The 122,315-nt window shown below is 41.4% G+C and overlaps 5 protein-coding genes and 1 long non-coding RNA gene across 11 annotated transcripts; 5 read left to right on the top strand and 1 right to left on the bottom strand.

Annotated features, from left to right (window-relative positions):
• Positions 1-15,619: 15,619 nt before the first annotated feature.
• On the top strand, positions 15,620-20,988 carry capns1a (calpain, small subunit 1 a). 2 transcript variants are annotated; one of them, XM_012868148.3, is made up of 11 exons: positions 15,620-15,761; positions 16,435-16,484; positions 16,567-16,603; positions 16,938-17,030; positions 17,141-17,198; positions 17,320-17,384; positions 17,579-17,647; positions 18,043-18,121; positions 19,317-19,433; positions 19,513-19,571; positions 19,663-20,988. In XM_012868148.3, the coding sequence occupies exons 2-11, from the start codon at positions 16,438-16,440 to the stop codon at positions 19,687-19,689; spliced, it is 651 nt and encodes a 216-aa protein (XP_012723602.1). In that variant the 5' UTR covers positions 15,620-15,761; positions 16,435-16,437; the 3' UTR covers positions 19,690-20,988. The 2 variants fall into 2 exon arrangements, with proteins under 2 accessions (XP_012723602.1, XP_012723603.1); XM_012868149.3 differs by having other exon boundaries at positions 15,623-15,761; positions 16,438-16,484.
• A 3,175-nt stretch (positions 20,989-24,163) lies between these two features.
• Positions 24,164-30,761, top strand: zgc:153990 (Myb_DNA-bind_5 domain-containing protein). Of its 3 annotated transcripts, none has more exons than XM_021319321.2 (5): positions 24,164-24,250; positions 27,646-27,858; positions 27,989-28,426; positions 29,609-29,662; positions 29,775-30,761. In XM_021319321.2, exons 2-5 carry the CDS (start codon positions 27,732-27,734, stop codon positions 30,212-30,214), a joined length of 1,059 nt encoding a protein of 352 aa, XP_021174996.2. In that variant the 5' UTR covers positions 24,164-24,250; positions 27,646-27,731; the 3' UTR covers positions 30,215-30,761. The 3 variants fall into 3 exon arrangements, with proteins under 3 accessions (XP_021174996.2, XP_012723615.2, XP_012723616.2); XM_012868161.3 differs by having other exon boundaries at positions 24,166-24,479; XM_012868162.3 differs by lacking the exon at positions 29,609-29,662 and having other exon boundaries at positions 24,168-24,479.
• A 13,223-nt stretch (positions 30,762-43,984) lies between these two features.
• dlb (deltaB) lies at positions 43,985-49,445 on the top strand. 2 transcript variants are annotated; one of them, XM_012868095.3, is made up of 7 exons: positions 43,986-44,274; positions 44,362-44,601; positions 45,362-45,419; positions 45,501-45,758; positions 47,012-47,373; positions 47,665-47,881; positions 48,033-49,445. In XM_012868095.3, exons 1-7 carry the CDS (start codon positions 44,224-44,226, stop codon positions 48,752-48,754), a joined length of 1,908 nt encoding a protein of 635 aa, XP_012723549.1. In that variant the 5' UTR covers positions 43,986-44,223; the 3' UTR covers positions 48,755-49,445. The 2 variants fall into 2 exon arrangements, with proteins under 2 accessions (XP_035999369.1, XP_012723549.1); XM_036143476.1 differs by having other exon boundaries at positions 43,985-44,274; positions 45,362-45,758.
• A 1,236-nt stretch (positions 49,446-50,681) lies between these two features.
• Positions 50,682-65,655, top strand: ppp1r14aa (protein phosphatase 1, regulatory (inhibitor) subunit 14Aa). The gene is made up of 4 exons (XM_036143475.1): positions 50,682-51,059; positions 58,144-58,224; positions 58,383-58,415; positions 63,091-65,655. The coding sequence occupies exons 1-4, from the start codon at positions 50,868-50,870 to the stop codon at positions 63,277-63,279; spliced, it is 495 nt and encodes a 164-aa protein (XP_035999368.1). The 5' UTR covers positions 50,682-50,867; the 3' UTR covers positions 63,280-65,655.
• Positions 65,656-71,890: 6,235 nt separating this feature from the next.
• On the top strand, positions 71,891-85,973 carry exoc3l2a (exocyst complex component 3-like 2a). Of its 2 annotated transcripts, XM_036143474.1 has the most exons (14): positions 71,891-72,094; positions 72,640-72,641; positions 75,094-75,653; positions 76,103-76,317; positions 76,705-77,455; positions 77,551-77,665; positions 77,748-77,858; positions 77,942-78,042; positions 79,017-79,127; positions 79,227-79,362; positions 81,660-81,782; positions 81,885-82,040; positions 82,965-83,086; positions 84,852-85,973. In XM_036143474.1, the coding sequence occupies exons 3-14, from the start codon at positions 75,118-75,120 to the stop codon at positions 85,165-85,167; spliced, it is 2,793 nt and encodes a 930-aa protein (XP_035999367.1). In that variant the 5' UTR covers positions 71,891-72,094; positions 72,640-72,641; positions 75,094-75,117; the 3' UTR covers positions 85,168-85,973. The 2 variants fall into 2 exon arrangements, with proteins under 2 accessions (XP_035999367.1, XP_035999366.1); XM_036143473.1 differs by lacking the exon at positions 72,640-72,641 and having other exon boundaries at positions 71,892-72,094.
• Positions 85,974-110,777: 24,804 nt separating this feature from the next.
• LOC118564475 lies at positions 110,778-115,573 on the bottom strand. Its single transcript, XR_004931872.1, has 3 exons — positions 115,103-115,573; positions 114,373-114,440; positions 110,778-110,922 (listed from the first exon to the last, which is right to left on the bottom strand). It is a non-coding gene; the product is annotated as an uncharacterized LOC118564475 (long non-coding RNA).
• Positions 115,574-122,315: the final 6,742 nt, after the last annotated feature.

Genomic DNA, 122,315 nt, shown 5'->3' with positions numbered 1-122,315 from the left:
TTCTATACTTAATAATGCAGATAATGAATCACTACAAATTATTATTTTATTTATATTTGTATCCTCCACCCATTCTAAAGCTAATAATATAGCACACAATTCTACCGCATATATACTAAAATAATTAGATGTTCTTTTTGAAATATTAATTTTTAATTCAGGAATCACTACAGCTACACTAGTTGCTTCATTTTTTGGATTTTTCGAACCATCAGTATAAATTTGCAAATAATCATTATATTTAATCTGTATTTGATTGTAAAATTCTTGGCAGATATCTATTATATTTCTTGTCTTAATATTTAATAATGATCTATCTATATTAATATATTTCCATATCCATGTAGGTCTCAAAGCCCACAATACTGTTGGACTGAATTCTTTGTTATATACATTAAATGTTTTTGCTCTATCATCCCCAATCCATCCAAAACTATTAAATTGACCCTTTCGTCTTTCCCAACAACTTTCTAATACTTTCATAACTGGATGATCTTCATTATGTCCTTTTAAATTTATCCAGTAATTAACCATTATCTGTTGCCTTCTGATACATAATGGCATTTCTCCTGATTCTATTTGTAAAGCACATACTGGAGTTGATTTAACTGCCCCTAAACAAATTCTCAATGCTCTAGCTTGAATAACATAAAATTTTTTTTAACCTACTTAGCCGCTGAACCATATACCACACTCCCATAATCTATTCTTGACCTAATTAGTGACACATACACATTTTTATGCGATTCAAAACTTGCACCCCATGTTAACCCTGCTTTCATTTGAGCGTTTTAATGGAATACTGGGAAAGTTTAATCACAACAATAGGACAATTGAAGTCCAGATTATGAGGCAATTTCAGCAGAGCCAACAGCTTCATATGCCATGGACATGTGAATATGGTGCAGAATTTGCCAGTATTTTAGGAAGACAAATGGTTGGGACTTTGTCATGCAATGACACAGCTGATATGCTTTATGTGAAGCACAGTGTTTTGGTGTCAGCAGAACGAAAGCCAATAGAAGTTTGGGGCTTGCAGGGAACAGACACGTCATACCCAGCATAATTTCTGGCAGTTGAGCGCATTGCTGGGAGATGTGTAGTTAATACATCCTCTGTGCATTTAAGTAAGACCAAAAAAAAGGTCACTGTAGTCATGCCACTATGCACAGTAGTTGAGCTCTAGGAGACTGTGATCTCTGCAGACCTCTCATTCTGATTCTAATGTTTGCATGGAATGCACATTTTACCTTGCTGATTCTGATTCACATTTTAGCAACTGATTCTGATTAAAACAAATTTTTGAAATAAATTATTTTGTGTATTTTTTTTACATAACATTTGCCATTGCTAATGGCATACACAGTAATCTAGCATACTTTAATTAAATAAATCAATTCAAGGTAAAATGTAAGAGTCTATATTTAGGTTATATAGAGCCTGATCTATTTGTACCAGAGATTTTCTTACCTTTTAGAGAAATGTCACTTGGGGTAAAACTCCCCCTGCAACCCTGATTTACATTTGTTTAGCTCACAGCATTTTCATTTACATGTTAAAGCCTCCCCTAGAATTAGGAGGAGGGGGGTCATGGGGGGACAACTCCCAAGGTAGGCCCACGTCAATTTCTGACAATTCACGGCAGTTTTCGGTGTTGCCTGCAAATTACCGTGGACAGCCGTTAACCTGAACTTCCACGACAATCTACAGTGCCGCATAGTGACGAAAATCTCACTTTTCATGCAGTGTGAAGAAATTAAATAAATGTGATAAAATATTTAGAAATAATAATAAATAATAATAACAACATTTCCAAGTAGTTTATTGCACAGCTAGCTTGTGATTTTAAAAAGTGAGTATTTAACACCCTTTCAGCTATGAGGATATGCCTCACTGGCATTCCCAGACCCAAAGACAAAAGGATGCCTAGACTACAATGTCCCTCTTTTTCTACCAAGACCTCCCTGAACTGTTAAAACATGAACTGACCTCCAAGAGTCCTTTAGCCATTCCTCCAGCATTTCGGTCAGGTTGTCAAAAAAGATTACGATTTGAAATAATGGGGAGCTTGGTCAACATTTCAAAATAATGTTCATCAATCAGTTCACAGACTAGATTAATGCCAGAAAACACTGTGTAAATAAAAGGTCTTCTTGAATAGCAAAACTTGAGGTTTCCCAACAGAGTTTTACCCAAAGCTCTGCTTCTGACTGTGTCCTGTCTGCTGTCCTCTCCAGGTAAGTGAAGTAAACAGGCTATGCATAATGATACTTCACAATGAGACACTTTTTTTTTCCACTCCCGCGCTGTCTAGTTCTTAAGCTCCCCTGGTGATTGTTAGTGGTGGCTGAAAGTAAGCATGGGTGGCCAGAGCAATCTGACGGTGGGGAATGTGGCTGCAGCTATGCAGTTGTACACAAAAAACTTCCTTACATGATTTGTTCCACTCTTTTCTGACTGGGGCCATATAAACCATTCCTGTAATTGGAGCTGCTGTCTCTCTTTTATTAGCTGGACCGACACCAGGCTGCCTTTGCTTCCCACCAACATCAGTGAGACTGAGCTGCCCATAAGTTTATCACCATTTTAATAGTTTTTCAATTCTTACCCCTGGAAGCTGGAAGCAAAGCAGGCAGTAAATGTTCCACGACAACTGCAGTTGTGGAGTTCCTGTGGCCGAGCTGTCTAGTCATCACATTAATATGTATCAGCATTGCTCAGATGCTTGGGCTCTCCCGCTTTTTTAACTCATCAGAGACAGCTTTTTTTCTTGCCATAGACACAGTGCTCTGGAAACGTATTTGCTCTTTGAGCTACTAAATCTAAGGCATTTCCAAATGATTTATTAGACAATTAAGATGATAGGGGGAGAGCTTTACACAGAGCTTTTTTTACAACGCTGAATTTTCCAGGAAATATAAAAGTTTTTTAAACAAAGGTTGGAATAGAACCACTGATACCGTCCTCACAGACACAATGCTAGCTAGCACTGCAAGAAATCCAGTAATTACATCTGCAGTGCATAAATCTCTGAGTGGGCATTAGGGTCCACTCAAAACCTTCAAACTCTCAACCAACATCCTGCAGGGTAATGACACCATGTTTATGTAAACATGTCTATTTTAGCAGGGTTACCCGGTTATACATGTGTTTTACACACCAATAAACCTTTTATGTTTAAACAAGCCAAATGTGTTACTTCTTAATTAATATCTGCAGTTGCATGTAGGAAAACTCCCCAATGCAACACTTTGGGTAATATCCCATTATTAATTGCACGTTCCAACTGGTAGCATATATCTTACTGTGACTAAATTGAGTTCCAGTGAAACCAGTGTTTATACTGTGATCAGTAAATACCAACAATGCTGGGAGATATTCAGTTAGTTTGTCCAAGCTTTTCGTTAGGAGCCCTCTGAAGCAGGTTTCCCTATTGTAGTTGAGTGAGAATACATGCCGACATGTAACTCGTCTGATGTGAACATGAAGAGCAGCTTTTGGGATGCTACATCTGACTGTATTTGTAAGAACCAGGCATGTTCACAATGGGCACCAGAGGGTGTAAATGGCACCATAATTAATGCCTTAGTGTGACAGGCAGTTACCAAAAGTATCTGACAGTCAGTCAAAACAGTGATTGAAGATCACTAAACAATGATGGAGTTTAACAGGTTTTATATGAGGGAGAACCAATTGTGCCATTGCCAGACACATGGGATGCAGAAATGTCACAGTGAATAGAAACTGCAACCAGTGGTGAGGATATTCCCAAAGGTGGTGTCATCCAGCACACCGTGGCACAATTCACTTTACATGCAGGGCAATTGTTTGACATGACCCTTGATCCTCTACCACACATTCTCTGTGCCCAGTCATTATGTCGGATGCTCCAGCAACTAACTGCAACACTATCACTCTACTCCTAATGTCACCTCACCTCTTAGGCTCTAGATGCCAGTTTTAGACAAGCTAAACTAAAACATTGATATACCTGTTGGTCTGAGTTATGGTCAAGATAGAAGGAAACTCTCCCAGAACAAGACTCAAGCTTTTTCTCTGTTCTGATTAAGATCAAACCTTTTCCCTCTTCAGCCCTCTGAAGGTTAAGGTGAGGCACTGCGAACTACAGCTGTCAAACATCCCCTCCTTGATTTTAGGAGCTCCAAAAAGTTGTATCTTCCGCACCCCATCTGTAGGCCTCCTTACTCCTTTCTGCCTCCATCAGTGAACAGCAGGTCATTTCATTTACATCTGAATATTGGATGACGTTGTCCATATGTGTTGGAAGAACATTCACTAGTTAGGAGTTTTCTGAGGACACCAGGTACCTTCATGCATTTTAGGAAGACTTCAGATGTTTGAAAGCAAAGATATTCACTGAAAACAATGACAATAGCCACTTAACTGTATGAAAAGATGGAACATTTATTTTCAAAACTTTTCCAGCTTTTGTCAGTTAAGATTATTCAAATCATGTCCCTTTGCTAAATATCATAATCCCAGACTGACCACATCATCCACAAATAACAAAGATGATATCCCGAGGTTCCAAAAGCAGACACCCTCTTCTCCACGACTAACCCTTGAGAAGCTGTCCATGAACACCTAAATCAGGACTGGGGACCAGGGGGGCCCTGACGGAGTCCACTGGGAACACGCCGACAAAGTGCCAAGAATGCAGACACAGCTTTTGTATGGCCCTTAAAAGCCATGCTGTTGACCCATACCCCCCCCCCCCCCCCCACACACACACACACACACACACTGTTCCATGGCCAGCAAGAAAGCTGCAATGCTCCCCTGGACCCAAGGTTCAACAATCATTTGGAGCCTCCTCTCCAAAACCCCAGGGTAAGCTTTCCCAGGGAGGCTGAGAAATGTAATCCTCTGATAATTTGAACACACTCCATTCCTCTTTCAAATTCAAAAGCTTGACCACCACGGGCTCGCTGGCAAACTCACCCCCCAGGCCTGGCTCCAGAAGGGTGCTCTGATCTTCCTAATCTGGGTGAGGCTCACCTAATATTGTGGTCAGACATATAATCGAAAGCATTAGATCACTTTTAGTCTGACCCCTCCCCCAGGCCCATTATGCCATGGGAGAACCTGCCAGGAGCTAAAGCTTTGGACAACATAACCCTCGGGGTCACTGGGGTACACAAACCCGCCATCACATTAACATGCAAGTTAATGGAATGCATTTCATTAGTATTTGGTAGAATTGGCCTTTAAACTGCATGACTTGGGTCAAATGTTTTTAGTTTCTTCTCTCATCCTCTGGCAGGAAAGTTTGCCCATTCCTCCTGACAGAACGGGGTAACTGAATCAGTTTGACCATTTGGAAGGCCATTTTTTGCCCAAGCTTTAGCTTCCTGTATAATGCCTTGAGATGTTACTTAATACTGTTATTTTATTTTTATGCAGTCTGTTTTGTGAAGTGCACCAGTCTGTCCTGCAGCAGAACACCCCCACAGCATCATGCTGCCAACCCCTTAGTTCAGAGGTGGGAGGGGGTTCTCAGGCTTGCCATCTTCCCTTTTTTCTCCAAGTGTAGCAATGGTCATTACGGTCAACCACTTCAATTTTAGTCAGACCACAGGAGATTTTCAAAACGAAAGCTGGATCAAGGCACTTTTTGAACAATAAAACCATTTCAGTCTAATCATACAGGCAGATTCCAAGTAAATAATATATATTCCAAATTGATCCCAGTTATCAAACATTGCAGTTCAAGTTCAGTTTATATTTCAAATTGAATAAAACATTTTCTGTCTTAGGAAGAATTGTCATGATTTGGGTTTTGTTTTTAGACTTTTCATTTATTCCCCACTCTGTTCAGTCACCTCCCAGCCACCACTCAACACCATCATCAGATCCACCTGCTGCCACTGATTACCCTCAAGCCATTCTACCTGATCCTCTGCCCACATATACCTGCCTCTCTCATCCACTCCCTGCCAGAACGTCTCATCTGGTCATGCCCTGTTGGTGCACTGCTGTTCTACTTACACCTGGTCAGTCCGGTTCTGTTTGCCTGCTTCATCTACCACAACTCAACCTCTTCAATAAACCTTTTAAACATAACTCTGTCCAGTTTGAATATTGGGTTTGTACTTGTAATCATTACAAGAATGTTTCCAAATGTTAAGGTCTTTCCTCCTTTTGAGCATTTGCAAACTGTAATCTGGCTTTTAACGTCTTCTTTGGAGTAATGACTTCCTCCTCTTTGAATGGCCTTCCAGCCCAGGTCAGTACTCATTTCACTGTGGATGATAAGGCTGTCTTACCAGCTTCAGCTACTATCTAAACAAGCTCTTTTGCTTTTTCGATCATCTCCAGGACACTCTGGGAGTTGTACAAAGACATAATTGTTTGAGCAGATAAACATGACAACTTAGGCATATCAAACCTGTACCCATACATGAACCAGACATATGGAGTTCCACAGTTGTCCTGTGTTTTCATAATCTCACACGAACATTAGAGTTGTAGCCCTAAAATATGTTCATAGGCGCGTCTCCGCTTAAAGCTATAGCTGGTAATCCTTTTGAGAGGCCCTTTTTGTAATGCTGCATAAAGTGGACCTTCCATCCTGAAAGTAGTTAATACATTATGTCTTCACAGCTGCAGGCCTGTAAAAACTCTAACCAATCCATGCCCCTCGCTCTGAAGGGTTGGATTTGACAGAGTTCTGTTCCTGCTTTCATTCCCCTCTGTCTCTCAAGCTCTGGGGTTCTCACCACATCTAATGGTTGTCCCACATGCCAATCATTCGCTCACATAACATTAGTGTGCGTGCTCGTTCCTTCATAGTTTCTGCTTGCTGGCTGCGCATGCAAACTTCTACTGTTTATTTCTCTGGTTAGGTTAGCAGTTAGCTTAGCGGCTAGCCGTTAATTGTAGCTCCACTGCTCTCACCGTAAACTTTGAACATGGCTGAAAGTCGCAAGAAGCAAACCACATTCATGTTTATGACAAGAAGAGGAAGGCCTCAGTAGAACGAAAAAAGACCAGAGTAGATTTGGGAGATGTTTAAGACGCGATCCTCAAGTGGAAGAGTGAGGTAAGCCGGTCTTGAGCCAGTTATTCAAAAAGAGACTTGGGGAAACTTCCGGAAAAATTGCCGACCCTAGCTTTAACTCAGAAGGTATCAGAATGGTTTAAAGGCACAGTAATCTTAGAATATGCAAACCTATGAATCTCAAGGAAGTTACAAAAAATATCTAAAATATTATCTTGTGTTTCACATTGAGTCTGTACAGCACTTTGGTTTATTGTGGTGTTTTATAATGCTCTACAAACACATTGGCTCTTGCTCATTTTGGCATTTAGCAGATGTCAGTGATCCTAACTGACCCAAAACATGAAATGATCTATTGTCAGACAGTGAGAAATATCCACTTATACAGTGAATGTAAATATCTGGTTTCAACGATAGATAGTCAGGGCTTGATGGATTACTTTAATCTTGACCCCACCCACAGCCTCATCTCACTCCAAGCACCACTCAAAAGTTAGCAGTTCTGCTTTTGTGCCTGGTAACATCCAAATAGTTAAATTCTGCATGGATGCTTAACTTGTTTGTCAGCTGTCTCAGTCACTGCATTTACATACACACATATCTATGATATGTGTGTCTGTAATACGTGGCTGTATTATAAACATTGGGGATTTGTCTGTTGTCCACACTGACACTCAAACAACCCGGTTTGCTAAAATATGTTCTAAGTAGAATTCCGTCATTCCTCTGGCAACCAAATGTGTTTGTTTCAACCACAAGTGTGCTTATTTGTGGAGAGCTTGGTTTTTAAATCTAGCAGGGCATGTTCTCAGTGTGGGTTAGCGGGTACAGTTCAAGTTTGGCTACACGACTCTTACATATTGACAGCCATGAGCCATCCTGCACCCAGCTCTTCCTCCCACACTGTTTGACCTTGTTCATTATCGAATGTGTTCCTAATCTTCTGCACTCGGCTGCACAAGCAATGAGGAATACATCACACATTTATAAAAAGCTAGAGCTTTGCTGAGACGATGGCCTTGGTGGTTTTGCTTCTACAGTTATATTATTCAAAAGAAAGGGTAGGTTCTTTTTTTCTGATTCTCATACAAACCTGCTCTGAACAGAATCAATGCTGAAAACATTTATTTTATTTTATTTTCTTGGTAATCAGGTTCTCGGATGTATAGTATAACATCTCCTTTCATCTGCGTTAACGTCTAAATACGTTATTGCTTCTTTTTTTTTTTTTAGACAACTTAATTGCAAAGGAATACTGTGCATGTCCAGTTGTTTGCATAACAGCTTTCAGAATGCCTAATTAAATGGCAAATATGAGATTTTCCTACAACTGCATGAGCAAGTCAAACATGAGGTGACTGCCATTCAGTGAATAACCCAGAAAGTATTAGTACACCTTGGACCTTTCAGCCTTATTTAAATTTTATAATCCTAAACTCAGTTTTTTTAATGAAGACTGCGTGTGACAGACGGGCACAAAGTAGTGCATAATTATAGTGGAAGCAAAAGCATACAATTTATTTTATTTTTTTTTTACAAATTCAAATATGTGCCATGCATTTGTTTTCTGCTCCTCTAAGTCATACTTTGTGGAACCATCTGCTGTCATTATAGCCTTCTGAGCTATGCCAGCTTTGCACATCTAGAGACACATTTTTGCAAGCAGAGGTTTAATTAGAAGACCACCAGGTAGGTTCTGGGTGTAAAGATCGTTATCCTAGGATTTGAACAAATACAACAAACAGTTGGACTTTATTACTAGTTAGTTGATATGTGATGGCAGATGGTGCTGGCTAATATTCAGTAGAACCAGATACAAAGAGTGCAATATTACAACATATTCACAATCCATATGCTAATCACAATTTTCTAAATTTTTGGTAAACATTTCAGAAAATCAGGCACCATTTCCTTCCCATGTCAGAGTACGTCATGAGACGTGAATAGTTTTGCAAGGCACTGAGTTCAAATGGATGAACCCATCTTTCAACAGTTTATCTCTGCTGATCCGACTAGGTACAAAGAGTTTAGAGAAATAATGGCTTCAATACCTAATTTTCCTTTTAGGATCTGACTAAATCTTATTTGATCCAGTGGGTTTTTTTTAATCTCATTCCACACACAAAAAACAAAAAAACAAAAAACAAAAAACAACCACCATGCAAACCTTTTAAGGAACAAAAAATAAAAAAATAAAACTCTGACTGGGCAGCAATGGGAAGTATTCGTATGTCCAGGATTTTTTCACATCTTAGGTCATCGGACATTGCTGTCGTCCCTTGAAATGAGGAGTAAACCCTGCAGCAGTATACGTTTAAAACACATTTGATTCCTGCTGTGAGAGAAGGTAGCAGTGGGCTTGAATGATAAAATTGCGTTGTCAAGGTAACAGGTTGTTCTGAAGACTGCAAATATGTCGTGTTGGTGATGCTCCTATACAATATTTCCCCCTGCAGCCTTATGTGGCAGTGAACTACACAAGCGCTGCGTTTTACTGTGTCACAGTGAGCCAGGTAACTGCAGCTGTAATGTCCTTTGCATTCATAATTCACAGCTCTCTAATGGCCAGTCGATCTTCATCAATATCACTGGGATTATTCTCTGCAGATCTCATTTGCAAAAGCTAAATTGTGGCTGTCGGAAACCTTCAGGTGGCTCGGAGATTTCTTTCAGGTGATGAATGAGAAAAAGGGGTGGAAAGTGCTGGAGAATAGATACACTGAGGCACCCTTTAACATGGCTCCTGGAGTAACCATGGATACGTCTATTTCATGGATGGAGTAATTTTAGCTGGAGTGGGATCTGAGGGAAACATATCACTCCATGTCAGCCATTATCATGTCTTTAACATCATGTTGAACTCTGTATGTATTCAAGGACAAACATTCTGGATGTGTCACTGTTTGGATGATTTGGTTCTGTGCGTTATTTGGTAAAAGCCAACAAGGCAGACTGCGGCGCAATAGACATCTACTGACATATTAAGTGTTTTCTTTTCAAACACAAAAGTGGGATGGAAGGATTAATCTGAGGCAGATAAAGAAAATCCAAACTGGAACAATCAACATGCCATATGCTCTTCTTATTTCCTTACACTGAGGGGTTTTAGAGGGCAGACACAAAATGTGGCGAAACGTTGCTTAAAAGCCCTTTTTCTGTGGTAAGTTGGAGGCGCAGGGAGAAGACGAGGTGGAAACCATCACAGCACCAGCCAGGGGGAATTACCAGGAGATGTAGGTATGATGAGGAAGGAGCTGTTTTTAGACAAGGAGCAAGAGGCTTGACTGTTAATGAATCTGAAACACAAAACGATTATCTAAGCATAAAACGATGAAAAATCAGACTGATAAATACTGCTGAGATTGTTCCAATTATTTTCTAATTTGGTTTAATGAGACTTAAAGGTGGATCAAGGAAATGAAAGTGATGTCATGGCTCAAGATTAGCTGGCTCCAAATTTTGCGACATTTGAATGATTGTCTCGTTATTTTTTAGTTTATTTGTCAGGGACAATGCAGCACACTTTATTACATTCATAATTGTAATAGGCAGAGCCATAACAAAATGTGTAGATGTGTTGCATAAAAGGTTTCTAGCCTATAGGCTAATTTGCAACCCCAGTTTGTCACCTAATAATAAATAGTACAAAACTAGTCTGTTGAATGCTATTTTTTTACTCCAGTCTCCAAATATAAACATATATATATGCTAAAAACAAGTGTGCTCAGGCATGTGCAGGTGGCCACATTAAGGTAAGGGACGCATCTGCATTCAGACTGCATAGAATATTTACTGGGGAATACAGATGGGAATGCCTTTTTGAAATAAGTCAGCGTTGTCAAATGCTCTCTGGCTCCACCTACTGGGTATATTCAACAATTACATGCAACAAACAAAGTTCATATGAGCTGCAGTACTGTTGTAGGGGCAGCACTGAGCGAGAGGAATAAACCCACACTTAGCATTCAGGACTTCTCTAAGTTCAATAACACATAAATTAGTCTAATATTTACCTTTTCATTCCATCCTCACCAGCTGAGCTTATTGGACATTAAGTAAACTGAACACTGGCCAACTGGCATAAGCCCAATTATACATAGGAAGTACCTTCATTTATTTCGGTTCAGCCGGATCATACGCATCAGCAGTTCAGGTGAACACTTTCAACCAGGAACTAAAACCATGGAAACTGTTCTGGATTCAGGTAACAGAGAGGTTGGTGTTTAGGGGGCCTCTACTTGATTTCCTTACTGTTTTCAAACTAAGCTGTCCAGTATTCACCTGCACATACTGCAATAGAAAAGGCTGTTAAATAACATCCTATTACCCATGGGACTGCATATAATATTTTACTGTTTGTTTTTAAAGCTTTAAATGGTCTTGTCCCAGAGTATTTATCCAACATTTTAACTTTGCGGGAGCAAAACCGGTCATTGCGGTCTACAAATCAGTTGGTTTTAGAAGTCCTATGGTCAAGGTATAAATGGTGATCAGGTTTTTGCAGTTGCTGCCCCGAGACTCTGGAACAAGTTACCCCCCGGCTATACGCACTGTTACAAATATATCGCTTTTCAGGCCCACACTCAAGACATATCTGTTCAGGCTGGCTTTTAATACGTAGAAGTGGTGTGACAATTTCATTCTTCTTTATAACCTTTTTGATTTTATTGTTTTCTATGTTCTCTCTTTCTATTGTATGTTGTGATTTTAATCGTTTTGTGGAGCACTTTGGACAAATGCTGGTTGTTGTAAAGTGCTATATAAATACATTTTGATTGATTGATTGATTGATTGATTGATTGATTGATTGATTGATTGATTGATTGATTGATTGATTGATTGATTGATATAAGAGTCCACCAAATGAAAAATAAATGCTGGATCAGATCTGGATTCTGCGTTCTGAGCCGATGTCTCACAAACTTCATTATGGTTACATAATGACAACAAAGACTCCTGATTCTTGAAGTGTGTCTAATATCTGTGGTCAAGTGGTCTGTGTGAGTTAACAGCGATACTAAGGAAAGACAGGATCTCCAAACATCCAAAGTTTGCTCAGGAAAAGATCTTGAGCTTCCGTAGTACTTGTATTAGTGGACACTTGAAGGAACCAGAGCAAAGTCCCAACTTATCACATTCCAAAACGAAGAAAATTGTGGACAATCCATGACAAGTATGCTATAATTACTGGCTGTATAATCAAATTACCAGAGAATGGGATTTTGTCTATGTAAATGAAAACCCAATTTCCTCTGCCTCCTCATTAAGATGTGGTTAATTACTCAGTGTGGGGTGCCATCATTTTATAACATGTTCTGCACTGATTTATCATTTGGCTGAAAAGTTGCCAGATATTGTAACAGAGATGTTCCACTCCACTCCACTACAGTCTTAGACTACAAAAATCAAGGTCAAGTTGGATGAGATTATCAATATGCATTAAGTGCTGCATGTCACTAATTTAAACTGGATTCCCCTCTTCATTTGCTTCAAGTGGAGCTGCCAAAACCTCATAATCGGAGACTGTAGGTTTAGAAGGGCCACCGCACACTGGAGCTTTTATTTGGATTGAACTCATACCTTCACTTGTCCATACCTGTAAAAGAAGAAGCAAACAAAAACAAAAAAACAACACATTATTGAACATCATAATGTTTTTGTCACAAAGGCAAAAGTCATAGTACAGCCTTGCCTACTCACTGCTGTAAAAAGTGTAAGAGTTAATACTAACACTCTTACTTTCAATTTTATAGTTATTTAAGTTATTATTTTATTTAGGTTTTAGTTTAATCATTTTGAAGTATTATGTTGCTTGCAAGTGTTAACTTTTTTTTTTTTACCTATTCTGATCTGACTTTGATGTTGAAGTTCCTTTGCTGACTCGCTCGTAAGTGTGTGTGTTAACGTCAGTGTAGGAGCCCAATCTGGCCTGCTTTGTATGACTTGTCATATAAAGCAGCAGGTCTTCCTGATTAGATAAGTAATTCAGTAGAACGACCACAAATGTAGAAAACTATATTAAAAATATGAATTTGTGTTAGTGAGCATTTACAGTACAAACATAGTATTCCAATGCTATATTGGTCTCCTTGAGTGTCAGAAATGTCACAAGTAAAATGTGCCATTATTATTATTATTTGTCCTCATACAGGAGATTAAGGGGAGTAAAAACTCAAAACAAAACCAATAGATAGTTCCAGCTTCTGACAGTGTTGCTGTTTTAATAACTTATGTATATATTATGTATAGTATACTCATTTAGTATGTATAAATTTGGGGCTGGAACCCAGGATGTTGCAAGGTGACGGTGTAAACCACTAACCCAGCAACACATAAACAAAACTGATGACTTGGACTTTTTTAATAAAGTTCAAACCCAGCTCACATGTAGCTGGGTTTGAGGGAAATCAAATATATTTCTATTCATTCTGGCCATTCATCCACACAAAAACTATGTTTTACATCACTAAAAACGATTTTTAGCCCACGTGTGTACACGGCTAAACGGTGTTTTAGGGTCCGTAGCAACATGTCTGTAACATGTAACGTGGTGCTGACGTCACATGCGACCATTGTTATAGACTTGGCCATGCAGTGAAGGAAAAAAACAACTGCCATCAGAGAGGTGTTGAGTTTTGTTCTTGGTGTTGTAATTACGTCTATCCCTTGTGGGTCAAGAGGGGTGCTGGTGCCTATCTCCAGCGTTCAATGGGCGAGAGGCAGGGTTCACCCTGGACAGGTCGCCAGTCTATCGCAGGGCAACACAGAGACAGACAAGACAAACAACCATTCATGCACACACTCACACCTAAGGAGAATTTAGAGAGGCTAATTATCCTAACAGTCAGGTTTTTGGACTGTGGGAGGAAGCTGGAGTACCCGGAGAGAACACACACATGCACAGGGAGAACATGGAACCTCCATGCAGAAAGACCCAGGGCAAGGGTAGGACTTGAACCCAGGATCCAGATACAAGCGGCCGAAATGAGTTTTCAGAGTAGAGCCACTGCTCCTCCACGTCGAGAGGAGCCAGTTGAGGTGGCTCGGGCATCTGGTCAGGATGCCTCCTGGACGCCTCCCTGGTGAGGTGTTCCAGGTACGTCATACCGGGAGGAGGCCCAGGGGAAGACCCAGGACACGCTGGAGGGACTATGTCTCTCTGCTGGCCTGGGAACGCCTTGGGATTCCTCCTGAGGAGCTGGCCCAAGTGGCTGAGGAGAGGGACATCTGGGCCTCCCTACTGAAGCTGCTACCCCCGCGACCCGACCCCGGATAAGAGGAAGAGGATGGATGGATGTTTTAATTAACTGTTTACAATATGTGTCAAATCAATGTTAAACTGGACAAATTCACTGGTACAAAATCAACGGCATCTCCGATCATTTACTTCCAGCTGATATCAATGTACCCAGGGTTTCATATTCCAAGTAAAATATTTTCAGGTCTGAGGGGAATTGACTTCCTTCTTAAATGTGACTTCAACATCAAAAACTTCCCATTAACTTTTCCTTCTTCCACCAGCAAGTTTTCTTATACTGGAGATTAATCTACAAACATAATTATAACCCACACAATACTGTGGTACCGTTACATAAAAGTTAGAAACAAATCAAGCTTTGCATTAAAATGGCGTGAATGAGGTATTTGGTTTGTGATCCATTTATGAAACAATATAGGTATCGTTATTTGAAGATTTCAATGCTAAATATAATCTGCAAATAGACAAAGGGGAATTCAAAAAAATGTCAGTGCTATCCTTTTAAATATTCTATGCACAGAAGCAAAAAATAAATAAATAAACCCTTATAAAACCTGTACTTGTAATTAATTGACGCATTACAAATAAACTAAACAAATGTAGCATTAGGTAATTGGTTTTACTAGTACTTTGTTTCTTTTTGTATCTAATCCAAATTATATCTCACAAATAATGTTACACAAAAAAATAAAAAAAATAAAATAAAAAAAAAATCAGGACATCCTGTAAAACTTCCCATTCCTCCAAAAGCTAAGGAAGTCCACTTCACAATTTTCTCAGGTGTTTACTCAAAATAATTCCTAAGACTTTGTTTTTATTGACGATAACACTTGTGTATTGTGTTATGGGGATATTGAGTGAAGAGAACATCTTTTTTAATGAATGGCTGTACTGTAAAGCATTAAGGGATGATCTGCATTACTAGTTTTCCCCTAAAATCCGAAGCTTACTTGAATTTTCCAAGAAGTAAATCATCTCTGGGATACTGGGGAGAGAAAATGAACATTGAAAAGATATGTAATATAATTGTTATGGGTAAATGTTTCATTGACAAACGTCATTTTCTAATAACTTAACCATCCCCCTCCCCGTTTCCCATTTCTTCTGATCTGTAAAGTTTATGGTCAAAACAGCGAAACTTGGATCAGTCACATGGTGATGGTAAATGACCTCGTTTTTGTTTCTCTCGCTGTGTGTTTGGAGGAAGACTGCGCTGACGTTCTTTGAAGTTCATACTGATACTGCATCTATTGTATACGTTAATAACCACAAAAAATAAAAAAGTAATAGCTCGCAGCTGTGTTTTATTTTGGCAGGAGAAAGCGGAAGTAGCTGTGGGGTTTCCGGTCGCCTCCCACAAACCGTCTGCTGCTGCGTCAGTTGAGGCGTGTTCACGGATCCTGGTTCTCTGACATTGCAGGAATCACGCTGAGGTTCGGACGGGACAACTGGAGTCCAGCTTTTATCCCCTTCAGCCACACGGTAACTGCGGCTTAAACAGCAAAATAAAGCTGGTAGCAGAACAGGAAGTGAGAGACTGTTGCTAACTCGTCTGTTTCCGGGTTTCTTTTAGTCAGATGTCTGCACAATTAAAGCTAAACGTGATTAGCTGCTTTGGGTCGGAACGGTCCGTCTTAAACTCCTGATGTCTAATTAGAAGGTTTTAAAGTTCACACGGTGACTTAAAACTTTTTAAACGATGTCGCTGACCTGTTAAATAACACAATCTAGCCAGACTATGCTAAAGTTTTAGGAGAAACTTCACGTAACAGCATGTTCCCTACAGATCTGAACTGCGCTTAAACGCAGCCATGTTAACTTAACCATCTGCTTTGTTTCGGAGGGTTTGTTCTTTTTTTGTCTCCTCTGCGTCCGACGTAGTTTTGCTCCCATAACAGGAAGTGCTGGCAGAGGGGCCGTGGGGCGTGTCTGTACCTAATTGCACTCAGACTCTGAAGAAGGGAATTCTTTAGCTGTGAATAACAAGACCTACTGGTGGGGCTGTAGTTAGACACAGCAGTTAAAATCAGTGGTCAGATAAACTAAGTTTCAGCTTAGCAGAAGAGCAGACACACACTGTAGCTTGCATCTATTACTTTAGTCGCACCTTTTTTTTGTTTTTCGAAGTTCATGTTCTGCTGTTTGTTGTTGACAGAAGATGTTCTTTCTGAAAAAAGTTGTGGGCGGCATCGTTGATGTTGTCAGGTGAGAATCTGCACAATTCCTCAGCGTGATGTAAACCTACTGGCTCCAGCAGTCATGTTCACCTCTGACCTTCTTTTGACAGCAACATTGATCCTGAGCAGTTTGCCCCCTCAAATCCTGTAAGTGCACAATCTCACCCTCCACATCTGCTTGAAATGATCCCAACACGCTTTTGCCGGACAAGTTCCATTTGTTTCTTCCTCCTTAAGGACTTTAACACCTGAAGAAGAAAATAATAAATGTGCTGTAGGTTCTTTGGAGGTAGTTCTTAAATCAAACGCACAGGGAAGGGTTTTATGCTTCAGAGCACATGTACCAATCCCTTGTCTGATTGTAGTGGATTCAGAAAAGTCCATCAAAGTACAAAATGTTAGCTGATATGTTTTTTTACTGGTTGTCTTGTGTGCGTCTCTGACTTCATCCCGCCTCTGTCTGCTGCCGTCTGTCCCGCAGCCTCCGCCACGCAGGCCAGTCGCATATGCAGAGCAGCATGAAAATGATGAGGAGAAACAGTTCCGCAGAGTCTTCCAGCAGCTCGCCGGAGATGTGAGTGTCTCCTCTGCCTGAACTCCTCTGGCTTCTCATTTAATGCTTCAAAGTGGCATCAGTGTTTGACGCCTCGACAACACTGTCTCCTTCTATTCACTGTCACAAAGGACATGGAGGTGAGCCCAAATGAGCTGATGAACATCCTGAACAAGATCATCTCCAAGCGTAAGCTCTGGTTCCAGTTTTGCATAGAGAATTCCCCTCCTGCACATCCCTGTGCACACTTCCTTTTTAGTGCATGCCTCTCTTAAAGCTTCAGTCCAACGGTCATTGGCTTTTGTTTTAGATGGAGACCTGAAGACGGACGGTTTCAGCATTGAGTCCTGCAGGAGCATGGTGGCTGTCATGGATGTATCCTTTCTGCCGTCTGTGCTCTTTAGCTGTTCACAGAAACCAAACACTTTAAAGAATAATTGCTTTTTGAACATTCTTTTAAAAAAGACACCAGCTGGGCTGCTAAATGGTATTCACAAGTGGTGGAAGTGATGGGTTGGGTTGGAGCTCGATACTTGTGTCTCTACTTGAGTTCCTTAACATCCTTTCAGTCTGACAGCACTGGGAAACTTGGCTTCCATGAATTCAAACAGCTCTGGAACAACATAAAGAAATGGCAGGTAGGTACAGCAAGGCTTTTGTTCCTCCCATCTGTTTCAGTGTTGCTCAGCTAAATGTGTGGCCAGCGGCTATCATTACAGCCACTGGGAACCCAAATGAAAGCACCAGGAATGTAGACGTATCGGCTGATTTGAATGTACATCGTGCCAAAGTTTTAGTTGATTTGAATAGACCGCTTAGATCTGTATGCTTTCCTTACATTCTCAGCTGTTGGAACAAATGGCTGCCTCTCCTAAAGAAATGTCTGTCATGTATTCTGGATTGAAGCAGTGGCCACGAACTACTGCCTATGTCCTCCTGATCAAGCTTTTGTTGGTTCCTTCTAGGTTTTGAGATGGCTAACCAGGAAACTGGTAGCATAACTGCTCTAAATATTTGCATTGTTACTGTTTAGGGCGTGTACAAGCAATATGACGCAGACCACTCTGGTGTCATCGGTGCAGATGAGCTACCCGCTGCGTTCAGAGCTGCTGGTGAGGATTTGCCTTCTTTAATGTGCAGTAGTAATGTGAAAAAGCATATGTGCCCCATACACATTTCCCCTGTTTTGTGATTTAAAAAAAATGTCACAAACTGACAAATTTTAGTATCGGACAAATGTCACTTCTGTGCAGACAAAATGAAGACTTTTTTTTTTTTTTTTTTTTTTTTTTAAGGGAAAAAACCAAACCGATCTCACTCTAGGAAAGTAATCACCCTTAAAGCTACTAATTAGTCGTTCCACTTTGGTGGCAACAACCGTCTTCAGCTTTATTAATGACATATAATAAATAAATGGTGACTAAACTATGTTAATGAAGCACTTCACACTAGAGCCACACTCATCCCATCACAGTTAACACTTATGTCCATAGAGCGATACGCAGATCAGTAGGCAAATCGGGGGTTGGTGCCCTGCTCCAGGGCACATCAACATGTGGCAGAACAAAGCTGGAATTGGCCCAACAACTTTCGGCACCACCCCTACTGCATGATGCGGTTAGGGAGAATCCTAGAAGCTGTTCTAAATTGTAAAACACTTGAGACTGAGGTGGAGCTCCAGCTTCCAGCATAGCAATGACCCTCAGCGTACAGCCAGAGCTACAGTGGAAGGGTTTAGAGCATGTAACAAAAGTAATTTTTAAATTAAATTAAAGTATGTCTGAGTCTTGAGTTTAGAGCAAGGAGTTTTCATATATTGGAATGGCCTAGTCAAAGTCCAGACCTATATTCAGTTGAGAATGTGGTAAATTTATATTTTGATGTTCCTAATCTAATCTGAACTTTATTTTGCAGAAGTTTCAGCCTGTAGATGGCAAAACGGTAAAAATAGCCCCAAAAAGAAGGCTCTACAAAGTATCGACTCAGCACAAAATATACAATGGCATGCAACGCTTTTTAATGAACTGTAAACAGTGTTAAAAACGTTTCCTTTTTCTGGTAGTTCAGTGATGTACTATTTTGTGGTAGTCCATGACATTAAGTCCAGTAAATACAGTGAGGTGTGGGGTTGTAATGTGGAACTCATCGGGATTAGTTTGGATAATTTAAGTGAAGTTATCAGCTACGGTAAAAAGATGTCGTTTCACTCTGAGCTTTTTTTTTTTTTTTTGATTGCTCCGTTCTAACTCACCTGGAGGTGCTGCTTCCTGGTAAGACGCTGGTCTAATCTGGACGTCTCTTCCGCAGGCTTCCCTCTCAACGACCAGCTCTTCCACATGATCATTCGTAGATACAGCGACGAAAACGGCAACATGGATTTTGACAACTACGTCGGCTGCCTCGTGAGGCTTGATGCCATGTGCCGTAAGTCCATCTGTTATTCTTTAGAGACTTTATCAGGGGAAGGAGTCAATGTTTTAACGCTTTATTCCGTCGGATGCAGGTGCCTTCCAAACCCTGGACAAGGATAAAAATGGGACGATCAAAGTTAATGTTCAAGAGGTAATGAAGTCAAAGCATTTTTATTTTTTTATTTTTAAGCTTTGTGTCTCAGTGATTTGATGAAGTCATCTTCTGCTCTCTGTCATTCCAGTGGCTTCAGTTGACGATGTACTCATGAGTCCTGGTGATGCTGCCGCCCTCCTCCTCCTCTGCTGGTTTTATGAAATGTTTCTGCTCTTATCTAAACAATCCAAAAGAGATGATCTGTAAATCCCACATCTTCCTGTGTTCCTCAGACATTATTAGCGCATGCATGCAGTTTTTCTTCTGAGCGATGCATGTAGGTAACAGTAAACCTGCGAGCAGAATGATCGCCATACTTAAAATGCTTCGTTCTGAGAAGGCATGTTTGTGTACAGATGTTGTCCAACAAGTGTTATTAGGTGGGGCTGTTAGGCATCTGCTGTGGAACCTAAATAGAGCTAGTAGAGGCCGCTTCACTTCCACAGCTCTGCTGCTGTTGGAGGGTTGGCAGTCACCGTTTGTTTTGTTCTGAAGATTCAATCTTTGCAGAAACGCAGCACATTTTTCACAAACCCTAAAATCCACCTTTTCTTTTTTACCATCAAATTTTCACTTGGGAGCAATAGAAATCTGCCACCAAAGTAAAATCTCTTTAACACGCCAGTGGTGACGGCTCGGTTAGCTGAATCTCCACCCACGGTTAGTTCCACCTGTTTCACCTGTTTTGATGACTCTGTGGGCGTGCTTCAGCCTGACTGACAACCCGTCTACTGCTTTTATTTCTGGTTCGACGTGCTGGGTGTGGGACAGTACTCCTTCAGCATTTACTCTGACCTTAACCCAGAAAATTCCTAGAAAATGTGCACCACGCCTCACCCTACACAGCACTAACAGCTTCCTGTACAGCATGCAGAGTGCTAGTGTGGCTTTACTGTCTGCCATGTAAGTTCTTATTTCTTAGAAATTGGCCATAAGTGCAGTAACCACAGATTTGTGCTCGGTCAGCAGTTAATGAAATTTGGCGCTTAAACGTTTTAATATGTGCTTTATCGTGTTTTAATCTTCTGTACAGCCCTTATAGCACAAAATATTAGAACTCTAACCTTTCTCTAAAATGACCTAATATAGGAGTTAAGGGGGGGGGGTTACTATCTTCAGAAGCAGTGTTTTATGGGGCGGCCTAATGTGTCATTTAAATGTCAGTTCTGATGGAAGAGCTCTCCTGTAGCCTACTTTGTTTCAGCCCACAATAACTTTATGCATTATTGTAAACTGTCCACACCACATCCTGTCAGCACAATATGTGATTTCTGTGCCTCTAATAAAAGCCACCAGTGTGAAAATGCATTTTTAAGAGGTTGTAGTTAGAACTATGCTCATTTAACTGTTACTAAAAGTGCTTGTGTCCAATGCCTGTGTCATGCTTGGAATAAAACATGTTTTTCATAGTCTTCTTTCTGTCTTGGTCAATGTTTTTTGCAGATCAGGTTGCATTCCCAGGCTAAAAATACAGAATTATAACATTTCAAAATAAGGGCATTCTCAGTTAATTGGAACCCACTTTTCTGTTGGGCATTTCTTGTTTTGCCTTTTTATTGTGCCTTAGCTAATGTATTTCAGCAGAATCTTTGCAAACAAACCTTTTCCCTCAGTTGAGTAGATTTAGAAGATTTAATTCTAAGTAACCACATTTAAAATTACTACTTTGTCCTTTAGTTTTTCTGGCAGTTGAAGGCCTGATTTCTCTTAGGTCAAGTAACGGCCTCATCATGGAGGATTTTCATTTTAGCTGGACGGGAAGTATCTGGACAAAACAGGAAAGTCTTGTATAACCACCTCAACTAATTCCTTTCAGCACCAAAGTCCAGAGTAGTGCCCTAATCAGTCCACAGGGTTCTCAAACCTTTCAGCCTGTCATTCCTACAATAACGGTGCCAGACACGGACCAGCTATTAATTTTAAGAACAAAAGTCCAGTCGTCACCCTGTATTGAATTGCGGAATGTTGAGCATCTTGTACAAATGGTGAAATGCTAAATCTTTTTAGCACCTCGGCATCAAATTATTGTTCGCATCAGGACTTTGAAATTGTGCAATTGACCAACTTTATTCCTGTAATATTGATATTTTATTCTAATGTTATTTAACTAATGCCTTTATTCTAATTAAATATCAGGGCTATTTTACATTTAAAAAATACATTATCATTCTGTCCTTGCAACCATCAGTTCATTTATTTAATCAAACTTGTCATCAATCATGCTTATTTGTTAATTTTGTCAGTATCAAATATAAATGTCCCAAACTGATTCAATATTGATTTGAAATTCAATGTAAGACCACTGTTTAACCCTAGGGTTGACTTATGGCTGATCTCAGTCATAGATCAACAGCATAATGATCCAGAACACACAGAACCAACCAAGAACGGCTATACGGTTATTCTGAAGTGGCCTCCTATCAGCCCTGATTTAAATCTGATTTAAGCAGAAACATGCTGTCTGGAGAAGGCACCCTTCAAACCTGAGACAAATGGAGCAGCTTGCTCACGATAAATTGGCCAGAATACTCTTGGACAGGTGCAGAGATCTTATTGATAGTTACAGAAATTAATTGCAGTGATCGCCTCAAAAACCTGCACAGCAAAAAATTAAGTTTCAGGTACCATCATTTATGTCCAGGCCTGTTTGATTTGATTCTGTTGATTTTCATTGCCTAATTTTCCCTAAATTTAATTTATCACTTATCAGTTTTTCTTTGATTGTCAGAGGGGTACCAACAATTTAGTCCATAATCCAATCCAATCTCAAATTGGATTGTTGGTTTTAAAACATTTTCTTAGCTGTTACCTGAATTACATGACTGTGTAATTCTGCAACTATTGATACTAGTTTTATATTACAGTTTCTGTTGATTGCTTTGACATGTTGGAAGAAACTGGCAAAGCTTTCATCATCACCACCTCAGCAGAGCAAAAGACATCTCTTGTAAATGAGTTAATCCATTCTCATTGGTTTGACTCATTTTCCCCACCCTTTTGCAAAACAGTTAACGCAGATGTCCTTCATGCAGTCCAAACTCCATTGCTTTAGCTGTGGTAGCAAAACAGAAACCATATGTTCTAAGCGCTTAGAAACTTCTTGATCAGAATGAAATCACTGAAGCACCTGATTGACACTTCTTTACACAAGTTTTCAATTTGCAGTCAGTTTGCAGGCTTTATGTAAAAGATGCCATGTTGTGTGTTGTTCTTTGCAAGCATGAATGGTCTAAGGCAGATTAGAGTCAGAGTAAGAGGTTGATGGGTCAGGGGAAGAAGATTATGAGGAATCCATGTGCGAGGTGGTGGTGTAGCTGGAAGAGCTCAAGTTACAGATGAAATTCAGGCAACTATGATTGATCATGTGGTAAATCATGGCCTTTCACTTAGAGGGGCAGGACAAAGAGTCCAACCTTTTCTCAACAGAAACACGGTTGCATCCATCGTAAGAGTTTTTTGACGGGACAGCAGGTATTGCTGCTATATAGTATATACATCACTATCTATTCCTATAGGGGAATTATTTAGTGCATGGAGATGGAAAGTATATGATCACCGCCCCTATGAGCAGATGCCCTTACTCAATGCAATGACTGCTGCTGCCCATGATATAGATGCAGAGGCATGTCAAGGATGGATCAGGCATGCAAGAAGATTTTTCCCTAGGTGCATCGCAAGGGAAATATTGAGTGTGATGAAGATGAGACCATGTGGCCTATTCATCAAGAGAGAAGAGACTAGAAGAAACAGACAGCTCTAGTATCTTCTGTTGGAATGTTTCATTTGTAGCCACAATCTTAAAAAAAAAAAAAAGAATAATCAATAAAATTTGGATCCCAGCATATCTGATTCTGGATCAATTTTTTTGCAAGAGGGCAAATTTGACTACAAACGGCACTGCCATGTAAGCTGCGTACAGTCATTGGCTACAATGAACCAGCAATGCTGCACTGATTCACATTGAGTGTGGTGTTTTGTATTTTGTTGCCCCTTGTGTAACGAATGATTGGAAGGGCTCAAACATTTGTGTGCAGGTTGTGTTGTTTGAGGGCAAAATCTGCTTTTGGTTCATATTTTAAATGTTTTGGCAGAGTTTGAGCCTTTCACAAACAAAATGTGTAATTTTGACCATTGTTGCCACTGTTTAGGCCTCTGCGTTAACTGTTTTGAAAAATTTGGGTTTTGAGTCGAATTCTGCGTCAAAGCAATCAATAAAAGCTGTAACATTCAACAGCAAATTAATAAAGTAATGGTAGTTTATATATATATATATATATATATATATATATATATATATATATATATATATATATATATATATATATAATTGTGTGTCCGCTGTGCCTCTGATAACTGTACTTTGGTTAAATTTGATGTATGCAGTGTGGATTCAGACAAAGTATTTAAATTATCATATTATTTAATAAAGTTAATTTGTAGTTCCAAACATATTTAGAGTGTTTTTAGTCACTTTTTCTCTTGGCAACGCTTCTTTTTCCTTCAGCCAGGATCAAATATGCAAATTAGGTGATGACGTCACCTGTTGACTTTTAGGACAGCCAATAGCGACTTCCCTTGCAGAGGAGTTGAGCGCTCCTTCAAAATACAGGACCCCTCTAACCTGCAGGAAAACAGTGGATTTTATCGGTCGTAACGAGGACCAATAAGAGGCGGCGGTAAATGTCACAACGTTACCGGGAAAACACCACCATTCCGGGATAAAACGCTGACAAACCGGGTCACGGAGTAATGTCTCTGAGTTTTACTTTGTCAGCCGCATCTGTTAACCGGAAAAAATTGAACAACATTAGCGTGACGCATGCTAGCTTGACTGTTGCTATCCCGTGGATAAGGGAGTTTTTTTCTCACATTTCTGAATAAAATCGCGTCCAGTTTACCTTACAGGTAAGTCTGTCTGTGTGATTAGCGCGCACTAAGAAGGAAGGGGCGTAGCGGGCCAGGATGGCGCCCTTAGCTCTGGGCTAAGGTGGCCGACAGGCAGGGAGCTAGCTTCGCTGTTGTGCAACAGAAAACCGACGTCTGCTAAGTGTTTCTCCTTTTAATGAATGAAGCCAAAAAGCCCGAGCGCCTCTAATCGTGACGAATAAAGACATTATGTTGAACCCGGGATGGCTGCGTGCTGTCGCATGTTTAAACACTGTCCATTGTTCGGAGCCCCTGACAGCTAACCACAGGGTTTATACGGTTTGCTGTGGTTTATATCTGCTCAGTGAGAGCTCATGTATGCAGGCAGGTTATTTATCCAGCAGCCTGCTTATTGTGAGGAAAGAGCACCAAGCATCGGCTGGTTGCTGCGCAGGATCCCATCACCGCAGCTCTATGTCCTCCTCTTTAAAGCCAGCCTGAACATCAGCCATCCGCTTCTGCTCCAGCCTGCCTGGCAAAAAAAGCCTTTTATGTTTTTCACATTTACATTGACAAACCTGTGTATTCCGAGAGAAAAACAAAGTCTGTCTTGTGGGGACAGTGTAGGCCAGATGAAAAGGCTGACCCTAAATACTGAAGAGGTTTTTGGGTTCCCACCTGGCAGCAGTTAATGAACCTGAGGGAGGAGAAGGTTCTCCTCTGAGAAGGTTATCTGTCACCAGGAGGGTTCACAGCAGGGCAGTGATGTGCCAGCAGGCCACCAGCAGCTCTAGAAAGAGCTGCAGGAGTTTCTGCCAGTACTGGCTGTGTTCTGCCTGTAAACAGCAATATTCTGCACATCTGAACATATAGAGGTGGACCGATACGCCAGCCGGCTGATAATTGTGTGTTCTTGCATACGTGCATTCATTCGCTGATCCATTTGCATGCTCAGGTTCAAATAGTTCTTTTTTTGTTGTATTGCTGTTTACAAATAGTCTCAGGAAGGTCATTTGTGTTCCAAAGGCCTCTTGTGCTGCATAAAGTGCAAACACATTTAAATGTCAAATTTGTGTTCTGTATTTAAAAGTTCTACATTGTTACCCATTGTTGTTGTGTTTGTTTTGTTAAGATTCCTTCTTTGTTTAAATTAAGATTTGTGTGACATTTGTTATTATTGTCTTTTTTTCTTACCATGGAAATTGGGGAAGGAAAAGGATTATCAGCCCCCAAACATTGGCAGCACATATCAGGGATTGGTTGGACTGGTATCAAAGTAATCGGTGTCGGCCTTTAAAGGCATCATGCGTTGGCATTTCTGCAGAAGGAGCTGAGTAGTTTGGTCAGTGCGTGGAATTGTGAACAGTTCCAAGCTGCTGTCATTTTGGTCACTTTTCTCTTAAGGCTGGTTCACATGGCAGGATTTTAAAATAGTTAGCTGATTTTCAAAGCCTGAGAGACTCCACACGTAACGGTAAAAACTCTGAGATAAAACAGGTTTGGTGTTGCAGTGTGTGGTGTTCGGTCAGACGGCGAGCACAACACACCACACATGACAGGAAATCCTGCAAATTCTCTCTAGAACAAACGTGAGTTCAGGGAGAGTGATGGTGATAGTCTGTGGACTGATTTTAACGGAGAAAAAAAGGAAACATAAAAAGAAAAGGCGATGGTTAAAGAAGCGGAGACAACGTGATTGGGGCTCTACGCGTGCTGCACTATGACATGGAGGCGAGTTGGTTTTCTCCTCTGGGGGAATGCCTCATAAAGCTTTCTGATTGGCTACACGTCACATTCAACAGGCCTGTGTGTCCTCGGGGAACACCACACATGGTGGGATGTCGGAGCAAGACGGTCCAACATGTTGAATATCCCACATGTCAGGTTGTAGCGGTACCGACCGCTCTTAACACACAGCAGGATATTCTGTTAAGATTATTTTAAGAGGCACGTCGATAATGGGCGCCTCTCAGAAGGGGGAGATCAGGTTGATAATGGGGCTAAAAATCCTGCTGTGTGAACCAGCCTGCAGGGAAATTGTTTTTGCCCATATGGGACACATATTCGTCTTTTTCTTGTCCGTGTGAAGGGTCCAATTCTGATTTTTTTTTTTTGGATAGGTAGCCGGTATTTTTCAAAGCATCCAGTGTCTGAATGGTCATGTTGGCATTTTATCCACCTTCTACGTGACTCTCCTGTCTCTCACTACACATCCACACACAGCAGTAGCAGTCAGCGCTCCATAAAGTTAATAGTTGTGCTGCTTTCTTCTTACCTTCATTTTGCTGTGATGTGGTCTCAATATTGTCAGCTCCCATTGGTCAGCAGCTTTTTAATAATGAGAGATGCCGGCCCTTGTTTTTATTTATTTTTTTAAACAAAACTTTATTGAACACGTCTACAAACAATTACATTCACCATTACTTCCATAAACAGCGTGCTGCTCTGTGATGTCTCCTGTTATCTGTGCATGCGTGTCGCTTTGCAGTCTTGAACCGTTCAGACAGAAGTCTGATGATGGTCGCATTTAACTGTAGTTATGAACAGCCTCCTCAAAAAAAATCCAATTTCAGCAAAAAAAAGTCAGAATTGAGCATAAAGACCTGCAGTGTGAATGTAGCGTTAAAATGCTGCAGACTGGGGTGTGCTCTGATGGTGTAGGGGTAGAGAGCACAACCCATGGTTAGAGGCCTTGGTCCTCAACGTGGCTGACCTGGCTTCGATTCAGGCCTCAGGTCCTTCCCCCCTCTCTCAAGCCCCCCTTCCTGTCAGTCTACTTTGAAAAAAATGAGCAATTAGTGCAACAAAAACCCAGAAAAGAATATATATATATATATATATATGTGTGTGTAAAGGAGAGCAATATATAAGGAGAGCAATATATATATATATATATATATATATATATATATATATATATATATATATATATATATAGAAAGCTGAAGATCAAGAGGGATTGAAATGTTTTGTCATCACAATGAATCTAAGAATCTAGACAGATTTGATTGTTTTTCCAGTTGAATTGTACAGAACATGTCACATTAAAGGTAGATTTTCTTTAATAATTTATTGCTGTCTTAATTTTCCATACATCACACCCCGTTTCTTTAACAGAGGTGTAACACTCTGTTAAAGCGCATCCACTTATCCAATGCATAAGTGGATGCGCTTACCCAACATTTTCTTTTTCTCCGTTGCCCAGCACACTGGAGTTCCCCTAAGACAACTGGGGGAAGTCTTACAGAGACCACACAGCCGCTGGATATACATTAGGACTGGGTGGAGAAGATGTCTTCGCCTGTGTACTACAGCCATGACAGTGCTATCCGCTTCAAGAAGAGAAAAGCTCGTTTTTCTTTCAGTGAAGTCCATGTGCTGCTGGATGAAGTGAGGAAGAATCGGGCTGTAGTTGTGGGTAGGTGTTTGCTAATCGGCTGCCTCTCATTGCTCTCCTTTTCATGCTCTGAGTCTGGTTTTTAGGTTTAGTGTCAGCAGTACCGGAAGCTCTGAAGCTCAAATAAATCTTATATTTGTTCTTTTTCAAGGCAAATTCAACCGAGGTGTCCCGACTGACTCAAAGAAGCGCACATGGGCGGAGATAACTGCACGTGTCAATGACATTGGGGAGTGCCAACGTGAGGTCATAGAGGTCATCAAGAAATGGTCTGATCTGAAGTGCGACACCAAACGCAAAGTGGCGGCCATGCGGTCGGGGACCGTGCCCAACAGAGGACTCAACTCACGTCTTTCCCGAGACCTCACTCAGACGGAGAAGATAGTCCTTCAGATTCTAGAGATGGATGAAGACGACCAGAGCCCCGGCGATTTCGGTCCGCTGGGAGATGATGATGATGTTCCTGAGGAAGAGGAGGAGATCGAAGAGGAGGATATGATGGGAATGCAGAGTTCTCCTAACGGTGGGGTTGACATGGCGTCCATGCCCCCACCGCCTTCCTACAGTATGAAGGGCTTCATGAATTCAGGTAGAGAAGATTAATCAGTAAACATAAAGACGTTTGAGCAGTTTTATGTCATCTTCTTCAAAACATGTTAGTCATGTCCAGAGGTCTTGGCAGAGACACACATGTTTTGTAGCTTTACCAGTTTCAGATATTATAGAAACATGTTTCTGGGATATACAGAAGAACAAAACATTTGAGAAAAGTTGAAACATTAGAAACATTTCTAATGTTAATGCTTCTTTGTTACATGCTTGGTGGACATTTTTAAAATATCATTTTAGCCAACACAGTGTTCTTGGACAGATTTGTGAGGAGGTCCACTTGGATGAGACCCAACACCACAGACAGGTTCTGTCAGGGGGTCTGGCTTTTCTTTTCTCAGCCAGTAGTTTTCCTGAATGTCACAGATAATCGGTAGGATTCATCAGAAGAAGATCAATATACATGTGTAACCCTATGGATCACGTTGTCCTTTCACATTATTAAGTCCACAGAGATCACTGAGCCTGTGTGCTTTCAGAACCTGCAGCTAAGATTGGGGAGCTAAAGGGGCGTGGCCTACAGCTGGCAGCATTCTCCTGGACAACATGCTAGGATTTTCAGTAAATCTGAGGGGAGATCCTGCACAGGCCTTAGTGCTGAGGGGGGAGTGGTCCTCATGCAGGCTGTTCATACCCATTAAGTACTTTTAATTAGAGCAAAGCTGCTGTTTGTTATCCTGAACATGTTAGCTTCTAGTGGCTTGTACTTGTATAGCGCTTTATCAAGTCCTGAGGACTCCAAAGCGCCTTACACTACATTCAGTCAGTCACACATTCACACGCTGACGGTGGCGAGCTGCATTGTTGCCACAGCTGCCCTGGGGCAGACTGACGAAGCGAGGCTGATGCATCAGATTCTGCTTATTGACACACTTCTCAAATCACAGATGGCTCTGCTGTGCATGTAGCTCACATACGGTTCTTGTCCTTGCTATAATATACAACCATTGTTTCTGCCAGAGCAGAGATACAGTGAAAAGTGTTTCCTTAGACCAACAGATGAATTTGATTTGCATCTGATCGCTTTGCAGAACAATCTAATATTCTGCTTTGTGCCACTGCCAAACCTCTTGTCCATGATCTTACATCTTTATTAAGATCTGGAACTGGAAGCTTCAGCTGCTTGTGGTAAAATGCATGACAGCTACTTTAAACCTTTTAGGGGACTCATCACAGCCAGCTTATGATGTGCAGTATGAGCTACCCCCAACAGAAGGTGACAGTGATTTGTCTTTGTTGTTGAAGAATTAGCTAAGATTGAAATACATTTTCACGTGTTTCTATTAATGAAATGACTAACATTTGCATTTTCTTTTCTTTGCATGAAGATACTGAAGCCGCATTTGGAGATTCAGATGACGATCAAAGAGAAGATGTGCTTCCCCCCACCCAGCCAGCAAAATCAGCCGAAGTGCATCAAGTGAACAATGGCATCCATAAACACATGCAACCTCAGATGCCTGGAGCGCCGGCATCAGCGGCCACGCTTCCTACGACCGGTCAGCTGCCACACAACTCCAGGGACAGCCTGCTGCAGAACGCCGCCCTGAGCCTGCAGGAGCAGCATGCCACCAACATGCTGCTGGAGACCGTGTCGCGCTCGCTGGAGCTGCTGGCCGAGTCGGTGCAGCAGCTGGCAGAGACTCAGCAGGAGTTTGTGCGGGAGTCGCTGCAGCTGCAGCGGGAGACGGTGCAGGTTCTTAGAGACTTCACGGGTGGAGCCATCTCCCTCATGCATGACAAACTGAATGGACGGCCAGCTTTATAACACAACCCAGACGTGGAGAAGCTGTGTCCCTGACTTTGTGCTTGGCCCTCAGGTGCAGGAACATTAAGTTCTGTTGGTTGGCGCGGCACGTATGCTTACTGTACTTTATTTTAAAACCTAATTGGTACTTACATAAAAAAGTTTTTTATTATTTCTACCGTAGGTGGATTCCTCCTGCTTCATTTTTCTAAATTATACACCAGATTTAAAACTTTAATTTTAATGTGATCTTGATTAAAAAAAGAGTGATTTTTCTTTTTAAAATATCTTGACGTTGATTTTGTGTGTTTTGCTGTATCTTTCCTTTGCCTCGGTGTCTGGAGATTACCACATGTACTGTAATGGTTGAGTGGACGTCTGCACCTGACCATCATATGGTCCTTATTGTCTAGAAGCTCAATAAGCTGTTATTAGATTAATTCAAAGGAACTATATGTAAAGAGTTTGTGACTGTCTGATCTTTGTCTTTTATATTACACAAACACTTGAATGAAAAGATTCCATTTAGTTCTTTTGAATAAGAAATAAACCCCTCATGTAGTAAAAAGACCTGTTCTGAGCCTTTGGAATGTCAACGCTGCTATAAATTCAGATTAACTCGTTTTTATCATGTACTCTCGGTTCCAACCGAAGCCTCATCATGGTGCTTTATGTCACAAATGGCTCCATATTAAACAGTCCTAATACACTCAGTTCAGTCCTGCCTACATTCTAATAAACTGTTCTGTCCAATCAAGTTCTGTAGGGTGAAATTCCACAAAACAATGCAAATTCCCGCCTCTCGCCAAATGTCTGCTGTGGATAGCCTTAGCTCTGTGGTGAAGCTGGCAGGTTGCATTGGACCTTGTCTTTGATGCAGGCGCTGGGCGGCAGGGAGCTGAGAAGACAGGAAAGAGACTCAGAAACACAAAGATGCTATGCCCTATGTGTGCTCTCTAGGGTGAAGAAAAGTGTCCAATGAGTGCTGCGGTCTGAGTCTAAAGCCGCATAACTACAGATCACTCAGAATAACTTAAGCTGGATGGAATAGAATCTGCTGGTTCCCCAGTAGATGAGTCTGACACAGAGCTTCAAATATAATCCTACATTTTCTCATGTAACACCCCAAAAAGATTTACAGCATAGGTCTGACTTGTGACATGGCAAGGATATAAGGTTGTCACCTTTTCTTTTCTTTTCTTTTCTTTTCTTGTTACAAATGAAGTGCAGTGTGGATATGTTTACAGACATCTAATATTATAGTTTACGAGAGTCCATTGTAATACAATTACAGCTGAGCCTGAAGTCATGCCAAAACTCTGCCATGTCCCTATAGTCTTCTGCAGCCTCTAACCAGGTTTTCCTTCCAGAACTTTTCTGATTTAGCTCCATCCATCGTCCCATCAGCCTCCCTATTCTCCCTGAAGCAGATGATACCCCCACCACCATGTTTTGTGCTGGTCAGGGTGTCAGTTTTCATCCACCACAGTACCTCATTCCACATGTTCATCAACAATCTTGCCACTCTTCCAAACCCGAGCTATGGATCTTTACAGCTCCTCCAGAGTTACCATGGTCACTTTAGGTGGATACTTTAGGTGGATAGAAATTGTGCCATCCTCCCTCCATGTTCAGATGCTGGACTAGATGAGCTCTGTTTGAGGTTTAAAGCTTGGGATATTGTTTTATAACCTAAATCAGCCTTTAAGTTCTCCACAACCTTCTCCCTGAGCTGTCTGCTGAACAGCGGTCATCATAGTGACATTAAATGACATACAGCTGTACTCCATTCACTGATTAGGTCACTTCTGGAGGCATTTGGTGGCACTGGACTTTATTTAAGGGTAAAGGTGGCTGCATACAAATGTGCATCACACTTTTCTGATTTCTATTTGTAATTAATTCTAAAAGCCATTTATGATTTTCCTTTCACGTGACAACCACGGACTATGTCTAGACCTGAATGGGCAGAGGTCTGATCTGAAAGTCTACCTGTGGGGCGTTTTATCATTAGCACACAAAACCACACGGTTAAGTTGTGCTATTAAACATGCTCCTTCATGACAAGGAGAAAGAAGATGCAGCTTAAGTTTAGATTTGTTCCCAACAAATGTCTCTGTTTTAAGTGCAGTTAGAGATCCAGCTGTCCAGAACACATGCACACGTTCTCCGTTTCTAAGAACTATCAGGATATAACCAGAAACGCTGCATAATGATAAACAACAAATATTCAATATTCTGTAGAGACGTTTCCAGGCAGCTCTCCAGTGTTACAGTAGGGGGAGCTGCAGCTCAGGTTTGCTGACATGAAATCTGAATCACGATATCATTTCCCTGCTAAACACACACAACTGTATTTACACTAATAACCTTTAAGTGGTTTTATATATCTCAGTCCATAGATCCTTCTCTGGAAGCACGATGGGCCGTACACTTTTCTCTTTCAGTTTTTCTTTGCTCACCTCCAGCAGAAAGAGGCATCCTGAAGGTTCCTGTTGCGTGGGATCTTGTTCTAACTTGTGCTCACATACTGAATTATAATGGGTGGTGAGCTTAGGGTGTATATTAGGGAAATATGACAGGTGAGTCAGCTAAACGCTGATCTTAAACACTGATAGGTATAGGTTTAAATGTAAGGAGTATTATTTATTTATTCAAAATGCTAACCATATGAGTTCTGTTTTACTTTAACTACAATAATTGTACCCCTGAGCTGGTCAAAATGGTTGCTGCCTGCAGAATTTGGTTTTGGGCCCCTCTTCCTGTTAATAACATCACCATCACTACAGTGTTTCTACACAGATTTGGTGGAATCTGAAGGATAATATGACCCCCATTATCATTGTAATTACAGTTTCATAATGATACAAAAAAAAAACTGTTATGTTTTTTAGATAGCGTAAGTCCACTTTGGTTTTGGCCCTCTCAGATTAACCTTCTGATTTAACTTTTTGGGACCAAATAAGTTGGATCTGTACTAAATATAGAGACCAGGAGAGGTTTTTGTTAAGACATTAACAGCTTATAACCTTTTAACAGAACCACATTTCATGAACTGTCCCTTTAAATCAGGTTTCACACTGATGTGGGAGATTGTAAGGCACACTACACTACTGCACAACAATTAGAAGCCTGCTTATTTAAGGCAAGAGAAGTCAAGTTTATTTGTATAGCACATTTCAGTAACAGCACAATTCAAAGTGCTGTATAAGAACACAACAAAGAAACTAAAACATTACAGAAGAAAGGATACTGCAGTGGAAATGTAGCAGCAGGTCAGGATTTGAGACAAGATCTGAGCATTAGATGCATAATAATGACCAGGAAGACATAAAAAAAATCCCAGGTCATACTGCCTGCAAATATGTAAAACTCAGGTCAATGAATCCATACGTTCTGGTTTAGTGCATGTTATGGTGGCAGCAGAGAGGAGCACCTCTCACCAGAACAGTCAGGTCAGGCTGGAGGCGTCAGGCAGCGAGGAGGTGTGCTGTGGGGACAGCTTTTTGGCTGGAGTTCAGAGTGTGTTGGAAATTCTGAAATAAACACCTGAGACTCTCCTCTTATCTGTCATCTCATTTTTTTTTCACTACTGACTTCCAGTGTGTTGTTTAGCGAGGATGATTGTGTCTTTGTGCGCACATCAAGCTGACAGGAAGTACTCCAGCTTCTGGTGGAGTCATGAAAACAAAGTGAAACATTTTAGGATTAATCAAATCCACTACAACACACACGCACACACACACACACACACACACACACACACACACACACACACACACACACACACACACACACACACACACACACACACACACACACACACACACACACACAAAGAGAGAGGGATAGTTAAATCTAATTGCATTGTTGGTCTGCAGCCCCCTTCTGCCTCGGTTAGTTAAACAGCTGTCAGGGTTGGGTCGGCGTGCCGCAGCAGGGGAGGGGGGGGGGGTGGCTGGGGGAGGTCTCCAGCAGAAGTTCAACAATCTGCTGGGGTTTCCACTGTGGCTCAGGGGCAGGAGGCTGCATTATTGTATCTGGGCGGGGGGTGGGGGCCTGAAAAGGCAGCTGTATTCACATTGTGAGCAGGTTTTTCACCTTCAATTCTTTACGGAGCCTATAAACCTGAGCCTGAAGCCATTCTGAAAGGGCCTCATTCACTGGGACTGCCTATAAAACTGTATTCTGCTCTATTCAACCCTGCACCCACTCTTCAGATTAGAATACGCTTTTCCTTTCTCTACTTTGAAAATAGACCTGAATGACACTTACTTAAATACCTTTATATGCTAAAGTTAGGTGGCCTGTTTCATATGATCATAAAATGCAACATTTTGCTACATTTAACAGACCAGCGTGAAGTAAAGACCAAACTGACTCAGCAGAGATGTAATTTCTTCCACATATACTTTAGATTGTTTTACGTTCTTTTAGCGCTGACAGACATATGGTGAGAAGAGGATGGTTTTAGAGACACAGTGAAAGGAGGAAAAAAATCAATCCATCGATCTTTCCCTCAACAAGTCTATATGTAAGTTTAATCCCCCTTCCCACTGCCCCGCTGACCCCTGTGGCCTTTCATTTCATCAGTTTTCACCCCCACCTGTTCCCATTCCCTCGTTCCTCCCCGCAGCCTCTTTCATGTCCCATCTGCCACTGGGGCTGCAGGAGAACCGGGCCTGGAAAGGTGGGCTGGAAGAAAGGCTATCAACTTAGACGGGATTCAGTTATTATTATGGTTTCTTTTGTGCCTCAAAAATAGAGCGATTATGTGTCCGCTTCCCAGCCAGCACGTTTAGATTCATTTACCTTCAACGTTTTAGGAAGCGTTTATGACCCGTTTTCAGAGAAGAAACTTCTTTGCTACATGTTTCTAATTTTGGACTGTGGAAAACACTGTGAGGAACCCAGTAGAACTGATTCTTTTTAGAGACACAGGAAGAAAGAAGCAACATAGTTAGAGTCCAGGGTTACTCACTGCTTTGTTGCTATTTGGCTAAAAAAATGCTTCACAGGAGGATGAAGTAAACTTGTTGTTTCTCCTGAACAGTGAAACCATCAATAGAGCATGTGTAGTCTGTAAGATTAGCTGTACTTCACACAAAATGGAATGATATTTAAGTCCGGCCAACTATTTCCTCCTTGTAGCAATGCTTCTTATACCACTGGAAAGCCTGTTTATTTCCCCCGTAATGGTGCCACCGTTTTTAGGAAAATGCATTTTTGGGTTGAGCAGAGTTAAATACTGTTATGTGGATGGTGTCCAGAAAAGACTCGCTAAATCCTCCGAAATTCTAGGAGCAACCAGCAAGCTCCAGGAGCAACGTGTTCTGTTGGGAGAGAAGATGCAGTTTGATCTATTAAGACTGAGAAAAAGAATTATAAATTTATTCCGCAGTTAAAATGGCGCTATTGAAGAGAAACGTAAGTTTGACAAATATAATCTTCTTTTAAATGTAACCAGGACTGCTTGTAATTTTTTGACAGGTCCAAAATATCAGTGGAACATAAAGGTATTTAAAGGACTTGGCTTGGTGACAACAAATATCAGATACGTGACTAAGTATGTCGTCCATAAGTGCTCAGGCCTAGAAATAAAAACCTCAGGGGTCTTGGTGAAAGTAGAGAGCCAGCCGGTCTATAAAGCCTGGAACTCCACGCTGCTCCAGACATTTTGAATTGAGAAAGCTTCCTGGATGGAAAGAGAAACGTCTTCAGCTTCAGAATAGAAGTCCAGTTGCTGTATTTTTTTAAAACCTTTTTTTGGATTTAAGGATTCAGTGTAACATAAAACAGATCCGGTAAGAAGTACAGCTAGGCTTGGCAGGAATCCTGATTGTGTTGAATGTGTATTTTTCTCTTCACTTAGCAGCAATCTCAGGATGAAGAACATTGCATTGTGTCAATCAGAAATAAAACAGATTCCTCTTTCATTAAAGGTTTGATCAGATTATTAAAAGCTATTTGTTACTAGATATCCAGCATTTCATGCCTGATTACCACCTCATAGACCTCATTCTCGTCCTTTGGATTTCCCTGCCTTGGCCTTGTTGGACATCTACTAAGATTCAGATTTTGGACCATAAACTGGATTCATCTCAGGCCCAACTAGCCCCGCCTTGCACACTTTAAGCAGCCCAGTGCCTCCAAGGAGGGTCCAGTACTGAAGTTTCAAACCTTTTTAGTTCATCTATCTATCCCTGTGTTCTGGGTGATTTTTTGGTCCCCATTGTGAGTCTTTACACAAATATAATAAAGGGTTCACATATTTTCTAACAATTAATCTCTGTTCTGCCTAGATCAATCAGGGTCAAGTTTGATATGTTCAAATGTTTTATATATTGAGCTAAAGAAAAATGTTGACCACAATCGTTTAAAAATGGAGAAAAAGCTTTTATTTAGCTCAGAATGGGAATCTGTGAATTAGATGCCATATTTAGTGTCGATAACATAACTCAATCAGCTAATTATGTACACTGCAGTGCAAAAGGTGGATAAAGCTAAACACTGGGCAATCCAGAGAGAAATTATGTTTTAGTGTAAGCATTTTCATGTGTTAAATGGCCTAGTCAAAGTCCAGACCTAAATCCCATTAGGAAAGTGTGGCAAGACTTGAAAATTGATGTCCACAGACACTCTCCAAACGCTCTGAGCCTGAGCTGTTGTCCAAGAAAGAATGTGTTAAAAAATGCAATTTATACATGTGCAAAACTGGTAGAGACATAATCTATAAGGGGCAGACAAGTCACTTCACAGCACCAGTTTGTGGTGTTCTGGTACAAAATCCCAATAAAATGCTTGTTGAGTGGTTGTGATGTGAATAAATGTGAAACTGGTTAGACTATTAACTACATTATACATAATGCAAACAACATGTAAGCTATTGCACTCAGTGAGCTGTAAAACATTTGATCAGAAAGAGGATTTTAATTTGCCCATGTTATCACTCATATGACTTTCTTTTGCAGAATCTTTAGTCTCACTAGGATATGTGTTACACCATACAACATTACAATAGTTAAGATGTGGTTCAAACTGAGAAAATTAAAAGAGCTTTGAGAGGAAAATAGTTTATCAACTTATAAACTAAACCATCGTATTTAGAAAGTGTACCAATAAGATCCTCACTGTGTATTTTAAAATTAAAACACTCATCTAGTAATATTCCTATGAATGTACCACTCTCCACTCTCTCAGTAGCTCTACCATTGATCTCAATTTGTATATTCCCAATATTTTTCCTGCTTCTGTTGGAACGAAATAAACATAATAATAAAATTACTTTTACTTAAATTTAAAGATACTGTGTTACATTTAAAGCAATCATTTACATTAGGCAATTCTTGGTTTACAAGATGTAGTAAATTATTAAAATTTCTCTCCAATTAATTTTCTAATTTTGCATTATCGGCTGTTATGTCAGCTTTTAACAATATGTTCTCATGCTGTTATTTATTTTTACTGAACTTCTATATAGCTCAATGTTCTTCTGAGCTTTGACACCTTGAGGGGTTCATCTTCTTTCGTATATCTTCCCTTTCATCCTATAGCCTATAAAACTGGCTCAGAGCGTATCTGTTCCGGTGTCTTTTCTCTTTGACAAAACTATTAAAGCAGGAACTGTCATCAACTCTTTACTTGTTTTTAAACTTAGAAGATTAATCAGAATACTTTGAAAGCTTTTGTGTGTGTGTATCCTCTATCTTCTCAAATCACTAGTTAGTCGGTGCTACTCTCACTAAACCAGGCTGTTTTGGAGGCTTCTTCATGTTAAATGGGAGGTTTATTTTCTGCTGTCACTGCATGCATCATCAGAGGGATTGCTGCAAAGTTAACAACTTAAACAATATGTTCATTTAGGAGTTATTGCTGCAAGTCAGTGAAGTCATGCAAATTGCTGGAGTTTTTTTTTTGTGGATAGAAGACTTTTTAACCAATTTGAAAGGTCAACTAAACTTCATTGCATTGTTTAAACACTACAATAAGTTTGGAATATACTTAACTGACTTAGAAACTACTGTTATGTATTTATTTAACTTTTTTTGTTGTGGATTGGCAGTATATGAATAAACCTGCTTTTAAGGGAATCTATTAGAAGGTCTTAAAAAGCAATACATCACACCCCAGTCTAAAAAAAATCCAAGAACAGATGAGAACTAAATACATTTAGCAGTCTGGAAAGAATTACAAAGCCATTTTAAAGACTTGGGACTCCAGGGAAGCACAGTGAGCCATTAGAACAATGGAGAGAACGTGGAACGGTGAAGAACCCTCTTTAATAAGGTGTGGTTGGTCTGCCAGAATTACTCTAAGACAGGGAGAAACGGGCATTAATGGAAGAGTTCCTGTCTGAGAATGGATGACAATAAAGAACACAAAGATCCGTCCCATATTTCCCAACAACCATCCTGGAAATCTCAAAGACTTTTAGGAACAGTGAAACCTTTTGGAAGTGGTGCTTCCCTTTACGTCTGGCGTAAAACTAACACAGCATTTCTAAAAAAGTTACATTGTACTGGCAGTTAAACCTGGCGGCGGTAGAGTGATGGTCTGGGTTTGTTTTGGTGATTCAGCTTTGGTGGTTTGGCTCAAAGTAAAATAATGGGGGTCAGATTTGTTGAAGAGACCCCTCTCTTTGTGGCCAAGTAAAACATATTTGTAGTTGCTTTGTCAAGGCCCAGACTTCAATGGCTGCAGCATGACCACAGAAAAGCTGGTCAAAAACCTTTTAAACAATTCAGCAAAGCAGAATGGACCAAACTTCCTCCATGGCAATGGGAAAGACTGATTACCAGTTACTTAAATTGCTTCTTGGTGGGTTTTGCTGCCAAGGATGACACACCTGACTATGAAGTTTAGAGGGCAAATACTTTTCTCCACATGGACTTTTCTCCATTTTCCCTTAAAACAGACATCAGCATCAGTATTTATACAAATTTTATTTGACTCAATCAAATTTCTTAAATGATCTGAAATATTTAAGTGTGACAAACAAAACCAAAACAGGAGAAAACTTTAAGGGAGTGTTTGGGCTCCTTACATGAACCCCCCCTTCCCCCCCCCCAAAAAAAAAAAACACTCATTTATTTTTAGTGTAACAATTTGGAAGTGGTAGAGAGAAGCCATTGTCTTTTATTTATTTTTTTTTTTACTGTGAGCTGATATGCAGTAGAACAAAAGGAATATTCAATTGATTGTTCAATTAAGACAGCTTGGAGAAAGAAGATCTATTTGATCTCAAAGAGTTTAAAAGACACATTTATTTGTAGGCTGAGGTCAATAAAAAGGGAAAAGTTCCAGTTTACATACTGTCTGTGGGTGATTCACGTTTTAATGCACGCCCTGTCACTGACGTACCCTGTGACTGAAACCATAGATTTCCTCAGTGTCAGTGTAAGCATCCAGAATCCTAATGAGATAAACCAATCAACCAAATTACATGCATAAATTATCTGAGGCTCCATGTCCGCACACACTAACATAACACCACCACCCACCAGACACCCACTCCACACCTCCTTTTGTCCCACAGGCAGACAGCCGGCCGGGCCTTCAGAGGCGGCTACAGCAGACCGACTTCTCCCCCGAGGGCCTAGGGGGGGCAGATTTGATGGAGATACCCCTCTCTTTCTCCCCAGGGTCCTGGGGGAGAACGATCTCCAAGCTGCTGTGCGGCTGTGGATGGGCAGATGCTGGCCAGTCAAAGTGATAGGAGGTGCGGGGAGTGGGGGATGACTCCAGTCCGCTTAGGTTCCCATGCCCCGTGGCACACGCGTGTCACACTCCGGCAAGTAATACAGACGACAGCAGCAGTGTCCATCTGCTCCCCTCACACAAAGGCATCAACATGCTCCTTCAAGGAGATGCAACAGATATGCTGTGGACTGTCTCCGTGCACACGTTTAAAGTCAGCATGTTATGTGTGGACCATGATGGCTGGATGCAGAGTTAGGACTAGCAGGAAATCTCACATGAACACACATGCCTTGGTTCAGAGCTAAAAATGCTACAAGTGTCAAAATGATTCAGCAAAGAATCCTTCAATGCTTTATAGGCAGGAAAAAGAACTCCTAGACCAGGAGAAAAATCAGTCCACGTCTTTTTTGTTGATGACATTTACTAAAAGCTTTTCATCTGAGATGATATGTCTGCTTGATTTGATTCAGATTTAATGACTTTTCCCCCCTGAATACCTTACTGCAAAAGACACATGCGTATTTGGTATTATCAACATTTACGGTAGCAGTCAGAGGCTTTCATCCACTCAGCGTGGGCAAGAATGTCCCATTCATTTGGAGCTTTTTTGTGATAGAATTGGAAGGGTATTTTTTTCATAGTAGACAGAAATGTGCCTAAACTTCAGTTACTAACTTATCCATCCATTCACTGACTATACCTGCTTATATTTGCAGAGTCGCGGGGGGCTGGTGCCTGTCTCTGGTGGTCACTGGGCGAGAGGCAGGGCACATCCTGCATTGGTCACCAGTCCGTCACAGGACAACACAGAGACAGACAACCATGCACACACTCACACCTAAAGGCAATTTAGAGAGACCAATTAACTTGATAGTCATGTTTTTAGACGGTGTGAAGAAGCTGGAGTACCCAGAGAGAACCCCTGCATGCAAACTCCACTGTGCAGCCTGTCGCGCATACAGTGTTAATAAAAAGTTGTCTATTAACAGAAATCAGCTGATCAGCATAGAATTTCTACTTCCACATGATCTCCCATCAGGAGCAGGCTGCTATCCAGTAGAAAGCTCCAGTAGCTAAAGGCTCAGGATGAGCAGCGACCACCTCAACCAGCCCGGGGCTGCAGGAGTGGACAGAAAGAGGCAAACACCGAAGCACTGGTGGGGGTGTACTGTCTATGGGGGAAAAGAAAGACAACAAAAAGTAAACGGGGACATTAGTAGTACATGCTTACATGTACCGTAAAGAAGCTTATAAGAATAAATAGGGCCAGTGTGTCCTGCAGGACCCTAAAGATATAGCAGCATAAATACAGAGATAGTTCAGGATAACCAAAGCCACTCTGAGGTTTATGAGTAATCTAAGTTTTAATGTCAGTCTTTAAAGTAGACAGGGTGTCTGCCTCAAAGACAACAATATGGAGCTGGTTCTACAAGTGAAGACCCTGATAACTGAAAGATCTGCCTCCCATTTTCTGTGCTATAGCAACCACAGGGACTAGCAGGGCGAGCGAAGAGCTCATTTCAGAAGAAGAATCTTAAATTCTGTTCAGGATTTGACAAGGAGAAAACACAGAAAAGCTAAAACTGGAGAGATGCTTTCCATTTTTCATTCACATCAAAATTCTTGGTGTAGCATTTTTTACTGGAATCACTGGACATGCTATAAAATACATGGATTAGATTTTCTGCATTCCCTCTGCAACAACATTCTTCTCCGTTAGAGAGTAAAGTTAGCCTTAAAGGTAGACGGGGCGTCTGACTCTGACAAAATTAGGGAGAAAATGAACCCCTTCTCCAATTCATACACCGACTTTCTCCCACTGTCTGGTCATTTCTTTCCCTCCAATAGGCACTAAGCTGTGAGTACCAGTTTTCTTAAACTGATATCATTTATGGCGTTTTTTCATGAAGAGAAAAAAAACTTTCTTTTAATTTAACATCACCACATGTTATTTTCTAAAGACTTTATATTACACCCAATTTCTGTTTATTTTGGGTCTTGTTTGCCAGTTTGTCACTCCCCAATCAAGCCAAAATAATGCCCTGCTGGGGGACATTATGTAATATTCCCTTGAAATGAGCAGTTAAAAAAATATATTTTAAACCCCTGGTTGGTAAAGGAGGCCCAGCATGTCCTCCTGACAAAGTCAGTGCAAAACGTCCCGGCAAACAGCTCCATTTCATACCAGATGGCTAAAAACTGCTAAAGATGCAAAATGGTGGACTACTGAAAACTGGGAGTTTCAACTTTATTTATTTTATTTGGGGGAGGGGGGGGGGGGGGGGGTGGCTGAGCATGAAGGTTTTTCCCCTAGTCCAGAAATAAATTAATAGATGGAGAAAAAGTAGTAGAGGATTGAGAGAGCACCCCTGGTCAAAGATAACTGGACTATTCTGCGTTACATGTAGCCAAGTTCACCCCAACAAAATCAGTGAGTGCAGTTTACTGCTGACACTGAGAACTTCAGACCTTTACTTTCTAACCTGTGTCACCATGATGTGTAGAGTGCTATAGTGCACCGTTCTCCTCAGACAGCACACAGACAGCCTGACTGCCCGTCTTCATGCAGCAGAGACCTTCCTGGAACTCCTGACTTTTCTTCAGTTCCACTTTCATCAGACGGTTTTGCTCCATTCATTCTGAGCCAGGACCCTTCCAGCGTTTCAAGTATCGCCCCTCTGACATCCCCACCGATTCTTTTTTGCTCTCTTCACATGTGCACATGGTGGATGTTTATTGTTCTGCAGAGAAGCGTGGCAGGCTGGCAGTGGGAGAGGGGGTGGGCTCCTCAGGCACGCGTCCCCTCTGACTCATTGTAATATGAATGCCCCCCCCCCCCCCACCCCCCGCGCTCCCCCAGGCGCCACACACAGCCTCAGAGCATTGTGAAAGGATACATTCACTCTAGGGCAGAAAATATAACTTATCATGTTAGAAATCTGTTTAGACTCGAATCAGCGTCATTCATTATTACGTCTGCTGCTCAGATTTTTTTTTCAGACTTTACCACCAGACTGACAGACGCAATTTACCTCACCTGGTCTTTCAAGATGTTAATGTTTGACATAATAATCTTGATGCCAAACATTAACAGTTAGATTTTTATCAGCCACAGGACTGATGGTGGACGCGGTGAATCAGGTCAGTGTTTGTAGGCAAACAGCTCAGGTGTGTTTACTCCACCGCATCCCTGCGACAGGTGCTGGACCCCTCAGCCCACCGCGCTCCTCCTGAACCAATGAGAGCCCAGGGTTCTGCGGCCTGTCGGCCCGTGTGTGTGTTTGCACAGTGCACAGCCTCCGGTTAGACAATAGCTGCGGGGATGGAGCCTCTCAAGCTCGAGCATGTGCCGTTTGATTACCATACAGCTGTTCGCTTGAGCTCCAAACAAAGAGCCCACCCCTCTTGTGCCCCTCTCATCACCAAGCCGAGGAGGCCAGGATAACTGCTAGGTCTAATCCCGGACCTGCCCACCCTTTGTCTCCACACACGCGTCGGTGCAATTACAGTACTGGAAGGGGGGGGGGGGGGGGGGGGGGGGGGGGCTCATCTGCTGTTTTTTTTTTTTTTTTTTGAGCAGGTTGCATCCATGGTTTCGCTCAGAAATTACCCACAGCTCTGAAAATTGCAATGTCTCAGTTTAGTGAAAGTTATTTGATGCAAGAAACTCTGACAGTTGAGTTCATCCTGTAAATCTGGGCTGTCTATGAAAATCTTACATGTCAACACCAGAGCAAAGGAACTTCAATTGAATTATTCTAGCCTCTTCCTTTTAAAGCGGCTTTTGATTTCCTACTAGTTCTCAGCTGATTTGTTGCTGAAATCCAACAAAGCCACCATACACCGGGTCCCTGTGACAGACCACCGCCATCACTTTCATTTTGGGTGGCTAATTAACCTGATTGGAGGACAGGGTGGCTCTCCTCCGCGCCAGCTTCTTATGAATATTCCTCAGACTTGCAGGCCAGATGTAATGTGGGCCTAATTCCCCAAGCAGCTCTCGCGTGTCAGGATGCTCCCCCGAGGTCTGCGCACGCTCCACCTCCCTACCGGTGACGCGCAGGAGGCGCGGGTATAAAACCCCTTTGCGCCTTTACGCACCAGAACCGAACCAAGTCAGCGTCAGTATCCTATTGGGACCCCGGGGGAGATCACCAGAAGGGGTTTGGAAACAGTAAAAGGATATCCTTCTCCATAGTAATGAAACTTTAAGAGATTTTACTGTTTATACACTGAACAGATCCGAAGGTTGCTCCTGTTATTTTGGAACCATTGCGCGCGGCGAATGTGAACATCAATTTACACCCAGGAACCGGACTTCACCGAATACAATGGCACATGTACACGTGAGATGCATCTTGGCTTTGGCTTTGGTGCACATGGTGAGTTGGCTTTTATTACTTTAACTTATAAAATAACTTATGTGTTTACACACTCCGCGTCTCACGGCCACCTTCGCGCTGCTGCAGGTTTGGTCCTCTGGTGTCTTCGAGTTGAAGATCCACTCCTTCCACACGGCGCAGCGCATTTGCAGGAGACACAGAGACTGCCACATCTTCTTCAGAATCTGCCTAAAACACCCGGAGGATGTGATCTCAGCTGAGCCGCCCTGCACCTTCGGCACCGGCCACACCAACGTGATCCGGGCGGATCACACTTCGATCTCCAGCAGCGCTCCCATCAGGGTCCCTTTCCACTTCAAATGGCCGGTAATTACAAAAAACACACAGATTATTATTATTATTATTATTATTATTATTATTATTATTATTATTATTATTATTATTATTATTATTATTATTATTACAACAACAATAAAAAGCACGTCTAACCAACCCCAGCGCTGTAAATAGGCAATACCCCCCCCTCCCATACACACACACACACCCCACAGTAGGCCTACCGTGGGGTGTGTGTGGATGCTGATTTCTGAGAACTCTGTGCTCCACTCTGTGCTCCAGCTTCCCTGTATATGCACCATCAGATTGTAGTGGGCCATTATGACAGTTGATGGCCGGACAAAACTAAAACAACTCTGATCAACCTCCTGGTGGTGGATACTGCTGAATGGAGACATATTTTGTTATAAGATTCTGAGAAAATTACTTTGAATCTTTGGATGTCAAAGCGTTTGGGATGACTTGATTGCTGTTCGGTGCTTGTCTGCCGTCAGCAGCTTTCTTTTCACCACTGCAACAAACAACCAATGTACAAACAAGGGCGAAATGACTGGTACCTGTAGTCTACCACGGCTGCTCATCTGTTTATGAAACCATTCTACTTCCATCCATCCATCCATCCATTTTCCAAACCGCTTTATCCCTCATGGGGTCGCGGGGGGTGCTGGTGCCTATCTCCAGCATTCAATGGGCGAGAGGCAGACCATTCTACTTACTTTGAATAATAATTCACAAGTTCCAACTCCATCATGTCTATATCACTCATCAATGGTTTCTTTGTGGGTTTCAGGGGACTTTTTCATTGATCATTGAAGCCTGGAACGCAGAATCTCCCACAGAGTACACAGGTAGGTTGTTTCCAGAAAAAAGAGCAAAAGAAATAAATGATGTTTATGGCCAGAAAACCAAACCTCTTCTTTTGTTCTCAGACAACCAGAACAACCTTGTTAGCCGTCTGGCGACCAGGAGGAGGCTTGCCATTGGCGAGGACTGGTCCCAGGATGTGCATTTCGGTGAGCAGAGCGAGCTGCGCTACTCCTACCACGTCTACTGCGATGAGTACTACTTCGGGGACGGATGCGCAGACTACTGCAGGCCGAGGGACGACACGCTGGGCCACTACACCTGCGACGAGGAGGGCAACCGCATCTGCCTGGAGGGATGGAAGGGAAACTACTGCTCTGAGCGTGAGTTGGGATTACTGATGAAGCCTTTATGGGTTCTAAGCAGATCTAATAAGGACTCCCACTACAATTCACATTGTTCATCAAATAAATAAATTGTGGTTACTGCAGTGCAGAATCTGCAGAGTCAGTAAGATCCACCCACTATAAGTCATATAAGTGTTGGTTAGTTTGCAGTTGTAAATTGCATGAAATGTAACAGGAGCACAATCAAACTAGTGGCCAAAAGTTATAATTCCCCTGCTCAAGATTATAACTAAAACTTTTGTCATCTCTTTTAAATCCTAAGAAAAACCATTTATGTTTTTGGAGAACTTCCGAGTTTTACGTTTGCTTCTCAAAATCCTTTAAATCACATTTAGATTTGACTCATACTTAAATTGTTTAGCTTAAACTTTAAAGCTATGTGATCTGGTTTCTGTGTGATAAAGTCAAGTACTCCTGGGTGCCGCTGCTGGCCTGCAGGCCCTAAGCTGAGTTATGCCTGATCCCAGCAGTAACATAGTAGTGGATGTTCAGTTCTAGTTTCATTTCCCTACAAAGCACACACAATTTAATGGGCAATAGTCATCATGAACCTTACACAGAAGGCCTCTCAGTGTGCTCAAACTTCTAATATTTTCAGTATAATCCTGAAATACTGCGAAAATGTATCTTCCTTCCTAATACAGATCAGTCTGTCTCAGAATGTACTAAAGATTGTGAAAAAAGTGTACTTCTAATTTCAGTGTCCAAAAAACGAACAAACAAAAACCCTGATGAAAACCCTCTGGAGCTTTGAGAGCTGCACTTTTTATCAGAGGATGTGTTTCTGTGGGCGGGTTTTTGTCCTTTTATGGTACAAGCTGTGATGTTCCATCTGCCGTTTGTTCCCCTACAATAAGAGAAAGAGTTGTGGCCCCTACTAGACACATATATTTCAAGGTGATCTGAATGGGAATGCGTGTGTGCACGAGTGTGTATATGTGTGTGTGTGTGTGTGTGTGTGTGTGTGTGTGTGTGTGTGTGTGTGTGTGTGTGTGTGTGTGTGTGTGTGTGTGTGTGAGAGACAGAGTGACAGTTTGTGTGTGTGATGGAGAGGACATAAAGGAAACCCTCTTTCTTGGGCTGTGTGTCTGCCAGCTGCTTGGATTAATACTTAACCAACAGTGAAGTCTGAGGCCAGGCGGGGTTCAGACGTGGAGGGGCCTGCATGTGTGTGTGTGTGTGTTTGAGAAGGCGTGCTCATTGTAATCACCCCTCCCTTTCTTCTCCAGCCATCTGCTCAGCGGACTGCAGCGAGAAGCACGGCTACTGCGAGGCCCCAGGGGGCTGTACATGCCGCATGGGCTGGCAGGGCCCCTCCTGCAATGAATGCGTGCGCTACCCAGGCTGTCTCCATGGGACGTGCAGCCAGCCGTGGCAGTGTAACTGTCAGGAGGGCTGGGGGGGCCTCTTCTGCGACCAGGACCTCAACTACTGCACCAACCACAAGCCATGCGCCAACGGGGCGACCTGCACCAACACGGGTCAGGGCAGCTACACCTGTACGTGTCGACCCGGCTTCGGAGGGACCAACTGTGAGCTGGAAACCAACGAGTGTGACAGCAACCCCTGCAAGAATGGAGGCAGCTGCAATGTAAGTGTTGACCCTGTTTCATAACCGACGCCTCTACCTTTGTGTCCTGTCTGATCATTGCAGATCAAGGGAATAGAGATGTAGCTATCTAAATAATGAGCAGCATGCCCAGGTTAGAGGCTGTCCTAAAAAATGGCAAATTTGCCTCTTCAAAATGAACATTATTGTGTATCAGAGACCACCTCAGGTCCCAGGGTTCTCTGCTGACCTTTTACTGCACTCAACATAACGCAAATTCTGAACACCAAGTTGAGTGATTACTAAAGTTTTGCTTTTGTGATCCATCTCCAGGACCTGGAGAACGACTACTCCTGCACCTGCCCTCAGGGATTCTATGGGAAGAACTGTGAGATCATTGCCATGACCTGTGCAGACGGGCCCTGCTTTAACGGCGGGACGTGCGTAGAGACGATGACAGGAGGCTACACCTGCCGCTGCCCTCCCAGCTACACCGGCTCCAACTGTGAGAAGAAGCTGGACCGCTGCAGCAACAGGCCCTGTCTGAACGGTGAGTTCTGGCAGAAACCAGCTCTCTGGCGCCATCTGGTGGATGAAGTGTTAATGAGCAGCTTTTTAAGAATGATCACTTTGACAGTTCTTTTTAAAGACCGCCCATCATTTCTCCTGGATGCTGAGCTTCGTGTCTCTCCCTGCTTCAGGTGGGGACTGTCTGGACCTGGGCCAGAGTATCTTGTGCCGTTGTCAGCCAGGTTTTACCGGTGCCAACTGCCAGGTCAACATTGACGATTGTGCCTCGAATCCGTGCCAAAACGCTGGGACCTGCCAGGATGGTGTGAATGACTACACCTGTTCCTGCACCTTGGGGTACACTGGGAAGAACTGCAGCGTGCGCTCTGACGCCTGCGGGGCCCGTCCCTGTCAAAACGGGGGCACTTGCTTCACCCACTTCACTGGGCCTGTGTGCCAGTGTCCAAAGGGCTTCATGGGTCCAAGTTGTGAGTTCACACTTCAACCCAGTTTCAAGCCTGCTCTGCGGCAAGCCTCACAGGCCTCCTCCACCACCACCGTCACCATCTCCTGCCTCCTGGCGGTCCTGGTGCTGGTTCTGCTCGCGGGCATCCTTTTCCTGAGGCGGAGAAGGAGGAGGATGGAGGGAAGGAAGCACCTGAGCGATATTGCAGTCTACAATGATTTAGAGGCCGTCAACAACCTGGGAAGCAGTGAGAGAGATGCTTTCCTCAGTCCTAACGGCCTCTTCAAGATCAGCAACAGCACAGCCCGCCTCAGCCTCACCCTCTGCCCTGATGGCAGACCCGGGTACCGGCACAACCCAGTGGAGAGCAGCTTGGCCAGAGCCGAGCGCCAGGACTTCCTGTGGAGGGACGAGGCCATGCTGGGCTCTGCAGCTGGGCTGAGATGAAACTGGGGGAAAACACATGTTGAGACAGGGGAAAGAACATTTTAGCACTTGTTGCTTTTCTCTCTTTTTGAAGAGAGGAGCAAAAGCATAAATGGATAGAAATGTCAGTGTAAAAAGTGAAGTTCTGAGACATGAACTAATGATGATTTTTGGAAACTTATATTGGACTGTGCTGTTTTGATGTTTAAGACCCAAAGAGACCAATAATGTAACCCGCCGCTGATAGGACCTACAACACAAACCAAATGCAGGATGAAGCAATATATTTTCAACACATTCACTTTGTTTTCTTAAAAAAAAAAAGATTTTTGTTTTGCATTTCAATCTTCCTTTGACCATTATTTCCTTGTTGTGCGCACCATCATTTTTTATTCTTTATATTATTTATTTATTTGAAAACTTGTGTTTATGGCTTCAGTTTGATTGTCACAGATGTAGAGATATATTTATATGACGCTGAGCGCAGAGCGACGTTTGATGTCGCATCCGGATATGTTAAATATCCCAAAGATGAGGCGCAGGGATGTAAGGAGCCATTTCTTCGACTGATATATACAGTATAATATGTTACTGATCATGTTGTGCCATTTTAAGTTCATGCCAAAGTTTGTGTTCTGTTACATGTTTTCATTCATGTTATTTAAGTTCATGTTGTGTGTGATGTGGAATAAAAGATTTTTTATAAACGGTTCTACCTTTAGTTCCCTGCTTCACAGGACGGCACCATCAGAAGTGTGTTTTAGAGCTTAATTAATAATTCATCCATCAGTTATTTTCCTCACAGTCCTTTCACACAGAAATGGCAAGAATCCTGTGATAGGTACAGATTAAGAGTTTATTTTTCAAACTAAAGAGCAGCCATGTCCAGTTCTTACCTAACTATGTAAAAACAGTGATTATGTGGTTGTAGGTGTTAATGAGGAGTTTTTTTGGGGGGGGGGGGGTCAATAATTCATAGCCACAGCGCTTTGTGCCCCTAACACATGATTATGCTTTGATGGACACCATTCCGTTCCAGCCCTGCTGTGTGCTCAGGGCGGTAGTCCTGCTGGAAGGAGAACCTCCACCTCAGTGTAGTTTTTTTGCAGCTTCTGACAGTTTGTCAAGGATTTATGTAGATTTAGCTTCAAGGTCTTCTGAAGCCAATTAGTGCACTGGATTTTAGTCAGGGGTGTCTAAATACAGATGCAAGTTTATTGATTATGGTACTTTATTTATTTATGGTAAATCAAAATCCCTCTGAAATACTACATTGAAGTTTGTAGCTGTAACGTGACAAAATGCTTCTGAAAGGCATCTTATTACGTATGCCATAAAATGTTTTTGCCCAATTTCAATATCTTTTTTATTGTTATTTGATAACCCTATTTGTCCTGCTCAGGGTTTCATCTCTGGGTTAAGACGCTCTTGGCTGGTCCAAGGGTGGGCTGATGTTATATGAACTTTCAAACTTCGAAAAGGAATACCTTTCTGCAAAAAGAATGTTACACCATGAACTGAAAGGTTACAATTAAAATATGGATTTTTTTTTGTTTCATCTTTTTTTATTTGAGCATTGAGGGTCGTTTCATGCCAGACTTTTCCAGGTAAACGGCGCAGTCTGCAGTCGGACCTATGAAAACCTATGTTTTGTACCTAGAATGCTGAAATGTTTTTTTTTTTTATGTTTTTGGTAATATTCTGTCATATTTTATCAAATCCAACTGTCCAAACACCAAGCAACCAAAATTAATATCAATCGAGTTGAATGGAAAGTTGTGGCAGCATTTTATAAATGTAATGCAGAGCCTACCTAAAAATAAAATAAATAAATGAGTGACACAATTCCCCAAGCTGGCTACATGAATAAAAGGTTATGTTTTACATGTAGCCTAAGTCATTTATTAACGCAATGGAAGCAGGAATGGACGGAGGCTTTGGTAGGGAATGGAGCTACGAACCGGCGGCGGGTCTAGTGACCTGGAGCCAGAGCAAAGCACCTAGATAATGATCAGAGCAGCGCATAAACATCCGGACAGCCCGCAGAGTCGCTGCTGTCGCCTCCCAGCGCCGCACTGGCCAGCGAGACAAAAGGCGAGAAAGTGGTAAGAGCGGAGCAGCGCGCACAGCAGCGATGGCGACGGACGGCAGCGGCTCTGCGCTGGAGGAAGGCGAGCAGCTGCGCTCAGCAGACCCGGGGCCCGGCGGCAACATCCCGAAGAGGCACGCCCGGGTCACGGTGAAGTACAACAGGAAGGAGCTGCAGAGGCGGCTGGACGTGGAGAAGTGGATCGACCAGAGCCTGGACCGGCTGTACAGGGGTCAGGTGGGTCCCACAGCACGCTGCTGCTGCCTCTATCACCACGCCATGGCATCAGACCTGGAACTGATGTGCAATGAATCTAATATGCAGATCCAATGCAATTACCGTAGATAGAGAGTTAATATAAGAGTTAGGAGAATGTGGCACCCCCAGACTCCCCTAGGTTCCAGTGATCTTTGAGGTATTGATGGGGGAGAAGGGGACACATGTCCTTACAAGGCCAGGCATTCTGTGTACAGTAAGGGCTGGGTCCCTCTCAGAGATTTGGATCTGTCATGGAGCTTTCTGCCCTTACATGGACGTCACGGGACAGACTGAGGGGTGACTGAAGAGGAGAAGATGGGAAGAGGGGGGCAGACTCCAGGAAGTAACTGTGTGCATCTAGCTGCTCAGGCAGCTGAGAGGGGGTTGGAGCATAACACATGGCTAAAGGATGCAACTTACTGGGTTTGTAATGTGAAAGCAAACCTGGAGGATTCCTAGACAACATAGTTTAGATTACAGCGATAAGGCTGTTCTGCAAAGGACAAACAGGCCATGGTATTATTTTACCTGGATCGCTTTTTATCACAACCTAAACACACATTTTACTATTCTTATTTATTTTATCAGATGCATATCTTTTTGTCTAAAACAGACCTGACTTGTTTCAACAGTAATTTCTGTCTTCGTCGACACCTCTGACGAAGACAGAAACATACCTGACTTGTTTCAACGGTAACTTCCGTCATCTGACACCGTTTCAACGAAACAGCCAGGGATCTTTTGGACAAAAAAACAATGTGTCTGATAGCAAAATTAACAAAAATAGTATAGTTAAAACATAGACACTATGGACTTTATTGGAAACTAAACATACGTTTCCTGTTATATTAAAGGTGCAGTAATTTGTGGGTATTTCCCAGTCTTTGCTGTTGAAAAAGATCCCCGCAGCATGATGCTGCCACCACCATGCTGCACTGTGAGAATGGTGTTCTTGGGGTGATGATGAGATGGGTTGGGTTTGTGCCATACATGGCAGCTTGCTCCGTCGGCTGAAAAGTTCAGTTTTCGTTTCACATGACCAGAGCATCTTTTGCTCCATACGTTTGGGGACTCGCCCATGTGCCTTTAAGCAAACTCGAAACATGCTTTCTTAATTTTAGCACAATGTAATGCCTTTTTTCTGGCCTCTCTTCCATAAAGCCCAGCTATATGGAGGGTACAGATTATTGTGGTCAGACCCTCCAGTCTCTGCTGAGGCGTGCTGCAGCTCCTTCAAGGTTACCTTTGTTCTCTGTGCTGCTGCTCAGATTAATGCCCTCCTGACCCAGTCTGTCAGTTCTGGTGAGAGGACTTTCTCTTAGCAGGTTTTGTTGCGGTACCATGTGCGTTCCATTTGAAGATGATAGATCTGATAGTGTAGATACTCCTGGGGAACATCAAAAATCTGGATTTAATGTTGAGACATATATCCACTTATTGAGCATTTGTATGTATATATATATATATATATATATATATATATATATATATATATATATATATATAAATGCTCAATAAGTCAGTGAATCTATGCAATCTGCTGGGTTTCCTTGGATATGAAACTTTTTAACCAATCTGTTGGTGTGATTCATTTTAATTGACTTTGTAAAGTGCCTTGATATGACATTTGTTGTGAATTGGCACCATATAAATAAAATTTAATTGAAATTTTATTTCATTGACTTTTATATGCAGATCCAAAAAAGTCAGTGGTGGAAACTTTTGCAAGGGGCAGTACTGTAGAATCACAGTCCTGCTTTAAGATCCCAATCACACAAACGGAAAAGTTCAGTTCAGTGGTGTGGATGGCTGGTTTCTCTGCTTGTACAATGACTGTTTGTTTTAACAGAACAGGCCTTTGTTGCAGTATTATGCAAACTTTGCTATTCAGCCCCTGTGGCTATAGCTGGATACAGTACATTGACTTTAAGCAGTTCTTAGAAAGGACAGTAAACTCAAAGGAACCCAAGCAAGAGAGATGAAAGGTCAACGTTCCTGCAGCTCTGGCAGAAAGCTCTATTGAACAGCCTTATTGATTGGCCTATAGGGATATCGCTGCAAAAAAGGAACTAAAAGTAACATTTTCTTGAAATGAGTGCATTGGTCCTTGATTTGAGCAGGCAAGTTTAAATGATCTGCCAATGGAACAGTTTTTGCACTTAAAACAGGGACAACTCCTCTCCATCATCCTATTTCAAGCGCAGTATATTTAATCTTTTCCCCTGAGTGATATGATTTGGACGTAACGCTACTCTTACTTGAGAACAAGCTCTAGCTCCTCTACCCAGCTCTAGTTAGTTCACTGAATGAAGAACAAACATGTTTTAACCAGATATACACCAGACACAGACACACACCTACAGTTTGTGTAAAAGTGAGACCTGTTTGTACACAAGCTTGATTGTTCTAATGTTTTGACCACATCACCCCAATTCTTCAGAAGCTCCATAGGCTCCATGTTCTCCAGCACCTTCATGTTAAAGTTCTACTTCTTACCCATAAAACCCTCCATAACCAGCCCCTCTGCTACCTCACCAACCTGCTACACCGTCACACTCCTTCCTGCAGCCTCCTCATCTCCAGCTTCCTGTCTCCACCACTCAGAACCAAGCGCCGGACCTGAGATGATAGAGCCTTCTCCATATCCTTTGGAGCTCTCTCCCCAAACACATCTGTAAATGTGCAGACCTACCCACGTACACATCACAGCTCAGAACTCTATAGATCTGCTTTTAACCCCTTAACTGGTGCCCCCAAATTCCAAAAACGACAAATAAAATACACCCAAATTAAATTAAATGCTGCTCTTGAAGCAATTGGAGTAGGGACAAAAGCTTGGTGTCTCTGTAAAGATACCACTTTACATTTTAAAACTAAGAAGTCCAGTATGGTGTTCTGGTAACCAGTTTTTAGTTATTGAAGTTGGAACACACAAATTGTCAAATTTTGTTTTCTTGTTTCTTTCTTTGACATACAGCTGCAGGCTGATGCAAGGAGATTCTAGTTGAAAAATAAGGGAGCCCAGAGAGTCAAGTCTTTTGTGTGAAAGGCTCAAATTTGAATGTAATATAATAAAAAAAATGACTATTCTAGACCTGTTTTTTCTGTAGGTATGTCTAGGTACTTTCCTAGTAATCAGAAAAAACATCGTCACTCCTGTGACAAACTCCACCGCTTCTTCTTCCCAGAAGCTTTACACATATTTCCTGGTGAAAATGTACGTCTGACACCAAATGCTGACTATTACGCGCAAGGATACACGGAGAGCGCAGCAACCAGATGAGCTTTACACATGCTGTAGCAATGGAAATAAAAGTCTACGGTAGGAACAACATGGCTGTGATCCGATGGCTCACCGCTGACCTGTTGCCAGTTGTGTGATTTTTGTCCTGTCTTATGCTTATCCTGTGTTTTTTAATGTCCAGGCTCATGTGTTTAGGTGTCTTGCTTTTAGATTTTGTTTCATGTCCTGTGTTTTAAACTGAACTTGTTAAGCATGTTGGGCCAGATTTTGGGCCCAACAGAGCCACGCCTATTTTATCACGCTTTAAAGGTATGTTAGAAACGTCCACGGTTTTTCTCTCCTAAACACCTCTAAGAAGGAGGCTTTAGGGTTAATAAAGCACAGGCTAATTTTTTTCACCAATACTTGCGGTTTTACAGCATTTTAAGAACACAAAATGCCATTTAACTGTCTATGAAACATTGTTGACTGTCTCAGAAAAAGCTTTGCTGCACAGACATGCTTAACGCCAACCCAAGGTTGTTATCATTGGAAACTAGAGTTTCCTTTAAAACAAAATACAGCACATCTTTGTCCCATGTGTGCTGGTAAAGTAATTCCACTGCGTAACGGAGCTTACAAAACTGCCAGTTTTCTCTTATTTTTTTTAGATTTATACTGTGCACAATGGTACATGTTGATGAAACACAGGCTAAACCTTATAACCAAAGACTTTTTCATGTGCAGAAGGAGTCCTACAATGGAAATCAACATTTTTAGTTTACCGACTGCCCTTTTCATAGTAAAAAAAGTGAAAAACAGTTCTAGCACATTTGGCTAAATTGTACCAAAATCAGAGGTCTGTCTGTCACACTGCCTACTTAAATCTTTGAGAAACACATATGCATCAGATGATTCAATCCAGATTTGCTGCAGTTATAGTCAAGATGTGGATATGCAAAGTTGGAGGCTTCTCCTATATTTTCATGTAGTTTTCATGCGAGGATCAGATTTGTTTTCTTTGTTTAATCCCTATAAATCAGACATAGTGACATTTGCAATAGTGTTTCCACTTGAAAATATTCTTTAATGCCTTAGCTTCACACAAATACAAAAAATTACATTTACACTTTATAACTTTGGAGCTGTACTTGATTTATATAAGATATGTAATGTCGGTCAAAAATTAATCCTGAAACCCACTGGGTTTAAGGTGTTAAGTGTTCTGACTATAATTGTGTTGGATTTCTGCAGAGTCTGAGTTTTTTGAAAAGTGCTATACATATTATTATTATTATTATTATTATTATTATTATTATTATTATTATTATTATTATATTTTTTGTTCTATCTACGGAGCCTGCTGGGTCATTTGGAGGTCTAGTGAATGTACAGCAAAAGGTAGATATTGTGCCACAGGGAGTACTTTGTACTGTTCTAACATATATAGACAAATATATACTGTTCAAAAAAATAAAGGGAACACTTAACACAGTGTAACTCCAGCTGTTCCTTTTATTTTCTTAAGCAGTATATTAATCTTCTTTCCATTAGTGTTGGTTTCTTAAGCTTTATAAAGGGAAAATGTGTTTCTTATGCCTAAATTTAGTTTGCAGCAATTTTATTTGTTTTTAATCATTTTGTATTTTATTATTCACATAACTTTCGATATTTGTCTGTCTGAATGCATCATTTTCATAAATCTAATCAGATTTTATGATCTCTTTAAGTTTCTCAGCAGACGAGTAGTCTTTTTACCAAATACTTTTTACTCTTACTTGATACATTTTTTGGATGACTACTTTTTACTTTTACTTGAGTAAAAATATACTGAAGTAATGCTACTCTTAATACAACCTTTTGTACCCACCTCTCTGCAAAATACCCCCTGAACATTATCACATTTTCACAACCCATTCCATAGTAGGTGTAATGGATTTGTGACCTGCCTGGTGTGTCTCCGTTGTTCGCCCAATAATCGCGAGAGACTCTAGGATCCAGTGAAAATAAGCGGGCACAGACAATGAATAAAAGTTTATATATTTATACTTAATGTCTGTACTTTGGGAGTGCTTGAAATCAAAGCCAGTTTCCTTGTTTTTGATCAGAGCTCTGTGAGAGGTTCATAGCCTGGGATATTGTTTTAGAACCTGACCCTGCCTGAAACCTCTGCAGAACCTTCTTCTTGAGCTGTCTGCTGAGTTCCTGTGCTGTGTTGGTTTTATAATTGAGGTCGTCTGTGGTTATTCTATATCTTCATGGTGCTGTGTTCTCTGATCACAAGCCAGTTTTATTTAATATCTCTGTTTGGATTCAGTGTCTGCTCCAGCTCAGCACTGTTGTATGCTTGATTGTTTCACAGCTGCTCAGTTCTCTTCTGTTTTTAATGATAGCATTAATGTTTACTCCACATGTCTGAATACGGAGGAGTTATTGTCAGATTTTCTGTCAGCCTATGTGTTGTCGGTGTAACATGGTGGCTCCATTGAAACCCAGGCATCCCAAACAGACTCACCAGTCTGGGCTGACTCGTTCTGCCAGCTAGGCCTAACAGACCTGACAAAATCGCATAGGCCAGAACACATCAGTCCTGGCTACTCTTCACTGGCTCCCTGTGTGCTACCGAAACTGATGATATAATTCTTACATATGTTTTAAAACATTAACGGCCTTGCCCCACCTTATCTTTCGGACTTGCTTCATCCGTACTCTTCTTCAAGGACCCCATAGTGAGCTGACCAGCTGCTCCTGGCTGGAGCTCAGAGGTGGTTGGACTTTAGTGGTTGCAGGCTCTAAGTTATGGAACTGGCTGCCTCTGCATGTTAGGCAGGCTCCTTCACTGTTTTCTTTTAAATCCTTTTTGAAGACATATTTTTCCCCTGGTGTTCAATTCAATTCAATTCAATTCAATTTTATTTATATAGCGCCAAATCATGAAACATGTCATCTCAAGGCACTTTACAAAATCAAGTTCAATCATATTATACAGATTGGGTCAGATTATACAGATTGGTCAAAAATGTCCTATATAACACATATTCAACACAACGTGAGTTGTTGTGCCTAAGATTGTTTCATGTTGGTTTGTATGTTACTATTTTTATTCTCTTGGTGTACAGAACTTGGGTCAACCATGTGTTGATCTTGATCTCTAACGTTCTCTAACAAACCTCTGAGGCCTTCGAAGAACAGCTGGATTTAGTTGGGAATTGGTTGCACTGGATGTTTTAAAAAGGTAAAAGGGGCTGAATAGAAATGCACATTTCTAATTTTTAGTTGTATTACTGTAAAACGATGTATTAATTTTACTTCACTTTAAAATACTTATTAGCCTGTCATAATATTACGATAAAATACACTGAAGTTGTAACGTGGCAAAATATAAAACAGTTTGGAGGATGAAAAAAAGTCTTAATAGGAGCTGAATGAATGAATGAATGAATGAATGAATGAATGAATTCATCCATTCATTCATTTCAACAGGAAAATATCGTTTAAGAAGCAAAAACGAACAATTGAGCCTTATAATAATACTTTTACCCCTTTGTGGTTGCGTTGATACCAGCCCCTCTTTGTTAATATCAAGGTCATATAAAAGCTTTTGATATTGTTATAATTTTTAGGTTTATCATGAAAAAAAGAGAACAGGAGGGCATTTTTTGTTTTCTTGTTCCGTCTTTATGTGTCTTTTACTGTTTTTTGATCACATGTCTGACACCCCTACAATCAATAAAATGGACATTTAAATACATTTTTACATTGATGTTTGCTTTACTGACTTAGGTTTTTTTTTCCTTGTTTCTGTTTGCAAACATCTGGCTTTCCCTTTGTTGACTTCAGGAGAGCGACATGCCAGAGGAGGTGAACATTGACGAGCTGATCGACCTGCGTACTGATGAGGAGCGAGTCCACAAGTTAAAGGTGACAGGACATTTTACATAATGTACTGTGTTTCTGGGTTTGGTGGTTTGTTTCATACTGAAAGAGTTTGTATTATTTATCAGTTACTCCAATACACCACAAGTCTGGTGAATATGAAAATCTTTGTAATTCTGTGATGTTATTCTGTTTTCAAACAGGAGCTCCTCCATAACTGCAGTAACAACACGGAGGTAAGATTTAAGAAGAACTTTACTTATTTTAAGCATTTTAAGCCCATTTGGCACACATAAACACAATACAGACACAGCCAAGCTGAAATTGGAGCTTTTAATTTCTCATCCCGCAGCTCCTCCAACGAACTCAACAATGGCTTTCTGTACTCCCTTGCTCCAATTTTAACGCAGAAACAACGAGCCTTTCTGGAGCCCAACATTGTTCTAGCATTGGCTTGGACTGAGGTTCTGTCACTGGAAAAAGGCTACAGGAACACTGCAGCTTCTGCTGTTTATAGCGAGAGTAGCTTTAATACTATGTCTAAAAACAAACAGAAAGCATTATAAACCTTTCTTCCCCATGTATTAAAGAAAGTTTTTTTTTTTGTCCTGAAAAAGATGAAAATTAAATGATTTCTTCCAACAAGGCGTGAAATTAGAGAGATCTTCATCTGTGTGAGTAAATTCAAGGAACAACGTCACATTCTGTGCTTCAAGTAAACATGGAGAAAATGCGTAACATTTATGGATTGTGTGGATTTTATGCACCATCAAATACAAAGAACAGAGACTAAAAAAATTAATGATACCAGCTCTGCACATAAGTCAAAATGATCTTAAAACACTGTGTTGAGCTTGTTATGTTTACCCTTTTTACATTTTGTCTAAATCTGTAAATGTCCACACGGAGTAAAGGAACTATTGCACCAACAGTCAGATTTACAAGGAACTCTAAGGTTAAGTAATGATCAAATCGCCTGAATATGTAGTGTGAGTTTTTATTAATTACTGGGCTGCTTTTTCTCCTGTCTCCATTTGTAATGTTGCCACAACACATCACATATGGGTCCTTTATTTCTAAGCAGGCTGTAAAGCTCATAATTCGCCTTAACAGAGCACAGAACAGGCACAGAATTAATATTAAATAATGTGTTTTTTACAATAAATGTGAAAAAATAATTCTGTCAAATTGCCAAGATGAGTTTTTGTTCAAGGATTTTTGAGGTCTGTCATATTGGGGCTCTTGGCCTTTCCAAGCTCAAAAAGACCATTGTTGTAATTTGAGACAAACAGAATTATTTTATTTTTTTAAAACTCATTCTATTTCAAGTCCAGATGCTTTTTACATATCAGTACAAAATAATCAGTGCTCGTATTCACAAAGATCCTAAGACTAAAAGTAGCTCTTATTGATCTTATTTTAAGAAATGTCTTAGAATTTCTCGAATTCTAAGATTTCGCTTAGAATTTGACCTCAGAAAGATAAAAGTGACTCACAAAGCATCTTAGTCCTTAAGAGAACTGCAAAAGTGAAAAAATGTTAGGAGAAGTGAAGAGGACTTTAAGTGAGCCATTTAAACCATTTAACACCGTTACTGACGGCATTATTTTCTAATGTCGTTACACCCAACACTGACTTTCATGAATGGCAAAGAGTTTTAGATTATGACTGAAAGAACCAGATCCAGGATAGAAGCGACTAAAATCCCCTTCCTCTATAGGCGGCCTAGTCTCAGTCCCAAAGAAAGAGCAAGAAACTCCATAAAGTGGGAGGAGCTCAGAGTAAAGTCTGTTACATATTCCGCAAGAACCGAGAAATTTGTTCTTGTTCTTGAGGTGGCAAGAACAAAGTTAATTTTGGCTCTGGATATTCATACTTCACAAGAAACTCGGCTGCCAAATTCCTAGAAAGTCCCATTGTAGCGCTAAGATTGTGAAAATTTGACAGCCACAACAACACCGCGACGACAAGAGAGGGCAGTTTTCAAACTGATGAAGGAAGAGGAGGGCAACAACATGTCTGAAGCAGAAGAGGAAGAAAAGTCCTCGTTTTTCTGAATTACTGAAGAAATGAGTCATTTTAACCGCTGAATACCACAGCAGTTGAACAGGGTGAATACAATGTCTTAGTTCAACAGATGCGAGACGGACGATGAAAGACATTTTTCATACTTCAGGGCTGTCAGCTAGTCATTTTTACGATCTTGTTTGATGGATCATGCCATGGAGACAGCATGTACCTACACACGGCAAGCCGATCTCTGCCCAGGAGAAATTGATGGTCACTCTCAGAATAAAAAAAGGGAAATGACATGTCCACTTTTCCAACTTAACTCCGCCCATTCAAAGCCTGCCCAATCATGCAACAGTTGTTGGACACCCTGTGAGAAAAAAAGTTCTGCCCAGATGATGTGTCAAGAACAAGCTGTGAGAAATCCCAAACCTGGGCTGTGAGAACAAAATGCTATTTGGTTTTCACAGCTGTGGGAGCTAGAATACTTCTTTAGACAATATTACAGCCCTAAAGCCACATTAAACGCAGAGAGATGAGATTGTTTGGGTCTCTGCTCAGGGTCATTTCTTTTGAGATATTCCCTCCAGAACATGCTGGAGGGCATATATACGTATCCCTTCTGGCTGGCTAGCTGGATGGTATGACATAAGCTTACTTATCTGAATCGTCTGAGGTGGTATTCACATTCAAGGACATTCTACATTATTTCTTTAATCAGTTTTTTCAAATCCCAAACAAAGAACTATCCCATATATTTAGTGGAATGAAGATAAGCATCACAAAGTCAGAAACCATGGTCCTTGGCTTTGGATTGGGAATGAGGAGTAGAAGTATGCGGGGGATTATTCTCCAGGGAGAGAGCAGTGGCCAGTCTGATGTGGCAAAGAGAGATCTGAGCAGAAAGACAAAGCTGTGAATTCTCAATCTGTTTCCATCTTCGTTGTGTTGAGCTGCTGGTGATGAAGCAGCTGAAATGAGCAGCTGAGCTGGACCCACCCTTGGGAAAATGATGAAGAGCTTGTAGACTATTGGGAACAAGCTCAGAGCAGAGCTGCTGCAGCGAGCAGTCAGTTTAGAGGGTTGGACATGTTGGAAGGATGGGTTTGAATACCAAGACTTTCTGTAATAACTAGCTTGGGATTGCACTATGGTCCACCTAAAGCACACAGAGGACGTAGCTGAGAGGAGGCGGTCCGAAAATCATTGCTGTTGCCTCATTCCACCAGTCTTAGGCAAGCAAGCAGTAGAAAATGAATAGACAAACCATCTGAATTCTTTCCAGTTAGATTCGTGATTGCAAACCAGTCAGTTTGAAATGTAAACATGAACACAGTTCACAATTTCAGAATGACATACCAGTGAATCTTAAGAACTTCTTTTGTATCTGTACTAGATGTCGACAAAAGCATGTCATACTCTTTCTTTTTTCTTTGCAGTTTCTCGCTCTCTCCCCTTCTTTAATAATACTGTTTTTCTTTAAAAATACAAAACGCTTATGCATCTACAATGTTCTTCATGTGGTGCAGTTGGTAACATGGTTGCCTTGCAGCAAGAAGTTCTCTGATTCAAGTCCCCAGCTTGGCTTCTTTCCACAGACATTGCTTGTGCATGCATTGGTTCTCCTCTGCCACAATCAAAACACATTCACTGGTCTCTCCAAGTTGTCTACATGTCATGCACACCCTTAAGCATGGCATAAAGGCCAGCGCCCTTGCTGGGATGATTGTGTGTCTCTATGTTGAAGAAAAGTCCTCCCTCAGCAAGATCCTGCTAACACCATAGAGATCAGTCCAGTGTTTGCTTTCTGCAACATGTTGTAATTTGGATATCAGGCAAAAAGTTCTGTTTTGGTTCTCTTCCACATAGATTTTGCTGTATCCTCTACATGGCTTTTGGAAAACTTTAAATATCTAAATAAAAAAATAACCATTTTAAAAGGGTTTACTAGCTGTTAAACTCATCCATTCATTGTTACTCTTCCATAAAGGCCTGACTGGTAAAGTGTGTGACTAGTTAGTAGTCCATGATAATGTTTCAGAATTACCATGGGCATCCTGGCTGTTCCTCTGAATGATGTTCTTCTTGCCCGGCCTATAAGTGTAGGTAGAGGGTGTTATGGGAAAAATTTAAAGTAGCTCTGTTATTTCACTTTGTATAACCTGGTAAAGCATTCACTTTGGCTCCTGTCACTGCAGGCCCTGACTGTATGGTAAAGTGCATTGTGTCCCACATGAACTCCCTGAAGGTTCAAGGCTGAATCTTTTTCAGTGTTCTAAGCTGAGGTTCCTAGACCTTCTGCTGAGATACTGTAACATCACAACTCTCTGAGGTAGCACTAGTATAAGATGGGGATTTTTGTTTCTGTCTAGTTAGAGCAGAATCTGAGCAACCTGTGACATTTCTGATCTCTGCTCCCAATTCTGGCAAGGGTTAATAAAATACACCATGCTGTTCTTGGTAATTAAGGACAATAATGTGTTTGTTCCATCACAACAGCCAGGTCCTGGTTGGTTTACAGCTCCACATTCTTACCATTTTTCGATGATGAATTGAACAGCCCTCTGGAAGATGTTTGGAATAATGTTATTTAACCTAACCTAGTTCAGTCATATTATACAAATACACGTCGTACCTTTTCCGTTTTTTTATTTGTATTAACCTTTGCCATCTGTTGTGCAATTACCAGCTACATTGTGTTGGTCTTTCACATAAAATTTCAATAAAATACAATAAAGGGGCAGAAATACTGTAAATACTGAGGGCGCTGTATTAAAGCTCCAGTTACTAGTTTTCAGTCAATAAATGTAGACATAATAAGGGTTAAAGAGATTTGTGAAACACATATTTGAATGTGAAACTTTGTGTGAGACCTGCTGTGGTTCCTCTGTTCTTCCTCAGACCTTCATCAAAGAACTGGTGGTGAAGCTGGTGGGAATTCCCAAGCAGGATGAGCTGCAGAGCGAAGGCATCGAACATCCGGTCATCTGCCACAGCCTCCACCGCCATGAGCCCTACCACTTCAATAACCCGCAGCACCCCCCACGTCACCACTTCCACCATAGGCAAGGCCACAACCAGAGTCTCTGATGAGCCCGTCCAAGATCAACACGCAGACAAACCGACATGGAAACATGTTGGACCAGAGGGTTCAGAGATTATTAAAGAATCAAATATACTGACACACTTCAAATGTATGGTTCTCCTGCTGAGAGTTAGTGGAGTGACTCAGCTCACATATTGCTCTTATTTAAAGCTCCCTGAGCTAAAGGCATAGAAACAGTAATAGTCTGAGTTAGGAGGCAAACAGAATCTAATGTACTAATAGTGTTCAAAGGTCACAAGCTGATGTTTAACCAGGTGGTAGGCAGTTGGTGGGGTATCTTGAGTGTTGTAGAAATACTCCAGGAGGTTTCTTTTCTGGGTCACAACTTACTCCACCATATACACAACTTCAATGACTAAACAGCATTACTTCAACTGAGCTTCCTAGAGGATTCATAGCAGGTTCATTATCTTTGTTAAAAAGATGCGTGAAGTTCAGCTTCTCTCTGTGGTTTTACATAGACCATGGCTTCTTCAAAAGATCTGTCTCACCTAACACTGATCACCCCACTGAAGCTGCAGTTCCTCTGGCCTGCCTGTTTTCGCCCGACCTACTCGGCTCCTCCCTGCACGGATTATCTCACTTTAGTGATTCCACCGGCCTATAAAGGCCTGGAGGAGGGACACGCCTGGGCATCGCTTTAGCCCAGTTGACACTTTAAAGAAATCTGCAAGAAATGGTAAATTATCAAAATACATCATCGTAAATGAAACATAAATAAAATAAAAAATATAAATAATCTTTCTATACCTGTACATGCAAGATTGTCTCAGAATTTTAAGATGTAATCCACCAGGATAAATATCTGGATCATACATCTAATAATAAAATAAGGCAGAGGCTGTCTGAACTCTGCTTTGAAACTGTGTGTTGCTGCAGGTTCTCAGGCCAAACCTCCTTCTTCAGGCTGTTTTCAGTGACAGAGTTAATATCTGCACTTTTAAATGAGATATTTTGTCTCAGCCATTGTGGAGGCAAGGAGAACACGTTAATACAAAAGATTTTAACCACAGTGAAATTATTTTTATTCTCGGGCTCACTACCCGAGCTGGTTCTGAACTTTATAACTAAGCAAAAGGTTTCTGTGCTATTAAGACAGGAGAGAAGATTTAAACTTTAATCGCACCTTTAGAAACTGCTTCAGTTTTGATTTAAAATGATTCCAGTCAGGCTGCATTTTATTTCTTCAGGTTATGAGTTCCACATGTTGACTCATTGCACAGAAAAGGATGCTTGTCCATGAAGAGATTTTGATAAGATTAATTTATAGTTTTTAGTCTCTGTTTCAGGGTAAATTCTTATAAGTTCGGTTTTGAGATCTCTATTTTTTCCCCAGTGAAAGTCAGACATGATGATGTTACCTGGAGAAGGTGGAGACAGGAGAGGCTGTACACACTCAGTCATCGCTGTCCCTTCAGCTTTTTTATTTGGTCTGATTGGAGGGAAGGTTGTGCTTTAAAATGTATTAATATTTAATCTGGAAACCTAACCTGTTGCTGGTTAGATTAGGTTACCATATGTTAACATGGTAATAGATTTAGACATAAAGTGAAGCTGAAAATCCCAATCTATAACATAATTGTGTTGCTTCACAGTAAAGCAAAAAACGTGTTCATCCAAATGCTGTTTTGTTTAAAATACTTTGGCCATTTTCCATCTACTTCACTGGCTGAGGCCATGATGTGCAGCAACAGAGGGCGTTTCAGTAATCAGAATACAGGACAAACATCATGGAAACGTCTCATATTCAGAGCTATGACAAAATATTTGCCCCCTTATAGATTTGTTCCATTTTTGCTTTTCTGTCACTTAGATTTTTTCACAAGATCAAAGAAATGTAACCTGAGTTAATAGAAAAACAGCAGTTTAACCCTGACTTCAATGGCAGGTGGGTGCTACAGCACTTTAATTGTTGTTGTGAGTTGTGCTCTTGAAGTAAATTTTCTTGCCCCCCCCCCCCCCCCCCCCCCCCCAGTCCTATGATTTGTCCATTTGTGGTTAATGGCTCTCTCTGTAGTTCACTGGAGTCTCAAAGCATCAGTCACATGGAGGCTTACCTTTTTACATACAAATTAGGAAGCTCTCTGCAAATTCACTCTGGTTGTTTTGGTTTGATAAAATCTTAAGTTTGTTTGGTGATCTGAAATGTTCAAGTGTGTCACACAAACAAACAAACAAAAAATCCACAAAAAAAACTATTAGGGGCTAGATCCTTTTACTTACAGCACTATCTCTACACGATGTGACACTAAGAATGAACCATTTGTAATCACCTAAATACTGTGGCTTTTTCATAATACATCACTGCAGAAAACTGTAAAAAAAAAAGTAATCCTAATAAAATAATTTATGTAACTTTCTGCTAGTTGTCTTGCTTCCTGTTTGCGAGGCCTCTGAAGAGCAAGAAAAGATGCTGACACACATGGGTCTAGAAGTTTCAGCTAAAATCTTGCAAATCAGTTCAGTTTCAACTTAATCTGTTCCCAAAAGGCAACGATTGTATCAGAAACAGGAGATGATGAATGCTCATGTGTCATTACATTATTTTAGATCATAATTTCACAATATCTCTACTGGCCCTGAGATAATCTCCAGGGGTTGACGTATCACGGTTCCCTGCTATGAGACAAATACAATAAGAAATAATGATTGATAATCCGTGTAACTCTCACTCCAACTGAAATACTTTTCTTGAGCAAAATCATTTCTGAATTTTATTTGATAACAACTTAGTTACTGATTTGCTTCTACATCATTTATTTGAATCACATCTTATAGGGTTAAGACACAACACCCGGTGACTAAACAGTCACAGTCCATCCACAGTATTACAGCTCTGGTTTGAAACAGGCAAACACTCATCATTGACATGGATGTTTCTAATGTTCAGGAACAGCTCAAGAAGCACCAGTATTCAAGCAGATAATAAACAAGGAAGATGTTGAAACAGTTTTTACATCAAGGACTGAGAGGGTGTAGAGGAAACAAGCCCCACACCACCTCCACAATCAACACCTTCAAGCTACATATGAATTTGCCTAGCTGGACAATTCTAGTGTTTTATAATCAACTGAGACAAAGAGATTAAGGGCCAGCTTTGAAGGATTGATGGTAGTAATTTAGTACAAGGTTGCTTTGCTGCTGGGGTACTGCTGCATTGGAAAAATAAACAGTATTTTAACAGTAGTTAAATTCTTTAACTTTACCCTATAGCAGCAGCTATGGGAATTAATACCTGGAGACAATTGGATGTTCCAACAGGAAAACAAAAATAAAACTGGTTTTGGATTAGATTATTAAAATAATAACTTAATTTCCTGCAGTTTAAGTGGTTGGGGGACAGCTGAAGTAGGTGCCAGCCCATGCTGCCATTAATGCAAGGACTTTCAGTAAAGTAATGCCTAACAGTTAGGTAACATAAATACATACATACATAGTAAGATGAGAGTAGTCACATAAAACAGATCTACCAAACATGAGAGGGAGGTTATTTGAGAACATTACACAGTCTGTCCACTAGAGAGCACTAGTGACTCAATGTTGATGACAATAACATGGGCAATCTAATTGAAAATATTCTTATAGTGAAACAAACATGCACGCACTTTGGCTTTTTACCTATGTTGTTACATTCCAACCTGTATTTCTTTTTCAAAATCAAAATGTATCAGATAGATCTGAACAAAACAGTCTAAGTCTGTGAAGTCTGCCTTTTTTGTTGTTGGTGCTTTTCCCGTTCAGGGATGGCCACATCGAGTCATCTGTCTCCATCTAACCCTATTATCTGCACCTTCTTTTCCCTCACTAACTACCTTCATGTCCTCTTTAACTTCACCTGTAAGTCTCCTCTTTGGTCTTCCTCCAGGCCTCCTGCCTGGCAGCTCCAGACTCAGCATTGTTCTACCGATGTTCTCACTATCCCTCCTCTGTACATGTCCAAACCATCTCAATCTGCTCCTGGCTTTATCTCCAAAACATCTAAAATGAGCTGTCCCTCTGATGCACTCATTCCTGATACTATCCACCCTTGTCTCTCTCAAAGATGGTGTGGATACCTCACAGAAAATGACACTGAATACACATTTTTGTGAAGATTTTGGCTTTTAACGCCTGTGGTCTTAAACTTTTGATCAGTTGATGAACAGCCTATTTCAGTTTAATAGTCATTGGCAATAAATTACTCAAATTATTTTTTTTTGTCTCATTTCCATTTCTTGTTTTTGCATTTGGAAGCTCTACTTAGAATCCTCTCATGGTCCAAAAGTGTGAAATGTGAGTTCTTGCCATTTTTCAACTGGTCTTAAACTGTTTTATCAGGAGTGTATTCTTTCTTGCTACATTTATTTTCTCTCCTTTCCAGAACAAACCTCCATCTCTCTAAATTTTCCTCCACCTGTTCCCTGCTCTCACTACACATCACAATGTCATCTACAATCGTAGTCCACTGAGATTCCTGTCTAAACTCATCTGTTGACCTGTCCAGCACCACAGCAAGCAATCAGTGCATCAGAGATGATCCTTGATGCAGTTCCACTTCCACCTTGAACTCCTCTGACACACCAGCAGCACACCTCACCACCGTCTTACAGCTCTTGTCCATGTCCTGCACCACTCTGATGCTCCTTTTCCATGCACTCTGCTTGGCTGGGCTCTACTCAGAGAGCTGAGCACGGAGCACGCAAAGAGCTGGCAGACACCTACATGCCAACGGTGTGCTCTGGCACTATTTGGAAAACATCAAAAACCGGGGATGCGCGATGCTATGTGGTGGAACTGACCTGCTAGGATTATTGATAGGGTAAAAGCTGCAAGTGAGCTGAATTACCATGTTCAGCCACTAGAGTTGAACTGTGGGACTGTGAGAGTTGCGACTGCAGTTCTACAAATGTGAGACATTTCTGTTTATCCAACCAAAACACATTTTAAATCCTGTCCAATCACAGTAGAGTAGTCGGACACCCCTTGAGAAAATTGTTCTGCCCTGATGTGGTGTCAAAAACCAGCAGAGAAACTCTCATATGTGCTGGGAGAACAAAATGACGTCATTCGCTGTAGGAGCGAGACACATTTTCTCTGTTCTGTTGGAGTGTGTAGCGACCTTTGACCTTCTCTATACTTCTCCATTAACATCTTCAAAGCAAATATTGCATCTGTAGTGGCCTACTTTGTGTTGGCATGAAACCATACTGCTGCTCACAGATGCTCACTTCTGACCACAGTCTAGCTTCCATTACTCTTTCCTCTAACTATATTGTATGACTCATCAACTTTAATCCTCTGTGGCTGCCTCTACAACTCTCCACATCTTCCTTGTTTTTGAAAATTGATACCAGCACATTTCTCCTACATTCCCACTAAGGTGTCATCTAAGAGCTCATTGAGCAACCTAGTCAAAAACTCTACTGTTGTCTCTCCTAGACACTTCCATACCTCCACAGGTATATCACCATTACAAACTGCCTTTCTACTCTTCATCCTATTCAGTGCCTTCATTACATCTTCCTCAATAATCTTTGCTACTTCCTGATTCAAAGTGGTCAGTTCTTATGCTTTTTATTCTCTCTCACTTTCCATTTTCCTAACGCACTTGTTGAACCTGTCATTGCAATTCCATCTCGAGCCTTAATTCAATTCAAGTCAATTCAGTTTTATTTATATAGTGCCAAATCACAATATGTGTAAACTCAAGGCACTTTAGAAAGTCAATTCAATTAATTCGTACAGACAGATTGGTCGAAAAGTTTTTGGAAACCCAGCAGATTGCATCAAGTCAGTAGCTATGTTTACATGGGCAAAAGTAATCAGAATAAAATGCCAATTGGAATAAAAATGCTTGACGTAAACACGGCAATCGGAATATTGTGATTAAGCTTAATCAGAAGGAAATTGTAAAAGTGGTGGTTTATGCCGATTGGGGTTCTTGCAAACGAATGTCAGGAAAAAGTTATTCAGAATGTGGCAAACTGACATGAGTGACCATGTGCACCCATAGTAAATGTGACGTATTTCTGCATTGTTGAGTGGTGGAAGTATGTTGGGAAAACTGTCGGGACTCCTGATAGAACCTTTCTATTCGAAACATTAAAAGAGCTCAAAAATGATTATTTATTCAGTAATTTTTCAACCATAATTAGAACCACATACAAGTCCTGCCTGGGTGCTCAGGAAACAAACAAACTTGTATAATACTGCTTTGTTTGCTATTTTTTGTTGCTCAGCAAAGACGGAAGTTCTTCTTATTCTGTGTTTTTTAGTGAAATTTAATAAATAAAAGTTACTAGGGTAACCCCTTCTCCATGATTAGTCCATGATGTCACATCTAAGTATGTCAGCCTCTGACTCTTTAGTGTCCGTGGCTTTTCTGTTGTCTCCCTGTAGTCTGCTTTCTGCAGCTATGATCTCACAATCCTTAACAGTCGTCTGCATTGTCCATGGCTTTGCAGCAATCCCTCATACTGAGCATGCATGAAGCGACAGTGGAGAGGAAAACTCCCCTTTAACAGGAAGAAACTTCCAGCAGAACCAGACTCTGTAAGACCGGCCATCTGCTTCGAACGACTGGGGGTTTGAGAAGACCGAGCAGAGACACAGAAAAGCATAGAAGCTCACTTTTTTTAATAATGTCCTGTCTGCCAATGTGGCAATAAGAATTGTTGTCTTAATGCCAAAAAAGGCCAACAGATTTTACGTTTCGCAAGAGGAGCCTTACTGCTTTCGCCATAGTGCTCCGCTTGATTTATACCTGCAAGAAGCTTTATTATAATTAATGCACTGAAACAAGAAGGTAGAAGAGAAAAAAACGAGAAAAGGTGAAAGAGAAAGAGGAGAGAAAAGGGAGAGAATGACAATCCTCAGTCTGCTTTGTCACCTGCAAAGAGAGATGTAGAAAGAACAGTACAACCAGCCGATAAAGTATTACAGATACAATCAAGTTATGCCAGAACATGAGCCTGGCAGGTAACGATGCATGAACACCATATAGTAAAGACAATACCCAACCAGAGTTATTATGTCAGAGGGTCTAGAAGACACAGGAGCACCACAAGGTACTGTAATCACATCAATTATTTATACCTGGTACACATCAGACTTCCAGTTCAAATCAGAGTCCTGTTCTATGCAGAGATACTCAGATGATTCTGTAGTCGTTGGGTATATTAGAGATGGACAAGAGACTGAATACAGAGAGCTGGTGGACCACTTTATATGGTGTAGAAACATCCATCTTATCTTGAATGTGAACGAAACAAAGGAGTTGATTGTAGATTTCCTGAGAAATGGCAGAAGGCAAACATTGTTTCCATCATGAGAGAGGAAGCGGTGAGGGGAAAGAGTGAAAATACCTCGGTCTTCACTTAAACGGGTTAGAGATGCAACAGTGAAGCTGCGTACAGGACAGGACAGAGGATACTGTACTTTTCAAGAACTTAATGGGGTTTCAGCGTTCGCAGGAACATCCTGCAGAGCTTCTAGAAGTTTGTCATAGAAAGTGCCCTCTTCTGCCATCATCTGATGGGGTAACAGCACCTGAGCCCAACGAGGTGATAAAGAAGGGTGTTTCTGTTCTGGTGACTCCTCCTGAATCTCTGGAGATTGTTTGGAAAACAAGGATTCTTCGCAAATTAAAGAACATTATGGACAAACATTCTCTGTTGTAAATATTCAAAACAACTCTTTTAAAAAACTTGGATTGCTTAAGTTGCAACATTTGCTTTCCCTTGTGATCAATAACATATTTTTGAATAGAATACAATTGACGTGTTCAGTATGTCAACCAAACAGCAGCAATTAAAACAGAAGAGCTGAGGGAAGTGTAATGAACAGAAACCGAAGAGAAACATGTGAAGGAATTTAACAGGAAATAAATGTATTTAGAATGAACTAAGAGTAAAATCCATAAACTAATCCACAAAAGTATCAACTAAAATGGGAGCAACTAGAAAATAGTAGAAAAAAAAAGAAAAGAAAGAAACAAAAGGAAACCCAAAAACTCAAATGCCTAAAAATAATAAGCATAAGGGAATAACTACAGAGAGCATGATCTAGGAAACATTACTGTAGTGTAAAATATTGTTTCAACTAGCTCTGTGATAACACACAGAATGGGGTTTTAGGAACGCGTAGAAAGCCATGGAGTTATGACACTGGTTCTTGTCGTAACTTAGCGTGGACACTGGGTGGCTGTAGACAACCTGACCCCTGCTGCTTGAAGCAAAGCATGGACAGCACAGCTGCAGCTGAGCTGACTGGCATAAAAGTTCAGATCTTCCACTGAAATCTTCCACTGGGGATTCATTAAGGAAGGACTGGAATTTTTTCTCCAGGCGGTTGCGTTGCTTTCTATCCTTCTAGACGACAAGTCACAGAAACCCAGGAGCAGAGCTCTGCCCTGTCCTCCTCCACTGGATAGCTCATGCAATTAGTGGAGGTGTCCCTTGGGTGCGGGTGTGCGTATTTGCGTGTGCGTGGGGGTGCAGGATGCGCTCGCTGGTGTAGGTGAGGGGGAGCAGTGGAGATGGGAGGGTGGGAGAGAGATCTTTCCTCAGGAAAACATATCACCTTCCACCACAATAGAAAGCATCAGGAAGCCACAGGCAACCACATTGCTCTCTTGAGTCAGCCAGTACTTTCAGACACGCTCTTTCACTCATCAGTCTTTCTCACTCACACACACACACACACACACACACACACACACACACACACACACACACACACACCCCACAGCCTGGCAGCCTGCACAGCCAGCATTCTCCAGGATGACACTGAACTGAAACACAGCACAGGCGAAGTGTTCAGGTGAGTCTCTGAGGCTTTTTGCCCGGCTTTATAAAAATGCCTTTTCCTTTAATGATGACATTATTGTTCACTATACAATTTTAAAAGCTCAGCTATCTTGTTTGCATTTTTCACACATCTCTGATTCAGTCATACTTGTTTACAACAATTGTTATGTTTCATTGCAAAGACAAGAAAATGTAAAAAGGAAAAAGTGAAAGACTGGTCTTCTCGGTGATTCCTGCTGTGGCTTAAGAATTCACGCTTTTAAACAAGGGAGGGATAAAAACAACAACTCAGCTCCTAATAAATCCCATTCCCTAGGCTGCATCCGTGTGTTTTAAAGCTTGTGTCTGTTAATGCCGTTGTTTTTTACCCTTCATGGACAGTTTCTATCCCCCTCAAGGATACTTGAACTCCAGCAAATATTTTATTTCTCTCAATAAAGATTCAGCAGCAAGTTTTTTTTTTTTTTTATTATAAATCTTGAACATATTTGATCATTAGTTCAGTAACTTAACAGCCTGTGAAACTGAATTCAAAGGCAACTGTCTAGACCTGGAAAGTTGTGCATATGAACTGATCCACACTGCATACAGAAGGTAGTTTGACGGTTAAAACATTAAAATATTAAACCACAGTGATGGTCAGCAGTAAGTCAACAGATTTACATTTGGTTTGTAAAAGCAATTATTACATATCATTTATAAGTTTTCATGTGTAAACCTTAAACTTCAGATGTCTTTATAATGAATTCCAGAGGTGTCAAGTAACTAAGTAGAAATACTTTGTTACCTTATTTAAGTAGACATTTTGGTTATTTATACTTTAGTAGAGTTTTAGTGTATTTTTAAATTCTACTCCTTACATTTTTATATTTTATTTCAGCTTGTTTTCGTTCTGGCTTGTCAATAAAAAACAAAAAAATATTTGGATAAATAGTGCAACCTGAAAAGAGTGATTTTGAATGTAGTTGGAGGCAGTAATGCACCAAGTTGCCATACACCCCAACAAAAACTTAAGAACAAAATGTAGAAGAAGAACATTGCATTTTAAGGATTATTTCTTTTTTTGATTAACCTTTAGGATTATTCTCTTCATTTTGACAACATTGTCTACTGTACACAGACAACCATACAAGGGTAATTGTTATAAAAGGGTAATGCACTCATTTTCATATCCAGTTTTGTTTTGATACTTCTGTGGCCTTCATCAATTCATGTAGCTGTACTTGGATGTTAATTTACATTCCAATAATAGCAAGTAAAATATTATTGATAATATGTCTCTGATGTTTTGACTTTTGTCACCAATACTTATAGGCAACCAGACATCAGATCTTCTGTTCCATGAAACCCATGTTGGTGCTCAGTATTGCACCTATGTGCCCCTTTAATATATTTGCATTGTACTAAATTGTTTGTTTTCAATAGACATATATGTGGGTGAAACAGTCAATCCCATTTTTTTTCAATAATATCTACTATACAATTATAATAATGGGGGGATTACTTCTACTTTAATACTTTAAGAAGTTTTATATTTCTACTTGAGTAAAAGGTTTGAGTTGATACTTCTATTTCTACAGAAATATTTATAAACCTTAGTATCTATACTTCTACTTGGCTAATAGATGTGAATGCTTTTAACACCTTTGATAAATTTGTTATGGTGCAAGGTGTTGTGATGAGGTATAACCGAAACTTGTAGTCTGTGTAAAATCCTGTCTATAGATTTGTTTGAGCAATAGTTTGCTAACTTTTGGTCAAATTTAGCTAAATATCCCTATTATTTTAGTCTAAACTGTAGCAATAATGGGTCTGAAAGCATTTGGAGTGCAGTATTGTGTCTATGTGAACCTGCTAGTGTTACAGCTATGTTTTTTTTAAAAGTTGTGGGTAATAACAAAAGAAACAAACATATAACAGTACAAGACGACATGTGAAGGCTAGAAAACATCAGAAAACTACAAACAGGAAATAGCATTGATTAACCCTAACAGAAGAAGGAACAATATTTGATAGAAATCATGTTTTATTCACTTCAATTTTATGCATTTCCATACATTTGTGTGCAGATGTGCAGAAGTGCTCTCAGGAATATCTTGATTATTTATCTTCAACCTGTGACTGCAATCACATCTGTAATTTTATGGAACGGCATAAAAAGCTTGGGTTCGTCTATGATTAGCAATATTCCAATGGGTAGTTATTTTTTCCTCTTTGACTTCGCATGTTTTCCCTGAGCCCTTGTGGATTTCCCGCGGCTGCTCCTGCTTCCTCATGCATTCCAAAGACATGCGTGTTTATGGGTGATACTAAAATGGCAGAGGGTATGAGGAAGAGCGTGTATTGTTGTTTGTGTCCATGTTGACCCTGAAGACTTTTCACCCAGTGTCTGACTGGGTATATAGCTAATAAGCAGAAAGTAGGCACAGGGAATGTACTTTTCTTATAGAATGAAAAGTTTTTTGCTTTTTTTTGCCTTAACATGTCTCAGAAATAAAGCTCCCAATCAGAATTATTAGAAAATCACTTCCACTTATTATGAATTTTACAGAAGATTATTATTTTACATTCACTCCTCACAACAACATACACTATTCATTATTTGTTTAAGAATAAATAAGCAGGTTTGAAAGAGGCTCAGATACGTTGCTTTCTAGAGCCTTGTTGCTGCTTGTTCTCCAGAAGCTGCAGGCGGTCCAAGGATTCTGAAGTGCTTTGTCGGATAATGTGGTAATAATTTACATCAGAGTTTCCTATTTGCTTTGTGAAGGGCATTACATAAGCAGCCGGTTGTGGGAAGTTTTTTACTGCCAACAAATATCCCCAAATAATCGATCATTAAAAAATGGGTTAGGAAATTTGTTTGGATATTACTTCTTAGTGTTCACACTAAACATAGAAAAACTACCGAATTAACTGGGAAGTTTACTGAGTCTTTCTAGCTTTACCTTGGACATAGTTTTTGTGTTCCTTAAAATTGTGACTTTATCTAAAAATGCTCTTTTTTTGCAGTTTTTTTAAGGATCAGCTGCAATCATGCCTATTCTAAAAAAGCTCCCAGGACGATCCAAGAGCTGCCACGAGTTCCCCAGAGTAAACGGTGAACTGATCCTGCCCCGGCTGGAGTTGGACCTGAGGGATCTGAATGATCTAAATGAGCTGAAGGAACTGAATGAGCTGAAGAAAAGCCTTAACCCCTTTGACGATGTGGACCTGGACGAGGACCAGAAGAACGGGGGAGACACGGGCCTCTTCATGGGGGAGGTCAGAGGGAACCTTCAGCTGAGGTCTTCGCGTGACGGAGAAGAGGAAGAGAATGAAGTGAACACAGAGAAGCATGGGGCAGGAAACCTCAAAGGGAAGCCGCTCAGGGGCACTCTGGAGCGCATTTGTGGAGTCTCACCCCTCAAAACCCTCGAGAAACTGGGAAAGGGTCTTCGCAAATCAGGACGAAATGTATGGGGGAACAGCTTTCCCCACCACAACCCTGGAGACTCAAAGACACTCCCAGCAGAGAAGGAGAAGGGAAAAGGGCTGCGAAGAGGCTCAGAGGGGATTATGACCCTACTTCGGTGAGGAAATGATGCTGACAGACAATTGCATGCAGAAAAAAAAAAAAAACATTTAATTTACGATTGTGTCAGTTTACTTTAGGGTTTACGTCATTGGTGCATTTGAATCTATCCAAAAAAGCGTAACTAAAATGTTGGATAGGATTATAAACTGAAAATCCTTCTAACCTTGTCTTGATGGCAGTAGAGAAGCATGTAGGCCTTGTGTTTCATGGCGTTATAGAATTTTCTGTGGATAATCTATAGAACCTCTTTTGTTTTAATCTGACCTCTGGTGAACTTGCTGTGTTCGGTAAATAAGACTATTGTGAACTGCGGTGGCTATTCTCTGCAGTAGAACACTTTAGCAGACACTGTGCATGTGAATAAGCAGCATTCCAACCATTAACAATGCACTAAACACTCCTTAAGGAAGTTTTAGCTAATGCTCTGGTCTTGCTGTTCTGCAGTGGAAAAGGTCGTCGTAAGGAGGAGCGCAGGGAAAGCCTGCCCTGTGGGGACCTGAGCACAGAGTGTGAGGCAGAGGGTTCCAGGCGACCCTCCTTTCTGAGGATCAGTTTGGGAAAGCTGAAAAGAGAATCCATGTCGGACAAGGCTTCCCAAGAGGCTGACGAGGAGGAGCTAGAAGAGGAACCAGTAGTTAAAAGCAGAGAGCCCCTGTCAGGTAAGAATCAAGGAAACAGCATCAGTTCAGCACTTCCTGCTCAAGGTTTATGTGTGTTTCCTGTCAGTCTACGACAACGTTCTGATTAGGCTGAGAAGTTCCCAGATTCCCAAGTCACTCACCGGTTGACTGTCAGAAGAGGAAATGACTACCCTTCCTCCCACCCCAGGTTCTTATAAAAGTTCAACCGAGCCACCGTTGAGTTATTCCATGGGGAACATTGCTAGGACAGAAGAATGTAGGGAATGAGCAGCAGACAGCCCAGTCTGGTTCTCAGACACATGCTCCTAACAACAGAAATGTTTATCCCCATTATGTCTGAATCCTTTTCACTGTTGCTCATAAACATAGCCTTCTGGTTTTTTTTTTTTTTTTGCATTCCAACAGTTCTGGAGATTCTCCAGTTGGTCAACCACAGAGACCTTCTCTTGGCCGACACACACATTCTGGAGCTGGAACGCGAGTGTGAGCTCCTGTCTTTGCTGCCAGCAACACCTGCATCCACCCCTACTTCTACCTTAAGTCGTAGCACACCACCTATTGCCCATCTTTTATCATCTTCATCCTTTGACGAGGCTCTTAGCGCAAATGCAACACTAGACTCGAGCAGAAGGAAAGCTAAAGATGTGGAGCTCCTGTACGAAGCCTTGCAAAAGGAGATGTGGGACGTGGTAAGAGAGTCGCTACGCCAGCCAAGCGCCGGCCCTAACCTTGGTCTAGTGGTGCTGGTTATCCAACAGGAAGAGCATGCTGATGCTGCCTGGGCTGTGAGAGAGGACACCAGAACAGAGCCAGTGAGCCCCCACATCCAACCCAGCCATCGTCCTCGACAGCTGAAGATGAAGTGGAGGCACGCCGTGGCAGAAGCTGCTGACTGGAGCCTGCCTCAACAGGTAGATACTCAGGCAGGCCAGCTGGCCTTATATCTGGAGCGTCTGAGGAGCCGGATGGTGGACGATCTGGATGCAGCCAGGAGAAACGCTGTATCCATTTACCCAGAGGAGTTTACAGCTTTCCAGGTGTATGTGGAAAGCTACCATCAGGCTGTTGCCAGACGCCTTCGGACCATCACCAGTGGGCCACTGCAGATCACAGATGTCTACTCACTATTAGACTGGTTTTACAACATCTACAACAGGTCGGTGATGAAAGTATTTAAATGATCCACCGATCTGATGATAATGTACCCAGGTTTTAGTAATACATAACATCTTATTGCTTATTTCCCTGAAGGGATGTGCTTGGAACCATTGGCACCAGCACACCCATACACTACACTGCACTGGAACCTATTCTTCCTCAACAGACTGTGGACAGGCTGGAGGAAGACTGCATCAGTATAGTCAGGGTAAGATGAAGAGTTTTTGCATACATGTTGCTGCACAAAACCTGATGAAGGATAGATTTTTATGGAACATCTTCCCTTTCAGGATAAAGTAACAACAGAGCTTATCCAGGTTCTGGAGGAAGAGGAGAGGCGATGGGCTCAGACGCTACACATAGAGGAGTATCAGTCAAACCTAGCACGCTCTGTGATCCAGGTACAGTGTAGCGTCTTCATTACATTACTCACAACATCTGGGAAAATAACTTCAATTATAACATTTATAAATAATGTATCCAGAGGCTGAAGGTGGACTTGGATAGATCCACATCTGTGAGCCAGTTTCTTGGTGCAAGAGTTGCTCGCTGTTGTCTTATTGGGCTCGCTGACTTTCTCTTCAGGTGAGTTCACGTCAGAAAGGAAAACAGATTGGATTACAGGTTTTATCAGAAGCAATAACATTATGACTGTTGACAAGTAAAGTGAATAACACCTCTTTTCTAATCGTCATGGCACCTGTGAAGGGTTAGTATATGCTGTATTTGAAGGACACAAATGAACATTGTGTCCTTGAAGTTAAGGTGTTAGAGGCACAAAAAACAAGCAAGCAGAAGGATTTGAGCAAGTTTGATGAGTGCTAAATTGTGATGGCTACACGACTGCAGTGGTCAGTATCTCTCAGAGAGTATCCAATGAAGTAACAATAGAGAACAGGCTAAAGGGTCATTGGGAGCAAAGGCTGGCCTGTGTAGTCAAATCCAACAGATGAGTTGCTACAGCTCATATTGATGAAGACATTAATGTTGGTTCTGATAGAAATATGTCAGATATAAAGTCTATCGCAGATTGTTACATATTGGGCTGAATAACCATGTCAGTGTGCCAATACTGGTCACTATGCACTATGTGTAGATTCATTTGCATTTGGAGAAAACTGTTACAAAGTAAAAGTCTCTGCATGGTGGATGGTACCCATCTGTGGCTAAGAGGCAGGAAACACCCTCACTCGGACCATTTGGGTTACCTAATGCAATGAAACATGAAAACAGGCATGCATCTTTCTGGAATGTGGGAAAACACTAGTGTGTCCAGAAAAAAACCTTCCATTCATGGGAAGGAACATGAAGTCTCCACACAAAGGCCCCAACTGAGATTTGAATGCAAAATCTTCTGTTTAACTACCACTCCATCATGTAGCATCAGCACAAATGTAAAAGATCTACATTATAATATTAGGTGTATTATTTTGTGAAAAATTAGTTTCTATATTTTCATTCTAATGTCCTAGGTGTCTGATCATTTCTGCTCATAACCTTTTTAGTCTACAGACTGAACTTGGATTCAGAACTTTCTAACAAATCTTCCATGTTTCCAGCTTCCAGAGGAAGGTGGAGATGTTTCATGACACACAGGCCGAGTTTGGAGACAGAGGGGATGGATATGTGTCCAAAACCATAGCTCTGGTCAACTGCTGCCCTCCCCTGAGGTACAATGGTAACCATAGTGACATCATTTACCTGAATACTTAAAAAAGGTTTGCAATAACTTGAATGTGCTACTTTGTATTTGTTGCTCAAACCTGCAGGACCTTTGTGGAGCGGTGCAGGCAGTGTGACCCACAGGGCAGCGAAGAGTCAGCTCAGAGAGCCGACTCTTCTCTTGACAGAATCATCAGCCAGTCGGTGGGGGTTCTGACGGACAGACTGTTTGAGCACATTAGGGTCAGCACAAACATTTCTCCTCACTTTTTAACATTTGAACATTCTAGAAAGATGTTGTTCAGTTCCAAGGCAACAACTAATATCCACTAATAGTTTATCAAAACTCTACAACTTTCAATGCAAAATGCAAATTTCCGTGGTGACAATTTTTTTAAGTTATAAGAAAAGATATAATGACTACAATAAATCTACTTACCCTCACTGTAAGAAGAAAGTACTCCCTCTTTCAGTTCTAGATGTAAAAAATGGTTTTACAATGCATTGCAATAGTATTCACCCCCCTTGGCTTTTTACCTTTTTGTTACACTTTTTAACCTGTAAAGGCACATCAATAGTAACGTGAAGCCCATCTGTGTCCAGTGTAAGGGTAGCATGATCTGTCAGTATAAACAAGCCTTTGGTGAAAGACCTCAGAGGCTGCAGCAGCACTAAATGAGACATCACACCATGAAGCCCAAGGAGCTCTACAGACAAGTCAGGGACACAGTTGGTGAGAAGTACAAGTCAGGGTGGGATTATAAGAAATATCCAGAGCTTAGATGTTCTCCTGAAGCACCATATATCCATCAACTTTGTTGTATTATCAAATGTGTCATTTATTGTGCTGTCAGGTATGTTGTGGCACCAAGTACATGGTAGAACAACAAATTCACCAAGAAAAGGTCGCCCACCAGAACTCACAGAACTCACATAAGATAAGATAAGATAAGATAGTCTTTATTGATCTCACAATGGAGAAATTCACTCGTCATTCATGACATTCATGCCCTCCTGGCCAAAGGAGGGCATTAATCAGAGAGGCAGCACAAAGACCAAAGGTAACCCTTAAGGAGCTGCAGAGCTGGACATCAGAGACTGGACGATCTGTCCACAGGACCACAATAAGCTGTAAACTCCATATAGCTGGGCTTATGGAAGAGTGGCCAGAAAAAAAGCCATTATTTTGTGTTAAAAATAAGATGTCTCCTTTTGAGTTTGCCAAAAGGGTGACTGCCCAAATGTAAGGTGCTCTGGCCATGTGAAACTAAAACTGAAACTTTAAGTCATGAAGGAAACCCTTATGTCTAACCAACACATCCCGTCCGTCCGTCCGTCCGTCCGTCCGTCTTCTTCCTCTTATCCGGGGTCGGGTCGCGGGGGTAGCAGCTTCAGTAGGGAGGCCCAGACGTCCCTCTCCCCAGCCACTTGGGCCAGCTCCTCAGGAGGAATCCCAAGGCGTTCCCAGGCCAGCAGAGAGACATAGTCCCTCCAGCGTGTCCTGGGTCTTCCCCTGGGTCTCCTCCCGGTGGGACGTGCCCGGAACACCTCACCAGGGAGGCGTCCAGGAGGCATCCTGACCAGATGCCCGAGCCACCTCAACTGACTCCTCTGGACGTGGAGGAGCAGCGGCTCTACTCTGAGTCCTCCCCGGATGACTGAGCTCCTCACCCTATCTCTAAGGGAGAGCCCAGACACACTACGGAGAAAACTCATTTCAGCCGCTTGTATCCGGGATCTCGTTCTTTCGGTCATGACCCAAAGCTCGTGACCATAGATGAGGGTAGGAACGTAGATCGACCGGTAAATCAAGAGTTTTGCCTTTTGGCTCAGCTCTCTCTTCACCACCACGGATCGGTACAGCGCAACACATCCCGTCAGCCCAAAATCACCATCCCCACAATGAAACATGGTGGTGGCAGCACCAAGCTGTGGGAATGCTTTTCAGCAGCAGGAACTGTAAAACTGGGAAAGATGGATGGTGCTAAATACAGGGATGTTCCTGACTAGAACAAGTGTCTGTGGCTCAGTGAGTAGTTGTCTTGCAATTCAAAAGTTGTGGGTTAGATTCCAGCTTCTTCCAGACACATGTCGATGTTAACTCATAGAAACAATGCCACTTTTCTCCCACAGCAACTGGAATTGCCACAGAAGATGCTGCTACAAAGTATTAACTTTAGGGGAGTGAAGAGCTGTGAAAGCTGAGATTTTCTGTTTCTGTTACAGGCTTGTTGTGTAAATGAAATGGTGAAAATTCTCAAGCAATCCAATTTATTTCAAGGTTGTTGGGCAAAAAAACATATAAAATTTCAAATGGAGTAACTACTTTTGCTAGGCACTGTGTGTAACAGGATAAATTTTTTTTTTGATCTTTTGTAGGTTTGTTTTTACCTAATCTTTTAGTGTGAAACCAAAACACTAAAGCAGCAAGGGGAATTCTAAGAAACTATGAGGTAGCTGTGAAAGGTATCCTGAGAGCTGTGTGTGTTGCAGGAATACACTGCTCTCTTGTTAATGTGTTTCTGACCTGTTGTTTACAGCCTTTCTTTGACAAACTAATGAAGAGGAAATGGCTGAACAACACGGAGGCCTTTGAAGCTATTGAAGCCAGTATTAAACAGCACTTCAGAAAGTTCAAAAGGATGGACCCTCCTCCATATCAGGTAAAAAAAGCTTCACCAACCTTTAACTTCAGGTGAGAACGAACACCTTCAAAGTTTTAGCGGACATAGTTGAAGGGCACATTTATTTTTCTAAAACTGCAGACATTAGTTGGTGAGGTGCACAGACGGGTCCTGGTGGAGTATGTGCGCGCCATCATGCGAGGTCGGATCATTTGCACCTCCTCTAAGATGAGAAAGAGAATGGCTTTTCGTCTACAAGACGAGGCCAAGCAGCTGAAAGGGCTCTTCAGAGATCTGGTAAGTTTAGAGTGCAAACGCAAAACAATGCATCTACATTTGGAAGAAACCATTTGAATGACAAAGTATCCGTGTAGAAAAATAAGTGTTAAGGAATTCCAGAGGGCCGATTCTTGAAAAACAAGACTGTAGTGAGGGAGCTGGTGAGGGAAATGCAGACGGGTGGCTGTGAATGGTGATTGACCTTTAAACTTCCCAGGTCAGGAAAAAGTCAGACCGTGTTTATGCAAGAAAAAAAAAACATGTCTCAGTGATGGCAATCATGAAAAATGGCTGCCTTCACAAAGATGGAGATGTATGAAGCGGGCTTACGTTAGCACTTGCCAGGAGAGGAAAGAGAGGAAAAAAACTGGGCTTGATGCTGTGGCATTTGTCCTCTTTTTGGGTGCAAGTTCAAACAAGTGTCCATCACCTCGGCTGACAACAGGAAGTTGCTGTGTTTGGAAGGAACTTCCTGTTCCTGTCAGCTGGCCAACTTTGATGTGCCTCTGGCTTGGCCTTGATGGCCTTTCTCGCCAAGGAGCGGGATGGAGCCTCTGTGGAAACGGGGAAGGTTTGGGCAGGGGGGGGGGGGGGAGAATTTTTAATGGCTGTCTTCAAGAGACGCTGTTATTTTTAGTGAATTCCAAAGCAAGGAATTCATTTCACTTTTCCTGAGTATTAGAGAGAAGAACAAAAACTCGGAAGACGGAGGTGGACATATGTTATTCACCAGTGAATTAAGTGTTTGGCCCATGACCTTAAGAGGTATTAATCTGTGTTTCCTCTGCTAGTGCTCTCTCTGGATTCTTTTCCATACTTCTTCTGAAAGGAAATGTTTAAGCTGAAGAAACATCTTTAGAACATACACCAAATTTAGTCAATCAATGACCTGATCATTTTTATTTGATACGTTTTCTAAGATGTACCTTTTTTGTGCTACAGGAATCAAACGCCTCCTGGTTGGACAGCACCATCAGCCACCTAGCTGACATCATCCTTCTTGAAGACACTCCCTCCATCCAGATGGAGGTTGCTGTCCTGGTGAAAGAGTTCCCAGATATAAGGTGAAGTCACACGTCTACAATATTGGAGTTTTCACAATGTAACCAGGAAGCATTAATGATAACAGACATTTTCTCTACTGGCCAGCCTTTAAACAACCTTTCTTCTTTTCTGCTTACTGCTACATGTTTAGTGTTGCGTTCTGACATTGAAACTACATAAAGAAAACAAATCAGTTTTTGTTCTTTTCTTTTTTTGTTGCAATGGATCAAAACAAAGAAAAGCAGTGTGAAAACCTTTCTACATCAACATTAGCTATTTTCAGAGCTCACCGGGGGTCAGTTTTAAAAATGGACGAGACAGAGAGGCCTCTGGGAGCTCAGGACGAGATGGGAGAGTTCCAGCTTGTTTGCTCAGATTAAGACTCAGGTGACCGTTGGCAACCTTTATCAGCATGTGACGCACAAGCCTCCACGGAGTAGATAGGAAGCGGCTGCCGAATACTTCCTGTTCCTGCCACCCTGCAGGAGACAGACTGGTGCCACAATTAGAATAAAAAAAGCAGGAGGTGTGGAAGAGGATAAGACGCTGCACTTTAGACATAAATGGCTGCTTACTCACTCTTCACTTCCCTCTTAGTTTATTGTAAGCTACAATGTGACACAAATCCAAAACGTCAGAGAACAGAGGCCTTCCTTTTGTGCTCTTTAGTACTTGGACCTGTGTCTAATCATCTGCCATAACTCTGGTTATATAATTGGCCGGTTCTATTAAACTAGTTGGTTTCCTGACACTGACTTAGCCTGAAAAGTTTTTACAGAGTTAGCGTCTAAGCCATTCTCAAAAGCCTAATGTGAGACTGCTTCATTTTAGACCAAGTTCTGTTTGGGAACCTTATCCTGTTTGAACACCCAGTTGTGTCTAAGTTAAGGTGAAGATATATTCAGAGGTATTTATCCTTCCTCATTGGAAGGATAATGAACCGCTAGCACTGACGGTGAAATAGACCCACTGCCATGCTTAACAGCTGATGCAAAGTTCCTGACCTTGAAATGCCCACTTTGACACCTGGACATTGTTCTTGAACTTCAGGACATATTACTTAATCAGTACCTTGTCTGATCATAAAACTTTCCACCATAAGGAATTTGGCTTGTCTGTGTGGACCAGCTCAAACATTCAACTGAGCCTGGAGGTGATGGTTTGGAGTGTGAGGGCTTCTTTCTAGGCCGCCAAACTCCTAATCCTTGGTAATGTAAAATCTGGATCTTTGGAGAAAGTGACTTCAGTTTCCAGCCAATCCAGACTTGATCCATGTTGTTCCAGGACGTGACAATCATCTTCACCTCAGTTGGGTTCAGATGGTTGAAATTTGACAACACCGGGTGTTCCAAAGCTTTTGAAAAATCATAAATATAATAAGTGTATGGAATTGCCCTGACCTCAACCCTAGAGAAGAATTACAGATTATGCTGAAGGGCACAGGAGGGTTTGCCCCCAGGGTTTGTTTCTGGGAATGGACCATCCTTTTTTCCAGTGCATGTCCACCGTGGAAAAAGGATTGGTTCAAATGCATCATAAGTCCAAAATAAAAATAACATCAATGCCAGTAATATAAACCCCTGATCACAACAGCATGCCAGGTCTATGTCATATTTACCGAATTTCCTCGTGGCCTGTGCTTCCTTCCAGAAACAGTTGCCTTGAGTCAGCCAATTTTGACTATTACTCACACTTATGACAACCACTGAAGACACAACACAGTGATGGCTTACCCTATTAACAGTCCACAGGCTAACTTCCTCCCGGTCTCTTTCCACCTCACAGGAAGAAGCATGTCTCCACCCTACTGAACGTGCGAGGAATGACGCGGCAGGCAGAGCGACAGGAGATCCTCAACGTCGTCAAAGACTTTGAATGCAGCAATGCCCTCGTTTGCCAGGAACGTGCTCTGTTTGCTGACATTCCCATCACATCAGAGATGCACTGCATCAGCCTGCGTCTCCTGCGCCTCGCCATGACCGTCTCCAACTGGTTCTCAGAGCATCGGCCAAGGCGAAGGCCCAGGACAAATGCTCGGAGTTCAGCACCTCAAGCGGTCGAGTCAGCTGAAGACAAAAACAAGCTTCACAGAGAAGATTAGGACTTTAATGTCATGTACATGAACCTTTGATTCCAAACAGTGTTACCAGTCTCCTAAAGAAACTTGACCTAATGTACTGCTGGTACTGTACATGCTCGCTGACATTAACTTTGGGTATTTTAAATCGCCATGTTTTATATTTTGGTTTTGATTCATACATAGTCAAGTAATCAAGTGGTTAAAATGTCCAAAATAACTTTTTTTGTTATTCTGTTCTGTCTCTATCAACCTTTTATTCTTCCATAACTCTGCAAAACCCAGTAGATTATATTTTACAGTATGACGTACAGTGTATATTAACCTAGTCATTTATCCATATTCTCTGCTATCTAGTGCATTCTGTGCAGATGTGTTCAGATTTCTACAAGTCAGTATCATCAACCACATAATAGGATCTACACTCACGCTGCAGCATGCAGCTAAACTATAGAGCTGTCTTCAGTGACAAAATAAACTAACATTCCTGGAAAGATGGGCTGGCCCCCACGGAGCTCTGATCGCAGTATCATGGAGACACACTGATCTTTCTTAGGATGAAATTTGTAAGTATAGTTGTGTGTCTAAGTGTATCAAGATGACTCTGTGCTGCTTGGGCAAAACATGGCTTTATGTCTTTATGGCACTTTGCTTGAAGTTAATGTAACAACAATGATTACTTGCTTTATCTTGGAGAGAATGCTCATTTTAACTTGGAGGCTAAAAATCTCTAAAGCAAAACGGTGTGAAAATGTGTTGAACTTTGACTGTGAAGGAAATGGATTCATTGCTGGAAACAATAAAAGCCCATTGACTGGGCAGAATAAGTATGTGTGGATTATCTTTTGCTTAAATGCTCTACCCTGTGTTGCAGTTAATAAACAGAGCCATCATAAAATATTCCTACCCCTCCACTTTTCCCATTATGTGTCACACAAGACATATTCTAAACCCGACTTAAGTACAGTTTACTTTTTTTAATGTACACAAAACCACCCATGACACACTTAAAGGATGTTTTCTGACATTTATTCTAAAAAATTAAATATTTATAAATTATATAGATAGATGCACATATACATACCAATGGTTTAATATTTTGTTAAGTCACTTTTGACACTATAGTCTTAAATCTTCTGGAATATGTCTCTCTTTACCAGGTCAAAAGCAGTGCTGGATTTTATTAAGACATGATGCTGAGATTTCATAAGGGAATTGTGTTTCTTTTGGTTTAACAATTTCTAAGGTGCATTTTGAGAACAACAATAACAAAAAAAGATTGAGGCTGGATTGGTGGGGTTCTCCTATCTCCTCAAGAGAACACTGCAGCTCTACATGGAGACTGCTGTTCACTACTGTGATTAGTTACTTTGGTTAGGCAGGAAAATATAGGGATGGTCCAGGTGGTTCAAAACTTCCTCCATTTCTCTCAGTGCTTTTCAACATGTGGTATCCTTCCATATATTTATAATTTCCCATAATCCGGTTTTGAGAGTGGAGTTGCAGGGTGGTGCAGATGTTGATCTTTACCTTGCAGCAAGAAGGTCCAGGATTTAAATCTCTGCCAGGGCCCTTCTGCATGGACTTTGAATGTTCTCCCTATGCGTAGGTGGGTTGTCGCCAAGTATTCATCATCTTCATCAGACGGTCATCCAACTGAGTGTTTTCAGTCAGAGGCTTCTTCAGATTTGATGTAAGATAGATGGAGTTAGCTGCGGTGTTAACCACTCATTGGAGCTCCAGTGCTCTCACTGTGTACTGTGTACAGCGTGGCTGAGAGTCGCAAGAAGCAAACTGCACACAAGTTTATGAGAAGAAGAGGAAGGCCTTGGTAGAAAGAAGTAAGACTAGAGTGGATTTGGGAATTTTTTTCACGCAATCACCCTGAGGAGCAAGTCTGTGGGGGAGAATTCCTTGAACTGTATAAAACAAATTTGAGGTCATATCTGTGCTCTTTAACAAGCTCCCTGGACCTGAGGGTTTGGTGTACCCACAGCCTCTCCTTCCTCGCTGCTCTTTTTCTCCTAACTACCGGGGCATGCTTCTTTGCACACGACAACAAAACAAATGACTCAGTGGTACTGTGCTGAACCCCGCGGTAAGCGCAGTGTCTGGAAGGCCCATTAGAGAGAAAACTTTTTAACCAAGGCCCTGTTTATAACGCAGCAATAAATTGAAAATGCAATTTTTGTTTTACAATCTCCATTTAAGTGGCAACAGTAGAGTGGTGAAAATAGTGTAATTCCCTAGAGCTGCCATTAGTTGGTACTATGTTCTTTGAAACTCAACACGTGCATCCGTACAAAAACATTCTGCCTAAAAGCCGCCACAACTAATAAACATTCAAAATGGCAGAGAATAAAGTTTTCCTCTGGAAAGATAACAAGGTTCAAATGTCACTTAAGGTGACTTTGGATTATAAAGCATATTTATTGGCAGAACAAACAGTAGTCCGCTATCAAGCATTGTTGATTTTTATTCTTCTCTGATTCTTAACCCATCAAGAGAATGCCAAGAGTGTGCGAAGCAGTAATCAAAGCAAAAGGTGGCTACTTTGAAGAACCTCCTAGAATATAAGACATATTTTCAGTTGTTTCACACTTTTTTGTTAGGTATATAATTCCACATGTGTTAATTCATAGTTTTGATGCCTTCAGTGTGAATCTAAAATTTTCAGTCATGAAAATAAAGAAAACTCTTTGAGTGAAAAAGTGTGTCCAAACTTTTGGTCTGTACTGTATATATATATATATATATATATATATATATATATATATATATATATATATATATATATATATATATATATATATATATATATATATAAACACTGCTCTCTCACCCACCCTTCATACTCCTAGGATCTTAGCTGTTCCTAAGATTGCTCTTCTGGACTGAGATGTCTGATGTGGGGGTTACTGCTGAGTTCTCCGAAGACCAAGAGCACTACTGTTGTCTTCACCTTGCAGGATCTTTCTAGTTCTTCCCTGAGTCCTTGGTATTTCTCCAGTTTCTCTTGCTCTTTTTTGCTGATGTTTCCGTAACTCGGGATGGCCACATCGATCATACCGGCTGTCCTCTGTCCGGTGGGTTGGCCATAGCTGTTGATTGCCCAGACCTGACTTGAGCTGAATTCTCAGAACTTGTCTCACTTATTTGGCTGATGCTGCTTTCCTTGTGGCCTCTTCATGGCTGCCATTTGCTTCCAAGGTACTTTTAGCTCACCTCCACTTCTGCTATTCTCCCTTCTGGGAGAATAGCCTGAATGACATTCCCAATTATATACTAATAGTTATATGTATTAGCAACTAACAGTTGCTAATACATATATATATATATATATATATATATATATATATATATATATATATATATATATATATATATATATATATATATATATATATATATATAGTTTACATAGTTTATATGTATGCTGAGTTGGATGTGCGAAATATTATATATAGTGGCCTCTTTCACAAAAAGATAAATGCCGGATGGACTGACGCACAATATGTGCAGTGCCTATATATACATGCATACTTTATGTCTTTGTTGTTTATCTTAAGGGCCTGACATCTTTTTTCAGTAAACAGATCTGGAATTAAGGGGCTCTGCCACAACAAAAGGGGTCATAGACCCTGAGGCCAACAACGGGATAGTTTTTGATAAACAAAGATTTCCTGTTGTCCACTGAGGTGCCAGCGGATGCTTTTATTGGAGCCAAGTTTACATTATGCACCAGGAGGAAACCTCCCCTCTGGTTCAGCTGGGGAGCTTTTTCATGTCTGAGCTGCTCGTGGCCTGTTCAAAACAAAGCTGGCCTGCCTCACCAGGGTTCATTCTCCACAATGACCTCTCCAAGTCAGCAATCATTATCTGAATTCAAATGGCAGACTGATATGTAATGGGCCTGACAAAAGGATTCATTCTCTTTGAACCTCGTCATTGTTATACAGTACATGTCACACCCACAAAATGTATTGTATTTTATAGAGTTTCTATATAATAAACCAACGCAAAGTAACTCTTAATGGGTGGAAAAGGGAAAAAAGATGCATCGACGTCTCAATGCACTTTCCAGAAAAGTCAGTTCAATTGAATCATACAGACAGGATTATAGAGATGCATTGGGATAGGGAGGAAAACTGATTTTTGAAAGTTTTTTTCATAACCAAAATTCTGAAAATAGTTGCATACAATATGTATTCATTGTCCTTTACTCTGATAGCCTTAAATAACATTTCTGTCAGAACTGACTTATTAATAAACAGAGTCCATCTGTAGGTAATTGAATCTCAGTCTAAGTCCAACTATTATTGGAAATGGCTTGTACTTGCTTTATCAAGTCTGATGACCCCAAATCGCTTTACACTACAATCAGTCATTCATCCATTCACACTCACACATTCACACCCTGACGTTGGTGAGCTATGTTGGTAGCCACAGCTGCTCTGGGGCAGACTGACAAAAGCGAGCCAGCCATAAATAAGCGCCACCGGACCCTCTGACTGGTGCCACCGTCGCCCCTTATGTGATGGTCTAAGGTTCGTTAGAGAAGTGAACAATTTGTGAATTAGTCAGACATTAGTGACATTAGTGACATTAGTGTTGGTGGCAGCATCATGCTGTGGTGATACTTTTGCTTCAGTAACAAGACGATTCACACAAGCCAGCACTGATTAGTTCTGTTTTAACCTAAACCAAGTAAAGCCTGGTTCTGATGGTAAATTGTGCCCCTACTGTCAACCCCATCCTTGGAATACATTGGGTAGAATGTGACGAATTTCTGTTGATTTTAACGTCCATTTACGTCTATTGCAAAGTACCTTGATATAATATAATTAGCAAAATTTAAATAAAACTGAACTGAATATGAATTGGGAAACCAGTTCTGTCAGTATCCATAGCATCTAGGTAGATGAGGGGGCACCACTACCTTGATAACAATGGGTCTGATTTGACGTATCACGGTGCAGATTTGTCCCTTCAGCTTTTTCCTGTAATCACCCACAGATCTTACATCTCTCTGACCTCTGACTGCTCTTTGCACTTGTTATTATTTTTATGTGTTCCAGGAATTTGTGGAATAGAACAGGAAGCACATTAAGTAAAGTTGGCATAAGTTAGATGTTAAGTTTGGCAGGCAGGCTTTTGAGTCGGACGTATATCTAAAGGCATTATCAAAAATCTTTTCTTATAGCAGCCGGTTAGCGGATGCTGGATGGCAGTTTTCCAAATGTCCCAAGTGGGGATTTACCATCCCTGACTGAGAAGGACAGATTGGCCAAACTCTTAGAGGTTTCCCTAGATCAAGCTGCTGAAGGTGAAACTGTGCACGATATCACAATGCAATCCCTGGGAAGCACTCCCCTGCTTCCTCTCATTAACACTGCTCTGCAATGGAAAATCCATCAGGCTGTATTCACTGTTTGTTTTCGGAAGCAAGCCGTGCCCTGCTTTGTTCACACTGTCATGCACTTTTAATGCTTCCACTCTTTTCTGTTTGTTTTTCATACAGCTTTCAGTATATTATTAAGTACTCAAAAGGTTGTGCAGTTCTAACACTAGGACTTGTTTAGTCTAGAGCTGTGATCCCTTCTACTTCAACTAATGTACCTTCTATAGATCACTTACTTATCCAGTTTGTCTAAAATGTTATAGCAATCTTGTCAAAGTTCATGAAACCTGTCAAACTTGCTAATTTTACACACACACACACACACACACACACCCATATATATATATATATATATATATATATATATATATATATATATATATATATATATATATATATATATATATATATATGTATGTATTAGCAACTGACTGTGCAGGTTCTCCTACACATCATACATCTGTAATTTTTATCATAGGTACACTTCAACTATGAAGTTTTATACTTCAACTTTTTTTTTTTTTTTTGGAAAATCACACTGTAATACTTTAAAATTATTTTTTGTAAATTACAGTGGAAAATAAGTATTTTGGTAACCCACAAACAAGCAAGATGTCTGGCCCTCACAGACCTGTAACCTCTTCATTAGGAAGCTCTTCTGTCCTCCACTCATTACCTGTATTAATGGCACCTGTTTGAACTTGTTATCTGGATAATGACACCTGTCCACAGCCTCAAACAGTCAGACTCAAAAAACAATCATGGCCAAGACCAAAGAGGGGTTGAAGAACACCAGGAAGAACATTGTAGACCTGCACCAGACTGGGAAGAGTGAATCTACAATGGGCAAGCAGGTTGGTGTCAACTGAGAGTAACTGGAAAAAAATTTAAGACATACAAGACTATTGATAATCTGCCTTGATCTGGGGCTCCACGCGAGAGCTCATCCCGTAGGGTCAAAGTGATCATGAGAACAGTGAGCCAAACACCCCAGAACCACATAGAAGCACCTGATGAATGATCTGCAGAGAGCTAGAACCAAAGGCTACCACAGTAACGCCCTACACCGACAGGGACTCAAGTCCTGCAGGGCCAAGTGTCCCCCCTGCTTAAACCAGTACAAGTCCAGTCCTGTCTGAAGTTAGCTAGGGAGCCTAAGGATGATGCAGAAGAGGATTGGGAGAACATCATGTGGCCAGATAAAACCGAAATAGATCTTTTTGCCACAAACTCAACTCATTTTGTTTGGAGGTTGAAGAATGCTGAGTTGCATCCCAAGAACATCATACCTACTGTGAAGTATGGAGGTGGAAACATCATGCTGTAGGGCTGTTCTTCTGCAAAGGGGACACGACAACTGATTAAGGGGAGAATGAACAGAGCCATGTTACGTGAAATTCTGAGCCAAAACCTCCTTCCATCAGTGAGAGCAATGAAGACGGAACATCACTCTGTCTTCCAGCATGGCAATGATCACAAACACACCACTCAGGCAACGAAGGAGGGCCTCCATTAAAAACCTTTTTTTGCCACAGTTCTGTAAGATGGATTTTAATAGAGTACTAATGATAAAATGGAGCCCTTTCATTTTCCCTGTACACAGAAAACATATTTTCATGTAAACCTCAGTCGGTGGACTGAAGTCTTTATGATTTTCAATTTTGCCCTTTTTTTATTCTGATGGCTCTGCAGGAGACACGTTTGAGTGCAGTTTGCTAAAAATGCTCCCAGAATCATGTACCTGCGGACTTATCTTTTTTTGTCGCTATTCTAATAAATACGTTTTTTAAACTAAAATCCTGAGTTGTGCTGTAGATGTACTGAATGTTCTGATTATTATAATAACAGAAAAGTAAGCTTGTCAATCAGTGTTCAGGGTGCTGTAATGAATCCCAAGTCTAGCTAGATGGCTAACAAAGTTAATCGAAAACATCAATGCAAAATATTTATCTAATCCTTTCTTTCTTATAGATCCAGTGCAACTTGGAATAATATTGGAGGCAAACTAATCAATTGCTTCAATTGCTGAATAACCCAAAACTGGTCATTGTCTATTGTAATTTGAAACACTAATTATTTATTAGCTATTAGAATTAGCCATTAGAGAAGAAAAGCTGGAAGATCTAATATTTCAGATTTCCCAGGGGTTGTTAAAGAGGCAGTGGAGTCAGATTATACAAAAACAGAATTTTACTTTTACTGGTAACTGTTGCAGAGGACTTTTTTTTTGCATGCTTCCTGGTTTGCTGTGATTACAGATCTTACTTCTTGACTAGAAAGCCATTTCTGCAGCAGGTTTTTTTTTTTGTTTGGTCATAATGTAATGCTTAGGAAACAGAGCCTAGGACATTTTGTGAAAAGCTCCAGTAGTGACTACATGTATATTTTATAAAGACATCCACCTAAATGTAGTCCATTATACTGGGAAGTTGGAATTTTTTTTATCATGCAGTCATACTCAAAGGAAGAAAACTGAATTTTACTTTGTACAGACAACTGTCCCAGAGTAGCTTTTTTATTTATTTTTGCACATTTCCTCATTTGCTGTTATTGCACGTCTCTTCAATAAAGAGAATCAATTCTACCTAATCTGTTTTTGTTTGCATTGAATTGAATGGCGAGGAAACAGATCTCATGGGAAGTTTGTGAGAAGTTCTAAAGCGGTGTCAACTTCGGGTATATTTTTATTAACGCATTCACCTGTTTTGTTGTCAAAATTGCAGAGATGTGTGTCTTTCTTCAGCAGATAAACTAAACAGACCTTGGTTGTTAGCCTACTCATTCACTCACCAACTTCTAGCTAGATGGCAGTGTAACCATCGGCAAACCCAGTTGTGCATTCTCCATCTTGTTCTGCAGACAAAAGGCAAGATGTGGATATAACTTCACCAATCCTCACACTACACCCTACACCCCTCTATGACATGTGGCCCTCCTGGTCAGCGCTCACCTAGGGGGTCAGGTAAGCAAGTTACAAGCATGGGGAATTGGGACAGTACAATTTGTCATCGACTTGCACCTCTGTCATAACTGCGACATAAAAATTACATCGTTTTTGCAATCTTCACTGTTAAACATTACTAAAATTTGGAACAAGTGCAGGAATCAAAATTTGAGAGGATTGGGCATAGGAGAGCAGCAAGCTTGATTTGCCATATTGAATAATGGAGAGTGAGCAGAGTTATGCTGGTAGTTATGTCATGATTCAGTCTTTTGGGGTGGAGGATTTTCCAACCTCTTTGTCACTGGCGGTTGAGAGAGAGACTTGGTGGGAGCCCAATAGGCCAGAGCCTTATCAGTTTGAGCTGCTAGCACAAGGAGCTGATTCAGCGAAGCCCAAAACCGGTGCTGTTGAGACAATGGAGGAAAAAGATCGGTTAAATTATATTATATTTAGTTATTTCAGTTTAATAAAAAAAAAAATATATATAGCGCCAATTCACAAGACATCTCATCTCAGGGCACTTTGCAAAATCAAATTCAATCAAATCCTCCAGGTTGGTGAGAAAGTTTCCTCTCTAAGGAAACCCAGCAGGTTGCATCAAGTCTCTCCAAGCAGCATTCACTCCTCCTGAAAGAGCGTAGAGCCACAGTGGACAGTCGTCTGCATTGTTGATGGCTTTGCAGCAATCCCTCATACTGAGCATGCATGAAGCGACAGTGGAGAGGAAAACTCTCCTTTAACAGGGAGGAGAACCTCCAGCAGAACCAGGCTCAGTGTGAAGGGTAACTGACTGCGGGTTAGAGAAGACAGACACAAAAAGCACAGAAGCACACATTCATCCATAATCCTTTCTATGTTATATGGTAATAGTGCGTGATCAGCCTCCCCTGGATGACGTCACAGCAAACAGAACCCCAGACCAGGTGTACCTTCTATGAAGAGAAAATGACAACAAACAACAAACAATGCAAATCGGAGCACAGGAGGAGAGCGAAGTGCTCTGTTAGGAACATACGGGGTAATCAGAGCTCTGATATATGATGGAGCTTGATTATTAAGGGCTTTATACGTTAGAAGAATTTTAAATTCTATTCTTGATTTAACAGGAAGCCAATGAATTTCTAGAGTTTTCCACCTCCCATCCAGCCCAGTTCTCCCTCCACGCCTGATCACTGCCACATGCCGCTGCTAATCAAGTCAGACTCAGTCCATCTGTCAACCTGCCTACATAAACCCTCCTCAGTCACCTCTTCCCTGCCGGATTGTCTTCAACCTTTGTCCTTTTTCCCTTGTCCTCCTGCCCGCCTTCGTCCCTCGTCGTTGCCTTGCCATCCCCATCACCTTCACGTCCGCCTGCCTGTGCTCCTTCACATCCGCCTGCTCCAGCTCCCTCACGTCTGCCGGCTCCAGTCCAGTACAGTCTCTGATCCCTCCTTCCACAACTCCTCATTTATCAATAAACTCTCTTAAATGTGGCTCTGTGTGTGGCTGAATTCGGGTTCACTAGATCAGACCCTGACACAAACAGAAGAGATTTTATTGCTTTGCATTTTAGATGAGGGGAAACTAAGGGTTACATTTTCAAAAGAATTGTAGTTAATAATTGGCCTGGGACTAATTAATAAATCAGACTGAAAGATGGTTGCTACTCCTCCTCCTGGATGGCATCTCTCCAGATCAGACCAGATTTTCCCAGAAAGTTTGCCAGTTATCAATGTAACCCAAATCATTTTCAGCACATCACTTAGACAACCAGCGGTTGAATGATGACATTCGGCTAAACATGTCATCACTGGTCAGATCAGACAGGGGACCAAAGAAAATTACGGAGATGACATTGTTTTAGCAAACGTACACACCGAAGCAACACCAACTTTAGTGACCTCCAATTGGTATAACCGGGTGTTATTACCGCCAGCATGAATAACAATCTTACTGTATTTATGATTATCCTTAGCCAGCAGTCTCTTGGACTTAGACAGAGACGGAGAAGCTGATGGAAGGATAACGAAGAAAGCGATTGTAAGGCTAAAGCTAGGCTAGGCTAGCGACCTCTTACCACACCGAAAAAAAGCAAACTGTGTGAAACACGATGAGTTCCCAAATATGAAGTGCAGTAATGGAGAATCTGTTTAAAATTTTCTTATATGTTAGAAACAGAGAGATGTCACAGCCAAGAGATTTAAGATAAAATCTAGAGAGTCTATCACCAAACCGCAATCCACACGTAGCAACAGACAACAGGAAGTGATGCAATACGCCTTACTGCAATCTCAGGATCTCAACAACCCCTCCCAAAAAGATCCATCAAATTAAACAGCAGCCTGAATTACAAAGTGGCAAAACCAATTGCAATACGAATTTCCCGCTTTGTAATTCAGGGTGGGATCACTGAAAGCTTTGTGCATGCAAGATTCATTTGCAATGTGGAAACAGAGGGTGGTCGATCCCCCCTCCGCTCTCTTTGCTCTGACTGCAGGTGGCTTTTGCAGGCGAGACTGCTTCAAGACAGTAACTGCTGAACAATTGGTGCCTTTACGTAAATTCACCAATAACATAAGAAGTCACTAGCTTTTGCTAGTCATTTTTTTAAGAAAAATATTTGCATTGGGGTTTGTGATCGCTACGGGGGCACAAGGTGGAACTGCTTTTTGTTTTAATATGGAGCTGCTTTTATAACCTACAGGGGCATACCTACAGCAGTTTCTCCAAATTAGGCCACAAGAAACTTTGAACCAATTGCAATATGGATTAGAAATTCAATGCAAGACTACCATTTAACCCTAGGAGGGCGCCACACTGTCGATTTTAGACAGAAAAGCAAGATTTAAACAAATATGCACAAATTTATCGAAATAATGACCATGATATGGAGAGATCTCTATAAGACAACCATGTTAACAGTTTATTGGCATCAAAGTTGTTTTAGGGAAGAGTTACTCTTAAAGGTATATAGCCATGTTATTTCAGAATCAGAAATACTTTAAATTCCCAGAGGGAAAATACTGTTTCAGTAAGTTTGGTCATATAAAAAAGACCAAAAACCAGTTGATCATGATAAAATAAGGTTATATACACCAAGCATCCATTCCAATTGTGTTTTAATAGTCCTTTATGAGGCTAAATAGAGCCCAGCACCAGGCGCGATGAGCAGATGTGAACAGACGTGGCACCATCTGCTGGCAGTATTGCAGAACTATCAGAAAGCCAGATGGCAACTAATAAATCTCTACTAAACCATGCTGGACTGAGCCTGACCCCTCTGCAACGCCTTGCTGTAAAGCATCAACTCTGCGTGATCGGAAACACACTGTTATTAACTAAATAAACTGATCTACAGCAACTCTAAGAGCCTCATATCAGAATAGGCCCCTTCACTGAAAACAATTCTTGTTCATAAACGGAAACAGGGACACACCATCTAAGTAGGAACCAGATAAATTGATCTATTTATAACATTGTTTGTACTTAAGACTGCAGAGGCTAAGAAGAGCATTAATATCAGTATTTATAAGGACTGTTACTCACGTCGATTAACTCAGTAATTACAACTGAGACTCAGCAGCTTTAGCTTCTGCTTCAGTGAACACCAGCGTTCATACTGTATTCCCAGCACTATTCCAGTCTTTTCCCTCTTGGAATCATATTTTCATTTGCTTTTTTTAACGTTGGATCTTGGACCTTTCTTCATTGTTTCCATTACTTCACTGGGAGATGCTAATAGCCGTCAGCCGCTTCCTCACTAAAGTGATACCGATTCTTTAAAGTCTAGGTTGTAAGATTTAGGAGCTTTATTTTTAAAAATAAAAATGTGGATTCTTCATTTTCCTAATATTTTGCAAAAATGTCATGCTTTTTGTTTCAGATCGTGATCTTGACCCATCGCTGTAACCCTAGTTAACGCAGATTTATTTAATGTAACTGAGACAATTGATTCAATTTAGACATTTAGAAAATGTCTGAAAAATTAAATATACAATGCAACTGCAAAAACAACAACCACAAAGAACCTCACAAACAATTATCATAATATGACAACAAATAAGCCCCCAGTGGAATTTGGTTACTGATGTTGGGCGAAGAGACTCACGTTGCATGTAAGATGTCGTTGTGGAAACGATAAAGGGCGGCCTCGTTAACTAACATGTTGCATAACAATTTGAAAACAACCAGTTCTGACATGACCCATTAGGGTAAGCTTCTATAAGGGGAACCTCCTGTCCTCTCCCTCGCTTAGAATGCGCTGTCTGTCAGGATGGCTGCCCACTTGAACCAAAACAATGGTGCACTTCGTCACTCCTGATGGGATATCCTGATTTATGTTATCCAAGCATATCCATCAAGTGGATCTTTATTTAGCAACATTGAACAGAAGGGCCCTGCCTGTGTGTGCCCGCTCCACTCCAGAACAGGTCGAGCGGACACGTCAACATGTTTGTTTCGTTATCAGCAGTCACATTAAATGATCGTTTCTCAGGCCCCCGGCCACAGCCAGGCAGACTGGAGGAAGCTTTGTTAAAAGCCAACACTTTATCTTAAGTAAACTTTCTCAAAATCAGAGGGCCTTTGTACTAAACCACATCAGTGCAACTCAAGCAGGCATCAGATTTATTTATTTTTTTTTTTGCCTTAAATGTCCCTCCATAAGAGTTGATTCATTTGATTTGTATTTGGGTGGAGGGATCTAAATATTTTTCTCAGCTCTGGCCTGGCCTAATGCCATGTATGCTATAAACATCCCAACCTGTGGAGTTATTTGTTTTCCTTTGTTTAAACTATTTTGACGTCTCTATAATAGTGAGAAAAAAACAGGAGGAGGCTTTTTTGGTACTGATTGTCTGTATTTATGTGAGCACATCCCTTGGGCTCACAGACCTGGCCTCATTACAGCAAGACACTGAGCATCAGCGCCCATCAGCTGTGATACAGCAGGACAGCAGAGGATGGAAAACCTCTGACCTCCAGGTGTGATCAGCAAAACAGAAGCAATTCAATACCCCTACAAACAAGCTCAACACATTCTGGTCATACCTTTAACTTGGCTGTATCGAGTAGGAGCAGAATGGTAGAACTTCATGTAGACACCCATAGCCCAGGTTCTGTGTGTGATGATAATCAATCCACAATGTCTTTATTACAAAAAATCTTCTTGAATACTTATGCATAACATGAGCAACATTAGTCAGAGGTGGCAATGATGATAAATGCTAGACTCTTTGGTAAGTACTGTCGACTAGAGGGTCATCAGTGTTTTGACCATCACTGTAGAACACATACATGCAATAATTATGCGAGTAATGGAGCATTATGGGAACAGTCGCCCTATTGTTACAAATAGGGCTAGAGTGGGGTTAGCTATAGCCACATGTAACCAGATATAGTGGCTCTATTGACACTGAGTTTGAAATGATTTTTTCACCAACTTCCACAGGAAAACATCGTATTGCTGATGTGTCAGTTAAATAAAGAGACTATGACAAGTAATTTCAAGATTTTGCTCACAAATACTGGCACAACTATTTTCTACAATTTGATAAAAATAAATTTATTAGGGAAAAAATATTAAATAATCTGCAATGAGGCCTGCAGCAACACAGCAGGAGCTTGAAGAATTTCCAACAAGCACTCGTGTTACATGTGACAACAATCTCATGGATTCTTCATATATGGTTACTTGGATTTAAGGAGAAGGTTTTGCTTCTGAAGAAAACATCAAGGCATGCCCAAAATATTCCACAGCCTTGCAGGAGAACGTGCAAAGGTGGGATGAAACTATGGAACCTTTGGCCACAATTCCAAAAGGAAGGGAAGAAAACCAGCTAAGTGGATCAGCAAAGGATACCCATCCAGATATATGGTGGTAGCACCAGCACTCTCTGGGGCTGTTTCTTGAGATGGAACTAATGTTTTATTGAGGTTGATAAATCAGGGACTGTTCTACATACAGTTAATTTTGACCCAAAGCCTTCAAACAAGACCAGATCATCCAATGGGCATTATGGGCATGGGGCCAGGGGCACAAGCCACTTGGTGCCCACCTGAGGAGTTCAATGGGTAAAAAACACACATTGTTTGCTGTGTGAAACTTTTACTCTGTCTGTGAGAGCGATGTAAAGTGCTGCAACACAGGCAATGAAAAGCATTTCAAACTGATTTAATACAACACATTTATTACAACATTTAGAACAAGCACTTGGCAACACTATGTGGTATTGGGAGGTAGATAAATCACAGACATATCCCTGCCTGAGCTCCCTACGTGCTGAGGTGTGGTTCTTTTAGAACAGGAGATGGTGTGAACGTGTGCTCTGTTGTTCTCAAACAGCACACAGTAATGACATATACAAAATAAAAACAAACAACGTATTAGCAAGGCAAGGCAAGGCAAATTTATTTCTATAGCACATTTCGGTACAGAGACAATGCAAAGTGCTTTACATGATTAAAATATAGGAAAATAAAACAGAATGAAAGCAAGCAGGAATAAAATGCAGAAACAAAATAGAACATGAGAAAATAAAAATTAAAAGCAAACAAGTAAAAACAGTTGGAATACAAAGTAAACTAAATATATTTCAGTAATACAGTTCAATTAGAACAGTCGAAGGTAATCCTTAACAAATGTGTTAGAAAATCTTGATTTAAAGAAACTCAGGCTTTCAGCACTTTTACAGTTTTCTGGAAGTTTGTTCCAGATCAGTGGAGCATAGGAGCTAAATGCTGCTTCTCCATGTTTGGTTCTGGTTCTGGTTCTGCAGAGCAGGCTGGAGCCAGAAGACCTGAGTGGTCTGGAGGGTTGATGCCCTGATAACATGTCTGTGATGGATTTAGGTGCTAATTCAGGGATTTATAGACTAACAGAAGGATTTTAAAGTCTATTCTCTGAGATACAGGGAGCCATGGAAGGACTTCAGAACCGGGTCCATGTTCTCTACGGTCTTAGTCTTAGTGGAAGGACTTCAGAACCGGGTCCATGTTCTCTATGTTCTTAGTCTTAGTGGAAGGACTTCAGAACCGGGTCCATGTTCTCTACGTTCTTAGTCTTAGTGAGGACTTCAGAACGGGGTCCATGTTCTCTACGTTCTTAGTCTTAGTGAGGACTTCAGAACCGGGTCTATGTTCTCTACGTTCTTAGTCTTAGTGGAAGGACTTCAGAACCGGGTCCATGTTCTCTACGTTCTTAGTCTTAGTGAGGACTTCAGAACCGGGTCCATGTTCTCTACGTTCTTAGTCTTAGTGGAAGGACTTCAGAACCGGGTCCATGTTCTCTACGTTCTTAGTCTTAGTGAGGACTTCAGAACCGGGTCCATGTTCTCTACGTTCTTAGTCTTAGTGGAAGGACTTCAGAACCAGGTCCATGTTCTCTACGTTCTTAGTCTTAGTGAGGACTTCAGAACCGGGTCCATGTTCTCTACGTTCTTAGTCTTAGTGGAAGGACTTCAGAACCAGGTCCATGTTCTCTACGTTCTTAGTCTTAGTGAGGACTTCAGAACCGGGTCCATGTTCTCTACGTTCTTAGTCTTAGTGGAAGGACTTCAGAACCGGGTCCATGTTCTCTACGTTCTTAGTCTTAGTGAGGACTTCAGAACCGGGTCCATGTTCTCTACGTTCTTAGTCTTAGTGGAAGGACTTCAGAACCAGGTCCATGTTCTCTACGTTCTTAGTCTTAGTGAGGACTTCAGAACCGGGTCCATGTTCTCTACGTTCTTAGTCTTAGTGGAAGGACTTCAGAACCAGGTCCATGTTCTCTACGTTCTTAGTCTTAGTGAGGACTTCAGAACCGGGTCCATGTTCTCTACGTTCTTAGTCTTAGTGGAAGGACTTCAGAACCGGGTCCATATTCTCTACGTTCTTAGTCTTAGTGAAGACTTCAGAACCGGGTCCATGTTCTCTACGTTCTTAGTCTTAGTGGAAGGACTTCAGAATCGGGTCCATGTTCTCTACGTTCTTAGTCTTAGTGAGGACTTCAGAACCGGGTCCATGTTCTCTACGTTCTTAGTCTTAGTGAGGACTTCAGAACCGGGTCCATGTTCTCTACGTTCTTAGTCTTAGTGAGGACTTCAGAACCGGGTCCATGTTCTCTACGTTCTTAGTCTTAGTGGAAGGACTTCAGAACCGGGTCCATGTTCTCTACGTTCTTAGTCTTAGTGAGGACTTCAGAACCGGGTCCATGTTCTCTATGTTCTTAGTCTCAGTGGAAGGACTTCAGAACCGGGTCAATGTTCTCTACGTTCTTAGTCTTAGTGAGGACTTCAGAACCGGGTCCATGTTCTCTTCGTTCTTAGTCTTAGTGAGGACTTCAGAACCGGGTCCATGTTCTCTACGTTCTTAGTCTTAGTGAGGACTTCAGAACCGGGTCCATGTTCTCTACGTTCTTAGTCTTAGTGGAAGGACTTCAGAACCAGGTCCATGTTCTCTACGTTCTTAGTCTTAGTGGAAGGACTTCAGAACGGGGTCCATGTTCTCTACGTTCTTAGTCTCAGTGAGGACTTCAGAACGGGGTCCATGTTCTCTACGTTCTTAGTCTTAGTGAGGACTTCAGAACCGGGTCCATGTTCTCTACGTTCTTAGTCTTAGTGGAAGGACTTCAGAACCAGGTCCATGTTCTCTACGTTCTTAGTCTTAGTGAGGACTTCAGAACCGGGTCCATGTTCTCTACGTTCTTAGTCTTAGTGGAAGGACTTCAGAACCAGGTCCATGTTCTCTACGTTCTTAGTCTTAGTGAGGACTTCAGAACCGGGTCCATGTTCTCTACGTTCTTAGTCTTAGTGGAAGGACTTCAGAACCGGGTCCATATTCTCTACGTTCTTAGTCTTAGTGAAGACTTCAGAACCGGGTCCATGTTCTCTACGTTCTTAGTCTTAGTGGAAGGACTTCAGAATCGGGTCCATGTTCTCTACGTTCTTAGTCTTAGTGAGGACTTCAGAACCGGGTCCATGTTCTCTACGTTCTTAGTCTTAGTGAGGACTTCAGAACCGGGTCCATGTTCTCTACGTTCTTAGTCTTAGTGAGGACTTCAGAACCGGGTCCATGTTCTCTACGTTCTTAGTCTTAGTGGAAGGACTTCAGAACCGGGTCCATGTTCTCTACGTTCTTAGTCTTAGTGAGGACTTCAGAACCGGGTCCATGTTCTCTATGTTCTTAGTCTCAGTGGAAGGACTTCAGAACCGGGTCAATGTTCTCTACGTTCTTAGTCTTAGTGAGGACTTCAGAACCGGGTCCATGTTCTCTTCGTTCTTAGTCTTAGTGAGGACTTCAGAACCGGGTCCATGTTCTCTACGTTCTTAGTCTTAGTGAGGACTTCAGAACCGGGTCCATGTTCTCTACGTTCTTAGTCTTAGTGGAAGGACTTCAGAACCAGGTCCATGTTCTCTACGTTCTTAGTCTTAGTGGAAGGACTTCAGAACGGGGTCCATGTTCTCTACGTTCTTAGTCTCAGTGAGGACTTCAGAACGGGGTCCATGTTCTCTACGTTCTTAGTCTTAGTGAGGACTTCAGAACCGGGTCCATGTTCTCTACGTTCTTAGTCTTAGTGAACACTTCAGAACCGGGTCCATGTTCTCTACGTTCTTAGTCTTAGTGAGGACTTCAGAACCGGGTCCATGTTCTCTACGTTCTTAGTCTTAGTGGAAGGACTTCAGAACCGGGTCCATGTTCTCTACGTTCTTAGTCTTAGTGAGGACTTCAGAACCGGGTCCATGTTCTCTACGTTCTTAGTCTTAGTGAGGACTTCAGAACCGGGTCCATGTTCTCTACGTTCTTAGTCTTAGTGGAAGGACTTCAGAACCAGGTCCATGTTCTCTACGTTCTTAGTCTTAGTGGAAGGACTTCAGAACGGGGTCCATGTTCTCTACGTTCTTAGTCTCAGTGAGGACTTCAGAACGGGGTCCATGTTCTCTACGTTCTTAGTCTTAGTGAGGACTTCAGAACCGGGTCCATGTTCTCTACGTTCTTAGTCTTAGTGAACACTTCAGAACCGGGTCCATGTTCTCTACGTTCTTAGTCTTAGTGAGGACTTCAGAACCGGGTCCATGTTCTCTACGTTCTTAGTCTTAGTGGAAGGACTTCAGAACCGGGTCCATGTTCTCTACGTTCTTAGTCTTAGTGAGGACTTCAGAACCGGGTCCATGTTCTCTACGTTCTTAGTCTTAGTGGAAGGACTTCAGAACCGGGTCCATGTTCTCTACGTTCTTAGTCTTAGTGAGGACTTCAGAACCGGGTCCATGTTCTCTACGTTCTTAGTCTTAGTGGAAGGACTTCAGAACCAGGTCCATGTTCTCTACGTTCTTAGTCTTAGTGAGGACTTCAGAACCGGGTCCATGTTCTCTACGTTCTTAGTCTTAGTGGAAGGACTTCAGAACCAGGTCCATGTTCTCTACGTTCTTAGTCTTAGTGAGGACTTCAGAACCGGGTCCATGTTCTCTACGTTCTTAGTCTTAGTGGAAGGACTTCAGAACCGGGTCCATGTTCTCTACGTTCTTAGTCTTAGTGAGGACTTCAGAACCAGGTCCATGTTCTCTACGTTCTTAGTCTTAGTGAGGACTTCAGAACCGGGTCCATGTTCTCTACGTCCTTAGTCTTAGTGAGGACTTCAGAACCGGGTCCATGTTCTCTACGTCCTTAGTCTTAGTGAGGACTTCAGAACCGGGTCCATGTTCTCTACGTTCTTAGTCTTAGTGAGGACTTCAGAACCGGGTCCATTTTCTCTACGTTCTTAGTCTTAGTGAGGACTTCAGAACCGGGTCCATGTTCTCTACGTTCTTAGTCTTAGTGAGGACTTCAGAACCGGGTCCATGTTCTCTACGTTCTTAGTCTTAGTGAGGACTTCAGAACCGGGTCCATGTTCTCTACGTTCTTAGTCTTAGTGAGGACTTCAGAACCGGGTCCATGTTCTCTACGTTCTTAGTCTTAGTGGAAGGACTTCAGAACCGGGTCCATGTTCTCTACATTCTTAGTCTTAGTGAGGACTTCAGAACCGGGTCCATGTTCTCTACGTTCTTAGTCTTAGTGAGGACTTCAGAACCGGGTCCATGTTCTCTACGTTCTTAGTCTTAGTGAGGACTTCAGAACCGGGTCCATGTTCTCTACGTTCTTAGTCTTAGTGAGGACTTCAGAACCGGGTCCATGTTCTCTACGTTCTTAGTCTTAGTGAGGACTTCAGAACCGGGTCCATGTTCTCTACGTTCTTAGTCTTAGTGAGGACTTCAGAACCGGGTCCATGTTCTCTACGTTCTTAGTCTTAGTGGAAGGACTTCAGAACCGGGTCCATGTTCTCTACATTCTTAGTCTTAGTGAGAACTTCAGAACCGGGTCCATGTTCTCTACGTTCTTAGTCTTAGTGAGGACTTCAGAACCGGGTCCATGTTCTCTACGTTCTTAGTCTTAGTGAGGACTTCAGAACCGGGTCCATGTTCTCTACGTTCTTAGTCTTAGTGAGGACTTCAGAACCGGGTCCATGTTCTCTACGTTCTTAGTCTTAGTGAGGACTTCAGAACCAGGTCCATGTTCTCTACGTTCTTAGTCTTAGTGAGGACTTCAGAACCGGGTCCATGTTCTCTACGTTCTTAGTCTTAGTGAGGACTTCAGAACCGGGTCCATGTTCTCTACGTTCTTAGTCTTAGTGGAAGGACTTCAGAACCGGGTCCATGTTCTCTACGTTCTTAGTCTTAGTGAGGACTTCAGAACCGGGTCCATGTTCTCTACGTTCTTAGTCTTAGTGGAAGGACTTCAGAACCGGGTCCATGTTCTCTACGTTCTTAGTCTTAGTGAGGACTTCAGAACCGGGTCCATGTTCTCTACGTTCTTAGTCTTAGTGGAAGGACTTCAGAACCAGGTCCATGTTCTCTACGTTCTTAGTCTTAGTGAGGACTTCAGAACCGGGTCCATGTTCTCTACGTTCTTACTCTTAGTGGAAGGACTTCAGAACCAGGTCCATGTTCTCTACGTTCTTAGTCTTAGTGAGGACTTCAGAACCGGGTCCATGTTCTCTACGTTCTTAGTCTTAGTGGAAGGACTTCAGAACCGGGTCCATGTTCTCTACGTTCTTAGTCTTAGTGAGGACTTCAGAACCAGGTCCATGTTCTCTACGTTCTTAGTCTTAGTGAGGACTTCAGAACCGGGTCCATGTTCTCTACGTCCTTAGTCTTAGTGAGGACTTCAGAACCGGGTCCATGTTCTCTACGTCCTTAGTCTTAGTGAGGACTTCAGAACCGGGTCCATGTTCTCTACGTTCTTAGTCTTAGTGAGGACTTCAGAACCGGGTCCATTTTCTCTACGTTCTTAGTCTTAGTGAGGACTTCAGAACCGGGTCCATGTTCTCTACGTTCTTAGTCTTAGTGAGGACTTCAGAACCGGGTCCATGTTCTCTACGTTCTTAGTCTTAGTGAGGACTTCAGAACCGGGTCCATGTTCTCTACGTTCTTAGTCTTAGTGAGGACTTCAGAACCGGGTCCATGTTCTCTACGTTCTTAGTCTTAGTGGAAGGACTTCAGAACCGGGTCCATGTTCTCTACATTCTTAGTCTTAGTGAGGACTTCAGAACCGGGTCCATGTTCTCTACGTTCTTAGTCTTAGTGAGGACTTCAGAACCGGGTCCATGTTCTCTACGTTCTTAGTCTTAGTGAGGACTTCAGAAACCGGGTCCATGTTCTCTACGTTCTTAGTCTTAGTGAGGACTTCAGAACCGGGTCCATGTTCTCTACGTTCTTAGTCTTAGTAAGGACTTCAGACCGGGTCCATGTTCTCTACGTTCTTAGTCTTAGTGAGGACTTCAGAACCGGGTCCATGTTCTCTACGTTCTTAGTCTTAGTGGAAGGACTTCAGAACCGGGTCCATGTTCTCTACATTCTTAGTCTTAGTGAGAACTTCAGAACCGGGTCCATGTTCTCTACGTTCTTAGTCTTAGTGAGGACTTCAGAACCGGGTCCATGTTCTCTACGTTCTTAGTCTTAGTGAGGACTTCAGAACCGGGTCCATGTTCTCTACGTTCTTAGTCTTAGTGAGGACTTCAGAACCGGGTCCATGTTCTCTACGTTCTTAGTCTTAGTGAGGACTTCAGAACCAGGTCCATGTTCTCTACGTTCTTAGTCCTAGTGAGGACTTCAGAACCGGGTCCATGTTCTCTACGTTCTTAGTCTTAGTGAGGACTTCAGAACCGGGTCCATGTTCTCTACGTTCTTAGTCCTAGTGAGGACTTCAGAACCGGGTCCATGTTCTCTACGTTCTTAGTCTTAGTGGAAGGACTTCAGAACCAGGTCCATGTTCTCTACGTTCTTAGTCTTAGTGAGGACTTCAGAACCGGGTCCATGTTCTCTACGTTCTTAGTCTTAGTGGAAGGACTTCAGAACCGGGTCCATGTTCTCTACGTTCTTAGTCTTAGTGAGGACTTCAGAACCGGGTCCATGTTCTCTACGTTCTTAGTCTTAGTGGAAGGACTTCAGAACCAGGTCCATGTTCTCTACGTTCTTAGTCTTAGTGAGGACTTCAGAACCAGGTCCATGTTCTCTACGTTCTTAGTCTTAGTGAGGACTTCAGAACCGGGTCCATGTTCTCTACGTTCTTAGTCTTAGTGGAAGGACTTCAGAACCGGGTCCATATTCTCTACGTTCTTAGTCTTAGTGAAGACTTCAGAACCGGGTCCATGTTCTCTACGTTCTTAGTCTTAGTGGAAGGACTTCAGAATCGGGTCCATGTTCTCTACGTTCTTAGTCTTAGTGAGGACTTCAGAACCGGGTCCATGTTCTCTACGTTCTTAGTCTTAGTGAGGACTTCAGAACCGGGTCCATGTTCTCTACGTTCTTAGTCTTAGTGAGGACTTCAGAACCGGGTCCATGTTCTCTACGTTCTTAGTCTTAGTGGAAGGACTTCAGAACCGGGTCCATGTTCTCTACGTTCTTAGTCTTAGTGAGGACTTCAGAACCGGGTCCATGTTCTCTATGTTCTTAGTCTCAGTGGAAGGACTTCAGAACCGGGTCAAAGTTCTCTACGTTCTTAGTCTTAGTGAGGACTTCAGAACCGGGTCCATGTTCTCTTCGTTCTTAGTCTTAGTGAGGACTTCAGAACCGGGTCCATGTTCTCTACGTTCTTAGTCTTAGTGAGGACTTCAGAACCGGGTCCATGTTCTCTACGTTCTTAGTCTTAGTGGAAGGACTTCAGAACCAGGTCCATGTTCTCTACGTTCTTAGTCTTAGTGGAAGGACTTCAGAACGGGGTCCATGTTCTCTACGTTCTTAGTCTCAGTGAGGACTTCAGAACGGGGTCCATGTTCTCTACGTTCTTAGTCTTAGTGAGGACTTCAGAACCGGGTCCATGTTCTCTACGTTCTTAGTCTTAGTGAACACTTCAGAACCGGGTCCATGTTCTCTACGTTCTTAGTCTTAGTGAGGACTTCAGAACCGGGTCCATGTTCTCTACGTTCTTAGTCTTAGTGGAAGGACTTCAGAACCGGGTCCATGTTCTCTACGTTCTTAGTCTTAGTGAGGACTTCAGAACCGGGTCCATGTTCTCTACGTTCTTAGTCTTAGTGGAAGGACTTCAGAACCAGGTCCATGTTCTCTACGTTCTTAGTCTTAGTGGAAGGACTTCAGAACGGGGGTCCATGTTCTCTACGTTCTTAGTCTCAGTGAGGACTTCAGAACGGGGTCCATGTTCTCTACGTTCTTAGTCTTAGTGAGGACTTCAGAACCGGGTCCATGTTCTCTACGTTCTTAGTCTTAGTGAACACTTCAGAACCGGGTCCATGTTCTCTACGTTCTTAGTCTTAGTGAGGACTTCAGAACCGGGTCCATGTTCTCTACGTTCTTAGTCTTAGTGGAAGGACTTCAGAACCGGGTCCATGTTCTCTACGTTCTTAGTCTTAGTGAGGACTTCAGAACCGGGTCCATGTTCTCTACGTTCTTAGTCTTAGTGGAAGGACTTCAGAACCGGGTCCATGTTCTCTACGTTCTTAGTCTTAGTGAGGACTTCAGAACCGGGTCCATGTTCTCTACGTTCTTAGTCTTAGTGGAAGGACTTCAGAACCAGGTCCATGTTCTCTACGTTCTTAGTCTTAGTGAGGACTTCAGAACCGGGTCCATGTTCTCTACGTTCTTAGTCTTAGTGGAAGGACTTCAGAACCAGGTCCATGTTCTCTACGTTCTTAGTCTTAGTGAGGACTTCAGAACCGGGTCCATGTTCTCTACGTTCTTAGTCTTAGTGGAAGGACTTCAGAACCGGGTCCATGTTCTCTACGTTCTTAGTCTTAGTGAGGACTTCAGAACCAGGTCCATGTTCTCTACGTTCTTAGTCTTAGTGAGGACTTCAGAACCGGGTCCATGTTCTCTACGTCCTTAGTCTTAGTGAGGACTTCAGAACCGGGTCCATGTTCTCTACGTCCTTAGTCTTAGTGAGGACTTCAGAACCGGGTCCATGTTCTCTACGTTCTTAGTCTTAGTGAGGACTTCAGAACCGGGTCCATTTTCTCTACGTTCTTAGTCTTAGTGAGGACTTCAGAACCGGGTCCATGTTCTCTACGTTCTTAGTCTTAGTGAGGACTTCAGAACCGGGTCCATGTTCTCTACGTTCTTAGTCTTAGTGAGGACTTCAGAACCGGGTCCATGTTCTCTACGTTCTTAGTCTTAGTGAGGACTTCAGAACCGGGTCCATGTTCTCTACGTTCTTAGTCTTAGTGGAAGGACTTCAGAACCGGGTCCATGTTCTCTACATTCTTAGTCTTAGTGAGGACTTCAGAACCGGGTCCATGTTCTCTACGTTCTTAGTCTTAGTGAGGACTTCAGAACCGGGTCCATGTTCTCTACGTTCTTAGTCTTAGTGAGGACTTCAGAACCGGGTCCATGTTCTCTACGTTCTTAGTCTTAGTGAGGACTTCAGAACCGGGTCCATGTTCTCTACGTTCTTAGTCTTAGTGAGGACTTCAGAACCGGGTCCATGTTCTCTACGTTCTTAGTCTTAGTGAGGACTTCAGAACCGGGTCCATGTTCTCTACGTTCTTAGTCTTAGTGGAAGGACTTCAGAACCGGGTCCATGTTCTCTACATTCTTAGTCTTAGTGAGGACTTCAGAACCGGGTCCATGTTCTCTACGTTCTTAGTCTTAGTGAGGACTTCAGAACCGGGTCCATGTTCTCTACGTTCTTAGTCTTAGTGAGGACTTCAGAACCGGGTCCATGTTCTCTACGTTCTTAGTCTTAGTGAGGACTTCAGAACCGGGTCCATGTTCTCTACGTTCTTAGTCTTAGTGAGGACTTCAGAACCAGGTCCATGTTCTCTACGTTCTTAGTCCTAGTGAGGACTTCAGAACCGGGTCCATGTTCTCTACGTTCTTAGTCTTAGTGAGGACTTCAGAACCGGGTCCATGTTCTCTACGTTCTTAGTCCTAGTGAGGACTTCAGAACCGGGTCCATGTTCTCTACGTTCTTAGTCTTAGTGAGGACTTCAGAACCAGGTCCATGTTCTCTACGTTCTTAGTCCTAGTGAGGACTTCAGAACCGGGTCCATGTTCTCTACGTTCTTAGTCTCAGTGGAAGGACTTCAGAACCGGGTCCATGTTCTCTACGTTCTTAGTCTCAGTGGAAGGACTTCAGAACCGGGTCCATGTTCTCTACGTTCTTAGTCTTAGTGAGGACTTCAGAACCGGGTCCATGTTCTCTACGTTCTTAGTCTTAGTGAAGACTTCAGAACCGGGTCCATGTTCTCTACGTTCTTAGTCTTAGTGAGGACTTCAGAACCGGGTCCATGTTCTCTACGTTCTTAGTCTTAGTGAGGACTTCAGAACCGGGTCCATGTTCTCTACGTTCTTAGTCCTAGTGAGGACTTCAGAACCGGGTCCATGTTCTCTACGTTCTTAGTCCTAGTGAGGACGCAGGCAGCAGCGTTCTGGATCAGCTGCAGCTGTCTGATCCACTTTTTTGGCAGTAATCAATTCTACTAAAAATAAACGCATGGATTAGTTTTTCCAGATCCTGCTGAGACATCAGTCCTTTAATCCTGGAAATGTTCCTCAGGTGATAGAAAGCTGACCTTGTAACCGTCTTTAGATGCTTTTGAAGGTTCAGGTCTGAGTCCATCACTACTCCCAGGTTTCAGGCCTGATCAGTGGTTTCTAGCTGAAGCGACTGAAGCTGTGTGCTAACTTTTGATCTTTCCTCTATTGGTCCAAATATTATTACTTCAGTTTTGTTTTTATTCAACTGAAGAAAATTATGGCACATCAAGGCATTAATTTCTTCTAGGCATTTACTCAGTGCCTGAACTGGTCCATAGTCACCTGGTGACATGGTGATGTAGAGCTGTGTGTCGTCTGCATAGTTATGGTAGCTGATGATGTTGTTTTTTATGATCTGAGGACCACTAACAGAGGGGAGCATGACGGGGGGAGATGGGCTCCACACTTAGTGGAGACCTGAGATGTTCCAGGAGAGGGGGCAGTCCAAACACAACCTGACAAAAAGACAAGCAGAAAACCAGGTATGGAAATCAAGGTGATAAGCTGAAGAAGAGGGAGTGTAATGAAATGAAAGGAGACAATGAGGAAAACAGAAACTAACAACAGTACAAAAGCCACAATGAATAAACAGAATAAATAAATTAACTACTGAACTGAAGACAGGCAGGAAAATAAAGATCACAACACTAAATCATTACAGGGAAAAGAAGGAATGAACAGAATCTACAGACAAATAAATAATGCTAAAAAGGTGAAAACAGGAAGATGCACAATCCCCAGGAACCAAACTAACAATTAGCTAAACATCTGGGGATCGTGACAAAATCCTAAGGAGAAAAATCTGGACAAAGAAGTCACAGAAGATTCAAGCTAAACTGGGTTAGCTTGAAGGTAACTAATGTTACCTGCACAACACAACAGGCCTTTTTTGTCCATTCAACACTCTGTGCCCAGGGGCCTCTCTACGTTTTAGTTCGGCTGTTCCTCCATGTGTCTCCCAGATTGTTTAAAATGAAAAGGGATTTTATTTCTCAGTATGGCATACATCCAGACCAACAAAAGAATGGCTTCACCAGAAGAAAATGGAAGTATTGGAATGGGTTAGCCAAAGTTCAGAACTAAATTTGACCAAAAAGCTGTGTGGTCACCTAAAGAGGGCTGTGGAGAACTTTTGCAGGAGTGTGTAAAAAATGACCAAGTCAATTTGTTGGGTGCTTATAGGCTCTTACCAAATAGGTCTAAATGCTAAAATTTAAATAATAGATTCTTCAACAAGGCTCAATGTTGTGTACAATAATGCAACCAGATCTTTGCAGCTTCATTTCAAATAATTGGCATCCTCCCAAACATGATTACCTCATCCTCAGTAAGTGAGGCAGCATTGGAGGAATCCTTAGAACCTGCGCAGTGTCTGAACTGTTTAAAAGCAGTAGAGCTTTCTGAGCTATCTAAAATTTTAGCTTCATCTAAACCTTCTACCTGTATGTTAGACCCAATCCCAACCAAGTTGTTTAAGGAGGTATTTCCTCTGATCAGTGGTCCTATTTTAGACATGATTAATCTATCCTTGGTAAATGGATATGTACCACAGGTTTTGAAAGTAGCTGTTATTAAACCTTTACTTAGGAAACCATCTCTTGATCAAGATGAGTTAGTAAATTACAGACCTATATCTAATCTTCTTTTCTTATCTAAAATTCTTGAGAAAGTAGTTGCTAATCAACTATGTGAACATTTACAAAGTAATGACCTACTTGAGGAGTTTCAGTCAGGCTTCAGAGCTCATCATAGCACTGAAACAGCTCTGGTGAAGGTCACTAATGATATTCTCATGGCCTCAGATAATGGACTTGTGTCTGTACTTGTCCTGTTAGATCTCAGTGCTGCATTTGACACAGTTGATCACAATATTCTCCTACAAAGACTTGAACATACTGTAGGGATTAAGGGAAAAGCATTAGGCTGGTTTAAATCTTATCTGTCGGACAGATTCCAGTTTGTTCATGTTAATAATAAATCTTCCTCAAACTCTAGGGTCACCTGTGGAGTACCACAGGGTTCAGTCCTTGGACCAATTCTCTTTACTATATATATGCTTCCGATTGGCAAAATTATCAGACAGCATGGGATTAATCTCCACTGTTATGCTGATGATACTCAGCTATATTTATCCATAAATCCTGATGAATCCAATCAGTTACTTCGACTGCAGTCATGTCTTGATGACATCAAAAGCTGGATGACTTTAAATTTCCTGCATTTAAATTCTGACAAGACAGAAGTTGTAATCTTTGGGCCAGAGTCTTCAAAAAATAAAGTTCTTAATCAATCACTTAATCTGGATGGCATTAACTTGGCCTCTGGTAATAAAGTTAAAAATCTTGGTGTTGTTTTCGACCAAGACATGTCATTTAAATCCCATATTAAACAGGTTTCCAGAGTTTCCTTTTTTCACCTCCGGAATATCGCCAAAATTAGAAACATTCTGTCCAGGAGTGATGCTGAAAAACTAGTCCATGCATTTGTTACTTCAAGGCTGGACTATTGTAATTCTTTACTATCAGGAAGTCCACAAAATGCAGTTCAAAGCCTTCAGCTGATCCAAAATGCTGCAGCAAGAGTTCTGATGAAAATCAACAAGAGGGATCATATTTCTCCTGTTTTAGCTTCCCTTCATTGGCTTCCTGTTAAATCAAGAATAGAATTTAAAATTCTTCTTCTAACGTATAAAGCCCTTAATAATCAAGCTCCATCATATATCAGAGCTCTGATTACCCCGTATGTTCCTAACAGAGCACTTCGCTCTCAGACTGCAGGTCTGCTGGTGGTTCCTAGAGTCTCTAAAAGTAGAATGGGAGGCAGATCCTTTAGTTATCAGGCTCCTCTCCTGTGGAACCAACTCCCAGTTTTGGTCCGTGAGGCAGACACCCTATCTATTTTTAAGACTAATGTTAAAACTTTCCTTTTTGACAAAGCTTATAGTTAGAGTGGCTCATACCCTGAGCTACCTCTATAGTTGTGCTGTGATAGGCCTAGGCTGCTGGAGGACATCAGGGTCTAATTTTCTCACTCTACTGATTTCTACTGTTCTCCAGTTTTGCATTGTATTACATTGAAATGACTGTCGTCATTTCAGCTTTTAACTTTTTGCTCTCTTTTTTTTTCTTCATAGTAGGTACACCTGGTCTGGCGTTCTGTTAACTGTGACATCATCCAGAGAAGACGGCTCACCCGCTACTACCATCTAATGTAGAACAGATTACTAGATCAATGTGTGCTTCTGTGCTTTTTTGTCTCTCTTGTTGTGTCTCTGCTCTGTCTTCTGTAACCCCAGTCGGTCGAGGCAGATGACCGTTCATACTGAGCCCGGTTCTGCTGGAGGTTTTTCCTTCCCGTTAATGGGTGGTTTTTCTTTCCACTGTCGCTTCATGCTTGCTCAGTATGAGGGATTGCAGCAAAGCCATGTACAATGCAGACGACTCTCTCTCTGTGGCTCTACGGTTCTCCAGGAGTGAATGCTGCTTGTCGGGACTTTGATGCAATCAACTGGTTTCCTTATATAGGACATTTTTGACCAATCTGTATAATCTGACCCAATCTGTATAATATGATTGAACTTGATTTTGTAAAGTGCCTTGAGATGACATGTTTCATGATTTGGCGCTATATAAATAAAATTGAATTGAATTGAATTGAATTTCTTTTTCATTGAATTGTACATGACACGTGTTACATTCAATGGTTTAAACATTCAATGAAACATTTAATTTAACTACTTTTTTATTTTCTAAACCTGGTATATTAACAGGGTTGTATAGGCTGTTAATAGATTGTTCTTCAGGTTTTTACATAACAACACCATAAATGTTCACCAGGCAACGGTTTTATTCCAGGAGCAAAACTTCAACAACACCAAAGCGTCAATGTAACGAGCCATCACTGACATTCACTACTTTGCAGAGTGAAAGAGTCCTTTGTCTCTTCTTGTTGGGACTGTAGCTCCCTTTAAAACCTGCACAAACAAACGTTTAAAAATAGATAAGAGGGAATAGAAAGAGGAGAGAGTGGGGATGACAGTTAGAGACCAGACAGTCAGATCTCTTATTACAAAAAAAGGCTGCTCTAACGGACATCCTTAAAGGCTGTATATTTGTGAGGGAAGTCCATGACCTGTCTGAGAGGCCTCACCTTCATTCTCTGGGAGGAACGGCTGTTATTGTAACCCCCCAATAACAACATGCTTTTTCAAGCTTCTTTTTAAAAAAGGGGGCAGCATCTGAGGTCTGAGATCTTCAGCTGGTTGGTTTACCCTGACGAATGAGAATCTGTGTGTTGCAACCATCCATTTTTTCTTTTGCTCTAAAATTAAGATACCAGTTGAATTTGAAAATGCCCAAAACTGTTTCACTGAACATGTTTGTGTCTGTTATTGTTTCTCGCCACGAACAATGGTAAAGCGCAGTAGTGTAACTGAGGACCACTTTGTGAAGAAGCCTCCCCCGCTTTGTTTTGTCGCAGTCCTCTGTACCTGCCAGTAACTTGTCTGTTCCTGCCGCTAACAACAAATTTATTGGCTTGGGCCATTTGCAAGAACGGAAACTACTTTGCATTGCAAGAAATAAGTCTGGAGCCAAACAATGGTTCTTCTTATGAAATATGGCAGCAGGGTCTCACCTTTGGCTCGCTGTGCCTTCTCCCCCTGCTAATTTACGTAAGCACGATGCGTCCTGTACCCCATCAGGAAGAGGTGTTTCAGGAAACTCAAACCTGCGGTAAGATGCAGAGTAAACTCTCAGTACAGGACCCCAAAAGGCAACTTATGTGATTTCAGAGGAGGTGAAGGAAAGGGTAAACACCAGTGTCACCCTGTGCACCGGACTCCACAGGGAGCCTGAAATGGACTTCGTGGAATTTGATTGCCGGTTGGATTGTTTCCACACTGCTGGCAGGTTATACTGACCAGCTATGTAATCAGTTCATTGTCTTTCATTCCAGCAATGCTAAATATCATTCAGCTGCCTTTACTCCACATTAAACCTTAACCTGCAAAACTTTAACACAAAACCTTAAACTAGAACAGTCGCCTGTAACCTGAGCCAGCGGTGGCTCTTCAGAACTTTAACACTGGCTCTTAATAACTTTGGCTAGAAATACTAAAGAACCAGCTAACTAAATTTAAATGTAGATATAATAAGAAATGGCAGTTTTATCGGTTGCTTCAGTTTATCAATGCAATAATTTCAGGGATTTTCCACACTAAAAGTACCGGTAATGTATTTTTAGATGTATTTGATTTGTCATTAGGTCAGAAACTGTTCTTTTTTTAACATCATTTTCGACAAATATCAACGTCCTATAAAATAAATTATGTCCATCCTCTTTTAGAAAAAGTTTTATGTTCCTCTTTATTTCAAAACTAAGAAATAAATGTAAAATAGTGGTTCTTTAAACATTTCTTGTGATAGATATTTATCAAAACTTTGTTTGTGGCTCTAAACAAGTCTTAATTTGCCAGAGTCAGAGCATAATTTAGTTTATAAAAGCTGCAGACCCCTGCAATAGATCCTACTTACTTACCTACTTTGACACCTTCTTCTGACTTTTGACTATTGAGCCGATGGGACAAGTGAATTTCTCCACTGTGAGATCAATAAAGCTTATCTTATCTTATCTTACACTTTAAAAACAAGTACTGGCTTAAAAACCTCTAACTGTCTAGAATGCATAGTTAGCAATTACCATGAATTACCAATTTAGAAAAATAAATAAACAAGATTTCAGCACTTATTTCACACTTTTGTGTTTGATACTGTAACAAACAGCCGTTTGTTACATCTAAGAATGAACACTTAACTTTGAATTTAAGCACTTTATTTGGCACTTTGGATAGCATACAGCACTTTAAGGATGCATATTTGCACATTTAAGAAATAATTGCACATAATTACTTGTATAAGTGTTTATTAAATGCATTTAATAGGCAAAAAGGTCCTTATGTTACATCAATGTCCTCACTTTGGTGGTACAATATGAAACATATGTTCTCACTCCACTGCAAGTACAAGTACAGTTACTGACACACCTATGATTGATCTTAGGATTACCAAGATAGTTGGATTATTTTATTTTTATCTGTTAAACAAGATGCTATATTTCATCAGTGTTACAAGGGTGCTGCAGAACCTTTGCAGGTCAGCCATAATATGCTGTTCCAACACTTCGTTAATACAATTAAGAAAGCTCTCTAATGTTTTAATGACCTAAAATATACGTACATTGTGCATTGAATGAGAACATTGTTGTTAAAGATATACATGAAGCATACATGAATCTGTATCTTCATATTGTAAATACAGTCTAGCATTAAATAGTTTATATCTTCAAAATATAGAGTAAAAGTAAAATATAAAAAGTAAAAGCTCTAAACAGTACGAAGTAGCTCCAGTTGCCTTTTTCAGCCATTCCTAACCCCCTGACCCCCAGCCCCCTCCACATCATTATTCATCAGCAGAGAGATAACTGCATGAGCCTAATGGCTCCACATCCTTTCTGGCCTTTGACAGTGCACTTCTGGAGATTGCCCCCTTCATGTTAAACAGTGGGTCCATGTAGCCTTTGACACATGAACTCACTGATTTCTGCATGTTTGTCCAAGATACTGAGTGAACAGTCTATTTTGCTCTACCTGAGTGAGACCACGGTCACTAATACTTTGTACATGATGATGATAAGCCCCAACTGAAGTAAAGTAATGCCTGATTAAAAAAAATAAACTAATCGGTTTGTCCATTGAGTCAGAGATTTTGAGTGAAGGGTATTAGGCCATGACAGCACTGGCATTACAGTTTGGTAGAAGATGCAACAAAAAAGGCTGCTGTCCCTTTAAAATTCTAACTTTAAATAGCATTTTAAAGCGACTTTATGTTTCAATAGCCTGGTGCTACTGCATCAATCCAAGCGGGCTGACATGGGACAACTTTAGTTTGGAGCGGTCTCCCTCTGGTGGCTTTTTGGAAGCATGACATGACCAAATCTCAGATTTCTGTAACCAGTGTTCATGTCGGGGATGACTTTCTCATCTTCCTCTCACATTTTTGCTGCCTGACCCTAAAAAAACATCAAATTAAAGTGCATTATAATGGGAGGATTAATATTTTATTCACAAAAGAAGGCATGACAGTCTTTTTGACCTGAAACACAGAGACCATTCTAAATGTCCAAAATGCTTGGCCTTGTTCATGGTTAATGCCCTTTACTGTGACCAAGCTTTGGAACATCACTTCCAACCCTGGAAACTGCAAAGGTTAAATTATGTTGCATCCATAATCTGAAACTTACCAAGTTGATAATGGTCCTTCTGTTTCACATTATTACCAATATAAATTTCAATTGACTGGCAGAGCTGAACATGTTTATAGAGTTGCACATTATCAGCATTATCATTATATCATTGCAAGACTGAGAAAAATACTGTAAGACATACTAGTTCCGAAAACGAAAAAGATAACAGAGAAAATTTAACGGCTTAAAAAAGATGACCTGAAAAGAATATAAATATATCTACTCAGCTCCTGGACAGAATACATGTAAGATTTCTGCAATCCTAGAGACTCCAAGTACACTACAAAATGATTTTAAGGGCTAAAAAGGTGGATTTGCATATGTCCCCATTGAGGCTGTAGTCATTCACCCTTTCTGTGTCTCTGCTCTGTCTTCTCTAAGCCCCAGTGGGTCGAAGCAGATGGCTGTTAACACTGAGCCTGGTTCTGGTTCTGCTGGAGGTTCTCCTTCCTGTTAAAAGGGAGTTTTCCTCTCCACTGTCGCTTCATGTATGCTCACGTTTCTGAGAATACAGTCCCACTTTGTTTTTTATTGTATGAAAATTCAGTCGAAGCCTCCTCTCTCAAACCCTAGAACTGACTTTCTTAGAGAGGCTGAGAAGTTTCTTCCTGGATGGAACACATTTTGTTAGACATGTTATTTTAATCTGTACGTTAACTCTGGTTCAATGTTAGGCACGTTAAAAAAGAAGCAACAAAACAGCCATTAAATATGTTGTGGTTGAAGTGGAGAGCACAGCACAATTAAAAGCTTCAATGATCAAATGGAAGTCACACATGATAAAATACATGTTCAGGAGTAATAGGTTAGGACAATTATTTTAGGTACAGCAAGCAAGACGGTGGATTGGTCAGGAATCAGAAAGGATAACATGAGGCTTCTTTTCTGAGCTAAGGGAGTTAGCCGGTTGAATATGGCCTTATTGCTCAGTGTTGCTCGGACCATCAGCATTAAGGATCACAGACAGGAAAGTCTGCGATTCTTAAAGGCTCAAGAACAACCTTGTCTTTTTTGTCCAGAAAATACAGGCCTACTAAATGCTTAAATGGGACAACAGCACCCTCTGTTGTTTGGTCTGCACCTGCAGTCAGTAGAATGACTCTGTAATCCTCAGAGCAAAGTCTTCACTGCATTGAGGCTTAAAATGTTTCATTCTTTAAAGGAGGGTGCAGAAGAAAACATTTGAGAACCACTGCTTTAGAGGAACAACAAAGAATACCAAATGTGTCCTTGCGTCACTTCCTATAACTGCACCTAATCTTACTGAAAAAAAGGTAAATGTCCTAGTCTTTTAAAAAATAATATGAATACTGTTGTGCCGTTAAAAAAGTTATTTAATGTTAAATAAATAGCTCTCAGTCTGTTGATTATTGTCCAGTAAATATCAGCCTAAACAGCTGATATTACGACAATAGTTGAAAGGGTGATTCAGGCACTGGCATTCTTCTAACAGCAAACTCTGTACAGATATGGAATAAAGGAGTGACAACTTCTCTTCAAGTACGAGAATTTATTAACAGAAATAAAATGAACACCCAGAGAACACTGCTATAGAATGTTTATCTGAATTAACACTATATTTTAATCCACAAATCATCTCTAATAGGCTAGTGAAACTTAACTACTAGGCAAAATTAACATAAAAAAAGAGGCTAAGGAACTATGTACACACAACGTTTAGGCACCGTCCAGCCGCGGGGAAACTACCTCATGTAGTGTCGGCTCAGCTTCCTGCAAAAACTGAGAAAAGTTATAAAAGCTGGTTTCTGTTGAGGCTGGTTCCTTACTCTGTCATCTGATTAAGCAGAAGACAGACGGCAGACTTAGCTTCGTCTCCAGTTGAGCACATGTTTGTTGGTATCCATACCCCATTCAGACCCACGGACAGAGCGTGTCCCTCTCCAGTACGTCCAGCAGCGGAAGACAGCGTTTGTTCCCTGGCCCTGGACTTTCTACTTTCAGCAGACACCCTGCTGGGAGAACAGTCACTTAGGGAGGCGTTTCAGTTTTATTCACATAGCGCCAATTAACAACACATCTCAAGGCACTTTACAAAGTCAAATTCAATCAAATCATATGTTCATAAGTTCATTATGAATCTTGTTCATTCATTACTCCTTTATGATGCTCCTTGCAAAAACAACTCTAATGGATCATTCACTCAGGTAACACTAGCTCCTTTTTACATCCTACTACCTCCAATCTGTAGTCTACATATTTTCATGCTTCTGATTAGCTCAAAGTTCTGGATATGGATCGTAAACTAGTTACACAAACTTAACCACCATGAACTGAAACTGTGGAACGTCAGTTCAGAACGTGTGTGATGTTGTGATATAGGGATATTATTGTAAAAAGTAAAAACACCAGCATGTCTGCATGGACAAGGAGAACAGCACGTCATTGTAATTGGTCCTGCAGTCCCCGCTGCATTCCTGAAAGCGCATGTTCTCCTGTGGGATCGCCCTGTATGATGCAAATGACTAAATAGATCTGTAATTGGAGGAGTTGTGGTTGTGTGTTTATTGTGTCTCTATGATCTGAAAGGGGCTAATGTTCTACTTATATGCTAGCTTCAGTGGCTTTCATATATCGCTTGAAATAGTGTTGCATCACTGCTATGGGGTTGCTCTTATTCTAACCAGGTTGAACTGTTTCCTAACTAATCAGACATTTTTTTCTATAACAAGACATCTATTACCCGAGTGACAGTTGCTCCTCTTATGCCAATGCTATTAACCCTCATCTGCATCCAGTTTTGAAGATCTGTTGATTATAAACCTCCAGGACAAAGGGATTGCATTGCTATCAATTATTTGCACCTTTCAGGGGTTGACAGATAGTTTATGTTGTATATGTACTTCTTAGGCTCAGTATAGCCTAAAATGCCTGGGTCAAATCTGATACAGTTTGACAACTACAAGCACAACTAATATGTTGAAATGTTATACTTTTGAGAAAGTTCTTTAAAATTTGTTACACTGAAGCTGTTGTCAGTAAAATTTTAACCGTACCTATAAAACAGATTTGAGATCCAGAGAATAAAGGAAAATTAGGTTTTAGGGAGTTTGTCTGGCTCCAGTAGGAACAGAGTACTGCTCGTCGTTTAACAGTCATGGTGAACCTCGAGAAATTGGACGTTTAATATTCAGTAGGAGTGATCATATACTTAAATAAGAGTCCCAGACACACATACTACCGGCAGGATATTTCTTTACATTGGAGATAGACACAGACAAGTCCCAAGCCTGTAATGTGTAAGATAATGACATTTCTAAATTCTTCTAGGACAATAAAGACGCGAGAGCTGCCATGTCAGTAACTCAGATTCTGGTAGCAAACTTTACTACACAAGAAACTCAGGTTCTGGTCTTCTAAGACGAGGAAGAACAAGGTAACTTGGAAAGTGGTTGTGTCAGTGTAGGAAAATATGGAGGAAGACTCTGATTAAAGCCACCTTGATGAAGATGACTCTGAAGAGACTATTTTACAAAGGGGACTATTTTGTTCCAAGACAATACCATCAGTTAGTCATCATCGCCACAACCACTTGCTGGCAGGATAACAGTAGAAGATGCTCATTCTGTCACCATCCCAGCTCTTCCTTCCTCCATCTATTCCACAAACTGTTATAGAAATTACAAACACAGATGGTCGTAAATAACGTGATCATGATTGGAAGTTTGTGTACTGGACTTCCGTGCCTTCAAGTTCTGGCTGCTGAGGTTACTTCCAACCTTTTTTTTTAATGCCTCCATGTCCCTGCGGCGTTCTCTACAATGCAGACAGAGCTCAGATTTGTCAGGCGTAAGGTAAGAACTTCTCTGAATGCCCCTGACAAACCTGCAGGAATCATGGCTTTCTCTTGTCTTCATTCATGTTTCTGTGTATAACAGTTTTAAAGGTTGGATATGGTTATGTATTAAATTCCAGAATATTTTGGGTAAGTCCATTCCTTGTTTACGTTCTCTGAAACCTATTTCAATGATCCAGGTTGTGTTTTCATGCCTAAGGTAAAACAGGGCATGATATTTGAGATGTTAGAGATCTCGTCTAGTTAATAATTCCAGACGGACCATTTATAGATTGTAAATATATCTGCAGTTCAGGATTATTCTCCACGCATTACTTGTGAGAGAATTGGCTCCACTTTCATATCAACAGCATATAAGAGTAAACATTTTCTGTTTTATCCTTCTGTCCAATCATTTTCCTTTTAGTTCAGGGTAATTATTATGTAGAGAAATATTCAAACACTAACTATTCTGGTACATATACAGGTGTCTGGCTCATGGGTGTTGTGTGAAATGCTTTGCTCTAACAGTAGGAAGAGCCTTGGCACACACAGAGACTAGCCCTCTCCTTATGCAGACCAATGCCACACCACCTGTCATGAACTGCAGGTGTTATAAAAACATTAGGAACCCTGCAGGAACCTCAGCCCAGGCTGGTTTTTTGTGTGTGTTGCTTTTATTTGGGACATTTTGGATTAATGAAAGCAAACAAATGCTGGTAAAACTTACAGTGGGTTTTCATGTCCTGGCCC

This window comes from Fundulus heteroclitus, chromosome 11, assembly GCF_011125445.2.
Source record: "Fundulus heteroclitus isolate FHET01 chromosome 11, MU-UCD_Fhet_4.1, whole genome shotgun sequence".
Classification (NCBI taxonomy): domain Eukaryota; kingdom Metazoa; phylum Chordata; class Actinopteri; order Cyprinodontiformes; family Fundulidae; genus Fundulus; species Fundulus heteroclitus.
The sequence above is the reverse complement of the archived record's forward strand: the minus strand, read 5'-3'. Positions and strand labels throughout refer to the sequence as shown.

What these genes read in the sequence shown, in the direction of transcription:
- ppp1r14aa (XM_036143475.1), top strand. Translation starts at nt 50,868, where the DNA reads ATGGCGACGGACGGCAGCGGCTCTGCGCTGGAGGAAGGCGAGCAGCTG. An exon ending in ACCGGCTGTACAGGGGTCAG is followed by an intron (nt 51,060 to 58,143) that starts GTGGGTCCCACA and finishes TGTTGACTTCAG; the next exon opens with GAGAGCGACATGCCAGAGGA. An exon ending in AGCGAGTCCACAAGTTAAAG is followed by an intron (nt 58,225 to 58,382) that starts GTGACAGGACAT and finishes GTTTTCAAACAG; the next exon opens with GAGCTCCTCCATAACTGCAG.
- zgc:153990 (XM_021319321.2), top strand. Translation starts at nt 27,732, where the DNA reads ATGTCTTCGCCTGTGTACTACAGCCATGACAGTGCTATCCGCTTCAAG. An exon ending in GAATCGGGCTGTAGTTGTGG is followed by an intron (nt 27,859 to 27,988) that starts GTAGGTGTTTGC and finishes TTCTTTTTCAAG; the next exon opens with GCAAATTCAACCGAGGTGTC. An exon ending in GAAGGGCTTCATGAATTCAG is followed by an intron (nt 28,427 to 29,608) that starts GTAGAGAAGATT and finishes TAAACCTTTTAG; the next exon opens with GGGACTCATCACAGCCAGCT.
- exoc3l2a (XM_036143474.1), top strand. Translation starts at nt 75,118, where the DNA reads ATGCCTATTCTAAAAAAGCTCCCAGGACGATCCAAGAGCTGCCACGAG. An exon ending in TAGCACGCTCTGTGATCCAG is followed by an intron (nt 77,859 to 77,941) that starts GTACAGTGTAGC and finishes TAATGTATCCAG; the next exon opens with AGGCTGAAGGTGGACTTGGA. An exon ending in TGGACCCTCCTCCATATCAG is followed by an intron (nt 81,783 to 81,884) that starts GTAAAAAAAGCT and finishes CTAAAACTGCAG; the next exon opens with ACATTAGTTGGTGAGGTGCA.
- capns1a (XM_012868148.3), top strand. Translation starts at nt 16,438, where the DNA reads ATGTTCTTTCTGAAAAAAGTTGTGGGCGGCATCGTTGATGTTGTCAG. An exon ending in ACAACATAAAGAAATGGCAG is followed by an intron (nt 17,648 to 18,042) that starts GTAGGTACAGCA and finishes GTTACTGTTTAG; the next exon opens with GGCGTGTACAAGCAATATGA. An exon ending in TCAAAGTTAATGTTCAAGAG is followed by an intron (nt 19,572 to 19,662) that starts GTAATGAAGTCA and finishes CTGTCATTCCAG; the next exon opens with TGGCTTCAGTTGACGATGTA.
- dlb (XM_036143476.1), top strand. Translation starts at nt 44,224, where the DNA reads ATGGCACATGTACACGTGAGATGCATCTTGGCTTTGGCTTTGGTGCAC. An exon ending in CTTTCCACTTCAAATGGCCG is followed by an intron (nt 44,602 to 45,361) that starts GTAATTACAAAA and finishes TGTGGGTTTCAG; the next exon opens with GGGACTTTTTCATTGATCAT. An exon ending in GGGAAACTACTGCTCTGAGC is followed by an intron (nt 45,759 to 47,011) that starts GTGAGTTGGGAT and finishes TTTCTTCTCCAG; the next exon opens with CCATCTGCTCAGCGGACTGC.